This window comes from Pygocentrus nattereri, chromosome 16, assembly GCF_015220715.1.
Source record: "Pygocentrus nattereri isolate fPygNat1 chromosome 16, fPygNat1.pri, whole genome shotgun sequence".
Taxonomy (NCBI): Eukaryota; Metazoa; Chordata; class Actinopteri; order Characiformes; family Serrasalmidae; genus Pygocentrus; species Pygocentrus nattereri.
In genome coordinates this window covers 7696754-7818649 of record NC_051226.1, presented here as the reverse complement: position 1 = coordinate 7818649, position 121896 = coordinate 7696754, and the positions used below count along the sequence as shown (strand labels likewise).

At 42.2% G+C, this 121896-nt stretch overlaps 2 protein-coding genes across 4 annotated transcripts; one reads left to right on the top strand and one right to left on the bottom strand.

The window, feature by feature from the left end:
* The first annotated feature begins 541 nt into the window (after positions 1–541).
* On the top strand, positions 542–94856 carry tnksa (tankyrase, TRF1-interacting ankyrin-related ADP-ribose polymerase a). Of its 3 annotated transcripts, XM_037545956.1 has the most exons (28): positions 542–1071; positions 4483–4707; positions 10887–10982; positions 44433–44469; positions 46583–46658; positions 62630–62650; positions 64450–64544; positions 64670–64736; positions 66842–67028; positions 70380–70501; positions 70627–70718; positions 71016–71094; positions 73793–73964; positions 74940–75019; positions 75780–75925; positions 76730–76895; positions 77398–77617; positions 81184–81293; positions 83960–84148; positions 85665–85902; positions 86127–86209; positions 88352–88472; positions 88832–88929; positions 89052–89126; positions 89271–89376; positions 90399–90585; positions 90712–90868; positions 93039–94856. In XM_037545956.1, exons 1-28 carry the CDS (start codon positions 576–578, stop codon positions 93123–93125), a joined length of 3828 nt encoding a protein of 1275 aa, XP_037401853.1. In that variant the 5' UTR covers positions 542–575; the 3' UTR covers positions 93126–94856. The 3 variants fall into 3 exon arrangements, with proteins under 3 accessions (XP_037401853.1, XP_037401854.1, XP_037401855.1); XM_037545957.1 differs by lacking the exon at positions 62630–62650 and having other exon boundaries at positions 543–1071; positions 93039–93175; XM_037545958.1 differs by lacking the exons at positions 542–1071; positions 4483–4707; positions 10887–10982 and adding an exon at positions 43984–44200 and having other exon boundaries at positions 93039–93175.
* Positions 94857–96107: 1251 nt separating this feature from the next.
* On the bottom strand, positions 96108–102457 carry dusp4 (dual specificity phosphatase 4). The gene is made up of 4 exons (XM_017713781.2): positions 101865–102457; positions 100813–100940; positions 99875–100094; positions 96108–98169 (listed from the first exon to the last, which is right to left on the bottom strand). The coding sequence occupies exons 1-4, from the start codon at positions 102238–102240 to the stop codon at positions 97790–97792; spliced, it is 1104 nt and encodes a 367-aa protein (XP_017569270.1). The 5' UTR covers positions 102241–102457; the 3' UTR covers positions 96108–97789.
* Between the last annotated feature and the right edge of the window lie 19439 nt (positions 102458–121896).

The following is a 121896-nucleotide window of genomic DNA, read 5'->3' as shown; positions in this document are numbered from 1 at the left end:
GCGGGCGCCCCCTGCTGGTTAGCAGTCCTGTTTCGATATAACGGGGGGAATAGGAAGCGGCCAGGCTCCTCATAAACCGGCTCTGATCTAACTAGATGTGACTAGATGCTGCATTCAAGTCGCCCTCGGAAGCTCCTGCTTAGAGAACCGATTGGCGTTTTGATCGCAAACAAGAGCGAGCGCAACATTGCGGCGGTGCACCGAGGTTTCCGACACGACAGCAAAACGTCAGCACCAGTTTAAATATAGCTAATATAATTTCAGGAGAGCACGAGTTTCTGTTCTGATGTCTGTTAAAAAAAGAAAAAAAAGAAAAACAAGTTTGCCAAGAAGTGTCCCCGTCAGCCTGAACCAAACTACATTCAAACGAATGAAATATAAATCTATTTTATTTCCTCTTATTTTATTTTTAGTTTGTTTTATTTGCAACAACTGTTAAAAAAAACAAAACAAAACAAAAAACGTCGCTTTCAGTCTGTACAGGAGGAATCCTGCGACCGGAAGTGTGCTGCAGAGCCTTGCCGGAAGTTCTCCGGAGCTGTTTTTGTTGCCTGCTGGAGGGGATAGTGGTGAAAATGGCGACGTCTCGTCGCGCTGCCCAGCAGCAGCAGCAACAAAGCTTCTCGTCCCCTCCGAGAGTTACTCCGAGTCCGCTGACTCCGCCAGGTCCTCTCCCGGCGAGCGGCGTCCCGGCGAGCGGCGTCCCGGCGGCGGTATCGGCTCCGGCAGGAGCGGAGCAGCAGGAGAGTGTCGGGGATCCGGAGGCCAGTCCGGCCTCCCCCGACATCCCCGCTGCTCTCCTCAGCAGCAGCGGCAGCGGCAGCAGCAGCTCCTCCACCACCACCAGCACCTCTACGCCTGGCGGGGCCAGCAGTGGCGGCTCCAGTCCTGACTCGGGCGGCCCCAGTCCCGGCGGCGGCGGCGGCTGCGGGACTAGCGGCGCGTTTAGGGAGCTTTTCGAGGCCTGCCGTAATGGAGACGTGTCTCGGGTAAAGAGGCTGGTGGACTCGGTCAACGTTAACGCGAAGGACATGGCTGGACGCAAATCCACTCCGCTCCACTTCGCTGCGGGTAACTCTGCATGTTTCTGCTGTGCTGACTTGTTCAGCTAACCGGGCGCATATAAACAGAGCGAACGCCGCTGGACTGAAGGCCGGAGAAATCAAACCGCCCCCTTTGTTTATGAACCGTGAACCAGCTGGCTTAGCAAATGTTTACAAAGCTGCGAATTCGTCCCTTCTAACGAGTTAAAACCTAGTTAAATGGCCAAGCGAGTGAATCCTTGCTTAAGCGTTACATACCAGGGGTTATCTTTGAACTGCGTTGCTGGACTCTTTGGTTATCAGTCTAACCTGAGAGTAGATCGGCTAGTCCAGGTTAACGGGCTGCCACAGGCACTGCTTGTTTTGCATGCAGTTATTTTCCAAGTAGAGTTTTCAAATCCACAATTTCAAAACCCTCTGCAAGCGGCAGCTGGAAATGGAAATACTGAAAACACCTTGAAATGCGGGGTAGAAGCCTAAAAATCCTAGAAGATCCTAAAAACAGCACATAAATGCAGGAGTTTCCGTCGTGAGTCTGTAAAGTTTCTTTGATGTGATGTGCAGAAATGTTTAACGAGCATTAAAGTTTGGTGTGAAAACGTGGTTTTGAGCTTTAAAGACCAGCAGTTGGTAAAACGGTGTTATTTCATGGCAGCTGTTGCGCTGCCCTGTGGTGGGTGACTGGTTTTAGCCTGTTTGTTTTTCTCAGCACAAAGCAGTAAGGAACCCTGACCTGTTGGGCTCTCCTCTTTTTTGCTGTTCTGTTCATAACCCTGTGTTATTACTGTCCTGTGACTGTCCGTCATCTGATCGGTTGATTGAACAAATGGTGGGAAGGTCCCTTTGAGTGTCCCAGTGGTGTTGATGAGCTCATGTTATTGGATACGTGCAGTTTTGGTTTGGAGAGTTTGCTGAAATCGCAGGGAAAGGTGGGCGCGAAGTGTGCAGAGTGGATCAGGACTAACATCTCGTGGGGAATGTTTCATTCTACAGGTGTAGTCAGTTTTTACAGGTCGTTGTTAGTTTGTCACGGTTATGCACGCGTGATATCGGAGTCATAACGGTAACATTGAGTCGCGTTCTTCACGCTGTATGCTGGCCACGTGCTGAAAGGTGATTGATTTGTGCTGTTTTTAGGGTCAGCTGCTGGCTGAACACACCCTTTTGTGTTCTGCCTCTTGAAAATACAGCCCTGATCAGTAGTTTTCTGAAGTAGTCTTTGCTCACGCAGCAGCTTCTGCCCTGCATTTCAAGGTGTTCTCAGTATTTCCATTTTCAGCTGCCGAATGCAGAGGGTTCTGAAATTGTGGATTTGAAAACTCTACTTGGAAAGTAACTACATGCAAAACAAGCAGTGCTTGTGGTAGATTGTTTATGTTGATACTGTAATGCTACCATTTCAGAATGTGGGAAAACAGTGGTAACTAATTAAGATCAAGACTAAGTGATTAAGTGACCCTTATTAGTCCCACAACGGGGAATTTAACCCATCCGTGAAGTGAAACGCCACATACACACTAGTGAGCACACACACACTAAGGGGCAGTGAGCTCACTTGCCCGGAGCGGTGGGCAGCCCTGCCCGGAGCGGTGGGCAGCCCTGCCCGCAGCGCCCGGGGAGCAGTTGGGGGTTAGGTGTCTTGCTCAAGGACACCTCAGTCATGTGCTGTCGGCTCTGGGGATCACCAGTGGATACTTTAAATTGCTTGCTCAGTATAAATACAGTATAGATGGACAGTAGGATGTCATTTTACTGTTATTGTGGTTAAAATATGCCTTTCTGAGTGTTCTGTGCATGTTGTCAATACTTGCAGGGAAAGTTATGCATAATTCAGTCACTCAGAGGGTTCGATGTGAAACGCTCCATTCTAGAGAAACTTACCACGTCAGAAATCGTCACGTTGGTGGAGACGAGAAGCTTCATTACAGAGATATTACATGAAATGGTTATGATTACCCTGCATGATGTCTGAGACATTGTTTTAGAATAGTTCTTAGATGAAGGTTTGGCCTAAAGTGTCTTTTTGCAAGTGATGTAAAGCAAAATAGCTAATAAAATAAACGATTTACCACTTGCACCATTGTCAACTTCATATATTTAAAAACTCAGAGGGGCACATTTGGCTTGACTGGTCGTTATGAATGCTAAATAAAAGGCGTCATCTGCCATGTATACCCTTAGTTCCTATCACCATCACTGTAAAGAAGTCCGTAAATCTCTCTAAAGTGCTCCACTTCGAGTTAAACCACTTTGAATGACTTGGTGATTAAGCTATACAGAAATTTTGAAAAATCAATGGAAAATCAATTCCTCTTTAAAGAACAGCGACCAACTACATTACATTACATTAAATTACATTTCATTAGAAAGGGAGCATAATTAGTCCTGTTTAATTGGATTGAATTGGATTTTCCGCAGTGCAAAATCAGTTTTTGATGGAAGTTTTTATATATGGCACTACTAGTTCATTGTGTCTGTCTGTCAAAATATTGAAATATGTATTTTGTATCATAAATGCTCGCTGATCACTTTTTGAAATGGGCATTCTGGGTATTATTACAGACAGTATTAGGGGGATTAGTTGGCATTATTGGAGGTTTTCTCAATTATTATTGACTTTTCTAGAGCTTTGTTCATCACTGTGGATTAATCAGTTTAATTAATCATAGTCATTGTATAAAAAACATATGTTGTGTATACCACAGAGACCCAGAAGGATAAGCGGTTTAAAATGTGTATGCATGTAAACAGTAATAAGTAACACACTGTATCCTTGTTAAGTAATGAATAAGGTTAAATAGAGTCCTGACCTCAACCCCATAGGACACCTTTGGGATGAATTAGAGCGGAGACTGTGAGCCAGACCTTCTCGTCCAGCATCAGTGTCTGACCTCTCAAATGCGCTTCTGGAAGAATGGCCAAAAATTCCCATAAACACACTCCTAAACATTGTGGAAAGCCTTCCCAGAAGAATTGAAGCTGTTATAGCTGTAAAGGGTGGGCCGACTTCATATTAAGCCCTATGGATTAAGAATGGGCTGTCAATCAAATTCATATGTGTGTGAAGCCTGACGAGTGAATACTTTAGTGTGTATTAATCGGAGAGGAGATACAGTGATGTGGTTCAGCACAGTCCAGACAGCAGGAGATCAGTACCCTCTCTGCAGTAAGGAGACTTATAGTTAATGCCTTTTTTTTCTTGATATTTATTCTTTTCAAGGCTCTTGCTATCCTTTTGCTACTGCAGCAGTGTGAATCCCCCCCCCCCCCCCCCCCCCCCCCCCCCCCCACTGTGGGACTAATAAAGGAATATCGTATCTTGTAAACACAAAATTGGTTTAATATCATTGAAGACAATGATTTGAAACTTTTCAATTGTGATTTTCTAACTTTTTAGATGCCAGTGTACGTGTAGTTCTAAATATAATGTTCTCTCTAGGTTTTGGGAGGAAAGACGTAGTGGAGCATCTTCTACAGACGGGGGCAAATGTGCATGCCCGAGACGATGGCGGTTTGATCCCCCTCCACAACGCCTGTTCTTTTGGCCATGCTGAAGTGGTCAGCTTGCTGCTGTGCCAAGGAGCTGACCCCAACGCTAGAGACAACTGGAACTACACCCCACTACATGAGGCTGCCATAAAGGGCAAAATTGATGTGTGCATAGGTAAGTGTGTGTTTCTTAAACTGTTCTACTCGTTTGCTAGTTTTCTGGGTTACTTTTCTCTCTTGGAGAAGAGATACTGCCTTGCATCTGAGTTTATTTCATAGCTCTTTAATCCTCCACAAACATAATTGTTGATTTATTTATGTGAACTTGGCTTTAATTCAGATGAGATTTGTCTAATGGTTGGTCTTTCTGTAATGGCTAAAGAGAGTAGAGTGCCTCTGTAGTTGGCAGAGACATTCAGCTAAATTGTGTTAGTAAGCATAGGAGATGTATGACTTTCATTTTTTCCCAGTTTTGCCTGAGGAATCGTTTTCAATAAGGGTTAACCATGTGGCATTTTTCTTGATTAGGTTTGGTAGCTGACATTCTTACATAGTTATTAATCAGTTCTTCACTGTTTTGTATTCATGAGAAATTTAAATTTGCTTCTTGGGGGTGAAAAGACGACGCTGTGTCATCCAAGAGTTCGGTCTTTCATTTGCCCTCAGCAGAACGTTTCCTTTTCAGAACATTCTCTGCTGTTTCTCACTGATTTCTTCATCAGGTGCGGATTTTATTTTTCGGTATCTTATTCGATGTAAGCTTGAAGCGTTATGTCGTATAGGCAAACTGTGTGTAGATTTGTTGTAAATCAGTTAAGATGCAACTGTCCACTGAGCTTAATATGATTCTTATGATTATAAAGGCCGAATTCTTCTTAGCAGGGATGGAAGCTGAGATCGAAATCTTACAGGTGTCAGCAAATATTTGCCTAAAAAGATACTGGTATCAAAGAGATATTTAGATTTTACTGAGATTTCAAACCGATATTTAATGATGTGTTTATTGTACTATAATAAATGTCCATTTCTCTGTTAGGCTAGTCCAGGTGGATTTAAACCCATTTCACACCGGATGCAACGTGGTGCGCATGATAATCCAGAACGATTTAATATGATTCTGTTTGCGTTTTTAATTAATCAAGAGATTAAAAATAAAAAGAAGCTGAGCTGTTGCTGTGACTGTTTCTAGCTTTTTCACCATGTAATGTGAATATATTATGTTATAATGTACGAAGGGAGATGAGGGTGAGAAGATCGGCGATTTGCGAGAGGTTCAGAGTAGAGCCGCTGCTCCTCCACGTTGAGAGAAGCCAGTTGAGGTGGTTCGGGCATCTGGCAAGGATGGCCTCTGGACGCCACCCTAGGGAGGTGTTCCAGACATGTCCGACAGGGAGGAGACCCTGGGGAAGACCCAGAACACGTTGGAGGGATTATATCTCTCGACTGTCTTGGGAATGCCTTGGTATCCCTACAGAAGAGGGAGAGGGAGGCCTGGGCCTCTTTGCTTAGGCTGCTGCCCCCGCGACCCGGACCCGGATAAGCGGTTGAGGATGGATGGATGGATGTCAGAGTTAAAACTACATTTACTGATTAGTGCAGATTGTATATCATAGACACTGCATTTCTTTGCTGGTTTAGCCTATAAGGTTCTAGCGTGCCACGCATGCTTTTCCACCGCGGTGTGACCTGATGCGCGTAGCCAGTGTGGAAGGTTACATTGATAAATATAGGAGTGTGTAGCTTGGCTTGATGTGGTGCGTCGTGTGGCGCAATTACTGCGTCTGGTGCGAAATGAGTTTGTCCTTATTTCTACAGTTTATAAAAGTTTATGTTCATCTTAACTGGTGGGGTTAAACGTTCATTACCTCTTAGCTACAATAGCATCATAGCTCCACTGCAGGACTAACACAGCAAACTTCAGACATCAAATATGTTTTGGCTAATTGATTCCGATTGGGATGAGGGGGAAATAGTGTTTGGTTTGTGGGTTATTTTTTGTCCAAATTAAGCTTTAAGAAAGACCCAACACCAGCAACACAGTGCAACGTGGTTTATTTATGTTATCTGGAAAGTGGCTTCTTCGGTGACAGTGAGGAGTAGGTTTTGAAACAGTCAGCAGAGCCACACGCATTCAGACCGAGTGATCTATGGCTGTATGGCGATGCTTCAGTGGCAGCATTTTGTTCTGTATTTAAAGGTTGTAACTTTATTTTTTTTATTTCAAAGCTGAAGCTGTGACTGTATCCCTGGAACGGAGCACCTTTATTTTCTGTCAGAATGATCTGAACCTAGCTGTCATATTAGTTTCTCACAGGTTTCTGGATTTGGTATAATTTCTCTGTGAAATTAAGCATTGGAAGTGTGATTGATTGCACAGGAGGACAAATTAATCTCACCTTGTCGCGTCCCAGTGATTATTTGCTGGAAGAAAAGAAATTGGATTTGAAAAGCGCTCTCTTAAACGCCATGGAATGTCTGTCTTTTCGGAAAATTGCTCTCTAATATAGCGAATTGAAAACCTCAGTTTATGCTAAATTGAATACATTTGCAGTCATTTTATTTGATTTTTATTTTTTTAACCAAAACACGAGCCAGTAGGAATTGTCTAACTGGAAAATCGACATTTAGTGGGTTTCGAAACGCTGATTAAAAGTGTTCCTGCATATTGTCCAGCTTTACGTTGTAGAGTGCTTAATGTTCTCCTCCTGCAGTGCATTGGGCACTGACTCACGCCAGGTTGAGAGAAAATTCAGAAAATAGATGTTTTGTTAGGGGCAGTGCTTGAGTTGTAATGTAACCTTTTATTAGAAAATATCTCTTGGTGTGTATTTACAGTCTGTAACTTATTACAAAGTCCCTTTCAGCAGTCAGTTTCCGAGTTTTACCTCTACAGCAGTGAGTCTGTCCTGTTTTTAGGTGGATAATTAGATCTTCTGCTCACCTGCTGGGGTGAAGTTAAACTCACTGTTTCTATAGACGTTGCCATTATTCTTTACTCTGTTAATGGAGTTGGATCATTGAAAAAAAATGGATGTGGAAAGAAAAAATGTATTGATATTTTGAGAAAATGTTCAGTCTTTTCGGTCCAAAACACTTGTGTGATGGATGGGTTCTGTCACCAGTCAAACTGGATTATTTTGGATTATTATGTCAGGAAATCTTGTAATTTCAGTTCTCTTTTAATGTGTGGTCCATGCCTGTATTGGTCCTTTTGGTTTACCTTTTTTCTTACTTGCCGACGTGATCTGATCTTAAATTCTGGCACCTTAAATTCTGCCGGGACATCCAAACCCGAGTTGCTACACCCCCAGCATTTACCCACCCCACAGATTTCATCACCTATGGCCTTTGATCATGATGAATAAATAATCTTCCTCCTCTCTGGTAATTAGGGTCGCTGCTGGTCTCCAGTCATTAATTTCTGTGTCCATCCACACAAAGCTGCAGGAGGGCAATTTAAAATTGAAGGTCATTTGCTGTCAATCCTTGGTTTAGAGATGGATGGCGATAATGGTGACAGTGTCTCCTTATTTTGCCACGGCCCTGACCTGCCTGCTGGATGAACAGGCCTGCTCTCTTTACTGCTGCTGGTGATGAATGACTAAAGAAGCATCGGCAGCAGCAGAACCCAGGGCAGTGACGCAGTGGATGACGCAGCTACTGCTGCTGCTCGCCTTGAGCCTTAGATGCTCTTAGTGAGCATGTTTGTTAACATGCATTTGTAAACGTGAACCCCTAAACCCTTAATGTGGTACGTGGTTGTGTTTTTCTTCCTTGAAACGTCCTTCCTTATTTGGCACTGCGGTGAGTGGCAGAATGGTCTATTTTCAGCCAGGACTAATTTGGCATTGTCAGTCTTGTTTCTCACCTAATGTGCAGGCAGCTTTAATGAACAGCCACTGCCATGTGAACTGGCACTGATGGGCGCGTATTTTAGGGCTGCTCTTAACCCTAATGGCAGCAGAGTCCTGCGCATTGTGATGCATTAACCAAAGCACCCAGACTTTCCCAGAGGCTTTCTATTACTCTGCCTTCACAGCGCCTGACCATAATTATACCACTTTTCTAATCACATCCTAGCCACCAATTACTGTGGGTCTGCATGTCACCTCTCGAGCACAGGGGTCTCTTGGAGCAGCTGTGCAGCTCACGGCAGCACCTGTTTCGAAGCTGCCATTTGCACCCTTTACGACCATTCTCCGCCAAACAAAGTCACCTGCTTTTGTATTCCTGTAGCGGCTGCTCTGGCACGTGCATGAGCCAGAGGGCTAAAATATGAGGGATTCAGTAAGTTATGATTCTTTTAGGAAGTGATTTGGTGCATCATGAAATTTTACCACTGCACTTTCGCCACAGCTTGGATTCAGTTGGCGTGATTCCGAATTATTAAAGAAACGTGCAGACTGTTTATAGTGGCGAAACAAAGGCATTAAAACAATACACACATTTATTTTTTTCGATTGGATATCGGAGCAAGATAAAAGAATGAATCTCATCCTTTCTTGGATCAGATTAAACTGGCATGGCCCACACTCACATTACCATGTCATGTTCTTAGTTGTTTATTTTTTCCTGTACAGGTTGACCTACTTTTAGATACTCCACCCCACGCTGAAGTGTTTCAGTTGAAAGTAGTAGTTATATTAAAAGTTTAGTAGTTTTTTAAGTCAGACTGTTAGAGATGTCGGTTTCAGTGTTAGTGTTTTGTCAGTAAAGGTGCCATCCTACCATCTGTAACAGTTGATTCTGCCATTCCAGTATTGATGCAGGTTGCTGCATTTCAACCCTCATAAGTTGGCACTGGGGCCAAGGGTGGTGGTTAGTGAGGTGGCTCCGGCGCTCCACCTCACGCCTCGTTTGATAGATAGTGAGGCTGCCGGAAGTGCGCTTGTGAATTTTAATTACCCCATTGCTGTCATCCTTCTGACACTACACCCCCCCCCCACAACCACCCCAACATCACCATTCCACTCGACAGCCCACTGCTCAAGTGCTTTCAAGGCTCCGGTGTATGCAGATGTGCTTTGTGTGGGACTTTTATCAGGACCTATGGTTGGAAAATTTTTGTGCCTCTTAAAGCATGCTAATATTTCTCTTAAAAAAAAAAAAAGCTTGTGCCTGTTTTGGCGCTGCATCGTATTTCAGGACAACACAGAGCTTGTCAGAAATTGGACTCCTTTTTAACCAGAAAACGGATGACCTATGAGTCACCAAAGTGCCAGCAGCATTTCAAATATACCCATGTCCTTTTTCTTTTTCTTTTTTTTTGTTTTGTTTTGAGGGCTAGCTGCTTCCTTCTTAGGCAAACATCAAAGAAACGAATGCAGACTACCACCGTGTTTGTTTAGGAGTATTTCTCCCCTTTTGTGAGAACAGAACAACCTTTTGCATCAACATCAGCGTGCCCTGATTCGCTGGGTGCTGCGCAGGAGCGTGGACAAAGAAATAGAAAAGGAGTCTCTGTAATTGCCCCTCTGGCTAGTGATAGTGCAGATGTGTTTAGAATGGAAGCAGGAAGAGAGAGAGAGAGAGAGAGAGAGAGAGAGAGAGAGAGGGTGTACGTGAGTGTGCACGTGAAGGAGGGGGGGTGTTGAAGGGGGGAGCGTAGCTGGGGCAGAAGGAGGGGAGGTGTGTGTGTGTGTACATGCTTGCGTTGTTGTTGAGAGAGGGAGAGAGGGAGTGAGCGAGAGAGAAGAGTGCAGACAGTTGGGGGACGCTGGCCGCTGTAGGTGCACTGCTAGGAGACTAAAAAGCAGAGCGCAACAAACAGCATCTCTCTCTCTCTCTCTCTCTCTCTCTCTCTCTCTCTCTCTCTCTCTCTCTCTCTCTCTCTCTCTGTCTCTCTCTCTCTCTCTCTCTCTCTCTCTCTCTCTGTCTCTCTCTCTCTCTCTGTCTCTCTCTCTCTCTCTGTCTCTCTCTCTCTCTCTCTGTCTCTCTCTCTCTCTCTGTCTCTCTCTCTCTCTCTGTCTCTCTCTCTCTCTCTGTCTCTCTCTCTCTCTCTCTCTCTCTCTCTCTCTCTCTCTCTCTCTCTCTCTCTCTCTCCCTCTCTTGAGGCCAGGCAGGGGGAAAGGATCTGGAAAAACAGACTTTGATATTCCGCTCTCATACCTGAGCTTCAGTCACATGTTCCTGCCTGGAGTCGGACTCTCTCAGTAACATGGGCTTTTTTCCTCCGTCTCGCTGCAGTGTGAGGCGTGTGTCAGTACTGGCTGCTCTCTCCGCTGCGCCGCCGTGCGATGTGTGTATGTGTCTGCAGCATGCCGAGGAGAGCGTTGGCCGTCAGCGGAGGCAGCGGCCCCGCTACTAGCCTGTGCCTGCCTGAGTTACGCTACTGCTTGTGTTTCCCCTGTACAGTGCTGCTCCAACACGGTGCTGACCCAAACATCCGCAACACTGATGGCAAGTCCGCCCTGGACCTCGCTGACCCTTCCGCCAAAGCCGTCCTGACTGGTGAGTCCGCTGCAAACTGGCCTTACTTTCTTAGTTTATTCTCTCAGTGTCTCACTTACTTACTATGCTGTCTTGCGCAATCTCACTCTTCTGTAACTGCCTCTCTCTCTCTCTCTCTCTCTCTCTCTCTCTCTCTCTCTCTCTCTCTTCTGTCTTTTCTCTGCTTCTCCTTCGTCCTGAGCTCTTACTTATCATTTATATTCTCTCTCTCTCTCTCTCTCTCTCTCTCTCTCTCTCTCTCTCTCTCTCTCTCTCTCTGTGTTTCTCTCTGTTTCTCTCTTCTGTCTTTTCTCTGCTTCTCCTTCGTCCTGAGCTCTTACTTATCATTTATATTCTCTCTCTCTCTCTCTCTCTCTCTCTCTCTCTCTCTCTGTTTCTCTCTTCTGTCTTTTCTCTGCTTCTCCCTCGTCCTGAGCTTTTACTTATCATTTATATTCTCTCTCTCTCTCTCTCTCTCTCTCTCTCTCTCTCTCTCTCTCTCTCTCTCTCTCTCTCTCTCTCTCTCTCTCTCTTCTGTCTTTTCTCTGCTTCTCCTTCGTCCTGAGCTCTTACTTATCATTTATATTCTCTCTCTCTCTCTCTCTCTCATATACATACATGCTGTCTTACACATTCTCTCTTTTCTACCTAACTGCCCTTTATCTATTTCTGTTGATCTATTTTCTCTGTTTCTCTCTTTCCCTCAGCCTCTCCCTTTAAAATGTTCAGTGTTTATGTTCTGGTTATGGATGTATGCTGCAGGAGTGTTGCTGCCTGTGCAGTGTTGCTGTGTGTCTCTCTCTCTTTCTCCCTCACTCAGCCTCCTTCATGTGTTTTTTGGGCAGCGATCAGAGATTCATACATAATGAAGCTGCTGTACTTATCTTCACACACGGCACTTTGCATACACATTTTGCTTCTGTTTACTCTGTGTTACATCATATCTTCCCTGGTTAATACATTAATGACACGCAGGGAGCTGTGGATGTGTGTAATTTTCCTTGCTGAGAACAATCAGAGTCCGACAAGTATCTCAATCATGTGCCTCTCCATCACAGCCGCTCTCTTTCACGGCACATGCACGTAATCACTGCTTCTAAAATAAACAGAAGCGTCGTTATGAAGTCCTGCATTGACGTTCGGCAGACTGAATGTACATTAACACATTGGTAATGACGTGCTGACTGAGTTTGGCTTACAATAGCATTTTATCTGAGCAAAAATATGTAAACAGTAGAAGCCAAAGTGCAAGAAAGTGTCAAGCATCTGAAAGGATTCTCGAAAGGTAGAGTGGCAGGCGTCCTCCTGCCTCGATGGAGTGCAGTTGAGGCAAACGAACCTTTTTTCAGTGCCGTAAGAGCCGTGGCTGTCTCCGAGTTTAGCAAGTAAGAACTTCTTAACTGAGTAGATTAGCAAACATTCAAGTTTCTATAAATATGTCTGTGTTGCACTCAACAAGGTCCTAAATGTGCCTTCTTTCTTGAAAATGGCTCACTTATGGCAGCTGTGATCAGAACAGTTGTTATTAGTCATTTATCACCTGCTGCGTAATTCAGTCGGAAAAATATTCCATCTCAAATTAAACGGATATTAGATACATTTCCCCCACAGAGAAGGACCAAGAGTGATAATGCTGCACGCTGAGATTTAATAAGACGCTGTACTTGTCAGTGCAGGTTAAAGTCTTATACCACATAGATCCCTCAAAAAGTAAGCAAGGTTAATGGCACCGCTGCGTAGCTTACAGCTTGCATTAAGGGGAGTGTATTATGAGTGCCACTTCAAACGTTCTGTTCCAACTTTCAAGAATGCGTAGTGAAGCTCACTTTTCTAAGACTGCCACAAGTCGGAAATAAGTTATTTGAAGGTCTCGCGGGTTTGTTGCTCACTGCTTTGGAAAAATCTACTCCACATCCGTAGCTCCACATTAGCGGCAAAGCCATTTAGAACTCTCTCTTCTGTACAGTCAATAAAGGAGCCTCAAAACCAGGTAACAAATATCTATTGAGAAGACCTGCTCTCACATTTTGGTGGTAATGGTAGAAGATATGTTTTGTGGTTTTGTGTGTGTGTGTGTGTATAAATAGCACAAGGCTTCTCCAGCTACTCAAGTACTTCACGTAATTGTTATAGATCCACTTTCCTCATTCTCTGCTGGTGTCTAGGCTGTCTCTCTGACCCTGCAGTTCTCAGGGATTTATTAGTACCCTGTTACTCGCCTCTTATCGTGTGGGACTAAGAGAATGTGGTCATATTTGTTCAGCTTTTAGTAGTACTACATATTGCTCCTTTTGATTTGATGTCTGAGGTACTATACAGCACTGTGCAAAAATCAGAGACCACCATTTGTTTACTATCAGAATGGCTATTATATACAAATTATTCATTTTTCGTCAGCGGGGGAAAAACAGACACATTTGACCAAAACTTAAACAGAAGCCTCAGGGACTAAATCTTACGTATTTCTGGGAGGCTTGCTTTCGGTTTCAGGAAATCTGCAGGGTTGTTTTTCTACAGAATCTGGTTGCATAATCTGGACTCTGGGCTGGATGGTCCATTGTTCTGAGAACGGCAGCAGCTTCTTTGTTTGATTTGCAACTGTTCTTCTCTGTTTGTTTATTTTTCTAACAGCTTCTTAAAAGCTTCACGTTTCAGACTCATAGCATTGATTTGTTTGCTCGAAGTAGAAGGATGAACAGAAACACCTGTGGATGTTTTCAGATCTGAAACAGCTTGATTTTTCTCCTCTCTCTCAAAGGTGAAAGCTTTATGTGCCGTTTTATCGATAGCGATGGTTTTGGTGGTCTTATTTTTTTAAAACAGTTTTGGAAATTTGCTGACTTTTCTTTGACGTTCTCTTTCCTAATGCAAGCAGATTATGTTAAATATAATATCCCCAGAAACATCTCCTGAAAAATGAGCCTTGTACTTGGTTTCCAGTCAGAATATCCTTTAAAGTGGTAAATTAAATGACTGGTGGTCTCTTTCACAACACTTCGGTCATGTCCGCTTATTAAAGGAAGCATAGGTGACCAATATGGCGCATCTGTTTCACATGTTTTTGGTCATAATGGCAGAAGGGGGATGCACAGGGTCAGCGAGATGCAGTTGAACTCATAAGCCTTGGTGTATTTGCAGATTATGTTGCTCAGACATCAGAGCACATCTGAGTTTAGTCTTTTCATCTTGCTTTCCAGACTTTGGCGCTGTTAGTTCCAGACTTGCTTTTAAACTAGTGCAGTTATGTTGATTATTCATTCATGTATTATCCTGCTGCTGCTATTAAAGAAAGGTTATTCCCAGCAAGTCATTTACACAACGCTGCAAAGAAATTGCATGGCTTGGAGCAGTTTTAGCTTTAGTTGTGCTATGAATTTCAAAAACCACCCGGACCAGAATGGTAGGTGTGGCCGAAGCGTTCAGTCAGAACAATGTGGAGCCTATTGAGACCATTGAAGTCCACCTGGAATCAAAATGTACCTTTTTTTTGTTGACCTTTTTAATCCATGTCTCCGAGCATATTAAACATGGTTTGCCATATCTCTCATCAAAATATGAAGACTCTCTGCGCCTGAGGGTTCACACATTCGTTTGGATTTGCTCTATTAATGTAGTTCACTAGGATAAGTCAGAATGCTGCCTTTCAAACCCTGGTGCACACCAGACCAGCGGAGTGAGACCACACTGAGAAGGTCAGCCTTGGTCCGCTGGTGTGCACGAGATATTTTTGATGGTTATGGAAGTTTGGTGGATGTTATCCCAGTTATTATTGCCAAATCTATGCCTCAAAATCTTCCCTTTCATTTGTGACTTTTTTTTTTGTCCCAGTGACATTGTTTACAACTTTTAGTTCGATGTCAGACCTGTGACAAGTGATCAGCCAGCCAGAACAAAAATACAACAGTGTATCATCATCTGCTTTGTTCCAGGCCAAGGGAAACAAACCGCAAATCTGCGGGATGTGGATAAATACTCTTCACTTCTACCTATTACTAAGCAAAAAAAAGAGATAAATTGCACAGAAGGCTCAACAATCAGTAACTAACATCAAAAGTTTCAGTATTTAGTGTCTCTATCCTTTGCCTTTTATTACACCTTCTCTTCTTTTTGAGAAACTATCCGTTTTTTTATTAAAAGAAATAAAGAGATGTTTTTCCACACCTCCGAAGTTCAGTCTTAGAGGTTGGTTGTATTTTCTCTCGCTCATAATCCAAGCAATCCCAATACATTCAGTGATGTTGAGGTCTGGGCTCTGAGAATACCAGCAGCTTCTTTGATTGGTTTGCACGTGTTCTTCAGTTTGAAGATGCCTTCTGTTGCCATAGTAGGTTACTGTGTCAGTGCAGGGATATTTAACCTTTAGGAATGATCTCTAGTTGCTGTAGCCTTGCCAAATATCAGTGACAATAGACATGTCTTTATTATATGAAACACATATTGGGAATTCTCGTTATTTGCTCAGTAAAGCCCAAATGAAGCATTTCTAAATAGATTATTTCATGTGCATTAAGCTTTGCTGATTATGACCTGTTTTACTAAATAATAGCAATTTTCATTTAAAAATCACTAATAATTTCATTATTAGCTGTAATAATGCACAATAAATACTTTAAGACAATGTTGTGCAAATTATGTATTAAAAGAATATATTATCAAATAATTTTCTAAATTTGCACATATCTAAATTTTCATCTCTGCCCTGTGATGGACTGGCGACCTGTCCAGGGTGTATCCTGCCTTCCGCCCGAAGACTGCAGGGATAGGCTCCAGCACCCCCCGCGACCCTGACGGAGAAACGGCTTAGAAAATGGATGGATGGATAAATTTTCATCTCGATAGTGTATAATTGGCAGCGTTTGATTACATAGTGTTGAGGTTAGTTTTATTGCAGTTTATTACTTGACTATTAAACTGCAATAAAGATTCACTTATTGTGCAAGATGTGTACCATTATACCATTTTTAGTCCTTGAACATTTTATATGGAACACATCCTGACAAATTAGTGAAATATTGGCAACCAAAGTACTAATGGGGGCAGTCGAGGGCTGGAGGTTAGAGAACCAGCCCTGTGCCTGGAAGGTTGCCGGTTCGATCCCCTCGGCTGACAATCCATGACTGAAGTGCCCTTGAGCAAGGCATCTAACCCCCAATTGCTCCCGTGGATAGGGCTGCCCACTGCTCCGGGCAAGTGTGCTCACTGCCCCCTAAGGTGTGTTCACTAGTGTGCATGTATGTGGGTGTTTCACTGCACATATGGGTGAAATGTGGAGGTCTAATTCCACAGTGTGCAAACACAGAGACAAATGGTTGTAAATTCTGATTCTAATAAATAGGGATTAAATTTGTGATTTGAACTTGTGAACTTGTTAGGCATATTGACTTCCTGAAAACCTTCCACTTTGAAATATGGAACATATCTTGAAGTATTAGAGACTTGTTGAACTTTATATTTACTTTGTATTAACTCTAATAATATACTCCAGTAATCACTTGAATTTACCTAGAACCTGTAAGAACCAAATGTTGCCCATTTTATATGCTGTGAAATTAGATAATAAATCATGCTCAATATTTTGCATTACAGTGGCTTAACAATGTTTATTCAGCATTTATTACAATTAGTAATGTAACTGGCTTTAGTTTGGAGATAAAGCCAGAGAGGCCAGGTTGAGATGGTTTGGACATGTGTTGAGGAGGAATAGTGGATATATTGGGCAAAGCATGTTGGAGATGGAGCTGCCGGGTAGAAGGAGAAGAGGTAGACCTCAGAGAAGGTTTATGGATGTAGTGAAGGTGGACATGGAGATGGTTGGTGTGAGAGTAGAGGAGGCAGTGGATAGGGCAAGATGGAGGCAGATGATCCGCTGTGGCGACCCCTGAAGGGAGCAGCCGAAAGAAGAAGAAGAAGAAGTAATGTAACTGATTTTCACACCACAGACCACCAATTATGTACTAATACAGGTTGTATTCCTGACTGGGTAATGACCAGGGCATTCCAAGGCATGCTGTGTTAATGCGTCCACTCCATCAGTGGAATGCTGAGGCATAAGGCCTTACCCTCCAAAGGCTGAAAAACTATTCTCTCCGTCCTGTTCTGCTTTGTATCCTGCTGGATTCATTCTCATTGTTGCTTTCTGTGTAAGATTCCCCGAGACAGGAGCATACAAAGATGAAACATTGCGAAAAAAGCTAATTACACATTTTCTTTGTTTTGTAAATATCAAGTTTGATGACAGGATTACACAGAGGCAGAGTCTGATATGCAGCAGCCTAATGATTAAAAAATGAACCCCATGGTTAATATTTGTCAAATCTTTAAATGGCTGATGTGCTGTTTGTGTAACATGATTTCATTAACACTGCTTTTTATCTTTGAGTGTTTTTGTGAGATGACACTGATGTTTACTGCTGTGTTTATTGACAAGGGAATTGCAGAGAAAGAGGCAAGAGCACACTTGATGATTGCGTGTAGTCCAGTGTCCTGCTCCTTCATTATTCTTTGCATTGTTCTAGCATTGTAACTTGTCTCCTACCTTGGAGCACTCTTGGAGCTTAGAGGTATTTGACCTGCTACTTTCTAGACCTGAGCAGTACCTAAAACTAAATGGCATGAGATTTTCTACTTGAAAAATCGGTATAATTGATTATATCGTGCCTGTTTCCAAGCAATAGACATGGGCTCTGAGAGTGACCTCCTTTCTGTTCTTTCTTTAGTTTCTATGATTTTTTTTTAAATAATAACTGTTGTAGTAGTAAATCTTTCATAAGACTCATGTTAAATAAAATAATACTTAATAAATCCCACATCTTTTGAAAGATACATGTCATTTTAATAATTGTTACTGCAAGCGTGTACATTGGCGTGATTCCTTCTGGTGTAGATTCATGGTGAATTGCGTGCCGACATCGATCTCTGCTGGGGAAGTCTGGTTGCTATGGAATTCACTCATAGGTGCCTTTGGTAGTTTGTCCATGTAGTATGATATTTCGACCGTTATCATAATTCATCTAACTCCTCTTAACCAGGGATTACAGAAAACACAACTGCCTTTAAATACCCCATCATAACCTAATGTTTTAACAGTAATGTTAAATAAAATGTGTACAAATGACTTAATTTTGTGTTGCATTTATCTGATCCTGTTTCAAGCTCTAAACAGGCATCAGAGGAACTTTGTGTACTTCTAAATTTTGCAAAGCTGTAGCTAGCAGCTCTTGGGTAATAGTCATTTTAGCTCGGTTGTTTACTGCAGTGAATTATACGCCAGCATTTATTTTCAGTTCCATGCACTGAAGTTTAACTTCATTGAACGTAAATAAGGAAGAAAGAAAGAGAAGAGCCATGGGGTAGGTAAAGCTAGTATATAGTGCATAGCAGATAACTTCTTAAACCTATGTCTTGACCTCTCTCCCTCTTCCAGGACTAAAATTGGTCACCACTGGTCACTAAAACTGTAATTTATGTATTGTTTATACCATAATACATCATAATAATTCTATAATAATAATAATACATTTGATAGATAGATAGATAACTTCATTGATCCCAAAGGAAATTTAGCAGCCAGTAGCAGACACAACACTATAGAGTAACCGTAAATGGGTGTAGATATATAACAAGAATAAATAAACCAACATATATACAAATATAAAAAATACCACAGTCTGTGACAATATCTATAACCTGAGATGAGATGCAGTGCAATAATGACTGTACAAAAATGTACAGGTGACGGCATATAATGACCACAGAATGAATAAATAAATATGTGCGTATATTGTACCAAATAAAGTGTCCAGACGTGCAACATGTGCAATGAGGTATGCAGAAAGTGCTCTGTGTGCAGCACGCTGTCTATATATGTGCAGATGAATAGATAAACACAGGATAAGCCTGAGATTCAGATTCAGTCCCCCCCCCCCTCACCCTTCTCTGCTGCCCCCCCTGAGAAGAGTTGAGGAGCCTGATGGCTCTGGGGACAAAGGATCTTCTGAATCTGTCGGTTGAGCAGCTCTGCGACAGCAACCTGCCGCTAAACATGCTCCTCCTGTCCCTGATGATGGTGTGCAGTGGGTGGCCATCATCCTCCATAATGGAGAGCAGTTTGTGTAGTGTCCTTACACAAACTGCTCTCCATTATGGAGGATGATGGCCACCCACTGCACACCATCATCACGCACATACCTGATATATGGTACTTGGTTGACCATTTGTGTTCTCACAATGTTTTGAACAAAATTTGGGCTGTGTAAGTTGTTCCTTACCTTACTAACAACGCTAGAACAGTGTGCTCTACGCAAGTGGTCCTATGGTGAATATATAATATATCGCTGCTGTCAGAACAAAACCTCCTATCTCCGTTTTTGTCATTTTTTTCAGTTTTTGACATAAATGCCTCATCCTTTACATTGTTCATAAATTTTATGATTAATGTAGCAAAAATGACCCAAAATCACTTGGAAAAAGTTCTGGTTCCATTGACTTACATTATAAGTAAAGTATGTTTTGTCCTTCTCCTGAGATACAAGATTTTGATCCGACAATAGCCATATGTATACCTGTACGTGTGTGTGTGTGTGTGTGTGTGTGTATGCACAAGGAAAACATTTCCTGAAATTTCTTTTCAACACTGTGTTATTGACAAGATAGTTCCTGTGTCATCTCACTTAAAGCAGAATTGCAGAACAGATAGTTTCAGCTAATGGCAAACTTTAGAAACTTGAAACTAGGTCATCAGTGTTTCTTTTTTAATTTTTAATTTTTTTTATCCTTTTTAAAGTTGCAGTAAAAAAAGTTTCCATAAGATGAAACAGAAAAGTTCTGATTTCTACATTACTCTTCTCTCCTGAACTTCATTTGGAACTTTATTTGGAAACACTCTTGACAGGATATCTCAGGCAAGAGACTTTCTACAACTTTTGGTGAGGTGAAGAATTTGCTTTATTCCTTGTTCAGTTTGAAAACATGTTTTGAAATTCAGCACTGTTGCTGATTTTTTTCCTCTGTAGCCAAGTGAAATGAATGTTTATTTCAGATTCAACATATCTAACTTGTATGCAGTTGGAGTCCTGAACTCATTTTGAGATTACGGTTGCCGGGGGAGGTCTTAATTTATTTCCATCAAATTTCTTATTTCATGGAAGTAAATTCTAATTTTTTTTTTCTGTGAGGTTTTAAAATGTTTCTTAAATTCTACTGTATTATTACAAAATATTACTGTCTTCTTCAATAGGACTGTACTCTACCTACAAGCTATGAGTCCCTTCAGAGATTTCCGGACTCATAAAGAGAAAAGTTGTTCAGGCCCTGAAAACGAAATGGTTACAGAAGAGTTTGTGAAGACATGGGCCTCCGTCAGTCCACAGTTGGACGGATAGTTTATAAATGTGGAAGGAACTCTGCTCTCTTGGTGTTCTCCCAAGGAGTAGGTGTCCTACAAAGATCAGTGGAAAGACACACCATAGAATCCTCAAGAAGTGCCAATAAAAGAGTTCTTTTCTTCAGTGACATTGGTCCCAACCCTGGTCCTGGAGTTCCTCTGCCCCACATGTTTTTATGTTTTTTTGCTCTAAAATACCCATTTCAACTCAGGATTGGCGAGGATTGGCTCGCTGATTGCCTGCTCAATTGGATTAAGCGTGTTGGGAGCATGAAAGAGTCTAAAATGGGCAGAGCAGAAGGTGCTCCGGGGCCAAAACTACTGCTCTTAACCACTGAATTTGCTAAGATTTAGCACAATCCTTTAAAAAAAGATCCTTAAGGCTGTTATTATGACTGATTAAAATCAGATCACATTTTGGGCGCTGGGCTTGTAGAAATTGAGAACTTTTCTCACAGCTGTAAATAGCTAATTACTTCATCATTATTAGTAGACATGTAGACATGCCTATAAACATTTTGTATTTAAAATGTAAAGTTGCCAAGCCTTTTCTCTGGGTTTGTCACAATATTAGAGTAGAAACATAATAATAACAGTAGTGTGTAGGTGGTTGTGCATGCTCTGGCCTATTTAAAGTTAGGGCTACAGTTCAAAACCCCTGCCATAAAGAAATTTAACCTCTTCTGAAAACTGGAAATGTGCTCCAGCATAGAATAAAGCTTTGGTTATTATTTTTATTTTTTACATTATTTCTTGAACTTAAAGACTTGAAGCCTTGACTTGCATCAGCTGCGTATGTTATGATACAACAGTGCTTATTGTTGAAGCGATTACTTCATATTTAGTTTTGTGCTTGTCTGCCTCTGTGATGGTGCTAATATCTGCCAGTGTACCAGTGGCTTTTTGTATGTTAAGCTTCAAGCTTATGGGATTAAAACTCCACAGCTCTAGCCTGACATTAAGACGTTTAAGAATCATTTTCACTTCATGTGATGCTGTTGTAGTGAATCTTTCAATATGTGTTTCAAGTTAAAGCCTAATTCTGAGTTCTTTTTGATTGTCCAGTTAGCCGTCTGCTGAGCTGGTTGTTAAACAACGCTGCGCTCTCATGCGGATTAGGTTACTATGCCTTTTGCTTCATATACGTGCAATTTGTTAGCGCATACTTGCATGTACTCTGGTCTGCCCAGAAGTGGAACGAGAGCATGAGAGTGTAGTGAGAGCTTTTTAAACCAGAGCTGCTGTTCATCTCTAAAAAAAATAACGGTAGAACTGCAACTTGTTTGGCTAAAGCGCAGTGACTGTATTTTAATGTTTCTTATAAAATAATGATAAAATTGCTGTTTCAGATGGGTAATCCTGTCTTAAGTAGGTGTCAGATTAGAGCTGGTGTGGTTGGACATCAACATGCTGTAATATATGTGGAGATTTAGCCTGGATGCTTCTGTTATTAGACAGTTCCCTTTTTTTAAGGCTGACCAGTGCAAGCTTTTGTCCAGGTTGTTGATTAAAAGAGCACAGTGGAGACGTGAGTGTCTGAATGGCGCACACTTACCACAATGACCGTATGAAGGAATCCTCTCAATCCGTGATCCTTTGAGATCTCATGATATACTGCAGTTGCTTGAAAGCACTGTCCCTCTTTATGCATAACCTGTCTGTCCAAGTTGTTTCCTGCTGGATGCTTGCAATAAACAACTTGAATAGACAGGTTATTATTTTGGAATTAATTTGGAACTAAATTTGGCTTCAGACTTAAAAGACAAGTCATATCAGCTTTTGGCAGCTTGAAGCTCAGGAGACATGATTGTTCATGCTTGGTTTACACACTGAGTAAGTGTCGATGTGACAATTTGAAGAGCTCGGTCTTTTCTTTTCTTTTTTTGATCAGTTTTGGGGGAAATTTGTGATTCCCAACCAAAACGAAGGCAGCGCTGTCGCCTCGCAGCAAGAAGGGCCTGGGTTCGATTCCCCAGTCAGGCCAATTGGACATGCTAAATTGCCCCTAGGTGTAAGTGAATGGGTCTGTCTGTCTGTCTGTCTGTCTGTCTGTCTGCCCTGCGATGGACTGGCGACCTGTGCAGCGTGGGGGAGGAAAGGGTCTTGGACAGGGGTGTCCGAGGTGACCTGAAGACCTTTTTCTTTAGAAAATGTATTTGACTATGTGGAATTAAAAATATTGTTTTGATGGCAAGGCTTTGAACCTGTGTAAGATATTACTCGCTGTACAGTCACATTGGCAGGCGACAGGCCGCTAATGTGATTCATAGTCATTTCCTAAGAGAAGTGGCGATCTATCAGTAAGCTACTTGACAAGCAACAGCGAAGCGGAGACGAGTTTTTTCAACTTTATGCAAATGAACTATGATGTGGTTAAGCAACAAACTAAACGACTGACTCAGACTGGTTCCTCGGAGCAATCGTCGGGGACCAAACGTCCTCAGCCTCTGCTGTCTTTACTTTTTGTTCAGGAGTTCCTGCTTCCAGTGGTGTTGCTGAAAAGTGGAATGTGTAAACTAGTAACCATGGTTTGTATTTTAAACAGATCATGATACATATATCGTGCATATTTTTAACATTTCCTTGTCAGAAGCTGTATAATGTACACGACCATGTGCGACAAGTACGGCCTCAAACACACCCACAGGAGACTAACTTGAGGCGACGTTAGTGCCTTGTTGCCTCCTGATATGAATGTACAGTTAGACAGACGTCTGTGTGTGAGACCAGATATTGGTCATTATGTCCTCTCGGGCTTAAGCCTGTGCTACAGGATAATTGGGGCTATTTTGAAGGCAGTTCAATTCAAAAAGGTGTCCTGATTTCAAATTTATCCTATTATAAAGCTAATTTCCACTAGTGGCTTTATTACAGTTTTTTTTTTTTTTAAATACACCATTAGGATAAAGCTTAAGTTAGTTTTAGCAGTGTTGTCAAAACTGAAAAATGCACGTAACTGCCGCAGCTGTCTATGCCTTTTCGATGCCGTCCACTATGTTGTTGATCTAAAGCAGTGGTTTCCAGCCCTGCTCCTGGAGGACACCTTGCCCTGCACATTTTAGTGATTCTTTGCTCCCAGCACACCTGATCTAAATGATCAGCTAATTATCAACCCAGGCTAGATCCCAGGCTGATTGGGAATCTGGGGCCATATCACAGAAACATCATGAGTCTGCGATCTTATCTGTTTAGACACCATAGCAGCTTCAGTTAGGACTGAATTTAAGACAGAAGCTATTACAGAACATCAGTTCCCAAGTTCATTATTTTTTTTATCCTACCTCCAGATAAGAAAACAGTATTACAGAAGCATCTTAACTAGACTACATTTCCTAAATGCTGTCCTGTTTATATAATTTTATGCAGTGACAGACCCCAAAACTGCTTTGGCCAGTGGAGCCCCCCCCCAGACACTGCAGGCCTGATCTCCAGTGTCCTCTCATATTACTTTTAATGTTGATTGAATGTATCTGATAAAATATTACAGTGATGATGGTGAAATGATGAGGAGACGGAGTGGAACATGTGGCTGGTTTATTAGGAGGAATAACGTTAACGCGGTCGGCTTTTGGGAAACTAAAATCGAGGAGCAGCGATGCTCTGATAAACAGCACCAAAGGCAATTCCGGCAGCTGTCTGCCTAACTAACTTGATTATTTTGAATGTGTTCTTACGTCGCGGCTGGTTGCTTGGTAACAGGCATGACAGTTGATTGTCAACTTCAATCAAATGGGTTAAGATTTCCTAACTTGAGAAGATGCCGTACGATTCCTAAATGAATTTGCTTTTGTAGTATGAATCCGTGACCAATCTTGTCTTGACCTGTAAGACGAGCAGGAAGCTTCTTTAATACCACCCCTGGTTTGTGAATTCAAAAGCGTGTGGCTTTGACTGCTGAGACATCACTATGGACAAAAAGTTCATTGGTTAGGATATGAATCCTGTACTGTGGGCCAAACATTAGACGCTTCTGTCCGAGGAATTTCTCCAAAACATATGAATTCATGGTTTTAGTAGTTCACAAATTTTAGTTTCATAGCTGTACAGGGTGGGTGTTATGATGGTGCTTGAGACAGATAATTCTAGGACTGCTGTGCGAGTTTAGTTCTGTGATGATTGGTTTGCTCTGAAATCTCAATTGAGGTGCAGAGATTGAAATTCTGTGAGAGATTCTTGCTTCTGAGATTCATTTCCCATGAAAGGAATTGGGAAAGAGGACGTGGGCTGTTCAAGCCCACTTTATGGCTAATATTTTAAAAAAGCATCAAGAGAATTTGGTATTCTTAGCAAACGTTTTCCCAATGATGAACTTTGTATGCAAACTCTGCATATTCTAATTTGAATGACTGGAGATGTTTTGTACCGCACTTGCGTTACCCCAGGTGACTGTGTGGGCTTGCATTTATTTACATAAATTTACATGATTTGACTGGAGTGTAGTATTGCATGTTTATGTCTTGTGTCTTGCTTAATTTCTTCCTGTAAACTACTACTGCATTCTTGCTTTCTCAAGACTTGCTCATCGAAATGTCTCATTCTGACAACTTGAAACCTTGTATGACATCCCTTGGTGTAGTGGACCTAATCCAATTGTGTCTGTTGAATGCTTAAAGCATTAAGATCAGTGCAGTGACTGTGGCGTTCAGCCGCTGTCTTCATTTATGAAACGCTAAGGAAGGCCTACAGTGGGTTTTGAGGTGTTGAGTGGACTCTAGATGTGCAGTCGCATGTTATCATTTGACCTTTTATTTGAAATTCAGGGAATCTAACATCACTTTCAGTTTTCCAGTGTTTCTAGCAGTAGTCTAACTTAAAATTGTAGGTGCTTATCAGTAATAAAGCCTACCCATTATGACTTGGTCTGCTTTCCAGGAGCTATGCTTACCTAAAAGGTCTGAGTTGGTTGAATAAGGAGTTTAATGGAAGAAAATATCAGGATCAAAGCTCAAAAGCTTTAGGCCTGTAAGTACACACGGACAGTAATTTGAAGAGTCCTGAATTATACTCTGATGAAATAGAATAAGAGCTTGTTGTAAGAGCTGGATGCTTTACGTCCTCTGAAGGACCTTGTTTTGATGCCAGTGTCCACATCACAAAGACAGCTTGAGTCCTTGTTGATATTAGCTGAGCTTCAGAGTTATGGGCTCAGAAAGCAGACGAACAAATGTAGGGCCCGTTTACATCACTGCGTTCCTCGTGTTTTTTAGTGGCTCTCTTGCTTCTGGGAGTTTTGATTCGCTGAAAAAACTGAGCTGACCTGTAGGTCCAAGCAGAGCACATTGACATCTAGCTTATATACAGTTTGTGAAGGATTTGTGGATCGGTGCTTTCTCAATGCTTGGCTTGAATTGTTCAGTGAAGTGAAGTTACAGGTGATGGCGTATGGCAGGTCTTGGACATGTTTCCACTCTGACAGTCCACATCATTTCTGCTCTGCTGCTCTCAGGTGATGGCCAACTGGTTGATCTTGAAAAGAACCGTTTTGATGCCATATGTTGCTTGGTTGAAGAGTCTCCTAGCCACTCTTTTGAGAACGTTGAACAGATGTTTTGTTCGCTCTCCTCAGCCAGGTGTTCCCTTTTTTTGCTCATCATTTCAGAGCTCTGCAGAAAAACACAATCAATGGAACAGACTGTCATACAATTTCTGATCACCAGTTTAACTCTCAGCGCCTTCTGCTTGTCTTTTCATATCGTAATGTCAAACATGGGTTCTTTGGTGTGCGCAGTTTAAACCCTCCAAAAGGCGACATTCTGACAGACTATTTTAGGTCTTTATGTTGAACATGGCTTTTTTTGCCACATGCGTTTTCTGCTTCGAGTAGAAATGAATTCTCTAGACTTAATCTCATTGGTAAAAAGTCCTGTTTTCCCTCAAATGGATTTAAGCAAGAAAATAAAACTGCATTTTTGTGTCCAAGATCTACCTTTTTTATTGGAGGCAATCTCTTACTAGTCAGTTAGAGCTTGGAATTGATCCATAGCCTTTGCTCCAGTGGGTGGGTCAGTTAATCCTTTTATCTGAGCATTGGCTGTGAGGGCCTTTCACTGTTTGTATAGCTGTGCACTGTTTAGCTTTTTGTTAAAGACTATCCTTTAACAAAATGCCGTCCCTGACTGTAACCTGCCTTCAGTGTAAGAGTTTTTCTTTTTCTTTTTTCTTTTTTAAATGTGTATTTGCACCTGGTAAATGTGGGAGCAGTTGTGGGCTGGAGGTTAGGGAACCAGCCCAGTGACCGGAAGGTTGCTGGTTTGTTCCCCTCGGCTGACTGAAGTGCCCTTGAGCAAGACACCTAACCCCCAATTGCTCCCCGGGTGCCATGGATAGGACTGCCCACTGCTCCGGGCAAGTGTGCTCACTGCCCCCTAGTGTGTGTGCTCACTATTGTGCATGTATGTGGGTGTTTCTCTGCACGGATGGGTTAAATGCAGAGGTCTAATTTCTCAGTGTGCACAGTGACAGATGGCTGTTAATTCTAATTCTGTTAAGGTCTTCATGGTTTTCAGTGTGGTAGGAGGGGCGTGGCCTGCCCCCCGTTTTGAAATCATTCGAGATAATTGATAATTGTGCGAAAATTCATTGAAAAAAAAAAAAAGTACATAGTTTAAATTACTGATAACATATTTCTAAAATGACCTTTCTATGAAATCAGACACCAGTGATTTCACATGGCAAGGTAAAGCAGACTGGCTGGAGATACTGAGTAGATACACATGCTGTCTGCACACTGAGTTTTGGCACAGAAGAAAGTCTCTGCCGGTGCAAATCGGCACTTGGCTAAGTAACTAGCCTGACTGTTAACTCCACTACCTTTTTACTGAAATCAACAGTTGCATGCTTGTCAGTCTGTGCCGAAAACTGTCCACAGACGGAGCATTATTGTCACGGCAGACTCGTACCGTCTGAAGCAGACCCTTCATTTACCTCACATAAAAACACTCCTATTCAGTTAGACACTCTGCTTCATTGGGAATGGCGGGGTCGCAAAAATGCTGCAAGATATTTGCTCTCATTCATATCTAATTATATCTTATTTATATCTATTTATATCTATTTATATCTATATCTAATTACACCCAGAATAAATAGTTGATTTTTTTTGTTGTGGCCAGTAATGACGAGAAGACAGAAGCGTTAAGTTGCCTGCCTAGATTTTACTGGATTCAATCATTTTCAGCTTTTAATTCCTGTACTATGATCAGTTGTTGACTCTTGCTGCATTAAGGATGAATAATCATTTTTTAATTAATTAATTATCATTATTATGCTAATATAGTTATTGCAGTGTGAGAGTAAAGCCAAGGATTTCAGTGATAGGTAGTTGTTGTAATAGACAATAAAATGTTTTATACATCTATACATTGAATATGTAAGTCTAATATTCTATAACTAGACATATCAGAAGTTTAATTATCCTAATACAGAGCTAATTTCTACAAGACGTTGATCTCTTAGAGCTTGGCCTGAAAATGTTTATTTTAAAACCTTGCATTTTTCTAGTTTGTTGTAACACGTCTCTGGTGTGCTGCTGAGTAACAGATGTATATAATGAAGCTATTGTACTTAGTTAAAGATCCTCGTGTGCCAAATACTGTATTAGGAGATACTAACAATGTTGGGTTGGGTTGTCCCAAATAACTTTTTCCATACATTGAAAAGTAAATAATCAAATAGACATCTGGTCATTGCACTACGCTTGTTTGCAGCTCCATGAACATCACTGTCTCCTGGTGGTTATGAGCATCTACATGAAGAATAACTTTGCAATTATTTTGCAATTGGGCACCAGTGGAAATCCCTGCCATGTAAGAACAAATTCTGGACTTGTTCCACCCCTAAAATCACTTGTACCTTGACCTGAGTTTGTAAATTGACTTTGCTCATAGTTTTAAGGTGATCACATCTCTGCACCGTTTGACGTGTAAATCCATCCACTTTATTCAGATGGACTGTCTGTGTAGTTACGGTGCTTTCTCTCGTGCTCTTAATGCACTGCTGCTTCTGTTCTCTCCTCTCCAATCCTGTCTGTTTATGCGCACCTGCGTTCTCTCAGCTTCATTGATATTGTTCCTTATCTTTCTGCTGTTCCACACTTGTAGAGTTTTCTCTGATAAAATCCACATTTCCTGAGGCTCGCTTTAAGGAAAAAAGCTAATTTATTTTTGCTGATAAAGCACTCGGTGGAGCTTTAATAATGGGAGTTCACGGAACCATTTTAGAGAGAGGGCTATCTTGGGCAACATTAACTTCAATTAATTACTTTGCTTAATGGTATTCAGAGGCTGTTTGCTGGTGGGAGAGATGCTGATCAATTCTCTTTACTGGACAGTAGCCTGTTGAGTCCCTGTAATCAGCCGCTCTGTCTTTCTGACTTAGGCTCGCTGGTGTGTAATAAGGCTCCCTGCCATGCTGCTTTTCAGTTTTTCTGTTTCATTAGAGTTTCATCATCAAACAGGCAAAGGTGGCCCAATGTCAGGCTTTCTGACAATGTTGTAGAAACTTGGAGTTACTGCATCAGTTTCTTATGAACATTTATCTTTTCTAATGCTTTTATACATGTAGACCTTTTTCAGGTGATAAAATTACATTGGCCGTTCGTCACCACGCCAATGAATTTTGGCTGGAGTAATAGATGTTTGTTATGCATGCAGTGTATTTCCGATTAAAAAGCATGCCACAGTGCCAAAAACCAGTCAGTTGTTTCTTTGATGAAAGGAAATGTTTATTAAAAATTTGCATTAATAAGATCTTTGGGCTTCATTCACGAATATCTTCCTAAGCGTTTTCTTAAATTTGTCCTAAGATTCGTGACGTGCTTTTAAAACCAGAGTTGTTCGCACTTTTGTGCTTTGAGTGTGCATAGAGTCTGTTCTTACCTTTGTAAGTGGGGTTTAAGAAGAAGTTTGGGTGAATGACTGACTGTGGTGCCAAAATCTGAAATCTGACAAAATCTGATTTGATGCAGTTGTTTCTGTGTCTAAATAAACTGGGCTGCATTTCCCAAAAGGATCTTGGTACAGAGACGATTCTTAAATAGAAGAGTAAGCGTCACACTGAACTCTCCCTGTAGGTTAAGATGATCTTATGATCTTTTTTTGTGTTTTGGAAACTGGGTGCAGGTTTGTTAAAAGATGATAAAAATAAAAATGAAAAAATACAGGAAAAAATATCCACTTGGGCTACAGGCTCTGCATTTCTACTGGCCAAAATGTAACATGGAGGCCAGGGGTACAGGACAAATGGCAAGCTCTTTTATTAGCAATGGTAAAATGTTTGCCTCAGAGGTGGACGAAGTACACAAATCATGTACTTGAGTTAAAGTAGAGATACCCAAGGTAAAATATCACTCCAGTAAAAGTAGAAGTTCCTCCCTTTAGACCTCAACTTGAGTAAAAGTACAAAAGTATTTACCTTCAAATGTACTTAAGTATAAAGTAAAAGTACTAAAAGAGTAATTCTGGCTCTGATCTGGTCCTGTTATCATTTTTATAACAAGACTGGCTTCATGAACTCATTTCAGGTGAAAGTCCTCCAGCGTCTCTCTTGGTAAACCAGTCTTTTAATAGAAGGTCATTAATTAGTGACGCTGAGGTCTATTAAAATGATCATAAGCACAAAACACTGAAGGTAAACAGTTTCCATCAGGGAGAACCGAGTGGCTCTGAAATCACTTTTACACACAAGCAAAGTTTCAGTTTCAGATTACTTTGTAAATTAGTTACAAGTTTAATAAAAACCTGTTTTAAATTTAGGATCACAAATAAGTTTTTCTTTACTGTGTTGATCTGTAGGCCTCGGTTCATAAACATAAACTAACCCAAACTAATTTACTATAAAATGAAATCATGTTTGTATGAATTCAGAAAAAAAGAAACAAGCCAGTCACGACTGCATATGTGGACATATTTCTATATTGTAGTCTTTTTACAGGTTAGGTTAGTTCCATCATTGGTGCTCTGGCTTTGCACTTCTTTTATTTTGACATGTTACGTTTTTATACACATAGAAACCAAAAGGAACGACAGATTTCTCAAAAAAAGTGAGATATGTGACTTTGAAGTGTAGTGGAGTGAAAGTAAAAAGTCGTCCAAAATGTAAATACTTAAGTAAAGTACAGATACACAAAAAAACTACCCAAGTACAGTAACTAATTACATGTACTCAGTTACTGTCCACCACTGGTTTGCCTTATGGCCCTAAAAAGCAAATTACTAAATTTTTCACACGCCATGTTCTTGGGCCATTTTTGGTTTGGTGTGCAGAATACCTGTGGCCAGTAATGAATTCAGACATGCAGGTGACATAAAAAGCTTATGGTTTTTCATGTTGCTGTGTGCTGAGCCCGGCCCATTTGCCTTTGCTCAGTGAGGTTTCTCTCAGTGATTTATCTCACCTAAGGAGAGCTACCATGCACCAAAGGCTTTGCTTTGGCTTAGAAGTCTGTTTTCTCCCATCAGGAGTAATTTCCAGTGGCACACAGGCTAATTGCACAGGGAGCTGGAATCATGCGGCTTGCTGTTTTTACTGAAGAAATCAGAAAGGCGTCCGCTTGTTGTCTGTGTGAGACAGTGAGCACGCCTCAGACTCACAGTGCCCCCCTGTGGGAGTGGCTCACTTTGGGCTTTGGACAAAATCACTCTGACAAAGCAGATTGCTTTTATCAAACAGACTGCGTCCTGCTGTTCCTCTGAGCCAGGCTCTGGGCACATGGGTCTGTGGCAGTTCATTATTCTTTCAAAGCGGTGCTGTTTATTTTATTTTTTAAGCAGAACATCAAATGAAGGAATAAAGGATGATTTTAGAATTATGATATTACGACAGTTGGGACACAGATGTCCAGGTTGGTTCATTTGTTTGCAAAGCCTGCGTCATAAATAGCCACTGTTCTTCCTTTCCAGAGCTGTTAATGAGGTTTCTGCATCCCTGCATGCAAATGGTTTCTCTTGAACAAGTGCAACCTCCATGTTCATATTGATATTATGATTAGATCCCAAAGGGAGGTGCTTCTTCAGTCTGTCTGGTGCCTTCTGAGCTGGAGGCTCCAACGTACAGTGGCTGTGGGGCGCATCGACTGAATTTGAGGGTGCGGGACACGTCTGGGGCGGCCTGGGAAAGCTGCCTGTATCCGGACAGGTGGTGCAGGGCTCTGGCCTGGCCCTGCAGAGAAAGTGAGCAGATTAGCGAGTGGCCCGGCTCTGAGGCACATCCCCCGGCTTACGCTAAGAGCTTTCTCAAAGCCAGCACTTTTTAAATGGGCCCTCTGTGCTGCTGGCTCAGGATGCTTACACTGTGTTCACTCACACAGACCCACAAGAGCCATCCGTTGTAAACAAGTTAAAACCAGTTTGAAGGGAAAAAGGCGGACCTGTAAAAAGAGGAACTTGGGAAGTAGGAGAAATCTGAATGGAACTGGCAGTGAACAGCTGAAGGTTTCTGCTCAGTATCTTTTAGAAATGGTCACAGGGTTTTTGGTCGACATTTATCCTGAGAAATTAATGAAGAGTGAACAGTGGAGAGAAAGAGAATGGAGACAAGTTTAGGAAAAATGTGAATTTGTGGTTTTTTGACCTATTTTTTTCTGCACCTTCTGATACCTCAGGTTTTATTTAATGGGTCGTCATAATCCACTAAGTCTTCTCTTACGAGGAGGATAAACCTTATTAGAGCAGGAACAAAATCCTTTTTGTGTGCCTGCTGTGAGATTGTTATAGACCAGAAGTAGGTTTAACCTAGCTCTGTGTCTACCATCCTGCCATTAACCGGGGGTTGGCAGGGCGGGGGGCTCCGGGGGGGGCTGAAGGATTAAACAGAAACTGGAAATATGAAGTGACATGCGGAAGTTGAAAAATGTCAGATGTTGCCAAAATGCATTTTAATAATAATAATAATAATAATAATAATTACATTCAACTGTGAAGGGTATTTTATGCTAATCTGAAATTACAATGTTTATTTTTTTTCTTTAGCATTTAGTCTGTATTTATGAGGCTGTTTGGATCAGGTCCCTTTCGGTGTATAAGCTGTCAGTCACGGGCCCACTGCTCTATCACGGAGTGGCTGTTTGCTCCTCATCCCTGACGGCTCATTGATTACTGGTGCTACTGCCTTTCGATCAGCTCCCTGATGAATGCTCCCAGCCCTGAAACCCCCCCGCCCCCAAACAAATGCTCATTCGTCTTGCTCAGTGTTGCCATGAGAACATGCAGATTGCGTCTCGCATGGTAGGCTGTCACTGGCCCATTTCCTTTTTCCCTTCCGCGTGCTGTAACATTATCTATTGGGGATGGCGGTAACCATCTTAATGCCATTTGCCTGAAACAACAGAGCCAGCCCACAGCATTTTTTGGTTTCGTAAGCATACCTAAAAAAAGAAAAATCCCATAATGCCGTCATGTACAGTCACACTGACAATTGCCCTTGTTGATGTTTTTCAGCACCTTGATGGAAAGTGATTAATCTTTCCATGCTATCGGTTGCCCTCGGAGGCTGTTATCACCCAGCTGTAATTGCTTAGTTTTACACTTGACTGAGCGGCTGCTCGGACTGGCTGGTCGGCAGAAGTATGGACGAGGCAGAAATAATGAGCACAGTTATCAGGGTCTACAGTCTGGAGGCAGGATTGAGTGGGGTGTACTGTACACCCTGATTGACATTATCTGAACTCATGCACTTTCTTATTTATCTGATTAGCTCTGCTCTGCTCTCTTCCTGGTCAGTTTCTGAGCCGGAGCTGAAGAACCTCAGGCGTCGTTGACTACATTATTAAAAAAACAGGTGTTTTTACCTTTTGCGTCTGTTCTGTCTTTGTAGTTTTTTTACTCACTTTTATTGTGAATTAATCAAATCAAATCAAATCAAATTTATTTATATAGCGCTTTTTACAACTGATGTTGTCACAAAGCAGCTTTACAAAAATGGGAATCACAGCACAGAGAATCAGACAAAACACTGAACATAATATACAGGTTTTAGATGGCCTTCTAGTATTTTTGTTTTGTAAGAGATATCTAGTTGCGTTTAGAAATGGAATGATCCCTATAATGGGGACTCAAGTTAGCGATTCAAAGTCTGACTCAAATGAAAGATTTGTGAAATTTCAGCTCGAGGAAAAACATGAACAAAACTGGCCACAGAGTCGGCAAACGAATAAGTCCAGTGTCCAACCATTCCTGTTAGTTTTGCTATGGTCATGCGGTATGACATTCGAAATGGCCTTAAATTACAGAAAAATGCTCTGTCCTTCACACAGTAACTGTGGTGTTTAAAAGTAAAAGGCACTTCAGTTGGGTTGCACTCGCTAGCTAGTTTATTAGCTTTATAAACTACAGACTAGCCAGCCATTTCAAGCAGGTTTGCCTTTCCTGTAAACATCACATTTACTGCATTTACTTCAGTTCTGCCCTTCATGCCGGCCTTTTTCCATAACGAAAGGCCTGTTATTTGAAGCCGAGTTGACTCTGACAGTTTTTTGTAACAGTTAACTATTTTACAGTGCAATTCTAGCCACTGATATCAAGACTAAACTAAAATTCTCCGCCAAGTGCTTGAGACTTTACTTGTGGTACTCCAGAGATTCGAGACTTGAGGCTTGATTCCGACTTGCATTACGTGACTTGTGAACATCTCTGCATGATAATTACTTTCTTTTTCACAGATTTTGAAAAATGGGCAATTGGTTGAGGCCAGTATGTTTATTATTATTATTAGTTTCTTTATAATAAGCTATTTTTAATTGAAGCTCTTCACTTAAGATGAGGAGGCTCATGCTCACAACCCCACAGGAAGAAATACACAGCTAACCTGACCACACAGTGTATGTGTGTTATTTTTTTTCATTTTTCATAAATGTTTTTTCATAAGTTTCATTTGTTGCAAGATTGGATCAGATTCATCCCCCCCCCTTGTTATCCAATCTAACATTTTTTGCAGATATTGGCCTGATACTGTTACCTGGTTTCACATCATTGTGATCTCCAGTTTCTTTACTCATCATCTCAAGGACTGGGGTCAGATTTTTTTTATCCACTTCAATATGGTTGAATTAAATAATTCAGTACATTTAAATGGTGTAAAATACATCCCCTGAAGCGGTGGTGAAATAGATCTTTCTGAAGGCATGTTTTCACTTTTTATAATTTAACTGACAGCTGAAGTCTCCAGAGGAAGCAGAGAGAAAAGAGGGCTCAGGTGGATGGTTCTCAGTGGCTGAACCCCCAATTCCCAGCTCTGAGCTTGGCAGAAGGGATCCCCCATTCAATCACTTGGCTGTGACTGTGTCTCTGGACTCTGGTCTTTTCATTTAGAGTCATCATGACCTGAAGAACTACATTGTTCGTTTGTTTAAGTTGCAGCCCACAAAGCTTTCATTCGAGTTTCGGGTCTTCTCAGAGGTCTCATCCATCTTCTCCTTTGGCTGTGTTGTTGGACCTCAGTGTAATAATAAAAACTCTCATGCTCCTGGTCATAAGGTAAGTTTAACTGCAAAGACCACGGCTGCTTTGCTCAGTCTGGCCTCCTTTGTCAGGAACTTCTAAGGCAATAAGCCGATGATTTGCTGGGAAATGAAAAGAGTGGCTGAAAGCGTTTATACCAGCTGCCAAGATTTAGCTGCTATCTTTACTTGCTGCATTGCAGGTCATGGTTTTCATCACTGGCTAGACTTAAATTGTTGCTACTCCAGAACCGATAGGGATATCTCTCTTAAGTATCACTGAAATAGAGTCTTGTTACAGCTGAACAGTCTGAATGTTCCTTACTAAAGCTGGCTGGAGAAAGGAACTGACAAACATGGGGACTGTATTATAACGCACAGTGCAACATGTTCCCACAGTAGAACAGCAGCAGCTTTAGGCTACCTTTTTTGGTATAAATATGATCAGGCTTTCTCTGAGCACCCTGCAGAGTGGAGTTCACCTGGGTGAGAGAGATCCTGGGAACAGAGCCTTCAGCTGTCAGGAGTGACTGCACACTACAGAAAATAGCAGAATAATCGCCAAGCGTAACTGTGTGGCTACGTTAGTTACAGAATCTGATGCCACACATTTTTGTAAGTAAAAAGAAACTTCATTCATTTGGGGAAATGAGGATTTTCTACAAATGTCTTTGTCACTAATTTGGTAATTACCTCTCACATTTTGATTGCTGCAGGCTTTTTGAAAAGATTCCCTGTGGATTTGCACTCAGAACTCTGAAATCACCGGTCTTTGCTGGTGCTCTTCACTCAAAAGTTGTGCAAAAAGGAGCTATTCGTAGCCTGTTTCAGTCGGAAAGGTTACATATCCATGATGTTCAGATCCTTAGCAGATATGAGCAATTGGATAGTCCAGTAGATCATACAGTATTTTCTGTTTCTCCCTCCTCACATCATACCATCTGAATCTACTTGGCAGGGTCAGAGAGTCCTGACCGTGCATGCAGTTTGCTTTTAGCCCACCTCTTCATCCAGTCAGCTGAGTTTAGAAATCCACTTCCTCTTCGGAACATGCCCTCCCAGCCAGAGACTGCAGTGCACTTTAGAGAGGAGCTTCGGAATCAAAGGCAGGTCATTTCTCCTCAGGCCCTGCGTGTTTACTTTGAGATGTTGGTCTCTCGCCAACCCACACAAATACTCTAGAGTGCACACGCTCTCTGCCTCACTCACAGTGTAGTCAGTCATGAAGGGCAAATCCTAGCACAATGTCATTGTGTTGGAAGATGGAAAATCTTCTATACACAGTACTTAATTGTTTAGTCTTGATTAAATGTGCAGTAAAGCATAATACAAGTACAGATGTAGGAAAAAAAGGAGCATCATTGGCGGTGCAATAAACATGAGCAGATTGACAGTTGCATTGTAAATCACCAGTAGAGTGGTGATTGGAAACAGGATTTATTAACCCAAGAGCAAAAACTAGCAAACCATTTTGGCTTTTGAGCCTCTGACTGGGACTTCATCTTATATTATAATATTAGATGATAATAATTGTTTGTGTATGAAGCTTTATTATTTTGTCTTTCGGAATGGTGTTTTGTATTGCATGGATGAAATTGTGTGCAAAGCTTAAGGCACACTCCAGTGATACTCCTTTAGGCACACTCCAGTGATACTCCTTTAGGCACACTCCAATGATGCTCCTTTAGGCACACTTCAATGATGCTCCTTTAGGCACACTCCAATGATGCTCCTTTAGGCACACCCCAATGATACTCCTTTACGCACACTCAATGATGCTCCTTTAGGCACACTCCAATGATGCTCCTTTAGGCACACTTCAATGATGCTCCTTTAGGCACACCCCAATGATACTCCTTTAGGCACACTCCAATGATGCTCCTTTAGGCACACTCAATGATACTCCTTTAGGCACACTCAATGATGCTCCTTTAGGCACACTCCAATGATGCTCCTTTAGGCACACTCAATGATACTCCTTTAGGCACACTCCAATGATGCTCCTTTAGGCACACTCCAGTGATACTCCTTTAGGCACACTTCAATGATGCTCCTTTAGGCACACTCCAGTGATACTCCTTTAGGCACACTTCAATGATGCTCCTTTAGGCACACTCCAATGATACTCCTTTAGGCACACTCAATGATGCTCCTTTAGGCACACTCCAGTGATACTCCTTTAGGCACACTCCAATGATGCTCCTTTAGGCACACTCAATGATACTCCTTTAGGCACACTCCAATGATGCTCCTTTAGGCACACTCCAATGATGCTCCTTTAGGCACACTCCAATGATGCTCCTTTAGGCACACTCAATGATACTCCTTTAGGCACACTCCAGTGATGCTCCTTTAGGCACACTCCAATGATACTCCTTTAGGCACACTCCAGTGATGCTCCTTTAGGCACACTCCAATGATGCTCCTTTAGGCACACTCCAATGATGCTCCTTTAGGCACACTCAATGATGCTCCTTTAGGCACACTCAATGATACTCCTTTAGGCACACTCCAATGATACTCCTTTAGGCACACTCCAATGATACTCCTTTAGGCACACTCCAATGATGCTCCTTTAGGCACACCCCAATGATACTCCTTTAGGCACACTCCAATGATGCTCCTTTAGGCACACTCAATGATACTCCTTTAGGCACACTCCAATGATGCTCCTTTAGGCACACTCCAATGATACTCCTTTAGGCACACTCCAATGATGCTCCTTTAGGCACACCCCAATGATGCTCCTTTAGGCACACTCAATGATGCTCCTTTAGGCACACTCAATGATGCTCCTTTAGGCACACTCAATGATACTCCTTTAGGCACACTCCAATGATGCTCCTTTAGGCACACCCCAATGATGCTCCTTTAGGCACACTCAATGATACTCCTTTAGGCACACTCCAATGATGCTCCTTTAGGCACACCCCAATGATGCTCCTTTAGGCACACCCCAATGATGCTCCTTTAGGCACACTCCAATGATGCTCCTTTAGGCACACCCCAATGATACTCCTTTAGGCACACTCCAATGATGCTCCTTTAGGCACACTCAATGATACTCCTTTAGGCACACTCCAATGATGCTCCTTTAGGCACACCCCAATGATGCTCCTTTAGGCACACTCAATGATGCTCCTTTAGGCACACTCCAATGATACTCCTTTAGGCACACTCAATGATGCTCCTTTAGGCACACTCAATGATGCTCCTTTAGGCACACTCCAATGATGCTCCTTTAGGCACACTCCAATGATGCTCCTTTAGGCACACTCAATGATGCTCCTTTAGGCACACTCAATGATACTCCTTTAGGCACACTCAATGATACTCCTTTAGGCACACTCCAATGATACTCCTTTAGGCACACTCAATGATGCTCCTTTAGGCACACTCCAATGATGCTCCTTTAGGCACACTCCAATGATGCTCCTTTAGGCACACTCAATGATACTCCTTTAGGCACACTCAATGATACTCCTTTAGGCACACTCAATGATACTCCTTTAGGCACACTCCAATGATGCTCCTTTAGGCACACTCAATGATGCTCCTTTAGGCACACTCCAATGATGCTCCTTTAGGCACACTCAATGATGCTCCTTTAGGCACACTCAATGATGCTCCTTTAGGCACACTCCAATGATGCTCCTTTAGGCACACCCCAATGATGCTCCTTTAGGCACACTCAATGATGCTCCTTTAGGCACACTCCAACGATGCTCCTTTAGGCACACTCCAACGATGCTCCTTTAGGCACACTCCAACGATACTCCTTTAGGCACACTCAATGATACTCCTTTAGGCACACTCCAATGATGCTCCTTTAGGCACACTCAATGATGCTCCTTTAGGCACACTCCAATGATGCTCCTTTAGGCACACTCAATGATGCTCCTTTAGGCACACTCAATGATGCTCCTTTAGGCACACTCAATGATGCTCCTTTAGGCACACTCAATGATACTCCTTTAGGCACACTCCAATGATACTCCTTTAGGCACACTCAATGATGCTCCTTTAGGCACACTCAATGATGCTCCTTTAGGCACACTCCAATGATGCTCCTTTAGGCACACTCCAATGATGCTCCTTTAGGCACACTCAATGATGCTCCTTTAGGCACACTCAATGATACTCCTTTAGGCACACTCCAATGATACTCCTTTAGGCACACTCAATGATGCTCCTTTAGGCACACTCCAATGATGCTCCTTTAGGCACACTCCAATGATGCTCCTTTAGGCACACTCAATGATACTCCTTTAGGCACACTCAATGATACTCCTTTAGGCACACTCAATGATACTCCTTTAGGCACACTCAATGATACTCCTTTAGGCACACTCAATGATGCTCCTTTAGGCACACTCCAATGATGCTCCTTTAGGCACACTCAATGATGCTCCTTTAGGCACACTCAATGATGCTCCTTTAGGCACACTCCAATGATGCTCCTTTAGGCACACCCCAATGATGCTCCTTTAGGCACACTCAATGATGCTCCTTTAGGCACACTCCAACGATGCTCCTTTAGGCACACTCCAACGATGCTCCTTTAGGCACACTCCAACGATACTCCTTTAGGCACACTCAATGATACTCCTTTAGGCACACTCCAATGATGCTCCTTTAGGCACACTCAATGATGCTCCTTTAGGCACACTCCAATGATGCTCCTTTAGGCACACTCAATGATGCTCCTTTAGGCACACTCAATGATGCTCCTTTAGGCACACTCAATGATGCTCCTTTAGGCACACTCAATGATACTCCTTTAGGCACACTCTAGTGATGCTCCTTTAGGCACACTCCAATGATACTCCTTTAGGCACACTCCAATGATGCTCCTTTAGGCACACTCCAATGATGCTCCTTTAGGCACACTCCAGTGATGCTCCTTTAGGCACACTCCAGTGATACTCCTTTAGGCACACTCCAGTGATGCTCCTTTAGGCACACTCCAGTGATGCTCCTTTAGGCACACTCCAATGATGCTCCTTTAGGCACACTCCAATGATGCTCCTTTAGGCACACTCCAATGAATACTCCTTTTTATCTACAGCTGTACTTGTATTATGCTATATGTGTAATAATAATAATAAAAAAGTGTGCAGTAACTCAGAGGTACAATAATTTGAACTGCCTTATACTAGATGTTTAATATTTATAACAGTCACCGCCACTTTACTGTATTCATAAGAAGTTAAATCTTGTGTACATATTGCAAATTTATCTTTGTTTTAAATTATTAAAGTGTTCTTTTACATAAGTGGTTGCTACCGTAACAACTGCAATTCCTCTCTGGGATCAATAAAGGATTCCGCTTATGATTCTGATATAATAGAAAGAAGTCTTGATTTGTTGTCTTTGTATTTTACCAATTGCACAAAAGCTGTTATTATTCATAGGTTTAAAAAAAGTAGAATCTGAATAGACACTTTTTTTCCAACCTCATGGCACCCTTTCATGTAGGCTTTTACTGCCGTATTCATCGTAGCTGCACATTTGTACTAATTGCCATTTCTGTCAAGGAACCATTTGTCAGTGAAACAGGTGTAACTACATTAAATTAGGGCCTGACTGATACCAATCTATAAGAAGCTAAAATTGCAATTAACTGTTTATATATTTATATTCTAGGTTTAAATTTTATACCAAATAATTTAGTGATTGTAGTAGTTGTGATTAGCAGTTCTCCATTGTCATTAATAAAACTCAAAGAGCAAAAATCTTATAAACATTTTAAATCATTACTACATTTTGAAGACCTGGTGTGAAACCTGTCAAGAATTCTTTTTATTGCTTTACTTTATTATTTATCTCATGTCATTTGTCATTGGGATTAATTATTTATTTATTTATTTATTTGGTAAATACACAGGTAGATCACATATATAATATAAATAAAATGTGTGTGTGTGTGTGTGTGTGTATATATATATATATATTATAATATATAACACACACACTTTTTTCCTTCTGTAAAGCTATAATTTTGGAGATATGAAGTAAAAGCGAGAGCAGAGTTGCTGCAGTAATAGTCTACAAATAGTCTCCTTGGACGAGAATCGTTTTGGTCAGTGCACCAAGTAACAAAACATCTACAGCAGAAACCGCTAATCCCAGCCCTTTTAAACTGTTTTCAGCATGGCAGCAAACACATTTACAGCAGCATCATTAGCAGGGCTGCTGTGGTGGTTATGCTAATTTCAGGCTCATTTATTTAGTTATGATTTACTACCATTTTATTGGTGAGCCTGTCAGACACTGGTCTAATGAATACAGCCCACCTGTACAAATACGCATAGTGATTTCACTGTTGCCCCTCTAACACTTTATGTACATCTAGCATTAAGAAATAAAGTGGTCTGTTAAAAAGGCCAAATGTTGCAGTTCTGCTCTGAAGTTTCCAGCAGGTCTTTTGTGGCCTTCTGTAGTTTCCAGCAGGTCTTTTGTGGCTTTTGGATCTAGTTTTAATAAATATGCAGTGCTGTGTTCCATCAAAATATCAGAATAAAGCACCCTTCAGCAGTCACACTGCTTCTACAGCTGCTGTTTTTTTCTTTTTAAATATGCAGTTTTCATTTGTTAGTGAGAGTCGTGTGGTTTATGTCACCAGAACAAACATGTTTGTCTGAATGCAAAGAGAATGTTTTTGACTTGTGGCTGCAGCGGTGTGGCTAATAGCTGCTCTGCTTCCATTATAAAGAGATTGCTAAACTTGGCAGGCTGCTCATTAACAGTCTCCAAAGCCTTCATGTTTTCTGGCTCACCATCTGTTGTTGTTTTTTTTTTTTTATTATTATTTATTTTACTCCCCTCCCTGTCAATAATATGATTTAGCATTGTAAAAGCTATATATCCTAAAGACAAGCTGTGATCTTCTCAGCAACCAAGTAATCCTAGTAAGCAGTAACGTCCTTCCCTCTCAGTCAAAAACATAAGATAAAGGCGGGATTGGCTGTTTGAGCTGGTATCCTTTCCATGCCCTCACCCCGTGGTTTAGGGGTCTGCTGTAGGATTTGGAGATGGTAAAGCCCGTCAAAGCCGCTGAGGTTGTCAGTGTGTGGGAATGTGATGAGTTGTTGTCCCTGCAGGGGCTGTGCTGTCCCCTCTTTGGGGTATATCTGTGTATCTGTGGGCTACAGGTGGTATTCTTCTGATGTTCTGTGGAATATTGTCTGAAATATTATTCTTTGAGATGTTGGAATTTAGTGATCTGAACACAGTTTTCTTTAGTTATTGTTTTAGTTTTTTGGATAAATAATTTGACTTAATTTGCATTGTTATTCATTTTTTTTGTTCAGTTTCAGAAGCTTTGTCTCTTTTGAGCCACAGAAATTACAAAATAAATTTGATCAGGAAAAGGCCTTTAGATAAAACGGTGATTGTTAATATATGGAAAAAGAGCTTGGCGTACCACAGGGGCGCGATACATTTGGTGAATCGTCTTAAATATGAAAGTATGATGGTCCTTGTCCGAGTACTACCATGGGCCCAGTCCATGCTGTATCAGATTTACATCAGTAGTAACCGTTTTAGGCATGGATGTTGGCTTTTTCTGCCTCCCCTTTGTAATTGCACACTTTTACAGCAGGTTTATTTATTAGATATACACCATTGCATCAGAGAAAGTCTCCTCCACACATAGTTAGTACAGCACAGGAGCTGTCCTGCAAGTACCACACGATCATATTTTAGTACATTATACAATATTGTAGTTTAGGACACCTATACGATGTTGAGGTTATGCTTCGGCCACATGCGAGTGATAAACACAGGTTCACTTTTTTGACAAACACAAGACACACGTCTAGTACAGCCAGTGTGGACCGAGTCAGTGATTAAACTGGAAGTGTATTTGTTCTTTGAAGTGTTGTTGTTTAAATGGCTTTACAGTTTTGATTAGTCAAATCTGTCATGGTTTACCAAACATTCGTTGCAGCCCTACTCTATACTATTATTTTGGTATTCATGTGACACAACAGCATTGGTTTTTAGGGTTATTGGTATTAAGTATAGTGATACTTTATTAATCCCACAAACGGGGAAATTCCACCTCCGCATTTAACCCATCCGTGAAGTGAAACAGTGAATAGACACACACACTAGGGGGCAGTGAGCACACAATTGGGGGTTAGGTGTCTTGCTCAAGGACACCTCAATCATGTGCTGTCGGCCCTGGGGATTGAACCGGCAACCTTCCGGTCACAGGGCCAGTTCCCCAACCTCCAGCCCACAACTGCCTATTGATAAATAGATAACAAGCATTATGGGTGATGTGTGTTCCATTTTATTGGCATAGCATACAGTACTCGGGAAGAATGTGTTCATTATCTTAATTAGTGCAAACTTGAATAATATCTGATAGTATGCCACTCTTTTTTTTTTTTTTTTTGGAAAACTGTGGTGTAGAATTTGATCAGTGGTGCCCAGCACTAGTTACAGGGATTGCGCTGCTGGAAGCCGCTTTGTGCTGGGAGTCATCAGAGCTGTTGACATTGCTGACACAAAGACATATCAAAGCTTTCTCACGTGCAGCGCTTTGCTTTAGTACTAGTTGCTCAACACTGCACTTCCGGAGTCTTTGTTTCAAATTTGTCACAAGCCCAGCCTACATTTATTTGCATTTTGACTGTTTTGTTTTTTTTCTTTTTCCACAAGCACCTCCCCTTCCCTGTAGTCTTTCTCTCTGTAGTCCTCAGCCCCCTGCAGCCATGTTGTCAAGTCTACCTCTTCATCACATCTTTTGATGTGCCCCCCTTTCCTCCCCTTCACTCTCTTGCTCTTGCTCTGTCTTTCTCTCTTATTCTGTCTTTGTCTCCCCCTCTCTCTCTCGCTCTCGCTCCCCCTCTCTCCATATCTGTTTCTTTCGCCCACCCCTCTTTAATGCCTCTCTCTCTTCTCCTCCAATCTTCTCTGTGTTCTCCAGCCCTGGCAGAGCGAGCACATGTGGGGGTGGGGTGAAACTGCGCTGATTTAGTCGAGCTGCTCCAATTGGCCAAGAGGTAGTGCTTTGTAAGAGGGGGGAGGGGAGTAGGGCTGACCCGCCTCTGTTTATAATGCACCCCCCCTCCCTCCCCCGCACCCCCACCCCCCCCTCCCACCCCTCTTGGCCTCTTGTGTTATCAAGGCAACAGCTCCTCCCATGCACACATTAAAATAGACAAGCTATCGGGAGGCTGCCTCGCTATGGAAGCGGGAGGAGGGTGGGGGAAATGTGTGTCGAATGTCTGCCAGAGACGACGAGCCATTTAATTTGAGCAGCAAACGAGGATATGCGTCAATTTGCTGGCCGTATCCAAGACGCCGGTGATGCTGTGACCACCACACACAGTCCAACGTCACAGCTTCATCAGGCGAGAGGGGTGGGCACTGAGCTACACCACCGACAGAGAGAGAGAGAAAGCAGCCAGGCAGGCAGGCTCCTTGTGTGTGTGTGTGTATGTGTGTGTATGTGTGTGTGTGTGTGAGTGCGTGTGCTTGCGCTGCTGCTACTGATGTGTGTGAGAGTGTGTGTCGGTGTGGATTTTTACACTGGATGTTGGACTGCTGCTAGTCCAGCGCTGCTCTGTTACTCTGGCTTCCTGCTGCTGCTGTGCATCCTTCATTCTTCCCACTTCTGACACCATGATTTTTTGCAATCACTTAGGCGAGTACAAGAAGGACGAACTCCTGGAAGCAGCGAGGTGAGTACATGCACCTTCACCCCTCCTCTCTGTCCCTGTATGTCTGCCTCTTTTTTTTTTTTTTCCCCCCTCCCTCCATCCCCTTCTGTCTTGCTCTCGCTCCCTCTCTCGCTCTCTTGTGCTCTGTCTGTATACCTCTCTCAGGTGTTACTGTATTATTACATATCTCAGAGATGGGGGGGGGGTGTCACTGAATGGTGGCTGTACTTGCTTGTTTGCCTCCAACGGCCCAGAGAGTTTAAAAGCCGGCTTTAGGAAAAGAAAACACAGAACAGTGCTGTTTGTGTTTAGCAGCGTGCTAAAGGCACAGTGCTGTTCTCACAGTGGGCTCACAGTAGATGTTTTTAAATTATTGTCTTAGCACTGATGGAGAAAGCACATACAGCTGGTATGCTTCCATTTTATTATCGCAGATTGAATTACCCTGCTACCTGTTGTCTTCTTGACCACCGCCTTCCAAATGCACCTAATCCAGTAGGTCATTTGATCATGGGAGGGCCAGACTTGTATTCTGATGAGCATGAAAGGAGCCTGCTTCAAGAAGCGAGTGACCGTAGCGGCCCCAGCAGTGGCTCTTTTGCCTTAAGCTCTGCACCATGTCATGCCGAGTCAGATGTGTTTTTCACGCTCAGCTCTTCATCTCCACTGCGTTCCACCCTCTTTTTATAGCCCTGCCTCCGGCACAGCCTCCAGCATGGGTGCAAATCAGGATTCTTGTTGTTTAATAGCGATCAAGTAAGAGCAGCCAGGAGAAACTACAAAGACCTTGTAAATTCTCGCCAAGAAGATCATTAGGCAGAGGCATGATCACAGGGGCTTCAGTGCAGGGAGAGGATTTAAGTCAGTCTTGGTCCCCTTTTTCCCCATAACAGTGAAATTAAGCTGCCTTTCTTTTATGCTTAATTCATTAGACCTGCGCCTTGGTTCGGTCTCAGGAACCAAATTAAACAGACAGACTTCAGCCAGACGGACAGCCATCGAGTGTTGCTGTGAGAGAGACAGTTTGACTTATGGCCGGCACTATGCTTTCTGGTAATCTCCTGAAGATTGGGATGCGTCTGAAAGTGTATCAGGAAGACTGATGAAACCCTCTTGTCTCTCATCCCCTCTCCCAGCTTCTAATCCGTCGGCCTGTCCTGCTTTCCAGTTGCTGCGATGGAGCGTGCATCTCAATGAAGAATCTGCCATTTTCACTAGAGCCGGTTATCTGTAGTTACCGACAGAGAGCAGCTTGGGAGGAATAAATTTGGTGTTTTTGTCATGTTTTGGCAAACTTGGTAGGTAAAAACGACCTGCCTTTCTGCACAGTTGGCTTGGGAATAAAGTAATTCAAGGCTGCTGTGGTTGTTGTTGTGCTTTTAGTGCATTCAAGGCCGTGACACCTTACATAGGGTACAAAACAGTGGGTTTTTCCACAAGGGAGAGAATAGTGCTGGAGCGGTAAATTAATATATTATGGTTGCCAAAATACAAAGCCAGGCCTCAAGAAATCTCTGAAAGCAGCTTGGAAAAGAACAGAGGGCCATTCTAAAACAATTGTTTTCTGTTCCCCACCTGTCTGTGTGGCTCTAACCAACTTGTGATTAGTTTGGAGCATTCTTTGCCCCGTCTCTGACCTCCATCAGTGTGAGATGGCATTTTGGCCCAGAAACTCTGCTGCTGGATTTGGCTTGGCAGGGCTGGCCAGTAGGGAAACATGGGAAGGTGCAGATGAGTCAAAAGTGCTGCAGGCCACAAGCAGCGCTAGCAAAGAGCCACTCTGGGACTGGAGGTTTGCTTCTCATTTGTGGCACAGCTCACATAAATGACTTTCTTGTTGACCATCTCCGAGGTCTAGGGAGAAGCCCAGGGTAGTGTTAGATAGGCCCCACTGAGCTGTAAACACACGCTCCTTTATTATTGCCCACTGCTTCTTCAACACTCAACCCCCCCCTACCCCAACCCTATTTCCCAAGGCAGGTCTGGCAGAAGCTTTCCATCTCCCTCGCTCCCTCTGCTTTCACCAAGTCTTTAATTTGCCCCCTTTGTCTACTCGCTTCACACCCTCTGCCTCAAATACAGTGTGTTTTTTGCCATTTTCCTATGTTCTTTGTAAACTGCTGCTTTGCTTCAGGAGCGGAAATGAAGAGAAGCTCATGGCCTTACTCACCCCATTGAACGTCAACTGCCATGCCAGTGATGGCCGCAAGGTAAGACCACCTGTGGTGTGCGCACCACTAAAGTAAGAAGCTTCTACTGTTTCTGCTTTAATCTCTGTGCTCTTATATTAGCCCTATATGTCTCTTGAATCAGGCCATTTTTTTTTTTTCTTGTTTAGTTTAAAATTCTACACGACGTTCCCCTACATCAGGGTCTCTTGATAGGATTTAATTGGGGCAAATAAACTTGTTTTTTAATGGACTGAAGATAAAAATAAAAAAGAGAAGGTAATGTCAAAGCAAACACTGTCTATCAACCATCTGCAGTCTTAACTCACAAGATTTGGACAAGATTTGGACAAATCTTGTTCGGCGCTACCTTTTAACTAATGCACCGTGCAATATTCAGACTTCAAAATATCGCTATGTAGAGCTTTAGACAAAGCATGAATTTCTTCTCTTCGTTATTCAAATATGCCCTGATTCGGGAGCCAACTTAAATCCTCCTCTCCTCACATAGTAGCAAGTTGCAGGGTAATTACAGCATCAAAGGATATGATAGCGACACCTTCCACATGCAATTACTCATCACATTTTACTTTGTTTATTCTGACTTGAGGTTACGTGAAACTTTTGATCATTCGCTATCCTGCAACATATTTGTTCTGTGAAAAGTTCTTTCAATATGCGGTGAAAACTTTTGAGTTTGAGTCAGGATGTGCTAGATTTAAGAATGATGGTCTGAATATTAATGAATATTTGCAAGTGTCTCGTCCCTCATGGCGAGATAAGCTTCGCTTGAGTTAGGAAAACGGCTGCTGCAGTCAATCTGTTAGTGAGATCTGGAGTTTGATTTAGAGACACGAGTACATGTGGCCGTAGCAGAGAGTCTGCCTCATGCATATTTATTGAGTACTGACTATTTCCCAAGTCTTCTCTCAAATGTCATATGAAAATGAGAGAATCATCACAAGTATGTTCCCACACTGTCGATGCACTGCAGTAGAGCTCATGAAAATGTCCATGTGGCTCTTTTGCACATTTAAGTCTCATTGGCTGTAATGTTTTTCACGGCTCTAGAATTCTTAACACTTTTACCACCTTTTTCTTATTGAGAATATTAATTTATTAAGACAACTTGGCAAAGCTAGATTGGAGTCTGTGAACGGGTTTGACAGGATGGACGTAGGTGATGGGCCTTCGGAGAGTGTGTTTTATTGATCCAGGCCTTTATGGCCTATATCCCCTTCCACTGCTTTAACTAACTGCTACACATAGCTGCTCGACACATCACCCTCAATTGGGCTTTAGGCGTTTGGAGTGTTCTCCTGCTCTTTGTTTAGGCCCTTTATCACCAGACTCTCTAAGTTTGGAGTGTTGGCAGTTATTGATTTAAATAGTATGAGGCCTTTCCAGGGCTGGAGTCATCGTTTTTGATGTAAGTTGTGATGCAGTTCCGTTTCAATCTTGCATAATATTTTTGCAGATAATTCAATCTACTGAGAATTAGCACTGTAGCATTTTGAAACGAATTGATTTTTGTGTAAGGATGACTACTGTGATGATTACAGCCAGCACAGCGATGCTTATTCAAACATAAAGGCTGTTCTGAGCATTATGTCTAGATAATCAGCAGTCTTTTTTACTTTGAGATGATGTTTTTTAATAAAGATCTGTTGTGTCTGGCCCATCTGCTTTATTCGGTGTTGTGCTTGTTCACACGAGCTTTATGGACGTGTATATTGATGTCGGTAGTGGCTTTAGTCCGCCTCTGCCTAGACTAGGACAGTATTGCAGTCTCCCTGTGTTTTTGTTGCTCTTTCTGTCTTTCAGTAAACCATTGAAGGCTATGAAAAGCCATACGCAACACTAGATTAACTACAGAGAGGCTGTGCGCAGAGGAAAGAGCATCATTTTCAGCAGCCAGGAGGTGGATCAGCTGCCTTTCTCTTACATTACACAAGGCTGCTCTCGAATATATAGGCTACTTCTTTGGGTCATGCTTGTATCCATCATTTTATCATCAGGCTTTATGACTGAACTTTATCTGCTGCCTTCCAGTCCTGTGTTCCTGTAGATTAGTGTTATCGAGGTGGAGGACCTTGAGGTTGTCTGGGAGGGAAGATGCAGGAGTGCATTATCCATCATTTACCCCTCTTAGGTTGCCTGCCAATTTCATTTACCTGATACTCTTACTGCGTTTTGACCCTGAGCACAGGGAACTGACAGGTGTGATGGTTAGTCTGTAGTGAGAAATGCTGATAAATGTTTTATGCTGTTTTCAGCAAGATACTTTCTGTTTTCTGTACTATTACATTTATGTGTGTAATTTTTCCCTGAAGCAGTCGTAGTGCTGACCGATTTGGAGACAGATTTGCTGTTGTTTCTAACTTGTACCATGACTATGATTTTTAAATTGGGGTTGTTTTCTATAAACTAAAATCCAGAGTTGTTGTTTTGGCCTAGAAGACCAGAATATCCCATTTTTTTGGCTTGAGACTTGAGCACTAATTATAATTTGCCAGACTGTCAGTTGTGGTTGTGCTATCATGGTGTTTGGTTGCCCCTGATTTTAACTCTGTGTAATTAGGTTACACTTACCTGCTTAAAAGTTAAGATGACATTGTTGAAATATACAGTACATGTTAAATATATATTAAAGCCACATCCATTGCTAACAAGTGGATAAAAGTATGCACATAACCTTGCAGTCGTGTGCTGCCACGCTTGCTGCAAGTCAGTTTGTGACATTTCTGTCCTGCTAAATTTGCCCCAGTCAACTGTAAGTTCTATTACTGTGAAGTGGAAGCACCTGGGAGCAACAACAGCTCAGCAATGAAGCAGTAGATAACAGAAACTCTCATAGCTGGGCTGCCGAGAAATGAAGCGTATAGTGCTTATCCTTCATTGAATCACTCACTACAGAGTTCCAAACTGCCTCTGGAAGCAACATCACCAAAAGAACTGCACATTGGGAGCGTCATGAAATAGGTTTTGAATGGCCGAGCAGCTGCACACAAGTCTGAGATGAAAATGCACAAAGTGTCAGAGTGGAGTAACATGAAGCATCCCATCACTGGACGCAGCAGTGGAAATGTTTTTGGTTTGGTAGATGATAGGGGAACCGGCACCTGTCAGATTGCATAATGGCAGCAGTAAAGTTTGGTGTGAGGAAGGATAATGGTCTGTTTTTCAGGGTTTGGGCTCATCGCCTTGGTTCCAGTGAGAGGAACGTCACAGCATACAAAGATTAGACCATTATATGCTATTAACTTTGTGCCAGCAGTTTGGGGAAGGCCCTTTCCTGTTCCAGGATGACTGTGCCTCTCTGCACAAGGTGAACTTCATAAAGACTTGGATTGATGAGTTTGGTGTGGAGAAACTCCAGTGGCCTGCATAGAGCTCTGACCGCAACCTCACTAAACACCTTTCTGATGAATTGGAATATTGATTGTGAGCCTTCTCATTCAAACATCAGTGCCCTCGCAAATGCTCTTGTGACAAAATTGGCTCAGATTCCCACAGACATACTCCAAAATGTTGTGGAAAGCCTTCCTAGAAGAGTGGAGGTTGTTAACGCCGCAAAAGTGTATAGATGTCCACTTACTTTTGACCCTATAATGTATAATTAAAATTGCAGCACTAGTTATTTGAAACCTGGGTGGGCTAGGACTGAGGTGTAGGTGATGTGCGGTTGTGTAGAGTTAGAAAAAGCAGCGATATCTATATCAGCGATATACAGAATGCCTCCTTGTTTTCAATGCTGCAGTGTATCTGTACTTTCTGCATTTTGGTAGGTGTTGGGGGAAATGCATCTTGCATTCTACTCTCCACTCTATCCTTATGGCTATGGATGACTGTGCTTGGCAGGGCTCCCATCTGTGGCTTTTTTTTTTTTTCTAGGAAAAAGAAACTCTTGTTGCTGCACTCATAAACAGGCGATCAAGCGACATTGTCAGGCTTCTCCTAAACTGAGTATGGAAATGTTGCCACTGCCTTTATTGAGAGCCAGTACAGCATATGCCAGCAGTATAGACCCAGCAGGTGTGCTGCTTGCCATTGTGTTCAGGCCCTGTACCCAGCACTCTGCTAGGGCTGCCTTTGTCCTCCACTGTGCTTTGATATCCTGGCTGGACCAAGAGCAAGCTGTGGGCTTCCTCTCCCGCTGTTCGTTAATTATCCAAAAAGCCATCTTTGCACACCATTTGCTCGATCTCTCTCTCTCGCTCTGCTCCGTCGCGGAGGAGGAGCGTCCTCGGCGCTGAGCACATCGCTGTGATATGCTTTACTCCAGCTCGCTATTACAAATGAAACGCTTTTATTTGGTAATTATATGGTTGCCTCCGTGGCCATCGTTTTCCGTGCTTCTGTGTGCTGGAACAGATGGCAGTGGGGCCACAGTTTATTGCCTGCTATTTACTGGCCACTTCACCTTTCTATGGATTTGTGATTGCGTGAGGCGCAGAGCTTAGAAAATGATATTGATTCAAATATTATTAGTATAATTATTCCTTCTTTATTTATTTTTTTTTTCTATTGGAGATTGCTGTTACATACTGTAACTTTTATTAGAATTCATATGAAATCGGTGTCTTATGCGATGGCCTGGCCCACCAATCAATAAAGGCTAGTTAGGATACAGTCCTATTATTATTATTATTATTATTTTTTTTTTTTTTAAATGATGCTCTCTATTCTCATAAGCTAATACTGTGCTTGGCTGCTGTTCAGCGTGCACATTAACTCTCACACCATGTACCTACAGACTGGTACTGCTTTCAGTCGTTCCCCTAATGAGAGGTGATGAGGGAAGAGCATGCTGCTCCCCTGGCAAGCAGCTCATCTCAGCTACAACAGACTGATGCAAATGAATTCTTATTACTACTCCAGTAATGCAGTGCTATGCCTTTATGTTCTGCGGTTATGAGGTTTTTATCTCACTACAAATGAGCATCTGAATACACATTTAGTATCCAGTTTAGGCCACACACTGGGGTGATGGTAGTTGAGAAATTAAGCTATGATGAAAACGGAGGTAATGGATGAAAACGGTTATCTTTGGAGTGTGTGCGTGATTGTGTGCATGTGCTGTACTGTGGCTGTACTCCGGTCCTGAGCTAAGCAGGACTTATCTTCCACTAATTTCCACCAGGTTTTTTGCTGAGTTTCATTCATCTTTTTTTTGTTCCACAGTGCATTGAAGGCAAAGGTCTTGACAGTTATTTTCTGCACAAAAAATTGAAGCTTGCTTTCTCCAGGCAGAACCTCTCCCTCTATGAACAGTGTAATTTCAAGGCTTTCTGGTTGATGCTCTACAGGAATGGATATTGTCGTCTTTGATTTACTTCAACTCTACAACTAGCTTATTTTGATGGTGTATTTCACTAGTGTTTTCCTCACTAACGGGTTCAGTTATTCTCTTGATTTACTTCTTTTAACTCGTGTTGTGAATATCCTCTGCAATTACTGCAGTGTTTCTCCCTCTCAGACATATTCTTTGCTTTTACCGTAAGACGCCCATATTTTCTGGGTAGCCTTGTCATTTCAGCACTTTGTAACAGTAGTGACCCTGGAGGAGCTCCTGCTCACTGAAGCGTTTGCATGCTAAATGTACCTCTCGAACTGTTCTGCATTCAGCTTGGGCTTCCAGCTCCCTCCTCCACTAGGCATGTGAGGAGTTGGCACGTGGTTTGTGTGCTTGTACCACAGTTTAGCCCAACCTGCGAGGACCTAGTGCCCTGTGGAGCTGCCATGTTGTGAAGAATGAATAGCGGATGTCCTTCAGATCACAGCCATGTCTTGGTAAAGACCGGAATCTCCGTGTAAACACCTAGAGCCTGATAACAGAAATTTCCGCTTCTTTTTGCATCGTAGGTTGTCAATATTGTGCTGAGCTTATGTTGATTCTTATCCAATGAAACACAAGGCTAGAGACCAACAGGTTACCCAGCTTGGGCAGTTTTCAGACTTCTTTCTGCTGCTTGCCTTGTGGTATAGGTGTGATGTGGCTAATGAGATGTGTGATCAAACACAGGCCTATTGAACCGGGGCAACAGTGAGGCTTGCTGATTTGCCCTGTATGCTCCTGGCTTCTCCTCATTAGCACCACTCTTCTCATCAGTGAAAGGGGAGGCTATCACAGCATAGCCCATTATTAGAATGCGCTTCGTCTTGACCAGAAGTGCTGATGAACCGAGCGACTGCTGCCCATGACCGAAGCAGTCTGTTTACATTCATGATGAGCTAGGCCGGGGCAGTGTGCCCCGAAAGTGTACCCCAGGATAAGATGGAACGGTCAGAGAAAGGAGCAGAACTCTGTCCCACTGGACCATGTATAATCTCCTCATCATCTCTCTAAAGCTGTGTGACCCATTCTCCTATTCCGCCTGGCTGACAGAACAGAGCTGCCTTTCCCTTTGCGGATCACTCACAGGGCTCATTTGCAGGGCTGTGAGGGCTTTAAGGTGCTGAAGCTCACTGGTGGGCTTCAGAGAGCGAGGGAGAGCGAGGGAGAGCGAGGGAGAGCGAGGGAGAGCGAGGGAGAGAGCGGGAGAGAGCGGGAGAGAGCGGGAGAGAGCGGGAGAGAGCGAGGGAGAGCGAGGGAGAGCGAGGGAGAGCGAGGGAGAGCGAGGGAGAGCGAGGGAGAGAGCGGGAGAGAGCGGGAGAGAGCGGGAGAGATATTTGTGTTTTCAGCTGCAGATGGAATACTGGAGTCATTACATGGAAGAATAAATTTCGAGTCTAGGACAAAAGACATTTCTTATATTGACACGTTTAAATGCACATTAAAAACTGATGTATGGATATGCTAAGATGGCCATAAAGAGTTGACGCCATTTTATAAGTTAAAATAGACAGTTTTAATCAAAGTATGACTAGACCATATGCACACCTATCAGTATAAAGAGAGGCCATACATCAAACCCTCTTAGGATGTTCTTCTGGCGCAGTGGAAGTGGCGTTGTGCCTTTATTTGTCATAGTTTTTTTTTGTCGAGATGGAATGGTGAAGAAAAGGTGTTTCTTCAGAGGAGTGTTAATGATCCATGCTACAGATTTATGGACTTTTCTCTTGCAGGAAAAGGAGTTCCTCAAAGTCGTAATGGTGTAAAGGCCATGAATTAAAGGAAACGGCCAATTTCATTCACCACATCTGCATGCAGTAGGATTTGACTACCGACTTGTGAGTGGAATGTTGCTCAGATGAGTGCTGAGATCATTTCTGCCCTCTCACAGTCCTAGAAATTTTGATTAAATTAACAAGAAATTCAGAAATTCCATTAAACATATGCTCTTTATCTTAAATACTGGGCATTAGTAAACCAAGCAAGCACTGGAACAGAATGTAGGCTTCAAACTCAAAAAATATTAATGAACAGCAGCCAGCGGCCTTCATCATTCACATTGTTATTATTAGGTTTATATTAATATGTATTAATTACATTAATTGTGCTTCACTAAGGTACTGTAAAAGATTCATGGCTAACAGTAGTGGTAGATACCGCGAAAGTAAAATGAGTTATTCAGATGTCTCTTGTCAGATCAAAGTTATTAATGTCAGATACAAACATTAAGACTTTAATTCACAGATGTGACGCCATTTATCTGCATATTAGATTTTCATGGGTTTCCTAAAGAATTCTGCACCTGTTTGTCAATGCTGGACCAGTAAGGGAAATATGCAGACAATCTGCTAAATAATTCTCTTTTCAACATGTTTCAGCTTTTTTGCCCTCTAGCTTTACTAAAATATGATTAAAACAAGCAGAAATCTCTGAGCACATCGCCGTTTGGTATATTTTTATTTGTTTTTATGTCGTCTTGTAACGTAAAGAAGGAAGAATCCGGTATGTTTCTTGCACTAACTGTACACAAAAGACTCTGAAAAGACTTAAAAGACTAAAGTCTGACAGCCTCTCACATCTGAACGCAGTGTATTATTTGTCACAGAGATTTTAGCCACAGACTGTGCAATGGCTAGGAATCTTGCAGGGTCACTGTGTGCAAGACTGCAACCATATTCCTTTTGAGATTACTCGCCGCCGGGCTTCTTGTGGAAATTCACAAGAAGAGAAACTGTATAACAGTGGAGTAGATGCAGAAGAGGCCATTGGCCACAGCTGTGCGAGTGCATGCAATGGTTTGTTCTGAAAAAACAGCTAAAAATAAAAAGAGAAGACGCCACAATTTGTGACCACCTCTTTGCTTTTCCACTCTGTCGTGGTGCAAATAGGAAGACGCATCAAACTGACACTGTTGCTCACTCCACAACTCCACCCCTCGCTCTCTCGCTCTCTCTCGCGCGCTCTCGCTCTCTCTCGCGCGCTCTCTCTCTCTCTCTCTCTCTCTCTCTCTCTGACACTCTCGCTCTCTCTGACTCTCTCTCTCTCTCTCTCTCTCTCTCTCTCTCTCTCTCTCTCTCTCTCTCTCACTCTCTCTCTCGCTCTGTGAGTTCCTCTCTCTCTTGCACTCTCTCGCTCGCGCTCTCTCGCGCGCTCTCGCTGTCTCTCTGACTCTCTCTCGCGCTCTCTCTCTCTCGTGCTCTCTTGCTCTCTCTTGCTCTCTCTCTCTCTCTCTCTCTCTCCCGCTCTCTCTCACACACTCATGCAAAGTGGTGGTACAAAATGCAGTCCCCCCAACATTGCCACTATTTTACCGTCATCAACATTGGTCATGTTAAATAAAAAGGCTGTGTTTGCCTGGCTGACATCAAACCACCTGGTTCCTATCACCACCACATAAAGACATCTGAGAAATTTTGTTTGACAAAAGCAGTGCAAGCTACAGATACAGCTACAAACTCGATGAATTTCCCCTTTAACTTAGCCCAGTGGCTTTGAATTGCGTAGCAAATGAGGACTGAATTAAGAGAAGTGAAGCTAATTCTAGTTGGGGCAACTTTGCAAATTAATTACTGTATTGACCCACTTGGAGTACCTTGTGAGCTGTCTGTTAATGCATCTTTATAGGATACTCATTACAGCCATGCTAATAGAGTACATGAAGTCCGTCAGTTAGCAGGGAAGAAGGAATAATGTCTGTTCGGGTTCTTTCTACACTCTTGTTTATCTTTTCTACTCTCCTGTCTCTTCAGGCCCCTTGCTTTCACCTGACCCAAGCTGCATTTGGTTGAATGTTGAATATATTTCAAATTGGTTGAAATATATTTGGGTGGGCATCTATACACCTGGGACCACTGTCTAAGTATTACCTATGTGGGAAAGACGGCAAGTTGTTGATTAATCACCAGAATTAGTTGAGGATGACCAGTTTGAGCGTTCTCAATTGCTGAAGTTGATGAGCCGCCCCGTTGTCTTTCACTTTGGCTGTCGACGTTTTCGGCGCACTGACGATGATTCTTTTATGCATCTCGAAAGCAGAGTAGTTTTATTTATTTATTTATTTTACATTTTTTATTTATTCTAGATTTTTTGTGGTGCTCTTACTGCAGCATGTTGAGAAGTCAGTTTTTCTCTCACTCGGTGGGCAGTCCTTAGTTTCCTTCTGTATGTCAAATGGAAATTTAGAAGCAGATGTGACTTAGTCCTACAGTAATGTAGAATGTTTTTTAAATATTGTCATCTTTTTTGCACCAAAGTACCAGTTCGTTTGACATCCTTTTTTTCTTATTCTGACTCTCAAAACGTAGATTAAAAGCAAGCTCTGTTCTTCCCGAGTACAGAGGAGGGTGAACGTGAAAGTCCACCCGAGTGTAGATGATTCGGGTCAACTCTAACTTGAAGATAATGAAGTTTTCTGAAGTGCATGTCATTAACACAGCACAGTGGAGCGTGGTATCACGATACCTTGTGCAAGGCCTTAACTAATCACTTGCCCTAAGCCTGCTGCTGCAAATCCCATCAATCATGTCACGGTTGTTTCATGAAGAACAGTCAATTTTTTTCTTTTTCCTTCCGTTCACTTTTTCCCTCCGCTTACACTTGATGGTTGGAAGTGGTTAATGTAGGCCACCTGATTTGTTTGAAGCTCCAACAACAAACAACTACGCTGATGTAGTCAGTCTCTGATGTCCTTTCTTGTTTATGATGACCTTGCTCTTCATCTCTTATGTACTGTGAGCCATTATCTGATCTGCACTAGCCAAAGATCTCAGTCTCTGAGTGGAGTCTTCAGTCTTCTGTCTCTCCGTGCATTATGCTTGGACTTTGAAAGCTGTTCTCTGGTTAGGGGTGAGTGATATGGTTCTGTAATATTGTTTCATGATAAATTACATCAATGTAAGCTTTTCTTAATGTATATTGAATTTTCACAGTATTTCCAAAACACTGACCAACTGCTTGTTTTGTAAAAAAGAGGGTAAGAAGAGGGTCCCAAGTGGCATTTCCCAATTGTCACAAGATCACTAGCTTGAATCCTAACAATGCTGGAAGCCCAAGAGAGCACAGTCAGCCCTGCTTAATTGGATGCAGTGTTTTGCAGCATGTGAAGCGTTTTCATGTCCTCATAGTTTTTATTAGCAATCTTTCCATGTCTCGGATGTGAATGTTTGAAATGACAGCAAAACATTTTGATTGATGTTCTATTAGAAAATGATTATGAATTTACGAGGCCCAATTCAGTATACTAAACAGTAATTTGACTCTGTGGTTCAGTTTGTTGATATGATTCAGTGACTCAACCAACTTTAGGGATTATTATAATGAATTAAGTATTGATATAAGTAATTCTTCAGTTTATTGCAAGAGATGCTCTACAGAAACGTTAATAAAGGAGGAAACGGTAATAAAAACATGTCTGGGGAAACACTGCTGCAGCCATGGGCTTGTGATGTCCTTTGGCCTTTCTGATGATGATTATTAAGATTAAAGAAATTCTTCCACTATGTAAGCATTTCAGCCATTGATCCATAGAATGCTTTGAATAATAGTTCTGGATCAAGTTTTGCACCTGAGCGATTTCTAAGGCAAGAAAACATTAGCTTGACATTTTGCTTTAGATAAAAGATTATCTATAGCAGAGGAGAATGTTATAGGAGGAGGCATGGGGGAAATTGGTGTTTGGCCCAGTGTTGCTTGCAGACCTCTGCTTCCTCTGGGTGAGATTTGAAGGACTAGTCTGCTTCTGAAAAAATAGACTGACGTTAGAATTCATGTACATATATTTCTGACAGTGATAAATTAGACAGTAATTGCTAGCAATAATGGCCTCAACCCCCCACTGGTCCTGCCTGTCACCTGCAGAGCAGACTTCTATTTGTGGAGCCTTTTAAATCTGAGAGGCAGTCTCTGCTTTGCTGTTTATGATAAGGAATAGCCTGGAGTTGGAGCAGCGTCCTGGCTCATCATAGACACGCGGCAGGAAAGAATGCTAAAATGAGTGGGATGCAATCTGTGCGACGACTACTGTCGAGAATATGTTCGTTTAAATGAAAGATTTCTGCGTATTTTTGGAGATTAAGAAATATGTGGCGTCTGTTTAGCTGCCTTTTGTTCGCAGCCCTCTTGCGTGGTGAATCCATGCCCCCGTACGAGCGTAGGCGGCCGGCGCAGAAATCTAGCCAGAGACTAGGCTGTACATGCCTGAAGTGTTTTCCCCTCTTACTCTCTCAGCTCTGCCTCTCTCTCTCACTCTCTTCATCTTTATTGCACTTAATTGTAGAACATGGTCATATTTGTCAGCATCGTACGGGAACACACTCAGGGGATCGCCCGGACCCTCAAGGAGCATGTTAGAAATAGCATCGTGGCAGTCTTGCTGGGTCATTAGAGGTGCCAATGCTCCATGGAGACTGCCGTTAATGGGGGTGAATTCTGTGAGGAGCAGAGAACCCCCTCACCCCCCACCCGTGGGGGCTTTGAGCAGCTTTATTAAAGGAACTCATATGCAGTAAACAGGCCCCTTAGTGTAATTTGGAGTGCAAGTAAAAGGAATGGACAGAGTGCTATATTTTTCCTTTGTAGTAAGATGTCAGCAAAGCTGGGAGAGGGCTAATATCTTATTGATCCGCTTCGCCTGTAACTGGCGGCTGTATGTTCAGTTTGCCTCTCTGAGACTGTTTTCCTCCAACCAGCCTCGCTCCTCATGGGGCTGGAGTGTTTACTTCAACTGGACTGAAGGACCAAAAAAAAAAAGAAACATCTTGCTCTCCAGCTTGTGGAAAGAGTCACAGACCTACGTGAACCCGAAAGTGTTTTTAAAACCTTTAACTGTACCGATTTTACGCTAGTTATAGCATGCAACCACTGCCGTCATGGCAACAGCTGTGTGGAAGCAGTCACTGTTGGCATGGTTACAGGTCACAATTCCTCCATGGCAAGATGAGAGGAAGAGAAACGAGGACAAAGCAATGTTTTCCTGCTGATGGAATAATATGAGCAGGAGATGCAAGGAACTGCCGTTGCTTTTTGTTGGCTTTCAGCTCTCGCGCTCACGTCCCCTCTCTTGTCTCTAGGCTTGATATACGACGCTAATTTCTCATATGCGGCACGAGCAGCTCCTAGCTGTTCTGCATCAAAATCAGTTCCCTTTAGCCGGGGTTCAGGAGCCTGTTCTGTCTTTGTTTGGCTTTGAGTTTGTGCTCAGTCCGTTTCATCTTGATTGAGGGTTGGTTCGAAGTGGCATCGCCAGCTCCATCTGTGAGAGTCACTGAACCATTTTCTCTCTCTCTCTCTCTCTCTCTCTCTCTCTCTCTCTCTCTCTCTCTCTCTCTCTCTCTCTTTCGCTCTCTCTCTCTCTTTCGCTCTCTCTCTCTCTCAACGACCAATTTTCTGTCTGCACTCGTTGAGTTTCCTGCTGCTCTATTCTTTATCATTGACTATCCCCCCTCCTTTCTCGAAATATAAAACTCACTTTACGTGTACTAATTGACCTGTTCCAACTTAATATTGTTGGAGGTGTGCGTTGGTCTCTTTGTGTTTGCTCATTGATTTGTGCTTTATTGGTAGTCAGAGTTTGGCTGGCTCAAGCTCCAGAAAGCACGCATTCCCATTTGTGGACCTGTTGTGTTTCTATGCCTGACTCTCTCCCTTGCCTCAGGGGGAGCTGGGAAAAGGTCGTTCTGCCACGTCCACTCAGTCTCAGTCCTCCTGAGGAGGCCTCTGCTGCTGGTTTCCCCCCTCTGGCTTGTGGAGATAGCACACCATTCCAGTTCACCGGAGATGACTTCTCACTTGGGCTGCAGCGATTAGTTGAGAGTTGACAACATCAATAATGAAAAATGTCAGCATAGATTTTTATTGTTGATGCATTGTTTGCTTCTCCATAATGCTCTATAACAGAGATCTTCCGGTTTGGACCCTGAATCCAGTTTCCAGTCCTGTGTTTTGTAAACACTGGCAGTTGATTGAACGGTTGATAGAGCTCATTGGCCACCTAGGGCTGTACCTACAAGTGACTGCAGAATCCGGGACTGGAAGCTGGAATCAAGGTCAATACAAATAATATTCCCGCCTGGACTGGGTGTGAGGGCAGAGTTAGAGGGGTGTTGGACACATGGCAGCACTTGGATAAGGATCACTTATAGGTGGGCAATATAGGTGGCAAAAAATGCACTGCACATTTTTCATATCAGAATTCAAAGTGCACCCACTATGGCTGGGTGATATCTAAAAATAATTAGCAACTTATTTGTCCATTAAAAAATGTGATTATTGAAAAAAATCACCCAACTGCTGGAGAAACTTCAGCCTGCAAGTGATTTACAAAGCCATGCCCATGTACTTTGTGCAGTAAAAACAAGGCGTTTTCGGTCGCTATAGTGTATCAGACACGACAGAGACAGTGGGGAGTTTACTCTATCAGAACTTTTAAAGGCCCCATTATTACTCACTGTTACAAGGGTAAAGGTGAATAAAACGTGTACATTTTATTTAATATTATTTATTACCTTTTTCTGAGAACACCAGCTATAGATGAGGATCATGGGGACTTTCTCTTCAGGTTAGAGTTAACTTGGCTGCTCTACACTAACTTTTCAGTCATTTTAGCTTGTTTTTCTCCTGCAGCGAGTTACTTTAACTCGAGCAGAAGTTTGAAAGCATGTCAGCATTCATTTTTGATTCCATTTATTGTAAATTAAATAGCGGTAAAGCTAGCATTACAGTGCGTAGCAGAGAGAAATAACGAAGTTTCTTCACAATAAAAGTTTCTTAACAAACCCATCTCTCTTGCTGTGTGTGAAACTGGCTACTGGTCCGTGAACCTGCACGCTTCTTAAATGTGAACTCCAGTTTCCCAACAGATTTTTCAGGCTGTTTAATAGTGAATTTGGTTCTTGCTAATTTCCCTCTCAGTTCTTTTACCGAAATGGCAGTTAAAATGGCACTTTTTTTTGTTCACCATCAACAGTATCTGATTATGTCGCCCTATAGCCCACATGGGATTTCTGAGGCATCTATATTTTATTAGCTTCAGCAGGCATGGTGAAAACAGCTCTGAGGCAAGGTTATGCAGATGCTTGGCAAGAGTTAATGATGAATTTAACTAAATCATTTACCATATATTAATAGTAACTATTCTACCTTTTTATTTCATGCTTCGTTGTTTGTACCTTGAAAAAACACTAAGCATCTAAATTCTGAATAATAATTAGAGAAATGAATACCCGCATAAACAAATTCTTGAGTCCTTGAATTATCTTAGCCAGCCATACAGTTAGTTAATAGTTGATGGTGGTTAATCATTTGTCAACATAATTGCATATTATTGTTGTTACAGATGAAGTAGCGAACATTTCACCTGCCTCTCAACAAGAGGAATCTGGAAAATTCAGTTCTGGGTGGGATTAGTCACATTGGCACCTTTTGTGTCTGCAGGCAATATGTTTACCATAATCATCACAGGAGGAGAGCTGAATCCGCTCTGTCACCATGGTGATTGAGTCTGGAAGTTTTTCAGATAGTATCTCAAGCCAATTCCATGCCTAATAGCCTTTGTGTGGTTTACTTTTGATTGTGCAAAAAGGCGGCCACGCTGTACATAAATTCCAGCAGATCCTCAGTGCCCTTTGTAGTAAAGACAGCTTGGTGGGAGGAGCCTTCTTGATTTGAGCATAGGCATGGCTACTGTACGTATGTGTCAGTGTGGAGGTTCAGCCGTATAATTGAATGATTATGAGCAGTCTACTCACACAGCCATGTATCATCTGAAGAAAAAAAAAAGATTTCTCTTCTGAGATGACTTGCAGGAGATAATGTGGGATTTTATGTCAATATGTGTATATGATGTAAGACAAAACCTTTAAGAAGAGAGTAAATCTACCACACACAAGCATCATGACTGGCCTCGCTTCAGTAAAGGCTCAGTGGGTTAAAGAGTATATTGACAAAAGGATTAGAAAATGTAATCTCTCTGCATTGGCGGGGTTGTTTAGAGCAACTAGTCCCTCTTTGAATTAAACTGCATCTAGTGGTAAGAGATTGTATGACTGTTCCTTTCTGTGTTTCTCTTTCAGAGGGTCAAATGATCAGGGTAGCCACTGGGTACTTAAAGAGAGGTTAGGCCTCATTCAGTCTGACCCTGTGTAAGGACAGCCTGTTCTGCGCTAATATGGATTCAGTTCACAGGCCAAACAGACAGTCTGAGTCAGAGCCGGCCGTCACAGGTCGCAAGCATTGTAAGACGGCAGCTCCCGAGTCTGTGTGCTGCCAGTAGACCACAGCTGTCTGATGAGTTTGGGTTGGAACTGAGTCGTCCTGGCGTTAAGCATGCCAGCTCTTCCACCCGGACAGCCAGAACACGTTGCGGTTGAGAGGAAGAGGATGATAGATGACAGCTCCTCTCTGGTCACATTTCCTCTCAGTGTAGAAAGATAGATTTGCGATTGATCAGTCGCAAAAGCGAGTCCCCAGTCTCACCTGCCTGGAGACACTTTGCACACAGTGCTCAGAAGAAGCAGACAAGCATTAAACCCCTTGGGGGGGGAGTTAAAGCAGAAAACCAAATAGAGCTCTTTAGTACTTGCCAAAGTAACACGATGCTATCATTATATCATTATTTGTGTTTTTTGTTTTGTTTTTGTTCTCTTTTGTTTTTATTTGTGATTCTGGCGACATTGTCTATCAGTCGACATCTCAAAAAATGCTGGTAAGTTATTTTCAATAACAGCTATTAGATTGACTGCACTACATTATTTCTTTCTTATTTTGGTTTTCGTTTTGTTCATCAGTCCGCTGGCTCTGAATTCCTCGTGCACATTTTTGGCCTTGGGCCTTTTGGTTAGTCACATCTCATTCACCCACTGAAGCTCCTGTGCCATCGTGCTGGGTGGTAAACCATGTAAATATGGTAAACCATGGTGCAGACCCTCTTTCCTTTGAGGAGGAGCAAAGCACCTCATTGCCTGCTTTTATTTCTTTATTTGTTTGTTTATTTACTGATCAGTCAAATGGGAGGCGATGGCTACTCCTCCCACTCCCTGCCACCCCCGCACCCTCTAATACTGTAGTGTCCTCACCCCATCACCCCAGTCACACAGCTCTTTTCGGTTTCTTTCTTTCTTTGGCATCCTTTTGTATGACGTGCATGCCAACAAAAGCTTGCCTCTGCATTTTGTCGGCCTTTTCAGACAAAAAAAATGGTACAAGTCAAAGTTTCCATTTTCTTTGCTATTGATTATGCGCTGATTTGTGTTCTCGTTTGTGTTTGGCTGAAAAATCCATATGCTGAAGTCGTAGAAGCCAGACTCTTTAGAGGTCATGAAGCGCGTGCATTGTGCTCTCATTGATACATGGATTTGTTCAGTCAGTTTGTGCCTGTATGTGAGCTCTTTCGGAGAATGCTGTTAGGGGAGTTTTGCCCACCCGCTTCTTTTCTGCAGCCTGTTCCTCATTCCATGTGACTGTCATTGCTGTGCTTTCTTTTTGCATTGTCTAGGAAGCCCAGTGCGCGAGCTGTCTCTGTCTGAGTTAGATCATTGCTGCTGTGTGCCATGATGCTTTTTATTTTAAGTTAATTTTTTTGTTGTCGTCTACTTTAGAGTGTTGGCTTGAAACACTACTGATTGGACTCCCATTTCAAATTTCATTGTCAGACTACAAGTGTAGAGCCTCATGCTTCTCTACAGATCAGTGTGAAGCAAATTAGTCAATATGTGCTCTTTATGGACACCATTGTTAACTCACTCTCGACATTGAAGTCGACAGGTTAGGCTAAGGCTGTTTAAATAAAGCAGCAAGCTTGAAATTCTCTTTGTAGAGGGAAGTGATTGATGGGGATTTTTGATCCTGTTGAGCTGGTGGCTTTGTAATTGCACCGATTATTCTCAGTGAGGTGTGCTAATTCGATTAATTTTTCATTAGGACAATTAACAATTCATGAGGACCAGATTATTCAGGTCATTATGGGATGTCTTTGATCTAACCATTAGATAAGTTCAGCTGTTAGTCTGCCGTAATGATTTAAAAGAGGCATATCATGCACTCATTCTCAAGTGTTGCATACCAGGTTATTGATGGAGTGTCCTGCTTTTGCTAAGCAGACGTGACAAAGCTTTCCCATCATGATCAGACTCTGGCTAAGTCCAGGTTTTCTCAGGGGCTGATTGCCAGGGGAGTTAATTTCCTACTGAGCGGCGAAGCAGCGTGCCCTTCTCAGAGCGGTGTTGAAGCACTAGCCCACATTTTCTCAGAGAATCTCAAACTCCCTCTTTATTTCCTCCTATGTTCTGGCCACTGAATTCTCCCTTACAGCTCTGTACCCGTTCAGTAGAGACAGGTTACGCTAACACTTTTGAAACGGCTTCACACAGTAACGCTTTGTGCCGCTGGCCCATAGGTGGTGCTGGGTTGTTTGAAATGTCCTTTCTTTATTTATTCATTCATTTAATGTCTTTCTTTTTTGAAGCCGATTTGTGAACATCCCTTCTCTTCTCATGTTCTTTGCAGTCCACTCCATTGCACCTGGCAGCAGGATACAACCGAGTCAGAATCGTCCAGCTCCTCCTCCAGCATGGCGCAGATGTGCATGCAAAAGACAAAGGGTAGGCTATGCTTTCTCTTCTCCGCTTTATTTTTGACATTCATATCTTGTTTCTCATGTGAAAATAAGTGTGGGTTGGAAAGACTGACTTGAGTGAGTTAATTAATGTCTTTCTTTTGTGCTTAGTGGCCTTGTTCCTCTCCACAACGCTTGCTCTTACGGTCACTACGAGGTTACAGAGCTGCTGCTGAAGGTAAGAAACATTCAGACTGCAGATCTTTTGAACAATCTTCATTAAAGAGTAATATCATCGCCTTAGTTTCAGATAACTTGACCTCTAGTTCCACTTTGAATATTGTTGAAAAGTGGGAGGGACACTCCGTCACCTTAACTTCTCTGTGGCCCACACATGGTTGGTAAGATTATAACAATGATCGAAAGCATTCCTTTACAAAACGCCTCTCTTATAGTCTCAGCACATACACACAAGCAGAGAGAAAGAGAAACATTCCAGCATGACAGCAGAGAGGGATGGGTGGAATGAATGCAGTTATTGTGTATTGTGTTTATATTGAACCCAGTGAGGGAAAGCGAGCATCATTATCAGAGTTCTGATTTCTGTTACTAAGAGGCATAAAAAAACATTACATTGCCTTTTTTGTTCCACATTGTGTGTGTTTTTTGTGCAATTTCATAGTGAGTTAACCAATAATAATGTCTGTTTGAAAACCTTGACTGTCGATTGGCTGTCTAGAATACAATGCACATGCATCTTATTAACCTGAGCACTTCGTAAATTAATCTCTAAGCCAATACAGTCAGTATATACACCCAGTTTCAGCACCTCACACTTATCTCTGGTTTAAGCCACACCCACTTTTAGCATGTAGTTTGAAAGAGGAAACCTGGAAAAGTGTTGTTTAACAATCCATATTGAAGCCGAGGTATCTGTGTCCGTATTGAAGCGATTCTGAAGGTTACTCGCCCTAGCGCAGGGCAGTAACAGTGGCTGGATTTGCATATTGTGATGTAGATTCATATGCTAGTGCTGACCTATGTCATGCATGACTGTAGCAGTGTTGAGGGGGGCACTGCAAAGGCTGATGTCATTGGTTATCGCAAATCGATGTAGTTTTTAATGGATAGGGTGTAGTTACTCTTTAAGCCTGATGTTAAACTCAGAGCTAAGTTGCATGCAAACTCTCATTACTTTTAGTTTATGGGTCTTCTTCCAATTTGTGTATAGCTGTGTGTTTGAGGAGTTTTTTGTGTTTTTGTGTACTTTTCCCTGCCTTTTTTTTTTTTTTTTTTTAGAGCCATCACAGGGTATTGTATTCAGTTTTGGCCTTGTATTCAATTTTGATTTCTCAGGAGATTGTTAGATGTCTGTAAGAGAAAACGCACTGTAGTAATTCATAGGATATCCTGATCGAATGCTGCTAACTTCTTCTGAATGAGAGCTGTCAGCCTTCTTTTTCTCACACTGCAGCACAGGCTGTTCCTTGTACAATGACCTTGTCTCAGTGTGTAGAGCTGAGCTTTGATCAACCTGGATTACACTATAAACAGTAGCGTTGTATTTGAGCCGCTGCTCATTTTTATCCACATGCAACGTCCTCCCGTGTCTGAAGTATGCTGTGTTATCAGAGCCTAGCAGAGTAGCCAGGCTTTAGTGTTTTCATCTAGAGACAGTGTGATCTACAAAACTGGCCCACAGTGTGTGCACTCCCCCTCAGGAGCTCTTATCAGAACATCAGCAGCTCCTCATATCTGCTTAAGCCTGTGATGCATCTGTTTTAGCTTCTTCTGGATCAGATTAAAGATGCTGTGTAAGGATCAAAAAGACAATTAAAATCTTGTTATCAGAAGTGGCAGCGTGGTTAACACATGTTGGAAGGGTTATTAGAGTGGAGCTTTTGAAGGCTAAAGCGGAGGACCACTGTTCTCCTCACTCCACAGCCTTGGTCTTTTTGGTGTTACAGGCTGCTGGAGTTTGGTGAAGTGGTGTTAACTAAAGCTGTCTGCTCCGAGTGTCTCTCTTTCCACCTGGATAGATGTTTTAATCTTCTTGCATGTTTGTTTTTTCCCCTTCCTGTTTTCCTCACTCTGAGTGTGGGTCCGTTTTGCTTTACCAGAGAAGTGGCATGTACTGAAAATGTTAGACGTTCTGTTAACTCAGTTTCTGGGGCTTAGCCGATTTTCCAGCCTGTAGAAAGTCATACCGGATTGCAAAGATGTTGTGACTATCCAAGTAGGACTCTTCTGTGTTTGCTGATGTATTTGTAAATGCCACTGGGATCAGTGATCTTTTTCGGCAAGTAAAGTTTTCTAGTGGTTAATTCAGATTTCTGTTTGTAGCACGGCGCATGTGTGAATGCCATGGACTTGTGGCAGTTCACCCCACTGCACGAGGCTGCGTCGAAGAACCGCGTGGAGGTGTGCTCACTTCTCCTCAGCCACGGAGCAGACCCTACCTTGGTCAACTGTCATGGAAAGAGTGCTGTGGATATGGCTCCTACCCCGGAACTTAAAGAGAGACTGACCTGTAAGTGCACCCTCACCTTCCCTTCCAGGACTGCTAAGGCCAGAAAACCCCAATCCAACATTCTCCAAGAAACACCAACAAATCCAGATGCTGGTCTGACCTGCTAGTGATTTGTCTAGAATGTTCTGCCTCATTCATATAGTTGTAATATGTCTTCTTTTTGCAGTGGTATTGTGTTTATATTGAACCCAGTGAGGGAAAGCGAGCATCATTATCAGAGTTTTGATTTCTGTTATTAAGAGGCATAAAAAAACATTACATTGCCTTTTTTGTTCCACATTGTGTGTGTTTTTTGGGCAATTTCATAGTGGGTTAACCAATAAGCATGTCTGTTTGAAAACCTTGACTGTCGATTGGCTGTCTAGAATACAATGCACATGCATCTTATTAACCTCAGCACTTCGTAAATTAATCTCTAAGCCAATACAGTCAGTATATACACCCAGTTTCAGCACCTCACACTTATCTCTGGTTTAAGCCACACACACTTTTATCATGTAGTTTGAAAGAGGAAACCTGGAAAAGTGTTGTTTAACAATCCATATTGAAGCCGAGGTATCTGTGTCGATATCTGTATCCATCTTGGTATTGAATGGTTCATTTGATATACAAGTTCTTATTCAGGAACAGTATAAAGCCAGCTGTCAATATTATAATGGTGATGTTTAGGAGACCGTTGGGTAAGTTTACCATGGCCTTCAGGTTGATGCTCACTATTCTGTTGCTGGAGCAGTGGCTCCTAAATATATAGGGCACGGAGTACTCCTGTCTTGTCCACATCGGTGTTGCTGTTCAACACACACAAACTGACTAGAGGAATGATGGTGCAAACACTGGGTTCCCTGCCCAAACGCACCTGATTCAACCTGTCACTTACTTACCAGGTTTAGTACAGTGCTATGCTAAGAGAACACATTGTGTTTTTCTTTGTTTATTGTACAGGGTGAGTCAAAAGTCACAGAACACAGTTTTATTTCAGAAACGAAAGGGAAAATGACAGATCTGAATACCCCAGCAAGTAATGGGTGAGAGGGCCTATCTTTTAGGCTGTGCCCAGAACATGGCCATCATCTTGAAAGCTGCCATATTGGATCAAGGGCAAGTTTTTCCAGTGGGAAGGTGGTCATGTAGCCGATCAGAGAAGACCAGAATTGTCTCATAAATCGATTGCCGCAATGAGATTTGCAATATCTCTTGTGGTTCAAAAGTTATCAACACAAAATTGCAACAACTGGGAACGTTGCCTGTGATGCACAGCTATTTGACGTGTTCAGCGTGCTGTCCCTGGTGCTGAACACAGAGCTGAAGGTGCAGGATCCAATCGTTATGAACCCGCATGAGAATCTCTGGAGAAATGCTGTCACAAGCCTCCACAATGCAGTGCTGAAGGTGGTGTGTCTTGCGGATTTTCTCAGCATACACAATTTGTTTGAGATGACCCCAGAGATAAAAGAGATGAAATAAAATAAAACTGTGTCCTGTGACTTTTGACTCACCCTGTAGTTATTTATTCTTCAGCACTGAGTGAAAAAGTAGAATTCTCAACAACTAAACATACAAGTATACACACTAATTCAAAACCAAGCAAAAAAATTATGAAGAAATATAGAGACTGTGGTGCTCCTAATAACCATGCATTATCAGGTAAAGAGTACTTACAACTCACATCTTTAAGAAATCAAACAAAATCAAATCAGAATCAGATCTGAAAAATTCTTCAGGTGTTTCTGTCCATCCTCCTACTCTGAGAAGACAGCTCAACACCTAGGGGTTGTGTACTGGAAGGATGTGTAACTGTCAAGAAGTCGTTTCTGACTAAAGGTAATCGACAAAAATGACAAAAAAAATTTAAATTCTAAGAAGAAGATCTGGTGTCTTCCCAACGATGGACAGACCAGCTACGAATCCAGACCTCAACATGTTGAATGTGTTTGGGATTACTTGTATCGTGAAAAGCAGAAAATGCAACCAACTACTGAGACGGAACTTGTAGTAGAAAAATATCGCTGCAGATTTCTTTCAAAAAATGAAAATGAATGTTCTTAAAAGAATGGAAGGCAATGCATGGATTAAGTGCTCAGATAATTAATATTATGTTTTCAGTGTCTGTGTACTTTTCTGTTAAATATGTGTTTCTTAAATATGTAAATATCTTAATTGCTTAAAAATAAAACGGTGGTTTATGACTTTTGCAAGGTACTGTAGGTGTGTTAAAGCAGGAAAATGGGCACATTTTGCTGAGCTGTAAGCCTCCAAGACTAGAGCTAGGCACCCCTGGGCTACACATTATACACAATAATGTGAACGGAAAGCTTTTAAGACTGTATAAGCCTTGGAGAGAAAACTTAACTTTCAATTTTACTAACTTTCCTCTTACCTGCCCAAACAACAGTACCAAGTCAACAATCCCAGACATTCTAGCAAAGGTTCCCCACTGAGCAGCTGAAACAGTGGTGTCTGAGCCGATGTAGATGTCACTGATGTTCTCACATTTACACGTTGAAGGGAGTCAAATAGAACATTTGCACCTTCTCTGTCTCCTTGCCCCAGTGGTGTCAGTGTCTATAAACCACATCTCACTCTCCCACGTGGTTGGTCTAAGCGGTTAGTGCGAAGCATGGGCCTGATTGAGTCTGCCATATTCTTCCTGGTGTTTAAATGAGAGAGAGAGAGGATGCTTTAAATGCACAGTATCTCTCAGCTTGCATTATTCAGCCCTGGCAAAGAGAGAGAGGTTGGCCTCCAGAGGAGATGTGAAGGGTTGACAGCAGCCTTCTGTGTCCATATTGCTGTTGGAAGCTTCCATCTGGCTTTTTCTCAAGGTGGGAGGGAAGTGGAACAGTGAAGTTTTACCTTTATGCTGATGCTTGTATGGGAAGCGAGAGTTTATGTGGGTGAGTTAATTGCTATTTCGCAGAATGAATGAAGTGGAAAAAAAATCTTAACACTTCCTCTCCTTTGACATACGTTAAGTGCAGTCTTTGTGAGCTTTCATAAGGCAAAAAAACCTACCTTGGAACTCTATTACTGAAGAAAAAAGCCTTGAGCTAAGTTTAGAGGGCGAGAGGCCAGCCTGGTTTTGCCATTTGTCTGAGCAAATACACTGGTTCACTCGATCACTTAACTACCAAGTAGTGCAAATCTTGGGGAGAAATCTGAACTTTCACGTGCCTCTAATGAGGTGTACACACATATAAAGAGAAATGTGATGGCCACTAATTCTTGTGGCCAAAAGTAGGAATTTGTGGCCAGTTAATAGAAACATTAAAAGGGAAATAATGAAAAAAGCAGCATCTTTATCAGGTATCTCTCACCAAAAACCATCTCACTGTTTGTCTACTCTTCCTCCAGATGAGTTCAAGGGCCATTCCTTGCTCCAGGCTGCACGTGAGGCTGATATGGCCAAAGTGAAGAAGACCTTGGCTCTGGAGATCATCAACTTTAAGCACCCACAGACCCACGAGACAGCATTGGTGAGCTCATCAGTCACTCTGTTTACTGTCTGCCTGTTATTTAACAGCCACAGCATTATGAACTTCAGGTGAGCGTCATGAACTTCAGTGCAAGCTTGATGATACCAGAAATTCATTTGTTGCAGCATTGTGCAGTTGCCTCGCCGCACCCCAAGAGAAAGCAGGTGACAGAGTTGCTGCTGCGTAAAGGAGCCAATGTCAATGAAAAGAACAAAGAGTAAGAGCTTTACTCTTTTACGGACTTACATCACAAGTCGTTTAGTGTTTGTAAAAATAATGTAGGTAATGCACGTTTTACAGACATATCACCTCTGATCTAAATTGGTATATGTACTTTCTACAGTTAGTTAAAATATTGTGGATAATGTAGGTTTTGTTATAGTCTTTGTGGCTGTGTCTTAGTTTACTGTCTACCTGTCAGTTTATGCTTAAATCCACATTAATTTGAGTACCGTTGACTTTTGCTGTCTTTCTCTATCTGCCTTCCCGTATCTCTTTCTCTCTCTTCATCTAGTTTCATGACACCTCTGCATGTGGCAGCTGAGAGGGCTCATAACGACATCCTGGAGGTGCTGCAGAAACACGGGGCCAAGGTACACATCTGCTGTGGAATCATTTGGCATCACATTGTGGTCTGTCTGACCTGGCCGTGCTGTAACAGAGAGCTAAAACACATCAGCAACACAATCACTCAGACATCTCCACTCCCACCTAACATCCCACTCAGCACTTAGGTCACTGGGTCTTACTTCTGAAGCCTTTTTAGCAGCTTCAGGGACCAGTGGAGTTTGGGCGTTTGTGCCTTTTGATGTGATAAATAACCATGAATAATGAAAAGGTCTTTCATACAGTGAAAATGTTTGGAGGTTTGTTCTTGAAGTCCATTCCACATAACTACCAGTGAAGACTGACTGTTATGATGGTAGGGTTTTTTTTTTTTTGTGTAGTAAAGATTTCAGTTTAGTTTTTCATCTAAATTCAGTCTTTAATGTTCATTTGTTTTCTGGTTTTCCGGTGGACTTTTTTTTTTGTTGTTTTATTATATTATGATAACCTTGGAATGAAAGCCTGAAAAGGCCTCCTTGCTTTGTTTTCTGTCAGTATGATAGATTTCTCTTGAGCAGGAGTGAAAGTGATCGTCTCTGAGCTCAATAGAGATCTGATTAGGCAACGATTTGAGGACACAGATAGCCAGCGTTTTGGCTTTCAGACCAATTCAAACCAAATCATTTTTTAACTTCCTTTCTTGCGGTTGTGCTGTGACAGTTATCAGAATGGATACAGTCATGGCTAAACCTGGATGTGAAATATCACCTCTCAACAAACGTGTGAAAAACAAGTGAAGGTAGGGCTAGATTGAGGGCTTGGATGTGGCAAGACAAACGTTTGAGTGGTGTAAAAAGATCAATAGAGCAAGAGCTTGCTTTTGCGTCATCTGCCTCAAGAAAGTGAAATGGAATAACATAAAGGTCTTTCTGGGTCATGCTAGTGAAGCACATCAGAGCTAAAACTTCTCAACTGTCCCATCGGGGTTTACTTGAAGTTTTTTTTAACAGTATTTTGTCTTTAAAGCTCAAGTGGAACTGAGAGAAATCTACGTGGCACATTAGTTAGTTATGTGTGTGTGTTTTAAGGGTTCTGCACGCAGAGATGAGAACTTGAACTCAGAGTGCAGAATCCCCCTGCTCACCTGCTGGTTCTGTTTGCAATTTGTAAACGAAAACAGAAATTTGTCGGTTTACCGATGAAGTTCCAACAGGCGCACACATTACACGAGTTGCTCTTCACCACATTTATTGCCTACTTTGAATAAGATGCTTGCAGCTTGTTTGCCATCATAAAACGTCTGGGTGTGTTTCACATGCTCTGTTGAACACAATAGCTTTTGAGTTAAACAGAAAAAAAATTCAGTTGTTTACTACAAGTATCATCTAATGTTAGGTATTTGTAACTGTACAGCATGCTGCCTTTAAATTTAAGGTAATGTTTCTCAAAGAAAATGTGTGCCAGCGAAATATAGGGCTAAAATGGGCTTGGCTCTGGGTCACTGCTAGCTTGTCTTTACGGGACTGGAAGCAATCTAAGAAGTAAATCATTCATATCTGTGCCTGAGCAGCAGAGGTGGTTAAGAGACTGCCAGATCAATGAAGCTCTTTCAGTGGGCCCAATCAGATAAGCATGAACTGATTGAATGGGCATTCAGCTGCTGCCATGGACCTTGGAGCATCCATGCTGCTTAGCTTCCCTTTTAGGCTCTGTGAGTGGCTATGCCAGTAAATAAGCTCCAAAAAAAAATCCTCTTCTTTTTTCCTTCTAATGAGAGAGGCTTATCTAATGAGCCCTTTTCTTTAACTTTTTTGTCCCACTTTAACTTTGTATTTTCCTAAATCCATCCTAGGAAGGCATGCTCATTACAGGGTTTTTTATTCCACTCTCTGTTTTGCTCACTCAATTTCTGACCAAAGAACACTGGAACTTACCTAACCTAGTGATAGATTGCGTTTTGTTTCACCTTCTCCATCTGGTGCTGTGACCCCACCCCTTCTGCTGGTCTGCAGTGCCAGAGAGCCTTTTGCCTTGAGTGACAGTAACGATGTGGGTGATGATGAGTGGCCAGAATGAACAGAGGGGTGTGTTTGTGGAGGCGAGAGTGTGTTTACTGCAGGAGAGGCTGCTGGTAAACAGATGGCACGCTAGCATCTCGCTAATAAGCAGGCCGGGGAGCATGCAGGAGAGGCCCTCCAAAGTAAACACATCTTTGGCTCGGGCAGTTTAGAGTACGATTCAGTGGAGGGTTAGTTGGGGCTGCTGGTGTGAGCTAGTTATGCGCCACAGAGACAGGCTGAGCTCCGGCCGTTTGATGTGGAGGAGCATCAGCATGCAGCAGCCTGGCTGTGACTGTGTTTACTGTACTAGCTCAGAATCAGTAATTAATCTCAAACACAATCTGCTAGAGGTTCTGACAAAACTTTTTAGAGTTTTGGACAATAATGTACTAGCCCGGAACACCTATATACATATACGCATGCACACATGAAAAGCTAGTAAGTCTTGCTCTTCTGCTTCTGCTCAGCACTGATAGTCTTTGAAGAAGCTCTGGAGTTGCCTCAGGGTGAATCTGATTTAATTCATGTCTATATTCATTTCAAAACGGGCCAGCTTTGCTCACAGTTAAATCTTCTTCTTTACTCTGTGCCCCACTACCAATGCACCTCTCATTTCAGAGGGAATGAAGAGAATGGGAATGCTTACTCTTCTCTATCTGCTTGTGTGTGTGTGTGTTGTGTACAGATGAATGCAGTGGACACTCTAGGGCAGACAGCATTGCACAGAGCAGCCCTGGCTGGCCATCTCCAGACGTGTCGGCTGCTGCTGAGTTACGGAGCAGATCCTGCCATCGTCTCTCTGCAGGGGTTCACCGCTGCGCAGATGGGCAACGAGGCTGTCCAGCAGATCCTCAACGGTAAACAGTAACTGTGGAATCACACTGCGTGTGACTGAGCCTTTCGGACACCTTTTCATACATTAGACCAAAAGCCAGGAGGCAGTAGAGGTGGAAAGTTATTGAGTCAAGTATTATGTAAGTCGCAAGTCTTGATATTTAAGTCCTGAGACTAGTCCCAAGTCCAGAGTCAATACAGGCAGTCCATAGTCCTAAGCAAGTCAGTATGCATTCTTCAGCAAATGTGATGATCAGAGAAATATAGCGTGTTAAAATACAAAAGAAAAAAAATAACATTTAAGGTTCTTTTTTTTAACCCTTTCAAAAATAAAGTAACCAAGACAGACGCAATCGTATGCACAAGAAGAGCAGCTACATATGATCAGAAATTTAAAAAGTGAACAGTTTTTGAAGTAAAAAGCAAGACTTTCTTCCACTTTGGGTCTTGAGTCTTTTCGAATTGTATGGTTCAAGTCTAAGTCAGAGTTATTAGTGTTCATGTCAAAGTTAAGTCATGTGACCAGAGTTCACACCACTAACTTTATAAACATAATTGTGAAAGTTATTTTTTTTTCAAGAAATAATGGATAATAATAGACCTGCTAACATGAAAGCTAAACGTTTGACTAAATGTCTACGACTATAGTGTACATGAGGGCCTGTATTCACAAAGCATGTCCGAATAAGAGTGCTGATCTAGGATCTGTTCCCGTCAGTAAAGTCAAAGTGAATAACAGAAGAATCTGAATCCGTGTTAAATTAGGATTACATTTTTAAAGCCTGGTCAACATGACGAACTGCTTGTAACAAACTGAGAGTGGAGAAATCCACTGAAAGCCATTAAAACGTTTTGGGGAAATTTTTCTTGTACAAATCAGATGTCAGTAAAATACATGGTGGCAAATTTATTTAGTTATTGAAACTTCTGTGCTTTTGTGCTTCTGTTCTTTGGTGTATGTATACATTTTAATTCGAATGATTGTTTCCACTTTTCAGAAAACATTCCAGTGAGAAACTCTGATGTGGACTACAGACTTTTAGAGGCAGCTAAAGCAGGAGACCTGGACACTGTGAAGGTGAGCTTAATGCTCTTTTCCGCAGCCTTTGGCCTCAGATGAGCTTGGAAAGTTTGACGCCAGGAAGGCAGGGGGCACAGTTGTGAGAGTAATACTATTTCATTTTGCTCAAAAACGCTTTGTAATTACTTTTGTGGTTTCTCAGCAGTAAGAGCGAAATGTTGCTGTGGGTTAAATGGAAAAATACTTCCACAGTTTGGATATCAAATTAATTTCTATAATGGGTCTTGGACAAAGAAATTGAATGGCCACACTAAATTACCCCAACTAAAGGAGCTGCTCAAGGACAGAGCTTATAAAACCGAGCAGAATTGTGTAGCTATTTGTCGCTGTGCCCTTATAGAAGGTAAGACCTGTGTAGGATGAGCTCAGTGTCCGCTTTGACTTGTGTGTGAACTTGAGATAGAAATGCTGAGCCAGCTTGTGTGCACACAGACACAAAAAGGGTGTCCTGTGAAATAAGCCTAATGAGAGGAATATATACATAGAAATACTGTAGTCACTGATGTAGACAGATGCTGATTATCAGCCCTTTTTGTTGAGTAATTATGCTAAATCACCAATTAAGGGGTTGTCGTGGAAACAAATAGACATTTCCACACTTGCTGACCACAATCTGGTCTGTCATTCCAACAAAACGGATTAAATATTGATACACAGTAGGCTAACGTCAGCTTGTAAATCTGGCTTGATTTATTCTGGGCCCAAGCTGTTTTTTCCTCTCCACTGACACCTCCTTCACCCCGTTTCTCCTCTGCAGCAACTGTGCTCTCCTCAGAATGTGAACTGCAGGGACCTGGAGGGTCGTCACTCAACGCCGCTACACTTTGCAGCAGGTTATAACCGCGTGGCTGTGGTTGAGTACTTGCTGCATCATGGGGCTGACGTCCACGCCAAAGACAAAGGGTAAGTGCATGTTCTTATCATTGTCACAGGGATACACTTGATCCAAATATTTCTCTCCTGATGCAGATTCTGATATATCTGAACGAGAACTTAGTTTCCTGAGCTCAACAGGACCAAGCTGCTAATTTCAACTTCAGACATCATTTTCCGCATATGTGTCAGCCTTGGTTTGGTTTCACATTTTACATTAGGCTTCTTGCAGCCTGCTTTCCTCTTTTAACAGATTTTATTTTGAAAATCCCCCTGCTTTATTTTTCTCTGCACTTTAGTCTTTCTCTGCAATTTCATTGCCTTCAAACAGTTTTTAATTTGGCATGTGGCATCACCCACTTATGAATTTGTAACTGCAAGGCCCATGATCAAAACAATAGAGCGAGCATGAAATCACACAGCATGTCATGGAAAGTTTATTCAGACTAAAAGCATTTTTGATTGTTTTAATGAATAAATTTATTTTCAAATTTGTAGATTTTCAGACTTTGGACAGCTGCTGCTATTTTATTATTATTATTATTATTATTATACATTTAATAAGGCCGGTGTTGTCCTGCTACCTATCCAGAACATCTAATCAGTACATTACTAATCATCTTCTGGAGCTGCACTCTGTCTGACTCCAGTCCTAGAGAACCACAGCACTGCAGATTTTAACACTGTACCTTATTAAATCCCGCCAGATTCAATTTTTCAGCCTAATGAAGACCTTAGAGGGATTCTGACACCTCTATATTGATGTATAATGTTGAAGGACAAACTGGAGTGGTTCTAGTCTAAAAGTCTGTTTGTTTTCCCTGTTCCTCACAGAGGTCTGGTGCCACTGCACAATGCTTGCTCTTACGGTCACTATGAGGTGGCTGAGTTGCTGGTCAGACACGGTGCATCAGTCAACGTGGCTGACTTGTGGAAGTTCACCCCATTGCACGAGGCTGCAGCCAAGGGCAAATACGAGATCTGCAAACTGCTTCTGAAGGTACAGTCTTACTGTGCTGCTGGCTCAGCACACAGCTGAACCTCCTCTCAAACTTGCTAATTCAAATGAAATCTCTTTTTGGATCAGAATAACATTTGACGGCAGATTTTACTTTTCTGGAATGTTTTTTCCGTGCAAAGGCAGATGCTTGTTAGGGCTTGAGGTTTCCTAGTGTTGAGCAAATTTTGAATGCCTTCTGCTTTTATCACCTCAGTGTAACCCGATGCAGTATGACAGTAATGAGGAAAGCACATGAGACATTTTGACAGAATCTTTTGTGACTTGTATTAATTAAAACAAAATCAAATTGCGCTGTTGCATTGTAAATTGTATATTAATGAACATTGGTCCCATGTCTTAGAAGGGCAATTGTATGATGATTTAGGGAGCTCTTACCTAACGGAATATACTAAAGGCTCCATGAAGGAGAGTTTTGTGATCAGCTGAGGCAGACAGTGGTTGTCGTTTGTAGATTAAGACAATGGCTGCTTGTGTGTTTCAGCATGGGGCTGACCCCACTAAGAAGAACCGTGACGGGAACACGCCGTTGGACATGGTGAAGGAAGGAGACACAGACATCCAGGATCTGCTTAGAGGGGATGCAGCTCTGCTGGACGCGGCTAAGAAAGGCTGCCTTGCCCGAGTGCAAAAACTCTGCAGCCCTGAGAACATCAACTGCAGAGACACACAGGGACGCAACTCCACCCCTCTACACCTGGCAGGTAACAGAGCCCATCTCTCTCTGTCTCTGTCTCTCTCTCTCTGCTTAGCTATCTATCCACCTCTGTTGCTCCCACTCTTTCTGTTCATCATGCACACAATATGCATTCTTACGCAGGCAGCTAGTGCACAACCCCCCTTCCCCCCTTCAATTCTTGTCTCATAATCCCACAGCTGTCACAATGAACATGGCACAGCGAACACTAATCTCACTGTTAACCAAAAAATGAGCAGCAGCCTGCAAATCATGTTGTTCCGGTCTGCAAAAACTCATTCTGTTTAAGTCTCAAAGAGCTGTGTGGCGGTATAAGAAATGTCATTTCACTCTTGAGGCCTGGTTAAATAAACAGGAAGATGGGGGAGCATGTCTTATTAAATCTTGTCTTTCATCCTAAATTCAGCTCTAAGCAGGCCCACCTTTTATCCAGGGTCTGTGCGGTTTTAATAAAAAATATTAAATTTTTGCACTTCAGATGAGGCATTATGTCTAAATATACAGAAATGCATAGGCTGTGGTAGTGCTGCTCTGTGGCCTTAAGCCCCTATCATACCAGGAACGACCAGTGCTGTGCTCTTATCTGGATGTGCTCTACATACAGATGTAAAGTGCCTAAGTGTTTTTTTCTGCATTTACATTTTCTTTTTTGACAATAGTTGAGTGTTTTACCACTGTACAGCTCTCCTTTTTTGGAATGTAATCCACGGCTCTCTTCTGCAGTTTTTTATATTTTTTGGACATTTCTTTTTTGTTTGTTTTGGAAATAAGCAGATTGGCACATTAGCTGATTTGTTAATTGTTTTTTGTTAGTTTTTTGGCTTTTTTTATATTATTTTAAAAACGCTATTGACTTTCTTAATGTGGAGTGGAAGAGTGATTGAGCAGTTTGAGCAAAGTTGAGCATGGAGTGCTTCAAGTTAATTTACAGGGTGATTCAAAAAGATTAATCCGATTTCAAAATGTTTTATTTCACTTGTAAGTTTTTAGAGAACAATGCAGTAAACTGTATATGGTTAACATGAAGTGAACATAAAGTTTACTGTGTAATTTTACAAGTGCTCAGTATGAACCTCCTCCAGCTGTACAAACAACAACTCCGTAGTCAAATTCATCCCATACTGGATTGAGCATGTCTGGTGTCGCTGCAGTGTTGATGAACCAAACCAGCGCTCTTAGCTGTTGGAGATTCACTGCAGACAAAAATCGCGTTGAATACTTATGACAAATTCACTCTTGTAGAAGTGGAGAACGCAAAACGCTTTCTGCTCAGGGGTCGCATCTCCTCACAGACTGAAGGGAGCCAAACTCTGACCCCTCTTTCAATTGGTATGTGATTGGTTCCTAGGCGCATCATGGTTATAAAAATATGGCGCTTTGAAATTGGGTTAATCTTTTCGTATCACTCTATATTTCATTTTGAAACGTTGGTATTGGCCACTACTCAAGGTTTCTGTGTTGGTAACTGTACTGGATACGTTATTGTTCCATCTCAAGTGTAGTATCATAGTCAGTACTACAGAGCTCTATCTCTGCCCTGACCAGCACATGCAGACAACGTAGCAGCAGGTGGGCCATGGTCCTGACCATCAGGCAGAGTGTGTAACATATGTCTACATCCACCCACCCTTACATAAACATTTACTTTCGCTTGAAGGTCTAGAACCTGTGCACGCACACCAAGCCATTGCCCTGTTTGAGACATTGGGCCAGAATCTTGTCATGAGTAGCCTGCTCAGCTAGTTAGTTCAGCTAATGTTAGTTCTTTACATGGAATATTTAAGAAGTACAAAAGGCAGCTTCCATAAATGCAGAATCATTATTTATGTATTTGTTCTCTGGTCCTCCACAGTACCATGGCTGTTAAAACCTTTTGTGGCAGTAGCAGCTGTTGTTCAGCTGTTGTTCTTGTTTCGATTTCCTCGCTCAGCATTTGTGGAGGATGGATTAACAAAGATAAACAGTCACTATAGGAAAGGCACCAGGCTGAAACTGGAAAATGAAACAAAGGAGCTTGTGGCATTGCAAGCTGGCCAAACCAAGCACATACATTTTAATCTGTAGTCAAGTTAAAGCTTTTTGCTGCTGCCTTTTCCAGCTTCAGAAAGCTAAAAAAGAAGTCTGCTCTCTAATAAGACTACAGAACCCTGAGTACTTTTCCTTCCAGTGGAATTGTGAGTGACGTGGGAAGCGGATGGGACAAGCAGAGATGAAAATGTTGCAATAAGAGAAGCGAGAAAAGACAGAAGCCATTTGGTTAGCAGAGCCTCTGTGTTTGTGTATGTTAGACTGAGCATGGCTGTTTGAAGCTCCGAGATCCAGGGCTATGCATTAGCAGCAAGCTGAGGCCTGTGGTAATGGTTTTAATTAGTGAGGGTCTTGCAGGCAGTGATCTGTTGTGAGGGTCTAAGGCATATAGAACAAACTGAGAGAAACCCAAATTTGCTTTCAGTAGAGAAAATGCTTTTAGTAGTGGCTCTCAGGACCCTGTGTGTTTTGATTGTGGGTATGAATGATGATTATGATGATAATGGTAATTATAATAGTAAACTTTAATTTTATGGCACCTTTTAGACCTCAGAGTGCTTTACAGGGGACGAATAATACAAAACACCAGTAGAGAATATGTGATCGCACCTACATAAACCTTCCATGACAACCGAGTTGTCTATATAAGTTTGTCCATTGTCATAAAAGACTTGTGTACAGTACCATCCTTTATTTTTATTTCCACTCATAACTGCTATTGAGTACAAGTATTTCATTTTTCAGCATCAAGAAAAAAATGGGAAACATATTTTTTTTATATATATATATATATATATATATATATATATATATATATATATATATATATATATATATATATATATATAAATGTATGTTAGCTTTAAGTATTAAGTGTATCCACCCTTTTATTAGAGCAGTCATTTTTTTTGGGAGACATTCTTCAGTTTTTCCAAGAAATCTACGGGAATAATCTTCCACACCACCAAAGTCTTAGAAGTCTGTTGTGTTTGTTTCTGTTTACAGTCCAAGAAATACCACTTTCAGTGACTTTTCAGTGATTTGAAGTCTGGACACTGAGCTGATCCTTTTATGGTTATCAAATGTTTTTCTCAGTAACGGCTTCTTGATAGCTACACATCCTTTCAGACCCTTAGGTTTGAGTTCTCTTTTCACTGTGGAAGGATGGACAGAAACACCTGTGGATTTTTTTCAGCTCTGACAGTTTTGGTATTCTCTACCAGGTCTTGCACAGTTGAGTTCAGTCCAGATTTCGCAATACCTTTCAGGTGTACCTTTTCTCTATTCCTTTCACACGTTTTCTCTATACCTTTCAGTCTCTTATGCCTGGTCTCAGAAATATCTCCTGAAAAATAAACGAGAGAATAACCTTTAATGGCTTGTACACTGCCAGTTAAATAAATGTTAACTATTATATAACGTCTTATGAACGATGCTGTTCAGTGAAGTACTACCGAATATTCATTCAAGAGTACATTGATTAATAAAAAAAAATAAAGTATATAAGTAAAACGTACCACAAAAATTTGTTGTTTTATTTTACAGCTGGTTATAATAATCTTGAGGTAGCAGAGTATCTTCTGGAGCACGGGGCAGACGTGAACGCGCAGGACAAGGGCGGCCTCATTCCCCTTCACAACGCAGCTTCATACGGGGTAAGTGCATGGTCATTGATGCATCCTAGGAAGCTACTGGGGAACATTTAATTTCACAGACCATACAAATCAAACAAGACTACTTGTGTACACGTCTGTTAAACAGGAACTCCCAAAGATAGCAACACACAGATGCTCACTGAGAAACAGATGTAAACTGAATAATCCATGCGTGCTTCAGAAGCAGACACACAAGCCTTCTCCTTCACACAGCTGGACCCTGCTGAGTTCTAGCGCAGACCCCGGCTACCGTTCATGCTGCTAGCTGCTGAGTGTTTCACAGCAAGTTAGAGTAAACTATGAGCGTGTATGTGTACAAGATGGTGTCATTGCTACCATTCGGAGGTCCTGCCAAGAGAATCCCACCTCATGCAACTTTAATGGAACAGTGTGGCTCATGATTCTTTCAGCAGGTTTTGACTCTCTTTCCATGGGAATGCAGCCTGAACAAGCCAGAGCCTATAATACTCAGTGGCTAGCTATGATCCAAGAGACCCCGTCCAAGAGAAGCAAAAAAAAACGAGCAGAAGATTTTCCACCTTTGTGATGGCATCTGTAGCAGATGGTTAATGTATTATTCTGAATTACTGTCCATGGTGCTCAACCTTCAGCTACAGTAGGGATGTCACTATTGATTTTATGTAATTGTGTAATTGTCCGATTACTTTATATCTTTATTTTCTTTAAATGCCAAACAATAAACATTGGCATAACTGAACAGTAATGTACTGTGCCGAGCTTTTCAAAGATTTCCGAATGCTTTACTGAACGAGAGAGCGGTGTTTTCACTTTGTAAACGCTTCGAGTACCACAACAATGGTGATGCTGTTTTTCACAATTGCTTCTTGTAAGTTGCAGTTTTACAATGAATTATTTGGTAAAGCCCACAGTTTGTTACAGAAAACATTAAGCTTTACTTCATATACATGAAATTTGTTTGAAGGTGTTGTGTGGGTTACCTCTCATTCAGCAATGCTCACTAAAGTGAGTTAAGTGCTAATAGTTCCCACTTCTGGAGAATCTCCAGTTTGCTAAACATGACACAGAATCACCTGCTAATACCCTCTTTATCGTGTTGCATTGCTCATGAGAACCCTTTATTGTGGAGAGTGTGGAGGAATGTAGGAATAGCTGCCTCAACCTGGGCTGTTTAATGCCATTGTTGGGTGTTTATCCCACTCGTCTTGGTGAGGATATGCCTGGAGCTGTGATCAGACTGGATTGGGCGGCAGCTTGGTGGTTACATAAGCAGAGCTGGAGTGAGCCACTCCTGGGTCTGTGCCCAAGCTCCTGTGGACACTCACTTCTGTCCAGCAAGCCCAGCCAGAGCTGAAGCCTCTTCTTGCTGCCTAACGATTGGTGCAGAAAGCCTAGGGGGCTAGGCAGGCAGAACGCCCAAGAGCCCTTGATTGGCTGTAAAAAGCTTAGAGAAGGACTGGCGGATTGGCCCTGGTTGACTTTGTCTGTGCCTCCCCCTGTTCCCATGCAGGCTGTTTGTGTTGAGACTGTGAGTGCTCAACAAGCACAGCCAGCTGATTGCAGATTCACACTACTGCTGCTTCTGCTGCTGACAAAGAGTCAGGCCAGGACAGCCTTGCCAAACAGCAGTGTGTACAGAGACCACAGCTTAGATAGGGAGATGTACCACTGGGTCACAAATTTATGGTTGTTTTTCTTTCCCACGCAGTTGTATTGAACTGAGAAATATTCTTACAAAATATAGGGCAGCACAAAATGGCAATACAGTTGGATACCAGTGAGTGAGAAGTAAGACGGCACAAATCTTAATAGGCAATAATTTACATGTTGTGAAAGAATTGATTAAAATAGGCCTGATTTTGTTTTAAACAGTTTGCCAAATAGTTTTGAATAGTACCTACATATAATGTTTTACTGTTTTTATGTCATTATCCAAAGATAAAATAGTAAATTGTTACAGGAATGTAATAAGCCTCTATTAGCAGAGCATATTCGACCATTTTCCTTACATATTATATGTCCTCATAGTTCATTTGAGTTGTAAACTTACACGTTTATTTGTTGTTTTCCACTGTTCCCAGTACACTGCTTAATTCCTGATTCCTTATTTCCTGCTTCCACTGTAATAACAGAAAACACAGTTATTCCATAATTATCAACAAATATTACAAATAACAAAACTAGCAGCGGTTTACTAACGAGTCTCCTGGGGCCAGACAACAAGCCTGTTTTTAGACTATGGATGTTGTGCAAGTTTGCATAGCAGAAGGGTCCCTCCCAAAACCCCAGTTAAGCATATAGATATGTGTTCTGTGTGTAGAGAACATATTATATGTGGTGCGTTATCTCTTGTAAGATGAAAAAAATGTGTAACATTTCACATTAGCTAACTTTGCTTATTTTTTTTTTCGATTAAGGCTGAACAGTCAAATTGTTTATATCAAAATTGTGATTTTAAAGAATGCAAAATCTCTGTTTTAATTAATATACATTTTTCTAGTTGTCTCTACTGGTTTTGAGTTGGGAAATTTAACTTAAAAACACAGTGCTTGTGAAATGGCAGTCTGGCACTCTATCTTAAGCGTTTAAGTCTTGACGGTTTACCCTGATCGCGTGTATGTATGACCAGTACGTACAAACAGCAGGTTGTAATCACATTATAAGGTAACTGCTTGTTTCCCCCTCAGCATGTGGATATAGCAGCGCTGCTGATTAAGTACAACACCTGCGTGAATGCCACGGATAAGTGGGCGTTCACTCCTCTGCACGAGGCAGCACAGAAAGGCCGTACCCAGCTGTGTGCGCTGCTGCTGGCCCACGGAGCCGATCCCACCATGAAGAACCAAGAGGGCCAGACGCCACTTGACCTCGCTACGGTAATACACTCGCACAGGCAGACTCAGAGACTCAAATACGCAGCTGCACCTTCTCTTGCAGGCCAATTGTCCAGAATGGCACAATACTTGTATATAACTCTACATATATCTATGTGATATATGTGAGTAGGAAAGTGTTTGAAAGCAGACATGCTTTTCTAAGAGATTGAGTGTTTTCTGTGCCATGGATCAAAAAATCTGTAGGGTCAGTACACATAACATTTTATCAATGGATACATTGGGGAGAATTTCTCTTTAAAAAACTGTATTTAAGACCGTGTCCCCTTCAAATGCATGTCAGAAAGACTAGCAGTAAATACATCTGTCATAACCTTTAGTAATGAGGCACCAGTGAAACGCGGCAATCACAGCACTATTGCAGGTGTTAGTATCACAGGCCAAACCTCAGATCTGCCGACCTTTAATTCCTCGGCTTCGGATGTTATATCCATACTGCATAGCAAAGTAAACTAGCGTCTGTTTTAGCCCTTTATTGCCACAGAATACAGAAAATACCATAATCACAGTCATTCATGCAAAACAGGATGTAAGTGTAAGATAGTATTTGTCTTTTCAAACTTAAATTTAACTTTAAACTTGTCTTTACTTTTGCACTTGTGGTCATGGATAACATAGCAATCAAATAAAAGACCAAGAAAATGTTCAATATATTTTATTGTTTTTTGCAAATATTCACTCATTTTGAATTTGAAGCCTGCAACACATTCCAAAGAAGTTGGGACAGGGGCCATTCTTGCTTGATGTACAACTTCAGTAGCTCAACAGTCCGAGGTCTCCATTGGCGTATTTTGCGCTTCATAATGCGCCACACATTTTCAATGGGAGACAGGTCTGGACTGCAGGCAGGCCAGTCTAGTACCTGCACTCTTTTACTACGAAGCCACGCTGTTGTAACATGTGCAGAATGTGGCTTGGCGTGGTCTTGCTGAAATAAGCAGGACATCCCTGAAAAAGACGCTGCTTGGATGGCAGCAGATGTTGCTCCAAAACCTGTATGTACCTTTCAGCATTAATGGGGCCTTCACAGATGTGCAAGTTACCCATGCCGTGGGCACTAACACAACCCCCCACACCATCAGAGATGCTGGCTTTTGAACTTTGCGCTGATAATCTTGTTGCCAGTGTCCCAACTTCTTTGGAACGTGTTGCAGGCATCAAATTCAAAATGAGTGAATATTTGCAAAAAACAGTTTATCCGTTTGAACATTAAATATCTTGTCTTTGTAGTGTATTCAGTTGAATATAGGTTGAAAAGGATTTGCAAATCATTGTATTCTGTTTTTATTTATGTTTTACACAACGTCCCAACTTCATTGGAATTGGGGTTGTAATACTGTACAACATGTTGTGCCTTAAAAATAGATAAGTACAAACACCTTCAAGCTCCGGTGTGAAACTGAAGTGGCAGGCTTTATGAATATAATTACAATACATTGGATTTTCACATTTCCAGTAAAGGTGTAGAGACGAAACTAGCTCTGCTTTTTTTGCGTAGGCTGACGATATCAGAGCGCTGCTGATCGACGCCATGCCTCCCGATGCCCTACCTAGCTGCTTTAAGCCCCAGGCCACTGTGGTCAGTGCTGCAGTCATTTCCCCTGCATCTACACCCTCCTGCCTGTCAGCTGCCAGCAGCATTGATAACCTGGCTGGGCCTCTGTCTGAGCTGGCTGCGACTGGTGCCTCAGGGCCAGCCAATGGGGCCACAGGGGCTGAGAGGAAAGAAGGAGAGAGTGAGTATCTGAAACCTCTGATTACAAATGAGTTTACATGCTTAGATTTAGAAAAATGTCTTCATTATCAGTGGATTATGTATTAAAGAGCAAATATTATGGATTTTTTTCAGTTGTTTGAAAATGTAAAGTAAATTTGTAGACAATGGCTTTAATGTGAGGGATTTGTGGTTTTATTCTAAATCAGCTATTTGTTTTCTCTTTTTTTTTTTTTTTTTTTTTAGTTACTATCCTGGATATGAACATCAGCCAGTTCCTGAAGAGTCTGGGGCTTGAGCATCTGAGAGATATTTTTGAGCGGGAACAGGTGAAAACACTTCTATATATATACAGTTGCTTCTGTACTTCATTCTATACTGCTAGCGTCGGTTGCAGTGCAAAAACGCAGCTGTCATTTTCTGCAGGAAGATCTGAGTTTGTCTCTTCAAAGCTATGCAAATATAATGTAACTTGCCTTGCGATCATCATCTTTTCAGTATTCCCACACTCACCCTCAGTCTATCATCTCCATCCAGCTCCATTCATAGCCAGCTACTATAATGTTGCATGCATCTCATGATCTCGCTACAGTGAAGCTCTATAACACCTCTGAGTACTTAAACCTGTGGTTGAGAGTGAGAGGGTGCGCTGGGGTCAGTAGGCTGACCCTCCGTGGTAGGGTACATTTTGCTGGATCCAGAGTTGTCCGTCTGTACTCTGATCATTTTCTCTGATCCTCTGATTTTTCATCTCTGGGAGGACTGGATGGTGCCGTTTGTCACGCTGGGCCATGCTGGCTGCTCATTTGCACGTAGATGAACAGAAAAGGTCCCTGCAGTGACCCATCAGGGGTATTCGGAAAGCAGCTGGAAGCTGTCCTGATTGCGTGGTTGGCTTTCATGGGTGCGCTCTCTGCGCACACACTTTTTCATTTTCTCTTTCTTCACATCTCTTTCCTGTACACTTTCCTACTTTTTCTCATTTGCTTTGGGCTCCCTCTCGCTCAGAGAATTATGGGCAAAGAAGTCTTAGTTACAGAGAATCTACTCTCTCTCTTTCTCTCTTTCTCTCTCTCTCTCTCTCTCTCTCTCTCTCTCTCTCTCTCTCTCTCTCTCTCTCTCTCTCTCTCTCTCTCTCTCGCTCTCTCTCGCTCTTCTTTCTTTTCTTTCATTCTCTCTCTCTCGCGCTCTCTCTCGCTCTTCTTTCTTTTCTTTCATTCTCTCTCTCGCGCTCTCTCGCTCTCTCTCGCTCTTCTTTCTTTTCTTTCATTCTCTCTCTCGCGCTCTCTCGCTCTCTCTCGCTCTTCTTTCTTTTCTTTCATTCTCTCTCTCTCTTGCTCCACTCCCTCCCTCGCTTGTCATTGCTTTTTCTGTCGCTGAGGGGTGATTAACAAGTTACTTGTAGAGTTATAGGTAACCGAATCAGAGTTCAGAGAGAGAACTAATTGTTGGGAATCTGTGGTCACTCTTTGGCATCTTCCTCACTCAGTACACTGCATCGACCTCATCAGTGGCTTGCTGGGTGTGCTGTGTTCAGCAGGGCTCTTCTCTGGGTGTACCACTGTGCCTCATTTCCTTGTTACTGCTGCTGGCAGCAAAGCTCTCAGTACATTTGTCTCACCTTGCCTTCATTAGGCTAACAGCTGCATCTCTCCACATCCCTTTGAACTTCTTCCCAGCCTTTTGCCAAGAGACAGACAGCTATGGAATTGTCCTCTGCGGCTCTGAACGGGGTAGCATCTCGGATGTCTGTAACCATCATGTCCTCAACCGGTGTCTCAGCAGGGCCTGCGTGCCTGTTGATTGAAGAGTACAGTGTTTGCTGAGAGAGGCGGGGGGGGCAGTGAGAGGCAGGGAGAGGACAGCGGCTCCTGGGCTAATAGCCTGTGGCAGTCCTATCATGGCTGTGATGTATTGCCAATAAGTGGTCCATTGAAATTGGGAGTGTGCAAGGGAAAGATGATAGTGGCTGACAGAGGAGGACGCTGAGTGAATAGTAAGCCTACAGGGAGACGTTTCTGACCCCCTCTCCGCTGCTGCCGTATCTGCCACCAGCTCAGCATCTCTATCCCTGGAGACGCCTACAGGCTCTCAGCTGCTTCTCTTTCTGACTGCCGCATCTATTACCATTAAATCATCATCTGCGTGTGTATGTGGGAGGAATTTTCATATAGATGTGGCCATGATTAAAGAGTGCCTTCTGAGTCATGTGTTCTAATCCCTGTCCAAACCTCCTGCAATTTACCAAGTTTATCTTCTTAGGAGGAGGAATTTGCTGTATGTGAACAGGCTGCGGGAATCGTCTTAGGATTGGATTTCTGTGTTTTTAGTGCACAGCTGCATCCAAATCGTCTCTGGACAGACTGACCCTTTGCCCATTTCTTCGCCTCCTCACGCTTCCTGCTCTCCTGTTGGTCATATCCTGCTTGCCTCTCTGTTATGGGTCTGATTGGTTTCGCTGTCTTGTGCAGATCACCTTGGATGTTCTGGCTGATATGGGCCACGAGGAGCTGAAGGAAATCGGCATCAACGCATACGGCCACCGCCACAAGCTTATCAAAGGCATCGAGAGACTGCTGGGCGGTCAGCAAGGTCAGTGTCAGACAATTTTGCCTTATTCAGGCATCACTTTAGGGCTGGGCAGTATCTAAAACATAATTAGAGCGGTACTTTTTTCCACAAATCAGAATTTATGATGCATCGCCAGACCTCTGAAGTCATTCTGTAGTCTGTGTCATGCCCAAATAAGGAGCTCTAATTACTCTATAGGAAAAATGAAGTGTTTATTTTTCTGTTATTTCACTTTCTCAGAATGTTTGCTTATCACCTGTCAAGTATCAGTGTTAAATGACATGTCATTCATCATTAATATCTGATTACCTTGCCCAGTGTAATAACAAAACAGATTGGCGCTCACAGCTGTGTATGTGTATTTGTCTCCTGTATGGCAGGTGCCAACCCATACCTGACATTCCATTGTGCGAGTCAGGGCACAGTCCTGATTGACCTGGCCCCTGATGATAAGGAATTTCAGTCTGTGGAGGAGGAGGTGAGTGGAGAGCAGATCTGTGCTACTAAACCCTGATAAAGCTCCAAGCAGCACAGTGAACTGTTGCTGTACAGTATTTTTTTTTCTCATTTTGCAAGCTCTGTTCTTTGTGCATGTTTCAGCTGCAGAGCACGATCAGAGAGCACAGGGACGGAGGCAATGCGGGTGGAGTCTTCAGCAGGTACAACATCCTGAAGGTACGCACCAAGCAAGCTCACTGAAAATAAACAAACTTATTCACATGTGGTTTTCTAAATGTTAGCTGGAATTTCATCCTGTATACTGGGTTACAGGCAGCGCTGGTGAGTTTTGTGTATGAGAGTCTGTGTTTATGTATGCAGATCCAGAAGGTGGTAAACAAGAAGCTGAGGGAGAGGTATTCACACAGGCAGAAGGAGATCGCAGACGAGAACCATAATCACCATAACGAGAGAATGTTATTCCACGGTACTGTTCTACACCCTTAACAAGCAATTTACAAGCAATTTAAGCAATTTACTTTTTATTTATTTATTTATTTATTTATTTATTTATTTATTTATTTAGGACTTGGCTCACTTAATAACTGTGACGCATCGAGTTATTGCTGTACTTTTGGTGTACTATTTAAAAGTAATTACATCATTATGTGTTTAGATACTTAATTTTCATGTTTCAGTATCAAACGGTGACCAAAAAAGAGATTGTATTTAACTTCTATCATCAAATTCAATTATTTGAAGGGTCCAAATCAAGGAAAACTGAATTACCCTCCCTTTTATTTGATGTAAGAGTTTGATGTAATCTGTAAACATTTTTAAACATACTGTTCACTCTGCAGTCCAAACAGGTCATATATAAAAACTAAGCTGAAAAGCTTGAAATGAATTTTGTGATATCATGAAAATATGTGCATTTACTTATATCCTCCCAATCAGCCTGCTGCAATTTAACTCATGCCTGTTCACATCACCACTATAAAGCATATTACAGCTTGAGCTGCTTTCTGAGCAAGGCACAACATGGTGCATATCTGCATATGTCAGTATTAAAGGTTACAGTAACAAAAACTGTTTAAAAGTCTTTATAAAAACGAGTTTTAACTGTTTTGGGCACATAAATCCACACGTCATGAAAGGAACTTGCAGAAAAATGTTTGGGTATGGGCCTTTTTAGCGGTCATCAAATTCAGATCATAATATGGCATCCAATGCTTGCCAACAAAAGTGTAGTATTTTTTGTTATGTATAAATTTAAAAAACTGACCGTTTCTCTACTTGTTTCACTGAGCTATACAAATCAAATATATGAATATGAATGAGCTATGAATATCAAGACATGTCAGATTACAGTATGATTGTATCACTCATGAAAGCTGTTTTTAAAGGTTAACTTATAAAATCGAGGGGCAGGCAAGTTAAAAATCTTGGTGGCTCTCCTCTGGGCACCTGACTTTTACTAAAGCTCTTCTATTTTCTCTCTCTCTGCAGGGTCTCCCTTCATTAACGCTATAATCCACAAAGGCTTTGATGAGAGACACGCCTATATAGGAGGCATGTTTGGAGCAGGGATCTACTTTGCAGAGAACTCCTCCAAGAGCAACCAGTATGTTTACGGCATCGGCGGTGGTACCGGCTGCCCCACACACAAGGACCGCTCCTGCTACATCTGCCACAGGTACTCCAGTCCCCACTGCTCACAGATCCGCACTCATGCAGTGCCTTAGAAAAAGCAGTTCATTTACATGACCAGACGGTGGTGCTGTGGCTCACGGAATGTGCTGGCTGCTTTTGTGTTTTGCAGGCAAATGCTGTTCTGTCGAGTGACCCTAGGCAAATCCTTCCTACAGTTCAGTGCCATGAAAATGGCCCATGCTCCTCCTGGGCACCACTCGGTCATTGGCCGCCCCAGTGTCAATGGGCTGGCCTATGCAGAATACGTCATCTACAGAGGGGAACAGGTGAGAGAGAGAGAGAGAATACACATACTTGGCAGTTTACCCAAGTTAACACTCCAGGCCAAAGGTTTAGAAGCAGAACTGTTTTGGTAATAATAATAAACATTATTTTTTGAGAGATACCAGACGGTGATATTTTTATTAACATAGAACGAAAAGCACTAAATGTCCACAACAGTAGTGTAGAGAAGACTGATTCTTGACCCCATTAACCCTCTGAGCTTGTTTACATTGCGTTAACATGTGTTTCATGTCTGGATCATGTCTGAATTTACTTTGGCCAAATTCCATTTACACTTTTCACTAAAATGCGCTCCACTGTGGCCAAACGAGATCCGATTTTACTTTGCCTTATGAAAGCACACACACACACAATCGTTCCTGTTTACGTTCTCTTTTTTTTCCCATTCCGATATGAATCAACAAGCTTAAGCATTTTCATCCAACAAGTGCAAGAAGGCACTTGGTTCCAGGAAAAAAAATTCCTGTCCTGCGTGTCCTCCACCTTGCATTTCCTTGATTATCCTCTCACCTGCTAGTCCGCACTCGTCAGATGCGTTTCTGCTTACATAGTTGTTTGCAGATGTAGAAAATGCATTCTTTTTGCACTTTTGATGAATGTCAAGACCATCACCGTCTCTAACCACCTCACAATGTATAATCTGACCACAGTGCATCCTGGGTTTGTTTCCACCTGGTTTTCATACAAAGTAAAATCTCACTCGAAGTGCATGTTGATGCAAGATGTAAATAGTCTTAAGGTGTTATTCAGTTTTAAATCTTATTACTTATTATTCAGTTACTGCCATGAATTATTCAATAATGATTTACAGTAACCTTGTATTCCTGAGACATTTGTGGCATATTCATAAACATTACACTAACACTCCATTTAAATTATGTAATCACTTGCAACTTCCGTTGAGTACATGAATTAATGAGTAATGAGCATAATGTGCATAATTAATGAGTAATTACATAATGCAGTTAGCTGAAAATCCACTCACTGATTCGTACTTTATACTTCATAATATGTTCATTAAACAATTAAAATCTATTCAGGGACTAAACAGCCTGCTGTACTAAGCATGGGATGGAGGCCTGCTCAAGAGATCCCAGTTGCATTCAGTACTGTTCAAAAGGTTTTTGGTCATAAATCATTTATGATTGATACAAAATCTAAGCTTATTGCAATACCTACTCAATACCTACTAATGTTACATGACCACACAATCAGGGTCGTCATCCTATGAAATTTTTGTGAATATTTGAGGAAACTTGTGCGCTGGTTCATGTAATGTAAGGAATGTGAAATGTCATTAAAATGTACCGTTTATTTATTTTTTCCAGTCCTTCAGTAATTACTGCATTCTGGATACCGTTTGAATATCATGTGCTCATAATCCTATTTGTTCCCTGTAAAGGTAGAATGTGTACTGTAAAGTATACATGAACGTTTCCTGAAGCGTAAACTGAGCAATTGAGTGTATTTTTGATGAATTACATTATGTTCGTTACTCATCAATGAATGTATTTAATGGAAGTGTCAGAATGATTATTTAATTGTAATGGAGTGTTACTTTACTGTTCATGAACATACTGTGAATGATTCATGTGCACATAGTTTGTGTAATGCTCTACCAAATGTTCTGAAGCTACTGTGAAAATAATGTATAGTCTGTAGTTATGAACGTAATTAGCTGAAGTTATAGATTAGAAGGTTAATATATTTTGCTCCTGATGATTGGTTAGTTTCATTGCAACCCCAATCATATCCACTTAATTCTCACATTAAAACACTCCTGAAGGCTTGATTAATTGAATCGGGTGTGTTAAATTATGAGTTATGATGCACTAATGTTAAATTAGTTGTATATAATTAGACACAGGTTTGTTTTAAATGACCATCCAGGACTTTTCCATGCATTTTTGTCTTTATCTCTGCAAACCAGAAACAAATTTCTAACAAAATGACTTGAAGTTAAAATATTTTTAAATTTCAAACTTTAAAAAAAAAAAAAAGCTTTTATCCTTGTAGTCATGATCAACCACAGGTGATCAATATTAGAGGGCACTGCTTGACATGTATGGTTTACTGTCTCATCTGGAACAGAATAGAGGATGTTCTTATTTTGTTTGTTCACTGGTTGTTTTCTTGCACGGTTCTATCCAGGCCTACCCAGAGTACCTCATCACATACCAGATAGTGAAGCCGGAGAGCACAGCGCAGCCCCCAGCAGCAGCCGAGCAGAAGTCTTAGTGTACCCCCCAATCCCCTCCGGCCTCACCTCCGTCTGCTGCGGCCTCCCGCACACTGCTCAGACTGTTACTCAAACACTTCACACACATTACGGCCTCCAGCACCTCCTCCAGCTTCGCTCTCCTCTTCCTGCCTCACTACTTCCACTTGCCTTTCCCATAAACACCTCATTCCTGCATTGCCTGCCTTGTTTTGCTGTCGGTTCTTTTTTCCCTAACGTCCCCCCCTTCCCACAGTGTTTACCTGGAAGAGTTGCCTTGGACCACAGTCTATCCCCGCACGTCTCTGCTGGGAGACGGGTTAAGAGTGAAGTGCGGTCAGAAGTCAGGGCAGTGGCTGTGACATCCAGGGCTAAAGGGGAAGAGAGAGGAGGTGGGGGAGGTAGTGAGCTTACAGTCTGCTCTGAATGATGGTGTGTGAAAGAAAAGACAACAAGTGACCTCTTTGCCACCCCTTTACCCTTTAATACTGTTTTAACACGGTCCCTGGACAAGCATTACAGTTCACATGGCTTCCCTTTTTTGACCATTTTATCGTGATTTATTGTTGTTGTTGTTGTTTTTGTTTTGTTTTTTTGCATTATTTTAAAGTTAACTTACACTATGACATGGACCATGTCACCGTTACACTCTATCGGGACCCGCCGTTTATTTGACTTTATTTTATTTCACTTAATGCCGTTCCGTGAAGCCAGTCGGCTGCTCCTGTTGTGTTGTGACTTTTTTTTTGTTGTTGTTGTTGTTGTTGTTGTTTTTTTTAACAAATTGTTCTGAAAGCCTTAGAAAGGTTTCTGAGTGGGCACAGAAGGTGGACACGTGTGGAAACCCGTTCTACGAAAAAGCCTTTAATAGCAAAATATTAACATGTTCACTTGGGATCATTTGACGTTGCACAGGAAGAAACTGGTCAGAATTTTCAACCTTGCTGTAGCTTAATCATAAATCACAACTTTTTAAGGACTTGCACTTTTAGACAGGATTTAAGTTATTCTAAAGAATCTGAAAATGACATTGAATAAAAAGATGTCCTGTAATGTACTGGTTATATAATGGACGATGCCTTGGTGAAGCTCTCGGTGCTGTTTACTGATGAAGAGTTGGGTTCATTAGGACTGTAAATGAAGTGGAGCTTTGCTTTCATACCTTTCCTTTTTCCTTGGTGAATAATTCTGTGCGGCTTAATATCATCAGCGGTTTTTGGATGACTAACTAAAGGGCAGTTTTGTTATTGTTTTGGGGTTTTTTACTCGTTCATTCCAGTGTAATCTCTTGCAGAGGTTCTTCTACACTCAGACAGAGTAACTTCTTTCCTCCAACACTACTGATTTATCAACAGCATCGCTTGCACATTCACAGGGTTATGTAAGTGGAGCGAAAAGGCATTCAGACTTTTGTCTCCCTGGCAAGTTCTGTGGGGGCATTTATCACGAATTATATACAGTCTCTGGTTTGGTGCTCCACTGTTGCGTGAGTTTGGCTTACTGGGGCTTATAATAGACAGAGGGCACAAATGTTCTTTCCACCTTTGATTGTGAGCACGCTGTCCATCATTCGCTCTCTCAGCCTGGCCGCTTCTCATGTTTCTCACTGTTCAAATTATTTCCTCTTTTTTTGTTTTGGTGTACCTTAACCAGATCCAACTACGGGCCATTTACCACAAGCGATCTGCAGACTAATTGAACACTCCTCAATCATGTAAACCAGTCTTAATAAAGTACATATGTCATACGTTCTTTCTGCTCTGTGTCTCTTTCCACACACCCTTTACACACCGTGGCCTTGTGGACCCGTGAGTCACTTTTTCTGTTCTATGGAAAAGGCCGTTCTGCTGGGTTGATCCGATTGCAGAGCAGGTGGGAAGATTTGGGCAGCAGCTGGATGGATTTTGCAACTGACATCTTGTGGGATGATTGGGCTAGATTGTTTGCAGATTACAGTTGATTTTTATTAGACTGATCACACTTGGGGGGGGGGGGGGGGGTTATAATCAGTACTTTTGTTGCAAATACTGTGGAGGATATGTGCTATCAACACTAACCACTGTCCTGTAGCACTTCACATCCAGGAGAGCTTGGAGCGATTTGATCTACATCACCTTTAGCAGTTACTAATGGGCTGAATGTGTGTAATGAATATACAGAACTGTGAAAGTCAGAAACCATCCTGCAGTTGGTATTTTCAGCTGAAACAGCCATTAAGTACAAGTTGTTCATTTGAGACAATCCACTTGCATAAGAAAGGAGAAAATCAGAGGAAGGCAAGTAAAATAATATATAGAGAAAGTTAGTTACCAGAAGTCTCTGGTAGACCACCAAAATGTTCACTATCAGACTGACAGAAGTCAAAGCTTTCATGTAGGAGAGATTGGAGAAAATCAAGCTCCATTATTGTTACAGCTCTGAAAAAAATCCGTCAGGCGTTTGTCCATCCTTCCACTGTTGGAAGACACCACCACTATGGTTCTGAAAGGATGTGTAGCTGCCAAGAGGTTATTGAAAAAGAAAAGGGAATGGACAAAATGTGTTCTCAGAACAAAGGACTGAACACCAGAGTCCAGATCTTAATATCATGGTATGTTTGGCATTACTTGGATAGTGAGAAGCAGAAAATGTAAAATCACTTTGTAAAATTAAGGTTTTCTTTAAAAACTGAAAACAGTCCTGAAAAGGTTGGAAGCTGCAATAAAAGAAGTCAACAGACTAATTACTGAGTTTTTTTCAAGCTTTTGTGCAGTTTTCTGTAAAATGTTTTCTACTGAATTACCCACAGGGTAAAGGAACATACTCGGTCTCTCTGCGTTTTCTTTTAAGTTGAAATTGCAGAGGAACTACACAAGGGGGCGCTGTAAGCAGGAATTTCCTTGCTCAACTCTCTTGTTTACCTTATGCACCACGTCTTCTCAAAGGGGAAGGTAGCTCTTGTGCTAATAATCCGTCAATGCAGTGAACTGTTTAAAATTGGCCTTCAAAGAAGCACACGAGACTTTCATTAAAGTACATTGTTATATTTAACAATGGAACTCGAGGAATAAATAAAATATACATATACAACAAAACAGGGTAAGGTTTAAAAATTGAACCCTTCAGAATGATATTGCCATGGGCAGTCAGACTAACGTTTCAGTTGACAAGGTACAGTAAAAAGTATTGCATTCATCAGTGATTGGTGACAGACCATATCGTTTACGTACAAAGTAAAGCTCTAATGGGTGTAACAAACGCACAGTACTCAGCTAGGCAGCTGTCTCTACTCCAACCATGTGCAAAAGAAATCTCGACTTATAATACAATATTGCATCACTTAAAAGTGCTCTAGAAAAGGTGCCCACATTCATAAGGAAAGGAGTGGGGGAGGAAAGCATTCTAACCCCCTTGGAAACATCCAAAAGGCAAGGCTGAAGAATTGAAATGCAGATTCTCTTACAGAGCTGCATCTGAGCACTAAAGTGGGAAAACTAAAGCAAACAACCTCTCAGGAAGGCCGTGAAAAATGTGGGCATCTCAGTCTTCGCTATGTTCATGTATTCTCCAGTGTCGTTGTACGTGTAGGTGGCTCAGTGTATCCGGCCCTTGGTGACGAGTGTTGCAGTAGCTAAACAGGATTATTTTTACATACAAAAGTAAGGTTACAGTGGTTAGACAAGTGACCTATCAAAATGTGTGCCCTCCACAAAACAATCTGTACCATAGTAATCTAAAAATGAGAACATTCCGTACTGGAGAATTCCACAGTCATTATCTGTAAGGCATACAGCAGAAATAATGGCTGGGTCTGCTACTGTACAAATGAGCAATCAATTCAGAAATCAGAAACCCTTACAAAGCACGGTCATACAATGTGACGGACGCTGAAAACACGACAGTGCTTTGGTGGCCACGGGGAAGAGGCAGGGAGAAGTTATTGCTCTATTTTTAGTGAGAGAAACCGAGAAGAACATGTCTGTATTGCAGATTGAAATGCTTTTTGTCGCTTTGCAATAGTTGCCCGTCAGTCAGCCTTTGAATGGTATCTGATCCTACGTTTAAAGGCAGGACAATTGCCCAGAGGAGCCCGCAGATGTCCTGTACCTTCTCTGTGCAAGGCACTGACCAAAAATAAAAACCCTAAATAAAAGACTCACTACATGAGGCCTCTGTCCTAGAGCTCCAGCAGGTCCGTCTCTGCTGAAGGAGCCGAGACTTTCTACCAGTCCTCTTTCCGGTTGGGAGGTGGTTTGGAGTGATAAATGGAAAGACCGGAGAGTCCTGTCCCAGCTGAAGGGCTCCTGCTCTCCATCAGGAAGAGAGGAAAAAAGGAGAAGTAGGAGGGGAGACAAGTCCTTGCCCCCACTGCTCTCTTCCAACCCAGCTTACCAAATACAGAAACGCTTTGGAAGAACCCTCAGGTAAAAGAACAAATGTACCACTATCACTCATTCTTCTACCTTCTTTCTCCTCATGTTCCTTGTCCTAGAAAAGTTCAGTGACTGAACTACCACACCCCATATCAGCCTCGAAAGTTCTTATTCATTTGGGCAAAGAAATTCTCTTGTTGTCCTGAACCTCTGATTGCCATTTGGAGAGATGCCCATTGCCCCAATCATGGATCCTTCATGATGCTGGTAAACAAGTCTTTGGCACAGCTCTCCTCATACAGTCTGGAGGTCTTGCTGGCCAGAATGTTTTATCAGCAGCTGGGTGAGGTGGTGATGGGACTCTGCAGGTACGAGAGGCTGCTGGGCTGTCCATGCGGCACCACGGACACGGGGAAGCTGAAGATGTAGGGCGAGTTCGGGGAGGAGGAAGACTTTGGCCCAAGCGTGGCCGAAGGACTGGCAGCTTCCACGGAGCACGAGGTGGCCAGCACCTGTGACTCGAACTGCAGTAGTTGACCCATGAAGCTGAAGTTAGGCGAGATGATGCTGCGCCGCTGCTTGACAAACTCGAAGGCCTCCTCCAGGCGCACGCGTTTCTTCTTCATCAGGTAGGCCAGGCAGATTGTGGCTGATCGGGAGATGCCAGCCTGACAGTGCACCAGCACACGACCGTTTGAGTCTTTCACAGAGTCTGGAGGAGGAGAAACACTCCGTTAGAGATGAAGTACGAACAATGAATGACAACTAATAAGGGAGAAATGTTTCCATGTGAACGCATAACTCAAAATTTCTTTTCCTTTGTCATTTTGGTTGGATGGACATACGTAAATGTTGATAAAGCAATTACTGCAAAGACATGAGGTTTTCTAACAACAAAGGGAGCAAGATGACAAAATATCCCATCTGTCACAAAAAAAATTTTACTTTTTGTTTTACATAGTTTAGACATTTGCCCTTTTACATTGTGTGAACTTGGCAAAAGATCCATTTGAAATTCTGAAAAGTCTTTCAAGTCGTCACTGCAAGTGTTAAACCAGAACATCACCAGTTCAAAGGTTTTATTATAACAGCAACAAATCTACTGTATTTTTACTTACAATAATCACAAGACTGAAAGAGATGAAAGACAAAAAAGCTTTTACTAAAGAAATGTCAGAGTGAACACCTTTGTTTTAATGTTGCATTTTATTTGATTGATGATATTTAATAAGGCGTCAGTTTGGCCCATTAATGATGATCCTATTTATATTGCTAGTTTGCCGGATAGAAAGTTGTGGTGCTAGTGTGCTTTTTCATTGCCCAATTTGGATGTAAGGAATTTTAGAAGAGGTTATAAAAATGTAAGATCTCTGATTAAAGTTAAAGGAAATTGTGTATCCAACACCATGCCCACTAATAACAACTATGAAATGCTAAATGCTAAACGATTCAGCCAGAAGCACATTGGAGCTTTTCAGCACCTCTTAGACCAAAAAAAGACTGCCTGTGGCGACTTTCACACCTTCCACCCCACTGCAACATGTAAACATTGACGCCCTGCCGCTACCAACAAGCTGCTAATTAAAGAAGTGGAAATTGATGACAGTATAAAGGGAAAGAGTATCTATTCTCTTCCTGACAGACAAATGTCAGTCAGCTCATAGATCAGCGGGCTGTACTTAAGGTTTCACCTCTGTGTGTATAGACATGAAGGCGCAATGCATATTCTTCCACGCGCACACACACAGATCTGAAGGAACTGAGTACCCTCAAATGGTGGATGAGTCAGACTCTGGTCCCTAAGCTGCACACTCTGACGCATGCATACACACTCGCATACCCCCCCACCAACACACACACACACACACACACACACTCTCAAATGCGGCAAGCCTACTTTGGGGTGCTGTTTTACTGCGGATGATGCGCTGCACTGGAGTCAAATCTCAAGGATCCCCCACCCACAGCATTGGAAACCCCCGCCTGCGGGGGACCCACCCATACACACATCAGAAGAACGCTCATTCCAGCTGCCTTCGAGCTCAAGGAGCAGACCTATCCTTTTCAGCCCAGCCCAGGTCTACATATTACACCAGTCTCTAAAACATTACCTATTAGTGGTCTGCAAATTAATGCACACCCAGCAAACGCTTTGCCGGTGGAAATAGATGACGGATTAAAACCGTGGGTGTGAGAGCGACTAACATAAGGAGAGTTCTGTGATGCAAATGAGCCTGTTAATTACTGATGAACGCCGAGCCATTCACAATGAAAAGCAGCAACGCACAGTGAGCCCGATTTACAAACAATCCAGCACCCAAATCCGGTCCTGCACTGTTTGTTTGCATTTCAGAAATTCCAATTCCCAGAAAAAGGAAGCCCGCTAGATTTGATTAAAAGCAAATTAGTGAGCGTACCTATGAATTCGATGGCTTCAATGAACCAAGAACTGATGTCCTCTTTGTGGTTGTCCTCCACTGGGATGCATTTGTACTGATAGGCCCCTTCGAAGTGGTTCGGACAATTCGAAGACACATTCAGCAAAGCAGAAATGCCCATACCGTCTAACACGTCCTTTTTAGAGGCATGGAGGGCACTACCAAGAAACAGGAAAGGTAGGATCTCCACAGGTCCGCCCTGTAATAAAACAAAAAGACAACGCACGGTTTATTTACTGTTTCGTTTATTTTCAGTGAGCAGCACATTTCTACATTTTCATTCAGAGTAAATTACATCACTGCGAAGGATCACGTTTGCTTTTCTTATTGTTGGGGCAGATATTTTCAGAAGCACCGCTACGGTTCACTGATATGTGAAAAACGTCCAAAGAGAGGCTAAACCAAAACACGCTACTGAACTTCTACCTGAATGGAAAATACTCAACCCCAGTTGAGGCCTTAAATAAACACCATACGGTTTACCCTTAAATGTCCTCAGGCATTATATTCAAGCCCACTCCTGCAAACACTGAGTGATGACCTAATACTCCTAAATCCAAATAAAAAGCATTCCACTCAACTTCTTCAGAAAATATCACATTTAATTCGTCTGGCTTAATAAAGAAGGATGCTTCCGAACTGACATGTAAACACTGAGTGATGACATATGGTTTCAAACATGTCATAATATCGTGTTCAGTTCTGCGGAAGCGGAACCGGCCTATTGATGTAGTCCGGTGTTACGTCACAGCTGGCTCCTCTTAAACAGCAACGGCAGGAAACGGTCGATGAGTGAAAGAGCCGGGAGAAAGGATACCAACCCAGAGAAAAAAGAAAAACGCTTCTGATGGCAGACAACACTCAAGATTACGCACAACCCATCCAGGCTGGCTTTTAAACATCCTGCGTTCTCTTACCTGATCGTGTTGGGGAGTCCCGCAGGAGGTGCAGCTGGCCTGAGCACTGGACACAGCACTAGGCATAGGCAGCGTCCTGCTCTTTAAACAGTAGTCTGGGTACTGAGAGCAAAATCTGTCGTAGCCACCTGTGGGGAAAACAAAGACTTTGAACATTCAAGGCCTCCGTTCTTTCTACATATACACACATTATATTATATTATATTATATTATATTACATTACATTATATACACACACACACATATACATACACACACATACACAGATAAGTACTATGTTTCTAATGACTGTAAACCCTATAATGTTTAATGGTTTGAATGCTGTGTTGTGATAAAACCTATGATCAATAAAGCTTATAAAGCAGAAAGAAAAATATGTTGAATATTTAACCTCATTATTTTCATGATATTATATTCCTTACACATCATGGCACATGCAAAGGTTATATATATATATATATATATATTATATAATATTTTACATGCTTATAAAAATGCACTACATGTAGAACATCAGACAACACCACACATTTTAGCCTACAGGTGATGCCCCCATTTATAGCCGCTGATGGCCTCTTCCTAAGGATTTCACATCAGGACAAGGCGTGTATAAGTGGACCATTTTCACAGCTCTTACAAAGCACTGGGTGTGGAACGGGCTACTGCTTAAAGGCAGTGGTGTGGAAGAAATGAATGAACCCGTGAAAATACTGAGGACTGCAGAAATACGCATAAAGAGATGACAGCGAATCTTTTCATGCACGGAGCTGAATAGATGAAACAGTCCAGCATCTCCGGGATGCTTAAGACTGCGCGCACACCCAGCCCGGGCTTTGTGCATTACATCATTAGTGTGGAGCTCCTTCTGTGGCCGCGCTGACAGCACTAACAAACAAATGACTCATGTTTTACACTATTGATTCGACTCGCATTGTGACGTAAACAAAGGACGCGCACGCGAGCCAGCATCAAGGCGACGCGGCGTTCGGTCTGCGCAACGGGTCCGCGCGAGTTAGTTAGTCAACTTAGTCAGTTAATGTTTGCGCTTTTACCTTTCAGCAGATAGACTTCCGCCCTGAACGGGTCCCTGCACAGCGCGTTCAGCACCAGCGCGATCGTGCTGTCCTCTTTAACCATGTGGGCGTCCGGCGTCCGCTCGTCGTACAGAATGACGGCGGAGTAGAGGCCGGACACCAGCCTGGACTTCACCTCGTCGTCGCCGGACAGGATCTGGTCCAGGCTGACGGAGCCCTTGGCTCGCCTGCGGACGATGGTGTTACAGCGCACGTTGACGGCGCCTCGGATGTGTCCGGCGCTGAAGGCCAGGAAGGACCTGCAGTCCAGCAGCAGGCGCTTGGCGCCGTCGTCCTTCAGCAGCCTTTTCAGAGCGCCGCACTCCATCTCGCAGAGCTGCTCCATCGTGACCATGGCTTCGGTTTTGTTTGGTTTGTTCTCGGGGGGGGGGGGTGTTTTTTTTCCTGTGGCCACCGCCGGCGACAAGCCACACGGTTCCGCTCAGGCTGCTCTTCTGGAGTCCGGAGCTGCCCGTGTAGCGCGCGGTCTGCTGTGCTGTGCTTGTGTTATCCTCCTGAGAGCGTTACTACCGCGCGCTCCTCGCTCTTTCCGTTTTATGAATGGAGCTCAGCGGCCGCGCCATAAAAGGGCCGTGACGTCACAATGGAGGTGACGTCTTCTACTAGCACCATTCATTAACCGCGCGCGCCGTCTCGCTCTCTCTCTCTCTCGCTCTGACTCTGTGACTTTCTCTCTCTCTCTCTCTTTCTCTCTTTCTGACTCTCTCTCTCTCTCTCTCTCTCTCTCCCCCTCACCTCTCTCTCTCTCTCTCTCTCTCTTTCTGACTCTCTCTCTCTCTCCCCCTCACCTCTCTCTCTCTCTCTCTCTCTCTCTCTTTCTGACTCTCTCTCTCTCCGCCCCCCCCCCCTTCTCTCTCTCTCTCTCTCGATCTCATTCATAAAGATCCATCAGCCAGCAGCAGTCCAGCTCCGCCGTCTAATGCCCGTCATATCCGAATTATCAGACGGATGCAGCGTTTTAAGCCAAAGCGCTCCGCTTCCTAACACTAGCTGAGCTTATTCTTATAATATTTAAAAACCCTTTCCCCAAATCCCAAACAGGAAACAGACAGAAACAGTGCACCCAGGCCGACCGCCAGGTCTGCTCGCCTTGCGGCCGGAGAATCCAATTAGCATACTGCTACTTGCTCATATTCCTAGTCTCTGTGTACTTCTGCTCTTCATATCAGCCTCAAACCACTCCAGGAAGATTCCTGAATCCAAAACCACGCAATATTCATTACATGTCAGGAGAAACGTCCCCGAATGAAACACTACATCCATATCAAAACCCAAAGCGCTATAGTTCCATGATTCCTGTTTGCTAAAGGTGGGGTTTCCCTGGCCGTTGTTAAAGCACGTGGCAGATTAGATGAATAGCAAACTCATTATTATACCTTGTTAAATGTATCACACCTTAGCCTTAAAATACATGTTTTCATGTGACATGGGTCAGAATACAGTATCCGCCGTGTGTTAGGCCGCTGAGGCAGTATCCACAAGTACGGCAAACTTTCCTTACAAACGAGCGTTGAGCTTTCTGAGTGCTCACTTTTATGGTGGTGTTGGAAAATGCCCTACATGTCCTCTCTAATGTTTACGTTTGAGTTACACCTTGCTGTGTATGAGCAAATTGCTCAAATCTAACCAGCATGCTGGTTTTGTATGTCACATGTATTTAAAGGGGACTTCCATCGATTTTACAGACGTTTTCCGTCATTTCATCATTATGTTGTGTGCATAGTCTTTCAGAAGGAAATGGGCCATTCTAGAGGAATTTTCAGAGTTGGAATTCTTCACAGCGGTGGAGATGGTGGACAGTTGACGCCCCTTAATGCTCCCAAAAGCTACGATACAGATGCTTATGAACATGTTGCCTGATGCTGAGACACATGTGGCGGAAAGCTACGTGCAGGATTTTGTGATACAAAGCACCATTATCTCTTTCACTGTTATCAACATTACACGACTCAGATGACACGTGTCGGTTCTCTGCCCATTTTGGATAGATAGCTAGTACAGTTGTAAACATGGCGACCCCTGGTTCTTATCGCCGTCATGTAAAGAAACCAGAGTTTATGAAATTAACCATGTCACATCACATCGCTCTTAATGACCTTGTTTACCGCTCAACGATTAAACTATCCATATGTTTTAAGTGAAAGGAAAGCAAAGTCAGCGAAGTGCCATACAGTATAGTACAGTTAGAGCTGACTCCAATAGTAACTGTACCTAGTACTTGTACTTTTACACTAGCCTATGTTTTAATAGAATGTACTTGCTAGTGCAGCAGTGTGCAGAGTTCGTTTAGCTGTACTGAATTAATGTAGAGTGGTAGGTTTACACCAGCCAGTGTTCTTCTGAGAATGTATAAGCTTGGGGCAGTTGTGAGCTGGAGGTTAGGGAACTGGCCCTGTGATCGGAAGGTTGCTGGTTCAATCCCCAGTGCCGACAGTCCATGACTGAGGTGTCCTTGAGCAAGACACCTAACCCCCAATTGCTCACTGGGCGCCGTGCATAGGGCTGCCCACCGCTCTGGGTAAGTGTGCTCACTGCCATCTAGTGTGTGTGTGTGTGTATTAACTAGTGTGTATGTGGTGTTTCACTTCACGGATGGGTTAAATGCGGAGGTGGAATTTCCCCATTTGTGGGATTTAAAAAGTATCACTTAACTTGTACGCTTTCTCCTTAATGAGGTGTGCTTACTTAAAGCAACACTATGTAGGATTTGGGAACTTGGCGTCGTCTCGGGTGAACATATGTAATTGCACATAACGTAAGGCAGAACATTTTGTAATGTCAGTTGTGCTTCGGACCCCCATAAGAGGATGAATCTGGTTTTTGGGGGTGCGTTGAAAGAGTATTCAAAGAGAGGTTAGTTAAAATGAGAAGGACGTGTCTTCCGAGGAGCTAAGTGCACTATCTACTATCTGTTATATCTTCATCAGTATAATGTTGATTTTGCATTATACATCACGTTGCACCTTCTTTTTGGGCCTGTGAGTGTGACGTTAATGTGGAAAGAAGGATGACGTGGTCCAAAAAACTCCTGCCAAATCTGGTGCCTCTATATTTATTTCAGGCTTTGCAGGCCGATTTGTGCTCACATCATATTTTAGTCTCTTCTTTTTTTCATTTTTTTCAGCTTTTCTCAAAAATCTTACATGCTATTGCATGTTATTAAGCTAAAACACCTGAAATACTCGGTTCAGTCTATCACCTTGTTCTCCGAATGAAGAGGTTCTTTATTGCTGAATAGGAAAAAGGCGTCAGCGGCTTAATTATTACTTTATTTATGAATCCTAACAGAGCAGCTCCCCCAGGGCCTCTTTGGCTTGATTGAAATGACTCCTTTTGTTTTTTCACTCACCCCCAGGAGAGAGGAGCAGGGAGACAAAATAGCTCATCAGTTAGTCTAGTTAAGGGAAAACTATGCTTAGATAAACTGTACCATTTTAAACAATACCCTACAGCAATGTTCAAAGGACAACAATGGTTTCGAATGTGCTGTGTGTGTTCAAAGAAACTGTGATATCAGCAACTGTCTGTGATGGTTCTGAAGTCTGATAATGCTCTTAACTAAAGCCTTAGATCCACAGAGCTAGTAATAGAACAAAAGTGATTAACTGAGCCTGTGAATAAAAAGACAATAATAAATGAAATGCTTCAAATGCAAATGACAATCAAACTGAAGCGGATATCAGGTTGAGCAGGTCATTTTCTACCGAGCAAACCTCATTTGGATAAAGATTAGACTATCCTGTGCAAATAGATCCAGCCTGACTCGTAGCCTGCTGCAAGTCTGGATGACCAGAATATCACGTTTTAATCAGTTCTTTGGCTATTGTACCACACCATTTCAAAGGCTGAGGTGAAGTCATTATGAGGAGATGTAGCAGTCTGATCTCTCCAAATGGCCAATTAACTTTGGAGAACAAAAAGGACTGGCCACAAATTAGGATGTGTTGAATGGGAACATCTTGCCAAAGACTAAAGCAAACATATTGTTTCATTAGCTTTGTTGTATGTCCCTCAATGACTACACGCAAGCGTTCTTTCTTAATTAGGAAAATCTGGAAGCTGCGCTGCTCCCAGTCTGGGCATATTTAAGCAGCAAATTGAGGGATTTCTGTGGTGAGATGTCTCGGCGAAGTATAAATTAACTTAAGCTCAAATGCGGTTGTTCTCATTATTAGGCAACTTTTAACGATAGTAAAATGGCATCTATTAAGAAGCATGCGCAGCGTTTTATTATTCCGAGTATTTTCCTCCCATATTTGGAATGCTTTATCTTTGCGTTTGCATTTTAGGCATGCTATGCTGTGAACTCTCCGGATCTTCAATGTAAAACATTTGCATGATTTGACACTAGCTCATTCATGACTGGCCTCTATTTGCATTGTGCTTTGCCATCAGAGCCTCAGCAGAGACAAGGCTGGGTCTTCATGCACTGGAGGTGTTAATGTTATTATAAGGACACACCCTTCTCCAGACAGCTCACGATGAGTAAGTGAGGAATATGCATGTGCTCTCACACAACCCTGGAGGCACCTCATTAACGGCTCTTCAGTTGAAATGAATAGAGTGCATGTATATTTATATCATTGCTGTTGGAACAAAACCTTATATCTCAGTTTTTGTCGTTTTACAGTTTGGGCCTAATTTACAAGTAACTATTGCTCTTTACATTGTGTGTAAATTTCATGATGCATGGACCAAAAGAAACAGCTCAAAATGACTTGGAAAAATGTCTGGTTCCATTGACTTACATTAAAAGTAAAGTAGGTTTTTCCTTCTCCTGTAAAATGACCATTTTGGAGATAGGAGGTTTTCTTCAGACAACAGTGATATGTTAAATGAACTCAAGGTCTTCTGTGTTTTGTCTGACCCACTTCTCTGCTCTCTGGTCCAGTGACACTGTCTGCTCCTGTAAAGCAATACAGGCTCGATGCAGGGTGTGAACTTTTCCCTTGCATATTTAAGTGCTAGACGTTTAGGTAGGCGAGCTTGCTTGTGTCGCCCTTAACTGCTTCCTTTGTGGTGTCTGGTTTTGCATGGAAATACAGCACCATGCAAAAGCGAGACCACCTTTCACATATTTCACTTCCTTTAAATACTAGTTAGACATTTTTCAAGTGATATTTGACAAGATTACATACAAGACAATGCACTTGCACAGGGAAGGGAAAAGTCTAAAGGAAATAAGTGAAAAAAGCAGGAGTTTCCAAAACTGGAGTTCAACTAATTTATAAAAATGAGAAAATGGGACACGTAATAACCATGCAAGACCCGACAGACCACCAAATGTCCCCATCAAATAAACGGTATACACAGTATATGGTTCTGAAAGGATGTGTAGCTGTTAAGAAGCTGTTACTGAGAAAAAGAAATAGACTAAAAGAAGAAGACTTGCAAATCAAACGAAGAGCCCAGACCCCAGTTTGGATTATAAGAAGCAGAAAATGCAACCAACCTCTAAGACTGAACTTTGGAGGTGTGGAAAAATATCCCTGCAGATTTCTTTGGAAAACAAAAAGTGCGTCTCCTGAAAAGAATGGAAGCTGTAATAAAGGCAAAGTGGACACCTTCAATGCTGAAAAGGCTGATTTTATATTTCACATTGAGGCCTTTGAGTATTTTTTTTGTTAAATGTTCTCAAAGCTGCAAAATGAAAACGTCATTTTAAATGAAATTAAATAAATGTATATTTAATGTGAATACATTTGAGCAGCACTTTAAGTAATCAAAACATGGGGTGTGATTACAAGACCCACATATTTTGCGCTAAAAATATAATACTTCAGTCTCAATGGATTATTTTAATCATTGACATTATCACAAATTTATTAACACTGTATCTTCAGAAGGTATTTTCAGTTGATGGTTTAGAGTCCGGTGTTGTGGAGCCACTTTTTTCAGACAATATTTTATTGTTCTGCGTAAATTACTATTGAACAAATCGTGCTTTGGGTCAGCTTAGACTGAGCCAGACTGGACTGTTATATATCATTTATGTTCAAACAGCATCTTTCATTTAAGTTCATTAAGAATTTCAAAATGGCAAAAAAAGGTCCAGTTTTCTTCTTCATTCCTACATTATTATTCAACATGGGATGTCCACTTCTGGGTCTATTGCAATAGGCCTCCAACCAAATCCTAAATATCCCTTAAGTCTTTGAAAACAGTACTTTGAGCATAAGGTGTCGGCCCGCCTTGCAGTGTTGCATTGCAGTAAAAGCTGAATTATGTATGTAAGGCTTTGAATGTTTCAAAGTGGAAAGGGTTTGGAGTTGATGAGTGTGCATTGAGGAGGCAGTGAGTGTAGGACCGGTGACAGCTGATAGCAGGGCGAAGCTATGCCCAACCGACATGTGTCCTGTAACCATGGCAGCCAGGCAGCTAGTGCACATGTGCGATGCACAATGCTCTCGTAGGGGCTATGGATAAATCTGAGCTGTCATAGCAACAGGGGGACGACGTACGGAGAGGCTGCATAGAAAAGAATGTGGTTGCTGTCGATACACAGGGAGGTGCGGTTTCCTTTGACCGAGCACTTGACGTCAAACTCACCACCACTCTATGATCTGATGTGTGAGTGAGTGAGTGAGTGAGTGAGTGAGTGAGAGTATGCATAATTTTTTTGGGGAGTGGGGGGAGCGGGGGTGGGGGCTGCCCTGGTTCATTCATATATATATATATATATATATATATATATATATATATATATACACACAGTGCGGAAAGTGGGAGCTTTTATTCATCTTGGTTACATTAACAGCTCACACTTTTAAAGAAATCCGGAAGGAAGGAATCTGTTTTTCCATCTCATTCCTATCTGCTATATCTGTATCCTACTATTGATACAATGGATGATCATTTTGATGCATTGTCCTATACAAAAAAAAAAAACAGTTGGCTCAAAACTGCCTTGTAATAGAAGTTAAATGGTCATTGGCTTCTAGTTTAAGAATGTTGCCAGTCCCTGTTTCGGTTCTTTCACTAATTACAGGCAAATACTTTAAAATCATTGCCTTTGGCAATTGACTATATGCTACATATTCAGCAGACAGGTGCTAGAATATTCCTTTGTGTCTATCAGTATATCGGTGGTGAACCATGACTTTTAGAGCTAGTTCTTCTATTCAGGCAGTAAATGTCAGAACATGGTCAAAATGAGGAAAATACAGCTGCATGATGATGCTACTTTCAGCTAGCATCCCTATGGGACTCTAGTAGTATGTTAGTACTAAGCAAACTGTGATTTATGTGAAGCTTGAAACAAGCGTTAGAACAAAGTTTACCGTGTAGCGGTTTCACAAATTACTCTTTCACTAATAAGCTCTGACATAGAGCTGCCACTGTTTTCCATTTCTAACATCTGATAGGCAGTCACTACTCGGGCTACCACTCATGCTCACAGTCAGTGAGTATCTAGGATTTCCAGAAAGCCTTCCAGAAGGTGTTTTCCTCTTGAAGTCAGTCCCACGTTTTTTGGAAATTGCAACTGATTGATTGAATCCACTGTCAGCTAATGACAATATTGGTGGTGAATTTGGTGTTAGGCTTTTGCTTTAGATCCTGAAGTCCTAGCCAATGGGAGAGCTGGCTTGGATGTACCTACCTAGGAGAAGAAAATTCTGATTGGATAATTTTCCATCTAAAATCAAAATCAGAATCAAGTTCTATTGGCCAGGTATGCTTACACATACAAGGAATTTGGTTCTGGTTACAGGAGCTCACAGTGCACAGCATCTGACAAACATGTACGTGTAGTAAATAAAATAAAATTAAATTAAATTAAACATACATTCCTACCATCGCTCACTCATACACACACACACATATACACACACAGTCATACCTGTAAACCTTACTTTAGTCCTCACTTGAAAGTCTAGAAGGCCCTGAGGGTGCCTGTACATTTTGAGTATGTAATTCACAACTGTATATAACTATAATATTTCTGATATAATTACAGGCCACACTCACTGCATTTCTTTAATTCTGTATTTTATGTATTTTTTCCATATTTTCACTGGAATTTATATTGACATCTGCACTAAGAAATATTCCACTGTCTTGTACTCAGAGAATCAGATATTCTGATTCTGATTCAAACAAAGCAGTAGTTCAAATCCATGTACGCATCCATGAAATGCCTTTCCTTCTGTCTGCTCCTCTCCTCCTCAGCTTGCTGGTCTGATAAACAGGCCGTGGTTTGGTTCTGGGCTATGAAAGATGAGTCACTGGATCCAGTGCTGTCGCCCTCATTAGAGCAGTCTCTCCCAAACACTGTGCAATCTGTCTGTCTCTGTTCTTCCTCTCCTCCCCCCGGCCCCTCCTTTCCACTCGTTCATGAAAGCCACTGACATGCCCCTCTTCCTCTGTGCTCCATTCTCCTCCTTCCACAAATCCATAATCCATTATGAAAGCTCTGACTGTGTCTTCCGCTAATGTTATGCGTGTGAGAAAATGCGTGTGAGCAGTATACGGGGTGATGGTTGTGGGGGTGGGGTGGAGGGGTTACATAGGAGCCCGTTCTCTTGAGAAATGCTTGCCCGACTCAGTCTCACAGATGGACGCTTGTGCTGGATTCTGAATTCTATGTCATGTTCGCCTGAATTCTCTCAGGATCGGTGCTGTAACAATGTAACTACTGAGACAAAGCTGTTTTCCCAGACACCCAGTCATAAGCTGGAATTTGGTTGCAGTCGCTGACCAATGTAGTGTGATGCAGTGTGGAAAAATACTCATTGACCTATGACAGTTAGCTACAAACTGGCCAATCATGCTCCGGTAATTGTTGTTTACAACTGATATTATACAGTTAAAGGGGAATTTTAGTGATTTGTCATTATTTCTGCGTAATTAAATGGTTACGATGTAAACAAAGTTGTGCTGGTTTGTGTGAAGTGGTCCATTCTAGAGAAACATTTCGCAGTTGTTTACAGTGGTGGCGATAGGAACCAGACATCTTAAATGTTAAATGTCCCTAAAAGCTCCCTCACAGAAAGTTATTACATTAAATGATTATGATTACACTGCCTGATGTTTGATTTATAATGGGTTGAGAGAAGTTTTTGGCAGTTTTTAAAATATGTTCATGCCAGAAAGGTACATGTAGGAGAAATAGTCCACGTATTTGTCCAGATTTACCACGACAAATTTACCATTTATCAATATTATATACAAAAACTCACCGGTGGTTGCAGATAGTAAATTAAATGGCTATTTTTGCATTAGAGACATTGGAAGCCCGGTTTCTATCACCACCACTGTGAAGAAATCAGAGTCTGCAAGTTTCTCTACAATGAATCACTTCACATCAGACTACTCTGAATGGCTTTGTTTACATCTCAATGATTTATTTATGCAGAAAATGTGAAAAATCTGTGGAAATCCCCTTTAATAAAGGTGACAAAAGGGGTACTTTGGAAACTTTCCATTAAATAATTTTGGTTCCTTAAGGAACCTTTCAAAGCAGGTTCTCTAAATTTTTTTAAATTAGTTTTTTTAGCTTTATGACATTTATATCATACTATCCAGAGTGGCATCATAATAGTACTACTACTATTACTACTATTACTATTACTACTGTTACTACTACTACTATTACTACTACTACTATTACTACTATTACTACCATTACTATTACTACTGTTACTACTACTACTATTACTACTACTACTATTACTACTATTACTACCATTACTATTACTACTGTTACTACTACTACTATTACTATTACTACTATTACTACTATTACTACTATTACTATTACTACTGTTACTACTACTACTATTACTACTACTACTATTACTACTATTACTACCATTACTATTACTACTGTTACTACTACTACTATTATTATTACTACTATTACTACTATTACTATTACTACTGTTACTACTACTACTATTACTACTACTACTACTACTATTTCTACTATTACTATTACTGCTATTACTATCACTACTGTTACTACTACTATTACTATTACTACTATTACTATCACTACTGTTACTACTACTACTATTACTATTACTACTATTACTACTATTACTATTACTACTGTTACTACTACTACTATTACTATTACTACTATTACTACTATTACTATTACTACTGTTACTACTACTACTATTACTATTACTACTATTACTACTATTACTATCACTACTGTTACTACTACTATTACTATTACTACTATTACTATCACTACTGTTACTACTACTACTATTACTATTACTACTATTACTACTATTACTATTACTACTGTTACTACTACTACTATTACTATTACTACTATTTCTACTATTACTATTACTACTGTTACTACTACTACTATTACTACTACTACTACTACTATTTCTACTATTACTATTACTGCTATTACTATCACTACTGTTACTACTACTATTACTATTACTACTATTACTATCACTACTGTTACTACTACTACTATTACTATTACTACTATTACTACTATTACTATTACTACTGTTACTACTACTACTATTACTACTACTACTATTTCTACTATTACTACCACTACTGTTACTACTACTGCTATTACTATCACTACTGTTACTACTACTATTACTACTATTACTATCACTACTGTTACTACTACTACTATTACTATTACTACTACTATTACTATTACTACTATTACTACTATTACTACTATTACTATTACCACTGTTACTACTACTACTATTACTACTACTACTATTTCTACTATTACTATCACTACTGTTACTACTACCACTATTACTATTACTACTACTATTACTATTACTACTATTACTACTATTACTACTATTACTATTACCACTGTTACTACTACTACTACTATTACTACTACTACTATTTCTACTATTACTATCACTACTGTTACTACTACCACTATTACTATTACTACTACTATTACTATCACTACTATTACTATTACTACTGTTACTACTACTATTATTACTACTATTACTATTACTACTATTACTATCACTACTATTAATACTACTATTACTACTATTACTACTATTACCATTACTATTTCTACAATTAATAGTAGTTCTATACCAGTTAGCCCTTTACATGTCCAGGGCCTGCTGGTGTTTTATTACACACTTCTATAACCTAATAGTAACTCAGTCAATTTGCATTCAAGCCACTGTAGTTACTGATTAATAAGCCTTAGGATGTAATTAGCCTGAGATTTTAATGAGTTAAGCATTTTACACTTTACACTACACTTCCAAGTCAAGAACCACTTAGGATCAATTCCAGGCTAAATATCTAAGTATGACAAAGAGAAAGGTCAGCAGTACCACTCCCTCATTCCCCACGTGTACATTCTTGATTGTGTTTTGCTTCCTGATGATTAGTGCTTAAGTCATGCAGCAATTCTGACTGTGAAATGTGTTCTAAGGAGTGTCATTCACTCCCACTGAAGTCATGCATTTGGCTGTTCCTGCTCTGTTAGGCAATAAGACAGCATGCTCCTCTCTGATCCCAAAACATGACTCACCTGTTTCACTGGAAGCAGGGAGATATCACATACATGTGACAAAGAGCCGAAATATGCTGAGACTTCAAAACAAGTCGACACTCATTGCTATTGTGATGGCACAAATGGACAAGAATGAGAACAAACAGGACACTGCCACAACACAGCCATCTCTCTTTATCAGGGCTTGCTATTATGCATCACATTGTGCACAGTAGCTACATAAAGGATACGGGAACAGGCATGGAAAATTTTATCCTGAAGCATATGGGCTGCCTACGTATGCACATCCATAGCCAGAGGTAAATATAAAACAACCTGCAAGACGGACCGTGGCATGTGGAGGCGTTAGTAATTCTTTCCTATCAGCTTCATGTTTTCGGAGGAAGTGGCTCTTCTTGTTCCTTGTAAGTGCAGCAAGTCTAACATGTCTGGGAAAACATGTTGAACATGAAACCTAAACCTCTTATAATCTCTGTGTATGCAATGTTTTTGTATCAGCACTGTGTGCTGTTTCTGGTAGTGCTTTAGCTTGAGGACATTTTAACAATCTGACCTATTTGTACCAGCTTAAGGGAATGTTCTACAAGACGGCAACAAAGCACTTCTGTTGTTACTGTCCACCCATATTGTGAAGGGTCCTTGGTTGTGAGAAAGGCGCTGTATAAATCTAAAACTTATTCTTATTAAGTTGGCTTGATAAAGCTAATTTACTATTGCAGTTCCAGTTTTTGTACCATTTTCATGGGTCCATTTCTAGAGCTAGAACCATGAAGCCTTGTGGGATTATAGAGCCTATATGGGAAAAGTGTGCTTGTGCTTTTTGGACCAATCACAGATGCAGTGTTTGTACAGCATTTGTTCAAACATGATATTTTCTCATATGAAATGAATGGCAGAATGTTGAGAAAATCCAAATCTTGCACAACTTTCACAAAGAAAATCTCTCACATGCCCCTAAAAAGACATTACATACAGATTCACATACATACTAGTAGATGTACACATATTGGCAACCACCTGGGATACCATAACAATGGCCGAACAATACCTTAGCAACCATCTGAGATACCATAGCAATGGTCAAGCAATACCTTAGCAACCATCTGGGATACCATAACAATGGCCAAGCAATACCTTAGCAGCTACCTGGGGTACAATACCAATGGCCAACATTTTAACATATATTTTACCATGTATGTAGCAATTTTCCAGTGACTCCTTCCATAAAGATCCCTAGTATAGAGATGCTATTCTTGATTTATGGAAATCTGGTTATACTACAGCTTGTATTCACAGACATATCTAGGAGTTCCAGTTGGCTTAGAGTGATGTTTTTGTCACAAAATTCATCCCATTTGGACCCAACTGGAAAACAAACCTTCTGTGATTCCGCTGTTAATCTTCATTAAGCCTCCAGTTCAGCTCCTGAATTCCTAACCAATGGGAGAGCTCACTTGGCTGTATGTACCTAAACAGAATAGAATAAAAAAAATTCTGTTGGGCCTTTGAAATTTAACTAATTTGTACTGAGTATTAAATACAACAAGAATTGTGATACTATTAAATAACACTAGCAAAATTATAGATACATTGTTTATGTTACTGCAATCATTATCTGAAGGCCTTAGAAATCTTCAGGGTTCCCCACTGTAGACATAGGAAGTCGTGGTCTGGAGGCTAGGATACCAGCCTTGTGCCTAGAAGGTTGCCTGTTCGATCCCCTGAGCTGACAGTACGTAACTGAAGTGTCCTTGAGCGAGGCACCTAACGCTGAACTGCTCCCTGGGCACTGTGGATAGGGCTGCCTGCCACTCTGGGCAAGTGTGCTCACTGCCCCCTAGTGTGTATGTGGTGTTTTGCTGCATGGATGGGTAAAATGCAGAGGTGAAAATTCCCTGTTGTGGTACCAATAAGGGTCTTTTACTTTAATGGACATTTAGTACCCTTTACACATATTTTCTCCTTTGTATTGTCCTATATAAGGCCTCAGTGTCTCACTGCTGTGAAAAAAAGAAGAAACTAGCTTTTGACTCATTATGCTTATTGTGACATGCGGCCACAGCACAGACACGTAAGTCTGTTTCTCTTGAAATGCAAAAGAATGTGTTTAGGCCACAATATTGTGGCCTCCTCAGACTTCTGATCTGCAGTAGCATTGTCTCTCTTACTCTAAGTCATATGACACCATGCACACACACACACACACACACACACACACTCATAAGCTGTGCATGTGGAGGCCACATCCGTCTCATTCAAAATGCCCTGCTTTGTATAAGCAAATCTTGGATTCACAGCACAGGCAGGATGGAGGTCAGATGACAATGTGACCTGATAATGCTGTCGATGTAATATTCTTGCACATGTAGCCATCATTGCTACTCACAGTGTGTGGTATAGCTCAGACAGCTTGCTGTGGATGAGTGGGGATTATCTGAGCCCATCGGGCGACCTGGGGGAGAGAGAGAGAGAGAGGGAACCATTGAGAGACAACTACTGCTGCTACTGCTGAAGGGACCACAGCACGTGACAGGATTATGGAGCAGATGGACAAGGAGAAATGATATCAAATGCCATGTGAGTGCTGCTGACCCCGGCCACAGGAAACGAAGGAGAAGCCCCAGCACACGTGGAGCTCTGTGGGCCAGGCTGAGGCTGTGCCAACTCAGCATCAGCCTTAACTCCCCACGGCCAGGCACAAGAGCCACAGCATGTGACAAGAATAAGGGAAAACATGTTCAAATCGCAATAAGCCAGTATGGCCAACCTAATGTGTTTCATGGTTATTCTCATTTCAGTAAAGAGTTCCTGACATACACGAGGATTACAGGCCTAAAAAGTAGAGCACATCAGTAGACAAACATCTGACTCTTCTAGAGTAATGCATTTCTCTTTACTGGGCCCAATTCTTTCCCTACAAATGAGGGCTGCACCATATATAGTTTCAGAATATTAGCCTAATTTACCCCAGGTCAAATATTTAAATGTACACTAAAATGACTTTAAAAGTATGTACTCTCCCCAGGTGACTTTCTGTGGTTGTTTAGATGAAGGTCTTCAAAGATATACATTTTGGTCAAAATATAATGCGTCAGTCTTTGCCCACATCGCATTAAAGATTCATTAATGTGTATTTATTACAAGCTTATCATAAGTTCTCTACATCTGCAATACAATCTCAGTACAGGATTTGGTTCTAATATCAAAATGTTCTTTATACATAATTAGAAAGCCCGTCTAGATTAAGGAGCAGCTGTGGAAGTTAAAGCTGTCATTTCTGTGCTGCTGGTTCTGAATGACATGGTGCATTTGCCCTTTTCACAAGCCCTGAGGGTGAGACAGAAGACCAAGTTTTAGGCTGTCCAATATCATAATTCTTTTTAGGCATTAAATCCAAACATCCATTAGTCACTTATTATTTATTGCCTTCTAAACTAAAGGACACCCATCATGGCACACTCAATTTCAAGGGTTTAATTCGAAAATGCATCCATTTGTAAGAAGAAGAGGTTTGAAAAGAATAAGAGTTTATGTTTGGTGGACTTTAATAAAACCACTTTTTAATTTTTTTCTAATAAAGGTGATATGAATCATGATACAGGAGTGATTTTTATTGTTCTCAACTGCTCTCAACAATATATATAAAAGGGAAGTGGCCCATCCATCCATCCATCCATTATCTTCCGCTTGTCCGGGGTTCGGGTCGCGGGGGCAGCATCCTAAGCAATGAAGCCCAGACCTCCCTTTCCCCAGCCACTTCCACCAGCTCTCCAAGGGGGATTCCGAGGCGCTCCCAGGCCAGCTTGGCGATATAGTCGCGCCAGCGTGTCCTGGGTCTTCCCCGGGGTCTCCTCCCAGGTGGACTCGCCTGTGACACCTCCCGAGGGAGGCGTCCAGGAGGCATCCTAACCAGATGCCCGAACCACCTCAGCTGGCTCCTCTCGACGTGAAAAAGCAGCGGCTCTACTCCGAGTCCCTCCCGGATGACTGAACTTCTCACCCTATCTCTAAGGGAGAGTCCAGACACCCTGCGGAGGAAACTCATTTCGGCCACTTGTATTCGCAATCTTATTCTTTCGGTCATTACCCAAAGCTCATGACCATAGGTGAGGGTGGGAACGTAGATCGACCGGTAAATCGAGAGCCTTGCCTTATGGCTCAGCTCTTTCTTTACCACAACAGACCGGTAAAGAGCCCGCATCACTGCTGACCCAGCACCAATCCGCCTGTCAATCTCCCGCTCCCTTGTACCATCACTCGTGAACAAGAACCATGGTCTCGGATTTAGAGGTACTGATTCTCATCCCAGCCGCTTCACACTCGGCTGCAAACCGATCCAGCGAAAGCTGAAGTTCGCGGCCTGATGTCCCCAATAGGACCACATCATCTGCAAACAGCAGTGATGTGACCCTGAGGTCACCAAACCGGACACCCTCCATCCCTTGACTGCGCCTAGAAATTCTATCCATAAAAATTATGAATAGAATCGGTGACAAAGGGCAGCCCTGACGGAGTCCAACTCTCACTGGGAACGAGTCTGACTTACTGCCGGCTATGCGAACCAAACTCCAGCTTTGTTTGTACAGGGCCTGAATGGCTCGTAGCAAAGAGCCATGTACCCCATACTCCCGAAGCACCTCCCACAGAATACCCCGGGGAACACAGTCGAATGCCTTCTCCAGATCCACAAAGCACATGTGGACTGGTTGGGCAAACTCCCATGAACCCTCCAGAATCCTGGAGAGGGTGAAGAGTTGGTCCAGTGTTCCACGACCAGGCCGGAACCCGCACTGTTCCTCCTGGATCCGAGGTTCGACTATAAGCCGGACTCTCTTCTCCAGTACCCCTGCACAGACCTTGCCAGGGAGGCTGAGGAGTGTGATCCCCCTGTAGTTGGAACACACCCTCCGGTCCCCTTTTTTAAAAAGAGGCACCACCACCCCAGTCTGCCAATCCAGTGGCACCGCCCCCGATGTCCACGCAATGTTGAAAAGGCGTGTCAGCCAAGACAGCCCCACAACATCCAGAGCCTTGAGGAACTCAGGGCGGATCTCATCCACCCCTGGAGCCTTGCCACCAAGGAGCTTCTTAACTACCTTAGCGACTTCAGCCTCAGTAATGGACAAGCCTATTCCCATGTCCCCAGACTCAGCCTCCTCACTGGAGAACGTGTCGGTGGGATTGAGAAGGTCCTCAAAGTATTCCTTCCACCGCCCAATGACGTCTTCAGTCGAAGTCAGCAGCACACCATCTCCACTATATACAGTGCTAGTGGCACACTGCTTTCCCCTTCTGAGTCGCCTGACGGTTTGCCAGAATCTTTTCGGAGCCGACTTAAAGTCAGTTTCCAAGGCCTCACCAAACTCCTCCCATACACGGGTTTTTGCCTTGGCAACAACTGAAGCCGCAGATCGCTTGGCCTGTCGATACCTGCCAGCTGCCTCTGGTGTCCCACAGGCCAACCATGCCTGGTAGGACTCCTTCTTCAGCTTGACGGCATCTCTCACCTGGGGTGTCCACCACCGGGTTCGAGGATTACCGCCCCGACAGGCACCAACTACCTTACGGCCACAGCTACAGTCAGCCGCTTCAGCAATGGAGGAACGGAACATGGCCCATTCTGAGTCAATGTCCCCCACCTCCCCCGATATCTGGTCAAAGTTCTGACGGAGGTGTGAGTTGAAGATCAATCTGACAGGTTCTTCTGCTCGACGTTCCCAGCAAACCCTCACTATGCGTTTGGGCTTGCCTGGTCTGACCGGCATCTTCCCCCACCACCTGATCCAACTCACCACCAGGTGGTGATCAGTTGACAGCTCAGCTCCTCTCTTTACCCGAGTGTCCAAAACACATGGCCGCAAGTCCGATGACACGACTACAAAGTCAATCATTGAACTGTGGCCTAGGGTGTCCTGGTGCCATGTGCACTTATGGACATCCTTGTGTTCAAACATGGTGTTCGTGATGGACAAACTGTGGTTTGCGCAGAAGTCCAAAAACTGAACACCACTCGATTTCAGATCAGAGAGGCCATTCCTCCCAATCACACCCCTCCAGGTCTCACTGTCATTGCCCACGTGAGCGTTGAAGTCCCCCAGTAGGACAATAGAGTCTCCAGGAGGAGCCCTTTCAAGCACACTTCCCAAGGACTCTAAGAAGGCTGGGTACTCTGAACTGCTGTTCGGTGCATAAGCACAGACAACAGTCAGGACCCGTTCCCCAACCCGAAGGCGTAGGGAAGCTACCCTCTCGTCCACCGGAGAAAACCCCAACATACAGGCACCGAGTCGAGGGGCTATGAGAAAGCCCACACCTGCCCGCCGCCTCTCACCATGGGCAACTCCAGAAAAGAATAAAGTCCAGCCCCTCTCAAGGAGATTGGACCCAGAGCCCAAGCTGTGTGTTGAGGTGAGCCCGACTATATCTAGCCGGTATCTCTCAACCTCGCGCACCAACTCAGGCTCCTTCCCCGCCACTGAGGTAACGTTCCAAGTTCCAAAAGCCAGTTTCAGCAACCGAGGATCAGAACGCCAAGGCCCACGCCTTCGGACACTGCCCGATCCACAACGCACCAAACCCCTACTACTGCCCCTCCCATTGGTGGTGGGTCGATGGGAGGGGGGACTCATGTAACTCCTTCGGGCTGGGCCCGGCCGGGCACCATGAGTAAATGCCCGGCCACCAGACGCTCGCTGGCGAGCCCCTCCCCCAGGCCTGGCTCCAGGGTGGGGCCCCGGTAACCCTGTTCCGGGCAGGGTACACAAGTCCTGTTTTTGTGTCTTCATAGGGGTTATTATGGATCACACTTTGTCTGACCTGTCACCTAGGACCAGTTTGCCATGGGAGACCCTACCAGGAGCTTTTGCTCCAGACAACATAGCTCCTAAGATCATTCAAGCACGCAAACCCCTCCACCACGATAAGGTGGTGATCCAAGGAGAGGAAGGGAAGTGGCATTTAATGTATTTTGGAACTAAAGTAGCAAATCATTTTTTACCTATTAATAATTTTAAAATGTACCATGCCTTCCAATGTCCACAGAGGTCACATTTCTTAACCCTTTGTTTGGCAAGGGTTTTGTGAATTGAAAAACATCAATCTCTGCAGAGCCGCGGCCCAGAAGGAACCCAGTCTGACACGCCAGATATACAGAAACAAAGCTGAAAGCAGTCCACTTTGAACCTGTTTGGGAAAAAAAACAGGCACTTACACATCTCTCCCTATTTATGTTGCAGTATACGCATACTGTGGTGCAATACAGGACAGCCAATCAGAACAGATGTAATTTACATATATAAGTCCGTTAAAGGCGTAATGACCAAAAGAGCTTAAGTTTACGGGATGAAGAGAGGCTGGAAAATGGTCACATAAAAGTTAAATATGAAACCACAAAAAAGTCAGAAGTGGACCTTAGCGGGAAAAATAATTCATAATTTCAAAATTCATAAAACATCTCAAAATAGGACTGAATGTCTAATATCAGATTTGCTAGACTGTTTACTGACGCCTATCATTACATGGTGAAAAACACCATAACAACAGAAACAACACTCCTAAATGGAGGAACTTTTTGAAGGCCCTAGAACTACATAGCAATCATGTGAGACGGTCTGGAGTGTTAGAAATAAACATGAAAGACCTCATTACGTTGATCTGAGTTTTGATGCTGTTGAAAAACAGGGTCTTGCTCGACGGTGGAAGAGTGCATCTACTTTACTCAGCGCCCTTTCACTTTAATCTGTTGTGTAAACCGATTAAGGCATGCCAGCCAAGCAAGAACAGACTAAGTGTGGCGCTCCGTTCATTCATGACTGCTGGTCATTCTATTTCACCTCTGTTTGTTCAGTTTATTGACCTCTTGAGCAAATACTACCCAATCCGTAGCATGTTGGAGGTCTAACTCACTATTAAGGTATAAAACTGGACTCAAATTGCTGAAACGTGGAGCACACAGGCACAAGAAAGCAGAAGATGACATTAACTAATGGCTTCAATCACAAGCAGTGAAAGCTGATTGAGGCATCTGAGCCCCTCTCCGCACTTTGACCTCATTTTTGTACCAGTGCCAGCGAACAGCAGCACAGCCTGTTTTAGCTCTGGGAGATCGAAATGTGCCAAGTTTTCATCCCCACACTAACTCACGGATGTATTTCAAGCTTTACTTGCTGCGTAGCAACAGAGCATCGGTCCAGTATGATGAAATCTCATAAAGTGGTTGGTGAGAGCAGCCCTTAAGATTTCCATTTTGCACACTCTTCGCCATCTTGAGAGGAAGTATTTATGCAATAAAGTGACGTTACACCTGTATATGAATCACAGATTCACCGTTTTATTGAATCAGAATCAAAACTGCAACCAGAATGCATTTTAGTTCCACAAGTCCTTTACACATACAAGGAGGCAAATATATTGGCAAATATACACCATATTGCCAAAAGTATTCGCTCATCTGCCTCCACACACATATGAACTTGAGTGACAGCCCATTCTTAATCCACA

Coding starts and splice junctions, on each gene's coding strand:
- tnksa (XM_037545956.1), top strand. CDS start 576: ATGGCGACGTCTCGTCGCGCTGCCCAGCAGCAGCAGCAACAAAGCTTC. Junction 75,926..76,729: donor GTCCACGCCAAAGACAAAGG/GTAAGTGCATGT, acceptor TGTTCCTCACAG/AGGTCTGGTGCCACTGCACA. Junction 76,896..77,397: donor TCTGCAAACTGCTTCTGAAG/GTACAGTCTTAC, acceptor TGTGTGTTTCAG/CATGGGGCTGACCCCACTAA.
- dusp4 (XM_017713781.2), bottom strand. CDS start 102,240: ATGGTCACGATGGAGCAGCTCTGCGAGATGGAGTGCGGCGCTCTGAAA. Junction 100,941..101,864: donor GGAAGTCTATCTGCTGAAAG/GTAAAAGCGCAA, acceptor TTTTCCCCACAG/GTGGCTACGACAGATTTTGC. Junction 98,170..99,874: donor TGAAGCCATCGAATTCATAG/GTACGCTCACTA, acceptor CTCCTCCTCCAG/ACTCTGTGAAAGACTCAAAC.